General features: G+C 46.4%; 2 protein-coding genes across 2 annotated transcripts; one reads left to right on the forward strand and one right to left on the reverse strand.

Moving 5' to 3' along the window:
* Positions 1–211: 211 nt before the first annotated feature.
* On the forward strand, positions 212–75,379 carry TGFBRAP1 (transforming growth factor beta receptor associated protein 1). Its single transcript, XM_070573371.1, has 12 exons — positions 212–350; positions 24,358–25,059; positions 33,810–34,004; positions 36,138–36,292; positions 58,159–58,241; positions 61,696–62,037; positions 63,788–63,845; positions 65,667–65,810; positions 66,245–66,391; positions 66,950–67,109; positions 70,231–70,664; positions 72,638–75,379. Exons 2-12 carry the CDS (start codon positions 24,372–24,374, stop codon positions 72,812–72,814), a joined length of 2,583 nt encoding a protein of 860 aa, XP_070429472.1. The 5' UTR covers positions 212–350; positions 24,358–24,371; the 3' UTR covers positions 72,815–75,379.
* A 10,009-nt stretch (positions 75,380–85,388) lies between these two features.
* Positions 85,389–88,953, reverse strand: GPR45 (G protein-coupled receptor 45). Its single transcript, XM_070573372.1, has 2 exons — positions 88,932–88,953; positions 85,389–88,829 (listed from the first exon to the last, which is right to left on the reverse strand). The coding sequence occupies exon 2, from the start codon at positions 88,707–88,709 to the stop codon at positions 87,588–87,590; it is 1,122 nt and encodes a 373-aa protein (XP_070429473.1). The 5' UTR covers positions 88,710–88,829; positions 88,932–88,953; the 3' UTR covers positions 85,389–87,587.
* Positions 88,954–127,943: the final 38,990 nt, after the last annotated feature.

Raw genomic sequence — 127,943 nt, forward strand, 5'->3', positions numbered from 1 at the left:
TGCCACTCACGGGCACCCGCCGGCGCCAGGCGCTGTTCGAAGCGCTCGAAGGAATCGGCTCGTTCCACCCTCCGGCCGCCGCAGCGGGCGGGCGCTCCTGGGATCCCGTGGGCGGGAGGGCGCCGAGGCAGGAGGGGTGTCCCCCGGGCCGGGCACGGGGCGGGCCCGCGGCGCACCGCGCTCCCGCCCTCCGCGGCGCTGGGCGGCCGCCCCACGTGACGGGAAGCGGCGGCGGCGGGGCCGGGCCAGCCAGGAGCGGCGGGCCGGCGCGGGGCGGCGGCGGCGGCGGCGCGGGCCCAGGCCGCAGGGCCGGCGCGGGGCGGCGGAGGCGGGCGGCGGGCGCCGCGCGGGTGAGTGCGAGGGCCGGGCGGGGCCGGCGGGCGCGCAGGTGTGCGTGCACCGGCGGGAGCGGAGAGGCGGGCGCCGGGCGGACCCGGGCAGGTGTGCCGGCGTGGGGGCCGGGGGCTTGGTGGCTTGCGCAGGGGTGGGTGGCTTGTCGTGTGAGGAGGGAGCGGGTGTGAGTGGGTGTGTGTTTGGGGCAGGGGAAGATCGGAGTAGTCCCTGTTTGGGGGAGGCTTTTGGTTTTATGGAGGGACGGGCCCAGAAGGACCTCACCCTGGGCCCCTTGCCCCCACCCGGGTGTGGAATGGTTTGGTCGCTGAAATTGGTGTTTCCTGGAGCGCTTGGGATTTGAGAACTCAGATTCCGGGTCACATTCGGGCCGGAATTGTTGCTCTCAACTGGGAGACTGGGCAGGGCTGTGTTGGGGAGGAGGGAAGAGACCTCGCCCCTTATCAGCCCAGATCAACGGTTGGCGGCTGCTACCACCATGGGATTTTTCCTTTCCATTGCTTTCTGGAGGTGCGGGTGAAGTTGGGTTTCCCGCTTGCCGCCTGTGTGTTATATGGGGATGACTTTAAACACAGAAGCTGTAGTCTCCAGTTATCGGCACCTGTCATTGCTTCTGCGGAAGGGCTGTTGGGTGACCCTCACAAAGCACCCGGGCCACTCTGGGAGCCCTCCCCGGCTGCTGGAAATGAGGGTTTACACAGTGCTTCTTAATGCAAATGGACTGGATTGGGTGTTGGGGCCAGAACCTATCCCAGCGGGTTTAACCCTTGGTGAAGTGCTGATGGGCAGGCCCCTGTCCATGCGGAGGGAAGGCAGCTGCAGGAGATTGGAGGGACAGGTTAAGGCGCTGAGACAGGTGTGGGAGGAGGGTCCTGCTGCAGCGTCAGGTGGCTTACTTGAAGTCAGAACTGAGGACTGGAGGGCCTGCCAATGCCCACTGCGTCCTCCTCGTGGGCCCTCTTATCTCTCTTGGCCAGCCGGAAGCTGGTGGACAACTGAGGGCTCCCAGCACTGTAGGCATTTAGAGAGGAACATCTGGCCCGCTGCTTCCTTTTCTTTTTCCTTCCATTTCTGCCAGACAAGCAGTCTCAGCAGTCATGGAAGCGGCTCTTTCGTGTTTATGCTACAAAGAGCACTGACCAGAATCCCCTAGAACTGTCTGCAGCTGGCCCTTCCCAGGCCCCAGTTCATCTCTGAAATGGGGGCAGTGCTGCTCCTAGGTGGTGATGAGCGTGGGGCTGTGGGTTCACACCCTGACCCTGCCACCGCCTAACTGTGAGCTTTGGGTAGTTTACCGCACATTCTGAGTCTCAATTTCCTCAATCAAAATAGGGGTAACGTTAGAAAAGATACATGCATCCTGATAAGGAAAGTAGCATTTGGCACAGGGCCTGGCACTCAGTGGGTGCTTGATAAAGTATTAATAAATATAAATGAGGATGGTGGGCTCTGTAAAGTCAGTGCTTTTATGCTCAGAGTGGTTGCTACCAGTGAATGCTCTGCTCTGGAGTTCGGTCCTTGTGGGTTCTCAGTTCAAGTTTGCTGTACACCTCACGGTGTACGTGTTACAAAGGTGTGGGGGGAGACGCGCGGTAACACCGTCACCTGCATGCACTCTGCCTTTTCTCCTCGACTCATGACCATGGGCAGCAGTTCTCTGGTCCTAGAGTTGGGGCAACTTGTCCACCCCTGCAGGCTCCCAGTGCGCTTCAGCCTCTGCCTAACCCTCCAGCAACAGGGATTTGTAAGGGCCCATTCTTCCATCAGGCAGCTCCACTTGACAAGTCTTAAAAGTACAGAGCTCACTGTTGAAAAAAACACTAAATTTTCTAGGCCTAATTTGCAGCTAGCATTGCTGTTAAGAAACAAAAAGTAGTTATTGTGGCTCATTCCTTCATGCTAGTAGTAAAAATTTGTGATCCTTTAAGAAAACTCGAGGAAATTTTGCTTAATGGGTTAAGCATCTTCATCTTGGTCTGAATCCAGTCCTCATTAGAAATACGTTAAAGTAATCATCTGTGGCAGCCAGGTGTTTGGACACTGCCGAATAATTTGGCCCTTATTTTACAACTCATCTCCTCTGTGGCAAACCTAACCCGTTTTTCTTTATTAAAAAATACATAACTACTAAATGAATGTAGAAGTAGCAAGTTAATTTGCAGTTACCCCAAACGAACTTGAGTGCTTCGTGCAGAAGAGCAGGGGCAGTCATTGAGCGTGTTGTGAAATCTTACAGATGGTTTGAGATCAAGGGCTTTTCTTGATAGTCAAGGAGCTGCTGTTGGGTAAATTAAAGATTCAGGAAAAGTAATGTATGTAAAAGAGGACAGTTGCCTGGCATCCAGTAGGCGCTCAGTAATGTTTTGTGGCTGTTTGAAGGTCCGGTGTTGAGAAAGATGTTAGGAAGGAAATACCTCGGAGACTCATACACCCGCTCTGCTCCTCTTCACCTCCCCGTGCCTTCCTAAATCTCTTCTTCAGTTATACCTGTTGATGATTCTAGTCGAGGATCCATAGGATGCATACCTATGTCCACTCACATACACTGTATGCGTGCACAGATAGACACACCCAGATATATGTATACACACATGGGTGTGTGGTGTGTATATACTGTTTATGGTATATATACACATAGGTATGTATATTTACATATATATGTATTTAAATGTAACTGTGGATGGTTACATGTGGGTATGTACCTGGATAACATCAAGATGGCAAGTTAGATGTTAGACTTTAGCTATCTTCTTTTTTTCTTCTTCTTTTTTTAGATGCTCTCTCAGGTCATTGAAGCAGGTTTATTGTGCTGTAACTGGTCTTATGCTATGCTATGTCTGTCACGTGAGTGCAAAAGATAACATGAAACGATTGTCAAGTGGTGTCCTAATTTTCAAAGGGGGAAAAGTTTTCTTTGCTACAAGGCCATAAATTTGTTGTTGATTGCTGGCAAATTTCAAGATTGAGTCATTAGGCAGATGGCTGTGGGAATTTAGAGAAGACGTGGGGCCAGTGGGGATACAGTTCCGAAAGAATCATTTATGTCATGTGAATATATATCCTGTTTTGATAAGATTACTAGGTTAGTGGAGAAATGTGTAAATGTGTCACTCGTATCTGAAATTGAGCGAGGGAATGCTGACGCTGAACCCCATTTGGTGAGAAGTATTTGTTTGTGACAAAAGTCGTTTATGGCCATAGAGCAGGGGTAAGCCATTTTGGCAGCACAGAAACCTAAGGAGGTAGCATGAGGGAAACTAATAGGATTCTTCTTCTAGACTCAGGATGGGAAAGTGAGGGCCCTGCTTATAGCATGGGTCCCTTAGGAGGGGTGAAGGCAGGACGGTTGTCTGTAGGCCCCACCACAGTGGCCTCATGTTTGGAGTTGGTGCTTTCTTCGGGAGGGCTGAATTCTGGGAGAGGCTCTGAAATCACACTTGCCCCTTCCATCAAAAGATGGGGAAGAATATGGCCTTGGAGTCAGAAACAGAAACTGAGGTTGAAGTCTCTGTTTCATTGCCTTGTAGCTATGTAACCTCGAGCGAGCTGCTGAAAATCTCTGTATGTCTGTGATAATATCCACCTCTCAGAGGAATCGTGAGAGTGAAAGGGAATCATTTATATCGAGTGCACAGTATCTGACCAAACCCAGTGCTCAGAGTTATTAAGAGGCGGCCATCAGGCATTGGCCAGGGCCACAGTCAGTTGGTGCTCATCCTTCATCCAGACTTGGAGCAGCTTTTACCCTGGGCAGGCAGTGTGGTTCAGTGGTTAAGGGCATGTGCTCTTGAGTCAAGCTGCCTCAGTTGTAATCTCAGCTCCCTCTGGGTCATTCAGCCTTTCTAGACCTCTTGCAGAATGGAATAATGATAGTACTCACCTTGTAGGCTCACTGTGAGCATGAAGAGAGCACTTAATGCCATCTGGCACACGATGAGCGTTCCAGAAGTCTTACCTCCCCTGCGATACCCTGTCCTCCAGAAGAGCTGGAGAACAGTGCTGGAGAAGCATGTAGTCCAGTCCAAATTCCTACTTTACAAGCAAGTGACAGGCCTAGTGGCTCTAAGTGACTCACCCAAGATCATAAGCAGGTGGCCAAGCCACTAGACTCAGGATCCCCGGGTTAACACTGAGAACGTCTGCCTTGTACTGACCCAGGGGCCCCGGTTCGCTCTGGGGCTGTGGTCCTTACGGAGGGCCTTGAGAAGGCTCATGACCTGCTCTTTCCCAGCTCTGCTCACCTGAAGCCCTCTGTGCATCTCAGAGGCGCTTGCCGGCTGGCTGCTCCTGAGGCTCCTGTCTGTCAGATTTTGGACCCAGCAGGAGTCCGCTGATGTTCACTCCGGTCCCATCTCAGCTCATCTATGGGAAGTCTTTCAAATGAGCGCAAGTCCCAGACTCTCCCTTTGAAATGCATTCACAGGAGAAAAAACTTAATTTGTAGGTACTATTCATATCTGCCATTTTAAGCTAGAACACTAAACTTGAGAAAAGTCACCTTCAAGAGTAACTCAATTAAAGGATGGTAAGCTTGCCCTAGGAGCCTGAGGCCTAAGGGGGCTTTCTGTTGGACTGTTGTTTGTGGCCTGTTCCGTTTTGTCCTTTTTGGTTACTGATACCCAGATCATTCTGAACAAGCTCCTTTCCTGCTAGAAAAGGAGATTCTCAGCTCTCTGCTGTGTTTGGATTACTCTAAGGCAAGATGATAAACCAGTAAACTGTGATTACATTTATCTTTTTCTTTTACCTCTCTGTTTTGAGGTAATTTTGGGCTCACTGAGGAGCTTCAAAGTAGTATGGGCTCACATGTGCCCTTGACCCAGCTTCCCCGGTTGCTAACGTCTTGTATGACTGTAGTACAGGGATCAAAACTAGCAAGTTAGCATCAGTACTAGTAACCAAACTACAGACTATTCGATGTCATCAGTTTTCCGCTCATGCCTTTTTTCTGTGCCGTGGTCCTGTTTCTGATCCAGTTTCCTCGCATTGCATTTTGTTGTCAGGTCTCCTTGATCTCTAGTCCATGACAGGCCCTCCATCTTCCCTCATTTGCCTTGACCTGCACCCTCTTGAAGAGACTCAGGTCTTTGTGGACTGTCCCTCAGTTTGCGTTTGCATGGCCTTTTCTTGTGATTAGGTCGTGGTGATAGATTTTGTCAGGAATACCACAGTGGCGACATGCCTTGATGACATTTTAATTTGATGTTGGGATGCATTCCATGCCCCCCCCCGCAACAGCAGGAGCAGCTCTGATGAAACTCCGCTGGGGCCCGGGCCCCAGGAAGAGAGTCCCGCGCCCTTGCCCCTGGTGGGCTGGGACATAAATGTCGTCTTGTTCCCGTCATGTTTCTGTTTTGTTTCCACAGGCCCAGTCCCCCAATTACGCTATTCCTTTTCCTTGAGGATTTAGGAGAGATTTTTTTCCCAAGAAGCCAACTGCGCTTTAAAAAACAAAAATTTCAAGCCTTCTTATCACACACACAGAATTATACTTGGGACCACTGAGCCTTTAGGTCGTATATCAGTATCACCTCTTATCTGACTTTAGAGTGGTCACTAAGACAGCTCATGCTTTTCTTGATCTTGAGATGATGTCGATTGTAGTTAGATTCAGTTTATATCCTAAGAAAAGAGCTAATCAGCCCATAAAGCTAGCAATACTCGTCTTTGAGGTCGAACTGAAGTTTTGAGGCACTGGTGTGGTTTTGTTGAATGTGTTCTTTCCGTAGACTGTGAAGGTGATGGGCAGAGCACCTGTGGAGTCCTCCCTGGGAAGTGGAGGTGTTCGGCCGTTGGATTTTAGTAGAGGACATCGGTTACCATTTCATTGTGCTAAGTTAGTACAAAGAGAGCGTCTGAAGGTGGCCTGCAGGGAAGAACTTTTGCCAGCAAGGTTTGCCTCTTCTTACCCAGTAAAGAATTTTGAGCCCTGTGATTTGGTTATTCATCCATGGGAAGGTCAGAGTTTGTGCTTGGGGCCACGGGGGTGCAAACACAGAGGCTGGACCCTGGGCGGCAGGCCCCTTGGGAACTGTCCACACTGCTTCTGCTTTATTTAGCAAGCTGGCCTGAGCCAGGCCGATGCCAGCGCACGCCCTCGTCCCACTGAATGCACACCTGACTTTTCTGGGCTGTCCCAATCCAGATAGCAGGTCAGCCTCCTTGCTGGGTCCTGCGCTTGCTTCTAAGTTTTCGTCCCCTGCACATCTCTCGGGACCAGCCTAAAACAACACAGGGAGTGAGGAGAGTGTTCTGCTGTGTTCAGAGCACTGCGTTCTGGCCCCTCCTCTTCGCAGGATGAAGTCATCTCTCCGCTCTGTCCTCTGCGCTTTAGCTTCCTCCCCCCCATCCTATGGGACCAACATAGTAACCCGCTGACATGGAGCTGAAAACGGCTGATGAAGCTTGGGAGTGTCTGCGTTCTTCTCGGCCCTTCCCACGAGCGTCAGAATATGTGACAACTTTTGTTAATTCCCTTGTAGGTCTGGTTTTTAGAACTGACATATTCCGTTTTCTCAAAGATTGTCCCCTGTAATGCATATTGGTATCTGTCTGTGGCTTCAGGGTCTTAATAAATATGTTTACCCAGGTTAATTGAAAACCTTAAGGAACATTTTTTTTCTATAAAGGGAAAGTCCGTTATTAAGATGACGAAATACAAACTTTTAAAAAAGTCATTGTATTTATAGAAATACTGCAAATCATGGGATGATGCAAAGCAAGCAAGCACTGACTCTGAGTGCCCGAGTGCCTGTGATGGGCCATCAGCACGGGTTACGGGTGGGCCTGCGCAGTCCTCCCCACGCCCACTTCTGACACCAGCCTGACCCCCCCCCCCCCTTCCATATGCAGAGGCCACGCAGTAGGCAGGTGAGAATGAGGCAGTGTTTTTCACTTTAGGGACTGTTGCTGTTACATTCAATCGAACCATTGCAGTTAACGATCACTGTTTTCTGACTTACAGTTTCGGTCCCTTGAAAAGGTGCCCAGGGAGTAGTTTTGGTTCAGGATCGCTCTTGACAGCTGGTCGGCTTGTAGAGTGCCTTGGACTCTTGCAGGATTAGAGACTGGCTCTTTCGAACTCAAGCGGCTAGCTAATTCAAGAATTCATAACTGAATGTGGGTAACACAAGAAGTGACTAATGTGAAATAACATGAATAGGTTAAGAGCTGTAACTTCTCTTTATAAATAAGAGAGGAAAGGTTGGCTGAGGTTGGACTTTTAGGGGCTTCACGTTTTTGCGGAGTGCAGATGTCCTTTAGGCAGTGGCGTACTTTCTGGAGTGTTTGAAGGAGGGTAATGACGGGATGTTTGAGGTGTAAGGTCCGTGTTCCTTCCCATCTTCGTGTATTGACTTTGCATCTCTCCTGGCTTTGGGCCAAACATTAGAATGACCATTTGATCTCTATACACTTATAATGGACTATCAGAACTGAAGAAAAAAAATTTAATGTAAAGTGAGACAGTAGCAAATCTAACTTTAGGTCGAGTGTCATTTTAAAAGTGCCCAGGTGAAGAAGTAATCTTTAGTTTGTCTGTGGGGAAGGGCCTCCTGTTACAGGGCTGTGATACCCATTGATGGGTTTTTGGGTTTCTCTCCTCCGAAGTGGTGAATCTCTCGTGCCCACATAGCTGCACTCTTAGGGCTCTAAAGAGTTTGTTTGATTTTAAAGTGTTGATGTAATTCTCAAATGTGAGATTTTTGCTGCCACATAGGACACCATGCCCATCTTGATTAAGGTTGCTGTCATATTGTGTGCACATTCTGTGACAGGAGATAACAGAGTGTCATTCTTTGGTTCAAGAACAGTAATTACCGGTAAGGATCCCATCTTAATAAATGCTACTTTGTCATAGCATTCTTTTAGCAGAATATAGTTATTTCTGGCTCGGATCAGGAGTCTATATATATATATACTTTTAATCTTATAACATTGGATCTACAAGCCTCTTTCTACGTCTAGACAATCTGTCTACTTTGAACATTGCTATTATTCCATGTTCTTTCTGCTGTGGCTTTTTTTATGAGGCCTGGCTTTGGTGAGATTGAGTACAGAAAAATGCAAAGGGCAGCAGGGCAGTTAGTACCACCAGTCCTGCACTGGTTGAATAGTGTGCAGATACTCCTATGGCCTTGGAAGCTGCCGAGGAAGCTGCAGCCAGGTGGAGGTCCAGGGCGTAAGAGCCTGGCCTCTTGGAAGCAGCAGCCCCGACCCCAAGCAGGACACTTGCCCTCCTGGGTGTTCTACCCCATGTCGGTGTCTTCCTCCATCTTCTAATAATCCAGGGGGATTTATGGAAAGAATTGATCGGATGCCTGATATTGGGCTTTGTAAATATGGATACAGTGTAAACTAAGCATTGGTTTTAGATGAACTAAGAAATTACAAGTAAATCTCTTATGTAAATGGTAAATGTTTCCATTAAATGAAATTTTAAACAAGGAACATGCATTTTGTGAATCCTACCAAGATTATTAAATTGACATTCTCTATTTATTTCCGGGGTAAGCTGGTTTGGGGAAACGAGTAGAATTTTATTTTTACATATATATCTACTTTTAATGAATACATTTATGAGAATATCTATAGTCTGTGTGAGCTGTAGGGAAGAATAATAAAAGAAACTGCAGCTTAAGAAACAGAACGCTGCTAACACCTTAGAAGTCTGGCGTCGTCCCCTCCTGGTCCTGCCCACCCTGCATTGTGTGCGTCACTCTCTTACTTTCCTTTATCATTTAACTTTGTGGCTGAAACCCTGAATATTATGTTAGTTGGATTTTCATGTTTTTGGTCTTGGAAAGCCTTATATATCTTTGAGTCTAGAGTGTTCTGCAACTTTCCCCTCAGCATTGACGTTCATCCTTGTGGGTAGCTGTGTCCGTTCTCTCGTCTCTATGGTGGTCCATCCTGTTGAGGAAAGTTGAGTTGTTTCCAGTTCTCCTTTATCTGTCACAAGATTGCTGCCGACTTGCCTGCTTGTGCCCTGGTGAACATGAATTCTGTAGGGCATGCGTGCTTGCTCAGCAATGTCACGGGCTTCCTGGAGAACGCCAGAGTGGTCTTGGCGCTTGGGGAGCTTCCACCAGCCGTGGGGAGAGTTTTCATTGCTCTGTGTCCTTGCAAACACCTCGTGTCATCACACGTCAAACATTTTGTCAGCTTAGTGGGTGTGAAGAGTTTCATTGTAGTGTAGTTTGCAATTCCAGATGCTTAGTCAAGCTGAGCATCCTCCCGTGTCTGTTGGCCATTCCTGTTTCCTGTTCTGTGGGAAGCCTGTTTCTGTATTCTGCCCGTTCTTCGGTTAGATTATTGTTGTTTGCTTTCTGTAGGAGTCCCCTGTATCATCCACGTATGTTTTTTGTCAGATACATGATGTTATTGTCTTCCCCCGTCCCCATATTTTCCTCTTTTCACTTGCTGTATGGTATCTTTCGAAGAAAAGAGGTTTTACTTTTTTTTTTTTTGAGGCAGATTAGCCCTAAGCTAACTTCTGCCAATCCTCCTCTTTTTGCTGAGGAAGCCTGGCCCTGAGCTAACATCCGTGCCCATCTTCCTCCACTTTCTATGTGGGATGCCTGCCACAGCATGGCGTGCCAAGCGGTGCTATGTCCGCACCCGGGATCTGAACCCGTGAACCCCGGGCTGCCGAAGCGGAACATGCAAACTTAACTGCTGTGCCACCAGGCTGGCCCCCAAGGGCCCTACTACTTATTTTAGAAATTCTTTCTTACCCTAAGGGCAAAAAGATATTTTTTCATATTTTCTTCTCAATATTTTAAAGTTATGCTTTCATACTTAACAATCTAAATTCATCTGGAATAATTTTGATGCATGGTACAAGGTAGGAATCTAGATTCTTTTTTTCCTCCTTTGTGGATATCCATCGTCCCAGCACTGTTGATTAAACGTATATACGCTCTGTGTACGCCCCGTGATATACAGTGCCGCTCTTGGCATATTTCAGTGTTTCGTACGTGCGTGGTCTGTTTCTGGACACCCATAGGTGATCTCTTGGTCTCACCTCCTACCAGTACCACATTATCGTAATAACCATAGCTTTATATTACTGTTACCTGTTGAGTCAAGGTCCTTTACCTTTTTTCAGAACTGTCTTACTTTTTTTGGCCCTTCTCTGCCATATGAATTTCAGAATCTGCTGGTCGAGTTACACACACACACACACCCATGTGTACTTGTTAAAATTTTTCTTGGAATTGCATTTTTTCTCTGCTTCAGCTAGGGGAAATTTTTCTTTTTATTGAAGCATGATTGGGATATGGTAAATACACAGGACCTAAGTGCACATTTGAGTGAATTTTGACAAACCCACGCGCCTGTGTAACCCGTACCTCGGAGAAGATACAGTCTATTTCTGTCAACCCACAAGTTCCCTTGGGTCCCTTTCCATTTCGTCGCCCCTTTCTCTCCAAAGTCAACACTGTTGTGATTTCTATCGCTGTCGAGTAGGGTTGCCTCTTTTGAACTTCGTATAGGTGGAGACAGCCGGGATGCGTATGGCTTCTCTCATTCAGTGTTCTTGAGGTTCAGCCATGTTGCCTTCAGCATTTGTTACTCCTTTTTATTTCCAACTTGTATTCTACTGTGTGAATACGCTACACTTAAGTGGGTGCAAATGGGTAAAACTGAGATGTTTCCTGTTTTGGGCTGTTATGAGTAAGGCTGCTATGCACATTTTTGTACAAGTCTTTCTGTGGATATTGGTATATACTCAAGAGAAATGGAAACATTAAGAGTGGAATTGTAGGGTAATGGGATAAATGCATTTTAACTTTATAAAAACCACCAGATTTCCAAAGTAACGCTACCATTTTATGCTCCTTCTGACAAAGTGTGAGACTTCTGGTTGTTTTACGTCCTCATTAACATTTAGTGTTGTTGGTTGTTTTCACTGTAGCCATTCTAATAGGAATGAAATGGTATCTCATTGTGGCTTGAAGTAACTTTCTCAGATAACGAATGATGGTAAACATTGTTTCATGTTCTTATTGGTCATTCATATACCTTCCTTTTCAAATCTTTTCCCCATTTTAAAAATAAGTGTGTGTTTTCATTATTGGTTTGTAAGAGTTTTTTATATTCTGGACATGAGCCCTTTGCCAGAGGTATATATTGCAAATTTTTCTCCCAGTCTGGGGCTTGCCTCTTCATTTCCATAATGGTATCTTTCAATGGATACAAGTTTTTAGTTTTTATAAAATCCTATTTATCAACTTTTTTCTTTTATGGTTAGCACTTTTTGTATCCTAAGAAATCTTTATGTACCCGAAGTTCCCAAAGATATTCTGTTTTCTTCTGGAAGCTTTATAGTTTTAACTTTGAATTTTAAAATAATTTGATGCATCTCAAATTAATTTTTGAATATGGTGTGAGGAAGGGATAAAGTTAATTATTTCCCCTGTAAGGTTATCCAGTTGTTCCCAGCACCATTTATTGAAATGACTTTCCTTTCCCCATTGAGTTGCACTGGTGCCTTTGTCAAGAACTAGTGGAATGTATATGTGTGGGTCTAATTTTGGACTTTCTCTTCTAGTCCGTTGATCTGTTTATCTATCCTCATGTCTTAATTACTGCAATTTTATAGCAATTTCTGAAATCAGTGTAGGTCCTTCAACTTTGTCCTTCCTTTTCAAGATTGTTTTGACAATTCTAGGTACTTTGATTTCCATTTAAATTTTAAAACCAGCTTGTCAACTTCTGAAGAAAATCTGCTGGGATTATAATTTAGGTCTCCTTTAATGTCTAGTAATAAGATTTTATGATTTTCTCCACAAAGATCTTATACATCTTTGTTTGATAATTCCTTCATACTTAATTTTTTTATACTATTATAAATGTCTTTTTTTAAGATTAAAGTTTCTGTTTGTTGTTTGTGGGTAGAAATGCAGATTACTTTGGTATATTGATTTTTAAAAATTAAAGAATATTTCTAAATTTTTATTAATTCTAATAGCTTATTTATGAGTGTCCGTGCAAATGGTAATGCCATCTGTGAATAACTATGGCTCTGTGTCTTTGTTTTTTCAGTTCGTTGTAACTACTCTGCTTTTTCAATGGGCAGAGACTCCAGCCCAGTGTTCAATAGAGACTGTGTGCTGGTTTGCTAGGGCTGCTGTGCCAAAGCACCACAACCTGGGCGGCTTAAACAACACGTATTTATTGTCTCTCGGTGTTGGAGTGTGGCGGTCTGAGATCCAGTGTCAGCAGGGCTGGTCCCTTCTGAGGGCGCTGGGGGAGACTCTGTTCCAGGCCACCCTCAGCTCCCGGCAGCCTCAGGCGATCATTGGCTTACAGCTGGCTGTCTTCTCCCTGTGTCTTCACATGTCTTTCCTCTTGGTGTGTCCGTGTCCAAATTTCCCCTTTTTATAAGGATTCCAGTCGTATTGGATTAGTGCCCACCCTCGTGACCTCGTCTTAACTTGGTCATCTGCAGGGACCCTATTTCCCCATAAGGTCATAGCCACGGGTACTGGGAGTTCGGACTTCAGCGTGTTTTGGGGGGATAACAGCTGGTCGTAGCAGACATCCTTGTCTAGTTCCTTGTTTTAAAGGGAATGGTTTTACAGTTCTGCTGTTAAGGTTTTCGTTTGTTTGTTTACTTTACATAGCTTTGTCAGGATAATACGCTAAGCTTTTTGTCATGAATAGGTGCTGAATTGTATTTAATACTGTTTTGAACCTATTGAAATAATGTTTTTTCCCTTTTAATTTGTAAATATGGTGAATTAAACCAATAGATTTTATTACCATAAACCACTATTGCATACCAACTTAGTCATACTGTATTTTTAAAATGTATGTATTGGTTGATTCAGTGTGCTAATATTTACTACTGCTTTCATGTTTATTCCTGACTAAGAATAATCTATGATTTTCCTTTTCCCTATATCCTTATCTGGTTTGGATATCAAAGTTACACTTTATACTGGCTTCATAAAATAAGGTGGGATATGTTCTCTCTTTTTTTTATTCTCAGAGAAATTTATTATGTAAAATTGGAGTTATGTGATTCCTAGGTGTTTGGCAGAATTTGCTAGGAGAACCATCTGGACCTGGTGCTTACTTTACGGGACAGACAGAGTCCCTGAAATCAGAATATAGCTGGTGCTATTGTCTGGCTCATAAATTCATGCACATCAGCTCTCCTGGGCTCAGCTATGTGCTATGAAAAGAAATAGGGCCTCTAAACCCTATGTAGCTGATGTAACAGGTCTCCAAGGAAAGCACACAGAAAAAACCTTTTTAAGCTTATGGGTAATATCACAATCTCTGCTACCCTGCTCTGTAGCCAGAAAGAGTGGAACTGTCATTTTTGAGCTGAGGTTTAGGAACCCTCAAGAGCCAAAGAGAAGATGCCAAAAGCAACACATTGTTGGCTCTGAGCTAACATCTGTTGCCAATCTTCCTCTTTTATGGCCCTAAGCTAACATCTGTGCCAGTCTTCCTCTGTTTTGTGTGTGGGGTGCCACCACAGCATGGCTTGATGAGCCGTGTGTCGGTACATGCTCGGGATCTGAACCCATGAACTCCAGGTTGCTGAAGCAGAGTATGCAAACTTAACCACTATGCCACCGGGGTTGGCCCCAACAAATTCTTTTTAACAGTGGCTACAGATGTTAACTAAAAATAATGCTTCTCTGTACATCTGTAGAAAAAGGTTAGTATTTTTATGTTAGCATTTTCAGTTATCGGAGAGACAGTTAGATTTCAGTCGTCGGAGAGAATGTGGAGATAAGGGAACCCTTGTGCATGGTTGGTGGGAATGTAAATTGGTTCAGCCATGATGGAAATCAACATGGAGGTTCCTCAAAAAATTAAAAATAGAGCTACCAAATTATCCAGCAATTCTACTTCTGGGTATTTAGCCAAAGGAATGAAAACAAGGATTCAAAGAGCTATATGCAGTCTCTTGCTTACACATTATCTCCAACACTAATCTCTTGCCTTCCTGATGATAGCCATTTTAACAGCTGGGAAGTGCTGTCTCATTGTGGTTTTGATTTGCATTTCCCTGAGGATTAATGATGTTGAGCATATTTTCATGTACCTCTTGGCCATTTGGATATCTTCTTTGGCAAAATGTCTGTTTAATTTCATCCCCCCCCCCGTCCTCCTCCCCTTCCCCCCTCTTCCTCCTCCTTCCCCCCTCCTTTCCCTTCCACCCCCGCTCTGTTAAACCCTCCAGGCCCCAAAGCTCCCCAGTACATAGTTGTATGTTCTAGTTGCAGGTCCTCCTGGTTGTGCTGTGTGGGACACTGCCTCAGCACAGCCTGATGAGCAGTTCTAGGTCTGCACCCAGGATCTGAACCGCCGAAACCCTGGGCTGCCAAAGTGGAGCACATGAACTTAACCACTCGGCCACGGGGCCAGCCCCTCTTCTGCCCGTTTTTTTTTTTTTCTATTTTTTTTTGAGGAAGATTAGCCCTGAGCTAACATCTGCTACCAATCCTCCTCTTTTTGCTGAGGAAGACTGGCCCTGAGCTAACATCCGTGCCCATCTTCCTCTGTTTTATATGTAGAGCCTACCACAGCATGGCTTGCCAAGCGGTGACATGTCCGCACCCGGGATCCGAACCGGTGAACCCCAGGCCACCGAAGCAGAACATAAGAACTTAACCGCTGCGCCACTGGGCTGGCCCCATTCTGCCCATTTTTTAATTGGATTATTTGTTGGTTTTTGGTTATTGATTTGTATAAGTTCTTCATATATTTTGGATATTAACACCTTATCTGATACATCATTTGCAAATATTTTCTCCCATTCTGTAGGTTGCCTTTTCATTGTGTTGATTGTTTCTTTTGCTGGGCAGAAGGTTTTTAGTCTAATATAATTCCACTTATTCATTTTTGCTTTAGTTGCTTGTGCTTTTTGTTATATCCAAAAAACCATTGCCCAGTTCAGCATCATGGAGTTTTTTCCTTATATTTTCTTCTAGGAGTTTTATGGTATCAGGTCTTACATTTAGGTCTTTAATTCATTTCGAGTTAGTTTTTGTGAGTGGTGTAAGATAGGGGTCCATTTTCATTTTTCTACATGTGATTATCCCAGCACCATTAGTTGAGGAGACTATGCTTTCCCCATTGAGGGTTCTTGGCTCCCTTGTCAAATATTAGGTGACCATATAAGCAGGGATTTATTTCTGGAGTCTCTATTCTATTCCATAGGTCTCTGTGTCTGTTTTTATGTGAGTACCATACTGTTTTAATTACTCTAGCTTTGCAGTATAGATTGAAATCAGGAAGTGTGATGCCTCTGGCTTTTTTTTCTTGATTGCTTTGGCTATTCAGGGTCTTTTGTGGTTCCATACAAATTTTAGGATTGTGTTTCTATTTCTGTGAAAAATGCCCTTGGCCTTTTGATAGGGATTGCATCGAATCTATAGATGACTTTGGGTAATATGGACATTTTCGCAATAGGAATTTTTTCAATCCATGAACATGAGATATCTTTCCATTCGTTTGTGTCTTTAGTTACTTTCATCAAGATCTTGTCATTTTCATTGTACAAATCTTTCACTTTGTTGGTTAAATTCATTCCTAAGTATTTTATTGTTTTTGATGCTGTTGTAAATGAGATAGTTTATTTTGTTTTTAGATGTTTCATACAGAAACACAGCTAATTTCTGTCTGTTGATTTTATATCCTGCAAGTTTACTGAATTGTTGATTAGTTCCAACAGTTTTTTAGTTGAGTCTTTAGGATTTTCTCTGTTTAAGATCATATCATCTGCAAATAATGACAGTTTTGCTTCTTTCTTTCCAATTTGCATGCTTTTTATTTCTTTGTCTTGCCTAAATGCTCTAGCTAGGACTTCCAATACTGTGTGGAATAGGAGTGGTGAGAGTGAGCACCCTCGTCTTGTTCTTGATCTTAGAGCAAAAGCTTTTCAGTTTTTCACCATTGAGTATGATGTTAACTGTTGTTAACATCAGTTAACTCTGGGTATGTTGTATGTGGGCTTTATTATGTTGATGTATGTTCCTTCCATACCCTATTTATTCAGAGTTTTACTCATGAAAGGGTGTTGTATTTTGTCAGATGCTTTTTCTGCCCCTATTGTATTAATAATATGATTTTTATCTTTCATTCTATTAATATGATGTATCAGATTGATTGATTTGTGCATGTTGAACCATCCTTGCCTCTCAGGAATAAATCCTCCTAGGTCATGATGTATAATCCTTATACTGTGTTGTTGAATTTGGTTTGCTGATATATTGTTGAGAATTTTTGCATATATATTCATCAGGAATACTGGTCTATAATTTTTTTTTCTTGTAGTGTTGTCTTCTGCCTTTAGTATTAGGATAATGCTTTCCTCATAAAATGAATTTGGAAGTGTTCCCTCCTCTGTAGTTTTTTAGAAGAGCTTGAGAAGGATTGGCATTAATTCTTTTTTAAATGTTTGGTAGAATTCACCAGTAAAGTTGTCTGGTCCTGGGCTTTTCTGTGTTTGGAAATTTTTGATCACTGATTTAATCTCCTTACTCATTAATGGTCTATTCTGATTTTCTGTTTCTTCCTGATTCAATTTTGGTAGGTTGTATGTTTCTAGGAATTTATCCATTTCTCCTGGGTTATCCAATTTGTTGACATATAATTGTTCATAGTAGTCTTTTATGAATCCTTGTATTTTTGTAGTATAAGTTGAAATGTCTCCTCTCTAATTTCTGATTTTGTTTACTTGAGTCTTTTTTTCTTAATCTAGCTACAGATTTGTCAATTTTGGTTATCTTTTTAAAAAAACAGCTCTTAGCTTCATTGATTTTTGTCTATTTTTCTGGTCTCTTTCATTTTTTCTTCTCTGATCTTTGCTGTTTCCTTCTTTCTGCTAACTTTCGGCTTATTTTGTTCTTCTTTTTCTATTTCTTTGAGGTGTAAAGTTAGGTTATTTATTTGAGAGATCTTTCTGTTTTCTTGCCACGTACATTTATCACTGTAAACGTCCCTCTCAAAGCTGCTTTTGCAGCATCCCATAGGTTTTGGTATATTGTGTTTCCATTTTCATTTGTTTTAAGATATTTTTTGATTTTGCTTTTGAGTTCTTTGACACATCAGTTATTCAAGAGCATGTTGTTTAATTTCCACATACTTGTAGATTTTCCAGCTTTCCTCTTGTTGATTCTAGTTTCATACTGTTGTGGTTAGAAGAGATACTTGGTGTGATTTCAGTCTTCTTAAATTTGCTAAGACTTGTTTTGTATCCTATCATATGGTCTACCCTGGAGAATGTTTCTCGTGCACTTGAGAAGAATGTGTATTCTGCTTCTAGTGGATGGAATGTTCTGTAAGTGTCTGTTAGGTCCACTTGGTCTAATGTATGGTTCAAGACCATTGTTTCCTTGTGGATTATCTGTCTGGATGATCTATCCATTGCTGAAAGGGGTATTGAAGTGCCCTACTATTATTATTTTATCTGTTTCTCCCTTCAGATCTGTTTGTATTTGCTTAATATATTGAGGTGCTCCAATGTTAAGTGTGTATATATTTATGATTTATGATTATTAGATCTTCTTAAATGAATTGACCCCTATGTCATTATATAATGACTTTCTTTGTCATTTATTACCATTTTTGCCTTCAAGTCTGTTTTGTCTGCTGTGAGTTTGGCTACCCCCACTTTCTTTTGGTTTCACTTGCATAGACTGTCTTTTTCCATCCCTTCACTTTCAGTCTATGTGTGTCCTTAAAGCTGAAATGAGTCTCTTGTAGGTAGTATATAGTTGGGTCTTATTTTTTTTTTTATCCACCCAGCTACTCTGTGCCTTTTGATTGATGAGCTCAATCCATTTACATTTAGAGTTACTGTTGATATGTGAAGACTTACTAATGCCATCTTATTAATTGTTTTCTGGTTGTTTTGTGTTTCCATTGTTTCTTTTTCCCTCCATCTCTGCTTCCCTTTGTAAACTGGCGATTTTCCGTGGTCATATGCTCTATTTCCCCTTTAACTTCTATGCATCTGCTCTAGGTTTTTGAATGGCAGTACTGTGAGGCTTACATAAAACACTTCATAGATGAAACAGTTCCTTTTAAGCTGATAGCTACTTAACTTAGATCATCTACAAAAGCTTCACCCTTTTACTCCCTACCTTTTATATTTTTGATGTCGTTATTTACCTTTTTATACAGTGCATTCATGAACAAGTTAGAGTAGCTGTAATTATTTTTAATGCTCGTTTCTTTTGACCTTTATACTATAGTTAAATGGTTAACACACCATCCTATTACATATTTACTTTTCTAAGTCTGACTGTATATTTACCGTTACCAGTGTGTCATATTGTTGTATTGTTGTAAGTTGCTGATTAGCGTCTTTTCATTTTAGCTGGAAGAACTTTCAGCATTTCTTGCAGTGCAGGTCTAGTGGTGTGAACTCCCTCAGTTTTTGTTTGTCTGGGAATTCTTTATTTCTCTTTCATATCTGAGGGATAATGGCTGGATAGAGTATTCTTGGCTGGCAGCTTTTTTCTTTCAACACTTTGAATATGTCATTCCACTCTCTATCCTTGATTTTTGACAGTTTCATTATTATATGTCCTGGAGAAGGTCTTTTTTTTTGCATTGAGAGAATAGGGTGATCTGTTAGGTTCATGAAATTGGATGTCCAGTTTTCTCCCCAGATTTTGGAAATTCTCAGCTATTCTTTAATTTTCTCTTCCCTCCCCCCTGTTTTCTCCTTCTGGAATCCCGATCTTTCTAATATTTGTTCTTTTGATGGGATCCTTTAGGTCACGTGGGCTTTCTTCACTCTTTTTCATTTGTTCTTCTCTAACTGGGTTACTTCAGAATTCCTGTCCTCTAGCTCACTTATTCTGTCTTCCATTTGCTCTTCTCTGCTGCATATGCTCTTTATTGTATTTTTCATTTCATTCATTGAGTTCTTCAGCTCTGGAATTTCTGTTTAGTTCCTTATATGATTTCTATCTCTTTGGTAAAAATCTCATTTTGGTCATGTATTTCTTTTGAGATTTTGATGAATCGTCTTTCTAAGTTTTCTGTGGCTCACTGAGTTTCTTCGAAACAACTATTTTGAATTCTTTATCAGCTAGATCACAAATTTCATGTCTTTGAGCTTGGTTATTGGAGAATTATTATTTTGTCTTTGTGATGGGATGTTTCTTTGATTTTTCCTGTTTCTTATAGTTTTGTGTTGCTGCTTTTGTGCTTGAAGCAGCAGACGTCTCCTTAAGTCTTTACTAGTTGCCTCCAGATGGGGTATTCTGTTGGATGGTATTGTTACTATCTGCAGTATTCTCTGTCTTTGTATGGGTACACCTGTTGCACTCTTCTTGCTCCCTCTTGTGGTGGAACTCTCAAACTTTTCTGTCTTCTTTGTTTTTGGTGTTTTTTGTTTTTGGTGAGGAAAATTGGCCATGAACTAACATCTGTTGCCAATCTTCCTCTTTTTGCTTGAGGAAGATTATAGCTGAGTTAATATCCGTGCCAATCTTCCTCTATTTTTTGTGAGTTGCCACCATAGTGTGGTGGCTTGACGAGTGGTGTGTAGGTCCGCGCCTGGGATCCAAACCTCTGCTGGAGTGGAGTACATGAACTTAACCACTATGCCACAAGGCCAGCCCCTTTTCTGTCTTCTTTGGTTCTTAGAACTCACCATGCTGGCTACTGGAAGCCTCTCTTTCTTTCCTAGAAGGTGGAGCTATAGCTCAAGTTTGTGGTTTCTCCCTTGTGCATAGACTGTGGCCTGTCTTCCGAGCATGCTGCCTGTCCACCAGAGATTTCTCTCACCACCACACACAGAGGCGCACACAAGGAGTCAGCCACAGAGTGGGAGAAGTGTGCGTTTAGTACTCAGGCTGTTGGGGGTGCCCACAGGCTCCGACAGAGATCCCTGGGTGTGGTACTTAAAGAGGCTCATGGGTGGACTTCCTGCTAAGGGCAGTCAGCAGGAACTGCATCCCTTTAATGTCCTTTGAAGTTCTTATCTGCCTCTTTCCCAATGTCTTCACTCCCCCTGGTCATGGAGGTCCTGCCTCAGTACTCTGGGTCCTCCTGGAGAAAAAAGAGTTTCTCCAGCCTCATCCCACACAACTGTGGTGGCCAGGCACTCGCTCACCGTTATCCTTTACGCCGTGTGGGAGAGGTCGCTGCAGCAGGATAGTTCAGCCCCCTGCAGGGTTTCCTGGTGGGGGTAGGGGGGCGGAGGGGGTACGATGCCGGGAGTTCCTCTTACCACTGCTTCTGCTGTGACCAAACTTGTTTTCGTTTTGCTTTAATGGTACACTGGAATCTCTCCTCAGGAAGGCTAGACTTATGCAAATTCTCTCTTGAGTGTGGGTGTCTCCCCAGTTTAGTAATCTCCAGATTCTTTCCCAACTGCGGCAAAAGGGGTCTGGGCAGGTTTGCTGGCTCTGCAGCCCTCACCACGTTCTGTCTGTTTAGTACTAGATGCACAGGAGGGCAAGGCTCCTCCTGGGTCCCTCTGCGTACGGTGCTAGATCCCACATACTCACAAAGGTGCTTCTGTTCGCAGATGGGTGTCTAATTTGTTGTTTAAGAAGGAGGGTAAAAGAGGAATGTCCCACGCCACCATGATGCTGACATCATTCTCCTTCTGAGTTTTAGAAATTACCATCTAATTATCAGAACAGGTCCTTTATTTAAAGGCCTGTAGTGGGAAACTTATCTTTAACAAGGCTTGAGTGACTAATTACCAGGTAATGAAACAATATTGCATTTCGTTTAAAATATTATAGAATTATGACTTTTTAATACACCAAATTCTTTTCTTACAACTTGCTCCCCCCCTTTTCTGCCCACCCCAGGACTTAGACTAAATGTGAGGTGTTTGATTCTTTACATATATTCTTCACTGCAAATGTGTTTAGTTTGTCCCTTACACTAAGTGATGGCAGAGGCTAGAATTATGGACAGTATACAGTTGAAAAGTTAAATAGATGACTTTGATTATGAGTGCCCAAAGCTTGTTCCTTTCTTTCTTCTGCAAAGGGAGAGATAGAATTCCCATTTTAAATAGCAGAGTCCTAACATCAAAATCAAAAGCAACAAAAGCAGAAATCAATAAGTCGGACTACGTCAAACTGAAACTTCTGCACAGCAAAGAAAACCGTCAACAGAATGAAAAGGCAACCTACAGAATGGGAGAAAATAATTGCAGATCATGTATCTAGTAAGAGGCTAATATTCAAAATATATAAATAACTCATATAACTCAAGAGCAAAAAAACAATCTGATTAAAAAATGGGCAGAAGATCTGAATAGACATTTTGCCAAAGAAGACATACAGATGGCCAAGAAGTACATGAAAAGGTGCTCGACGTCTCTAATCATCAGGGAAATGCAAATCAAAACCACAATGAGACATTACCTCACACCTGTTAGAATGCCTATTATCAAAAAGACTAGAAATAACAGGTATTAGTGAGGATGTGGAGAAAAGGGAACCCTTGTGCACTTTGTGGGAATGTAAATTGGTGTAGCCACTATGGAAAGTAAAGTGGAGGCTCCTCAAAAAGTTAAAAATAGAACTGACATATGATCCAGCAATTCCACTTGTGGGTATTTATCCAAAGAAAACGAAAACACTAACTTGAAAAGACATCTGCAGCCCCACGTTCACTGCAGCATTTACAATAGTCAAGACATGGAAACAACCTCAGTGTCCATCGATAGATGAATGTGTGAAGAAATTGTGGTGTATATGTATGATGGAATATCATTCAGCCATAAAAAGAATGAAATCTCGCCGTTTGCAACAACATGGGTGGACCTTAAGGGTATTATGCTAAGTGAAATAAGTCAGAGAAACATAAATACCGTATGATAATCACTTATACGTGGAATCTAAAAATAAAAGAATAAAGAACCAAGCTCGTAAATACAGAGAACAGAGGTGGGAGCTGGGGGATGTGAGAAATGGGTGAACTGTTTTTGTTTTTTAGTTTTAACAAATTGAATAAAAAATAAATAGCAGAATCACTCTATCCTACCATTTTAAAAAAACAACCCTGATCGATCAGTCAATGAGGGAAGAAGTATCTCGTATTATTTTGCTTTCACAGACTTAGGTGTTTCTTAGCCTTCATTTCAATATCTAGGTTTTATTCATTAGCATTTAAATGGAAAAACTGTGTAGGTTGGGGTTTGGTGACTCTCTCTGGTCATGAGAAACAGATGGTGGTGTTTAAGAATTGTCTGTGTCAGAGATTAGAAAACCACTCCTCTCCCAACCACGGGCTTTCCCTGGGACCCCGGGGAGTTCCTGCAGCTTCGAGATAGATGGACACAATTCCTTCTCTGTGATGCCTTCTGAGCCTCACTGCTCACTTCCATGGTCTCTGTGAAGATGAGCTCTGTAAATGAGCATGAAAGTGCTGGGGGTGGGGGCATGAGTGTGTTTCAGTCTGTCTTTCCGAGGAGGTGGACACAGATTGCCCACAGCTGAGGGCAGGAGACAGCATCGTTTCGACTCTTGGTGCCCAGCTTGAGAAATAAAAACCAAAAGTTGGCTGGGTCCTCAGAGTGACACATTAATGATAAGATCAAACCTCACTTTTCCGTAGTGCTTTCTGTGTGCCAGGTTTTCAGCATTTTACATGAGCTTTTCTCAGCCCTCAAAGAATCGTATGAATTGGGTGCCTCTATTACGCTCATTTTACAGTTGAGGAAACTGAGGCCTGGAGAAGCCAAGTGAGTGTCCCAAGGTCACTTAACTAGCAAGTGGCAGGAGAGGGCCAGGAAGGAACTCTGCTGGTGTCCAGTGGGAAAACCTCATCCTCAGACCTGGGATGCTCTCCTTCCTGGGACTTCTGTTGACTCAGGAAAGGGAGCCGGAGTCTTCCTCGTGTGAGCTGTCGCCGCCCCAGTGGACAGGGGATATAAGAGATCATCGAGTTCGAAAATCTTTGGGTAGAAAGGCACCCAAATGCTCTCTGATTCCTCCCTTTCCCTGATGCATGAATCTTTCTCGAGTATTTCCAAAAGGTTTTCCAGGCTCTGCTGGAATGTCTTAAAGGGTTAAGGCATTTAGTCTCTCGTGAGGCCCCCCCATGTTTGGACAGCTTGAAGTGCCAGGACAGTCCAGCCAGCCTCCCTGTAATGTCCACCGGGTGTTCCAGTTCTCCTCGGAGCTACCTGATCTCCCTCTCTTGCAGAGGATGCCAGGGACTACCATGTGTACGTCTCCTTTCTGGCCGGCTGCAAACTCAGGGAAAGGCCGTCTCGCCTATTTCTGTTGCCTGTGACTTTGTGGAGTGTGAAACCAGAGTCCTCTTCAGAGGAAGAAGCAGGGAACCAAGGGTTAGGGTGTGGGGCAGTCTCTCTTCCAGGGGAAGTAATCTGTTAACTGACATGTCCACAGCCTTCTCACAAATCCACCATCTCAACTCCCCACCTGAGAGACTTGGAGACTCGAGGCCCATCTTTACTACTTGGACATGAACATGTTTACTCTGGGAGCCAAATACGGTGCTTGGGCCAACGTGCATGCATCCTCGGGAAGAATGCAAAGGAATCCAAGGCATGGTTCCTGCCTCAGTGTTTCTGGAAAGATCCCAGGGGCAGGATTTAACAGCACGATGTAGTTGCGTCCCATTGTTGAGTTAAACTCAAAATCAAGTGGCCAGAGAAGCTCGGGAAGACCAGTGAGGATCGTTTTTGCCTTTTTCCAAAATGTTTTTGTTATGCTGTCCATGGGTGAATCCTATGCTCGTCTTCTACCCGCAGGTGCATCTCCCAAGAAGAAAGTCAGGTAACTCTATCTAAATCTCCGCTCTGTGGAGGATGAGCAGGATGGCACCCAATGAGCAGCACACGGGCGTGCTCTCCTGCTGGGCTGTCCCATTTGTCTGGTGGGAGGAGACCAAGTGGGAAATCGTTTTTTTCCTTTCCTGTTTTCACTGAAAATATAACTGAGAAATCAGTGTCTATTTATTGCGACCTGACATGGTTGCGCTTATTCCTCGTTACTCTAAGTTCACTTTTTTCTTTTCCTCTTCCCACAGACCAGCCAGCAGACATGATGAGCACCAAGGCCTTTTCGCTGGTCTCCGCCGTTGAGCGGGAGCTGCTGATGGGCGACAAGGAGCGCGTCAACATAGAATGCGTGGAGTGCTGCGGCAGGAACCTCTACGTGGGCACCAGCGACTGCTTCGTTTACCACTTCCTGCTGGAGGAGAACACTTTGCCCGCAGGGACAGCCACATTCACTGCCACTAAGCAGCTGCACAGACACCTGGGTTTCAAGAAGCCAGTGAACGAGCTGCGAGCCGCGTCGGCGCTCAACAGGCTGCTGGTGCTCTGCGACAACTGCATAACTCTAGTCAACATGATGAGCCTGGAGCCCGTCCCCTCAGGGGCCCGCATCAAAGGGGCCACGGCCTTCGCCTTGAACGAGAACCCTGTGAGCGGGGACCCGTTCTGCGTGGAAGTCTGCATCATCTCGGTCAAACGCAGAACCATCCAGGTGTTCATGGTGTACGAGGACCGGGTTCAGATCGTCAGGGAAGTGTCGACGCCGGAGCAGCCCCTGGCCGTGGCTGTGGACGGCCACTTCTTGTGCCTGGCTCTGACCACCCAGTACATCATCCTCAACTACAGCACGGGCGTCGCCCAGGACCTGTTTCCTTACTGCAGCGAGGAGAAGCGCCCGATCGTCAAGAGGATAGGGAGACAGGAGTTCCTGCTGGCGGGCCCCGGAGGGCTGGGTGAGCGGGCTGCTGTAGGCCTCTGGGAACCACTGCCTCTGATCTGCCCTTTCTCTTTGCATTGTCTCCGTAAAGTCATGCTGAAATCTGAGAGGGAGATTTTAGTTATGAAAAATAGATACCCGTGGAGAGTATTTGCCAACATTGAGGTTATGTGGCAAGATATAAACAGAGCTGCATAACCGGTGTTTGCTGAAATTTCCTTAGATTGTTGTGAACGTGGGGTTCAGGGAACAAAAATAGGCCAGTCTCAAAACCAGTTTTATTTTGTGCTAAGTGTGCTAAAGTGAAGATGGCTCTGGGGATAGAATTCCTTTAAGTAAATAACTGTAAAAATTACAATCTGTAAGACTTCCTTATAAGATCTCGCGTGGCTGGGTTTGTCAGTTGATTGTTTGAGCTCTTCATTCTAAAGCAGAGTTGAGGTGGCCCACTTAAAGGTATTTTCAGATGTGGAGACTTCAGTGTTATGTCCATAATTTTCTCTTTTATTGACTGCGGTTTCACCCACCAAAAAGTTTCTGGTAGCTGGCTCCTTGAAAGGGCTTCGGCTGTTTTGTATGGTCTTACTGGTTCTGTGGGCGGCCTTATTGAGATTAAGAATCTGAGCTGTCAACTTCAGTGGTGTCTCCTGGTGTTTCCCTTTGGTCGTGGACGGCTCAGATTAGAATTAGTGTGTGTGTCTGTGATCCACAGGTGTTGCTGAGTCCATCTTAACACTGGTGGCCTTTAACCTTAGAGAGTGTGCGTGTGAGCATCTCATTTCAAAGTGATGGGTACAGATACATTTTCTTGTAAACAAAAATTCAGGTCATGAAGTAGTTAGTGTATACTTCTTGATTTTTACTTTTTTTTTTTTTTTAATAAACTTTACTTTTTAAAGCAATTTTAGGTTCACAGCAAAATTGAGAGAAAAGTAGAGTTTGCATATATCCCCTGTCCACATGTGCATAGCCACCTCTGTTGCCAACATCCCCCGACAGAGTGGTATGTTTATTACAATCAGTGAGCCTACGCTGACACATTATAATCACCCAGAGTCCATAGTTTACGTTAGGGTCCCTCTTGGTGCTGTACGTTTCTATGAGTTTGGGCAAAGGTATAATGACGTATACCCATCATTGTAATATCATACGGAGTATCTTCACTGCCCTAAAAATCCTCTGTGCTCTGCCTGTCACCCCCCCACCCCTGCAACCCCTGGCAACTGCTGATCTTTTCAGAGTCTCGTGCAGTTGACGTCATATAGTACATAACCTTTTCACATTGGCTTCTTTCACTCAGCAATAGGCACTTAAGGTTCCTCCATGTGTTTTCATGGCTTGATAGCTCAGATTTTTACTTTTTGAAAAAAGAATTCTTTATCCCAAACACTTTTACTTTTAGAAAAAGGTCCAATTTTAATGAAATTTTTTGATTATGGAAAATATATATAAACATATGTAGTAAAGAGAATATTATAATGAAGCTGATGTTGCCATCACCCAGCTCCTTGCCAGTTGTTTGATTTATACACCTAACGACGCCCACTGTGTTTTGAAGCCAGTCACAGACATCGCAGCATTTCATCTGTTGATATCTCAGTGCGTGTTCCTAAGTCACTTACAAAAGAAAGAGAAAACCACAATACCATTGCGTACCTAAAAAAATTTAACAGTAGTTCCTTAATATCATTAAATATCCAAGCATGTCCTATTTCTCCTATTATTACACACACAGACATACATAAATACGTATATACATACATTTATGTTAAGTATATATGTGTGTTTATTTGAATCAGATTCCACATAAGACCCGTACATTGCAATTGGTTGGTAGAGCTGTTGTTTCTCTTACCTTTATTTTTCCTCTCCTTTTTGTATTTTTAATTTTTTGTTGAAGAAATTGGATCATTTCGCCTATAGCTTCCCACAGTCTGGATTTTGATGATTTCATCCCCTTGTATTATTTAAGATGTCTGACTGACCTTTATGTTTCCTACAAAGTGGTAATTAGGATGACAGGTTTTATCAGAGTCAAGGATTGTTGTATTTGCTTGTTTTGGCGACTGGCAAGACTTCTTCATTTATCTCTATGATGTTAATAACCATTAATGAGCATTGCCTAGGTCCTTTAAACCATTAGGGGCTACCCAGTGGCAACATTCTATCCTGCCATTCCTCCCTCCTATATTAACTGGAATGCTTCGGTGAAGATAAACGTATCGTTAACGATTTGGTTGCCCCCAGGTACATTGTATAAGAAAGGCAAGATGAGACGGTTTTCAATAAGGTGATCCCTTCTGTCTTCCAGAGGAGTGACTGTTTTAAAAGTGCCATTAGGAATCATGGATCTAAATGTATATGGTGTGTTTCGGTACATCTGTGCTTGGTGGGAGTTCAGGCAGGTTGACTGCCGAGTCCTTTTCACATGACCCTAGAATGTGGCAAGCTTCCTTGCCTTCTGGTGTGACAGGTGTTCCAGGCTCACTTCGGACATTTCCTGCCCAAGATCTGGCTTCAGCCACTTCTCCAAGGACCCTGATGTTTAGAGACCACAGTCTGGATGCTGGAGGTGCTAGTTGTCCCTTGTTTCTAGGTCTCTTCAGTAGACAGAGCTAGGAAGTGGGCATTATTTAAACATAAAATCCGTTATGAGATCATCCTGATGGAACCAATCAGGGCTCCAGGGGGCTGACCCCATCTGTCTGCATACCTGTGTCTCTTCTCACCCACACCACAGAGCTTAGTAAACTGCCAGCCCAACATAAATGTTCCTTTGATGGATCCCACAGGACACAGAACAGACTAGCAATACCAGCGCCGCTGTTCCCACAGTCTGAGTACTGAAAAAAGTTGGCTTGTTTATAGTTTTTTGTCCTTAAGGTGTATGTATAACCCATTAGGAGTGTGCAGTCACAGCACTGTGTTTTAAACTCACTGGGACTAGTGACCCTCCGTGTGGTTATGTCACCAACTGGATATACAGTTAGATTAATTTATTTCATGTTACTTTCGATTTTTAGAAATCGCTTTTATTTTTTTACTATGTAAATATTTACAAAGTTCCAAGTCAGTGCAATACAGCAAGGTGTATTCAGAGAGCTTGGATCTTGTCTCCTTACCTAGTCTCTCTTTCCCCCATAGGTAACCTATACTTTTATGGCTTGTACTTTCATTTTTAAATAAAAATATAAACAAATATGTAAATATTTGTATCTCCCCCTTTCTTGGCCTTGTTCACTTAGCTGTATTATGGAGATCACTTCATAGCATAACAGAGATATTCCTCATTCGTTTTTGCAGCTGCATCTTCTTCATCGTGTGGAGGTACCATAGTTAATTCAGTCAGTCCCCTGTTGGTACTGGTGGGCATTTGTTTTCCTTTTTCCAGTCGGATGGTATTGACAGGGACTTGTCTTTTTGTATTTTCCAGTGCAACTGTGGGAAAGCTTTCTGGAGCTGGGATTCTGAGTCAAAGTGTGAATGCATGTGAAAATTGGCTAGGTGCTGTCATGTTCCCCTTGATAAAGGTCGTCCCCAGCAGCGTATGACAGTGCCTGCTTCCTCTCAGCTTTGCCAAGAGTAGAGTACATTGACCAACTTTCATGTTTTTACCAGTCTAGTGCATGAGAAGAAATGGTATCTCAGTGTAGTTATTTGCATTCCTCTTTTATGAACAAGAACAAGACTGAGCATTTTTCATACATTCAAGAGCCATTTGTGTTTCTTTTGATGGGAATTATCTGTTCTTCTCTCTTGCGTTTTATTTCAGTGTTCTTTGTATTTGAGATAACAACTTGTCTGTTATATGTTTCAAATACTTCTTTCCAGTTTTTACCATGCAAAAGCTATTCTTAAACATTTCTAAATAATCAAATGTCTTAACCTTTTTACTTCATTGTTTCTTGATTTTGATTCATAGTTAGGGATGGGTTTCCCCCTCTTCCAGGTTACGGGCCAAATCACCCTGTTTTCTGCTAGTACTTGTATGGTTTCATTTTTTAGAGTGAAGAGTATAAGGAATGGGTTCAATGTTATCTTTCTGTGTGGCTGCCATTATCCCAAAAAACTGATTGAAGCTTCCATCTTTTCCTCACTGATTTAGGTGGCTGCCTTTAATGTACGCTAAGTTTCCTCATGCCCTTGGGTCTGTCTCTCGATTTCCTGTTTTGTTCCATCTGTCTGTTTGCCTGTTTGTGCACCAATACCTAACTGTTTAGTTTTAAATACTTTAGTGAAAACATTTGACTCCCATCAATATCCTTTTGTTGGTTTTAGTGTTAAGATTGAAGGGAAATAATAGTCAATCATACTTAGGATGCATTTTCCCCCAGGCTTACACTGCGTCAACTACACGGACACCAGGCTAAATGAACCAGCTTCCTAATTGTTGTTCTGCTTGTAATTGCCACAGTTATAAGCAAAGTGGAAGATCCCTTGTAAGCGCTCTTATACATTACCTATATGCAGATCCTGCATATAACATAGTAATCAGTACCATCATTACATTACATGGCTTCAGAAATTAAGTTCAAACCAATTACCATCATGGATGCATGTCTACCTTTAAACATATGGAAGCCACATATTTTCATTTTGCCGGCTGACTTTCTCCCTGAGGATCACCCGTGCCCACTCCTGTGTCATGAGAAATTGCTCTTAATTTTTTGCCTTAGTTTAAATTTTACTATTTTAAGCAACACTTTGTTGAAAATTTTGTAATGTAATTGATTATTGTGACTTTAAACTCTGCTCTTTGATATTGCTTCTTGAAAAGTGCACATAATTGAGCTGCTCTTACCACGCATGACCCCGACCCCCTCCCAGCTCAGATAAGGGGGTCTACGGAGATTTAGAAGGGGCACAATTAAAAATAATGGTTTTTAAAGGTGTACCATTTACAACTTTGTTATATTTGCATGTTGATAGTACTTGCACTCCTTCAACAATGTAGAAATAATAGTTTATCACCTACTTGGGACATGGGTGGGTGTTCATAACAGTAGCCTCTGTTCTTAAGTGGATCTCTGGTCGCTTATACTGTGAGACCTGGACCCCCCAGTTGCCAGTTACTGTTCTGCTCTTTCATTCTGGGGAAATCTTCAACTTTTCCTTTGGTGTGGAAGCCTTTCTTCTTGACCTGTGGCTCTGCCCTTTTCATTTCACGAACATTCATGTCAGGACCTCTGCCCTGCATAGTCCCCTGGTCCGGTGATGCCTAGCCTTAAGTGGGCAAATACAGTGAGCCCGATTTAATTCCAGAACAAGGGGGGACAACATTTTGGTGTCCTGTTCCCGTGAGAGTTGTGCTATACAGAGCAGGGTTATTTGACCTGAAATTCAGCAGAATCCTCAGGATTGCTGTGTGCTTGTCCTTCACCAGTTTACCTTTTGCCAAACACCCGGGCAAAGGTGGCGTGAACATCTTTCCTGTTAGGCTCCCTTTAGCTGCCTGGTTCTAAGTGCATGGAAAATTCAAGATACCTCGAACCTGATTTCCTCCACCAGAGCTGGTGTCGATAGCTTTGCACCTCGCGTTCCTCTCTCTCAGCATTTTTAGATGCTGTTTGAATACTCTGGCATTACAGTTGCTGGGTTAGTTCAGGCTTTAATTGCGTCCTCTCTGTTACTGTAAGACATTGGCAGTGCCGGCGTTGTGCCTTCAGTCAGGTGACTGTCCCACCTCTGCAACCCGGCGGACTGTGCTTATTGGTGGCTCTCACCTTTGGTCTCTGAGCCATCTCAGCAGAGTTTTCTGCGCTTCCGTTGAACTCCCTGACTTCTCTGCTCTGGAACGGAATGAGAACAGGAGGCCCCCGTGGCCTCGAGCTTGGCTGCGCGCTGCAGAACCGCGTTCTCTCCATCCTTCTGATTCTGCTCTGGCTCCTCTTGTGCTCCGTGGAACAACTCATTCCCTTCGGGAAGGATGCTGTTACCCTTGAGACAGCGCTTGGGCTGTGGGCCCCTCTCCCGGAAGTCTCCCTCCAGGTCTGGAAGCGCAGCCAGGGCCTCCTCGCCAGCCCTGCACCCACAGCCCTGCCCTGCTGGCCTTTGACTCACCCTCTCTCTCCTCCCACCGAGCCAGGTGCCCTGAACCCCTCGGCGTATCCCTTCCTCTGCTGTGCCCCTGGCCCCGTCGAGGCCTCCTTCCCAGTGGCAGGCTGCTACCTGGCCTCCCCAGTACATACAGAAAGAAAAATTATGAGTTAGCATGTTAAGCTCTCCGGGGCTGAGGCAGGGAGGAAAGTGCAGTCGGAGCTGAGTGCTCAGACCCACGGGCTTGCACGGGGAAGATGGCACCGAGGCGGGGAGGCTCCGGCAGCCAGAAGCAGGAGGGTCACGGGGAGGCAGGAGGAGGGGCTGTGTCCCCACACAGGGCCAACCCTGCTGGGGCAGGGAGGGTAGAAAGCCAGGCCAGGGGCAGGGCCAGTGGCGCTGACCTGGAAAGGGGACCTGGGGAGCATCCCATGACTTTGCCACAGGACACAGGTGCTTCAGAAAGGCCGCCCAGGGCAGTGGGGAGGCTGCGCTGAGGAGGAGGAGCGAGAGCCCCGGAGCCTGTTACACCCTTAGCCCGCCAGGCTTTGCTCTCGGGTGTGGAATTACTCGTGTATTTTCCGTAACCCCCTCATCACTGCAAGTTCCTAGACTGTGTCTCGTCTGTCTCTTGTACCTGACTTGGTGCTTGACGTACAGTAAGCACTTAGCATATGTTTATTGAATTTAAGGTGATGCCTAACATGCTAACTTATGATTTCTTTTTTATTTGTTCATTTAATAAATGAGCTTTTTTTCGGTTCTTGATGAGTTCACCCAGAGTTCTATACTCTTGGAGCATTACGCTCAATTTTCTATTATTATTAAAAATGCCGCAGTGACCATTCTTGTACTTATCAATTGGTGATAGATTTAAAAGAAGAATCACTGAATTTGTTCAGTTTTATTAGATAATACCAAAAAGCATTTCCTCACGCCATACCAACGCTCAGTGCTGTCAGTCTATGACCTTGGGCCAATCTGATAGGGAGAAGTTGGTTTTCTATTTTTTTTTCCTTTAATTACTAATGAATATCGAAATCTCTTCATGAATTTATTATCCATTTGCATTTTGTCTTCTGTGAATTAGTGATTCATACTCTGTCTGTTTTTCTGTTAGGTTATTGGTCTTTTTCATAATGATTTTTAGAGACTTTAAAGGGTCAAAGGGCAATACTTAAGGTGAAAGAATGGTTTGTGTTAGGCCATTGTGGCTCCTTTGTGGGAGATGCACACATGTGCACTGTCTCGCTCACATTCACACTCACACTCACACTCATAGGTCTGTTGTCTTGTCGTCTTGACAGAGTTTCAGTTGGTGCTACTTACCATGCCGAGAGCCAGTATTTAAAGTGGCAGTCAGGGCCAAATAGGTGTTGTAGGCCCAGTGCCGAGGCTGCAGGGAGAGCTCAGAGTGTAGGCGAGAGCAGGCCGTGTGCACGTGTGTGAGACCAAGGGGCACAGCCCAGCATAGAGGAGAAGGGCTCTGTTTGTTCCTGATCCAGTTCAGTACATTTCAGTCTTTGTAACCACAGAAGATGTGGAAGGGTCAGTGGTTTCACAGGTTTAGGAGTTCTGCTCATGTGGGATGTTTGAGATACTTTCCATTCTTTTGATCTTAAAGTGCCCTCCGGACCTCTCTCCCTCTCGCCCTTCTCTGTCGTGTGTGCTGGAAACCGTTTGTCTCCTGCAGCAGCATCTTATTGTTTGCAGGCAACAGCACGCTGTTTTTAAAGGTGTTTTTTGTCAACTACTTTGAAAACTAAGTTAAAATGGATTGATTTTACTTGGCGAATGTATTAATTTTGGTAAACCGTAGTATCTGTGGACTATATACAGCCCATTTGGAAATGACTAGCTCAGTGCCTTATGTACAAGGTAGGCGCACTGTCATTTAATGTGGATGTTATTATTGACAAACACTTAACAGCTGTCTTGAGTTGCAAAATTGGTTTTATGCCTGTATGGTGGAGTAGGTCGTCCACAGTGAGACTGCAGCTTGAGCGGGCCGGCTCCTGGTGGGACGCTGTGGGGCGTGCCCGGCACGAGGAGGTGCTCAGTAAATGTTTGAATGAACGTGGAAGGAGGGGAGAGCTGTACCTTAGAGATGCAAACCAGTGGAGGACTGGGTAGGAAAGAAAGCTTGCAAAGCTTCTGAAATTGTTTGCAAGTAACTTTTTCCCCGCATATAGGGACATGTGCTTTATAAACCTTCATGTGGGTATATGTGAACATTTTTTTAACTTCAGGGTTTTTTTCGCTGGGAAAGATTTGCTCTGAGCTAACATCTGTTGCCAGTCTTCCTCTGTCTCTCTTTTTTTTTTCTCCCCAAAGCCCCAGTACGTAGTTGCATGTTCTAGTTGTGCGTCCGTCTGGTTCTTCTATGTGAGCCACCACAGCATGGCTCCTGACAGACAAGTGCTGTGGTTCTGTGCCCGGGAAGCAAACCGGGGCCACCAAAGCAGAATGCACCGAACTTAACTGCTAGGCCATCAGGGCTGCGCTAACCTCATTTTAAATTGGAAGTAAAGGTAAGATATTCATTCTGGGGAAGGTAGTCCTCTCCCCAAGCATAGAGTCATGTGGTTCTTCACACACGCAGCATATTGCATTACCTTTCCTGTCTTGAAGTATAATGAGGCAGGGGCTATTCTGCATCCAGACTCGTCTACGGAAAAAGACATGCCAGGGTCACTTGAAGGCCCCCCCTAACTCCTCCTGTTTCCCTAGGCATGTTTGCGACCGTCGCTGGGATATCGCAGCGAGCCCCCGTGCACTGGTCAGAGAACGTGGTCGGGGCGGCCATCTGCTTTCCGTATGTCATTGCGCTCGATGACGAGTTCATCACGGTGCACAGCATGTTGGATCAGCAGCAAAAGCAGACCCTGCCCTTTAAGGAAGGCCACATTCTACAGGATTTTGAAGGTACTGGTTTACACAGAAGTCTTAATGAGATTTAGTTATCAGTCCTTTTACGGTGATATTTCTTCAGTAAGTATTAAGGGCCCATTAGGAACTGGGCCTTATGTTAAGCACAGAAGATATGCGGATGATGGCAGTGTAATCTCTGTGCCCCAGGTTAGCCCTCTCCAAGGTTATTGGGGAGATAGACCTTTTAAACAAATAGCTCCAGCAGTTGAAGAGCTTCATATAAACAAAATAAGGCCAATTGGGAGAGCAGAGGAGGAAGTATTTCCTAGAAATATCAGGGAGGGCTTCCTGAAGGAGGTGGTATTTGAGCCAAACCTTTAAGGATGAGTCAAGCCAAGCAGATGTGGGGAAGAACCTTCAGGTAGAGAGAGGCGCATACAGATCTGGACAAGAGGAAGCCCTGGGCTTCGGGCCAGCAGGCAGTTCCGTGTGACTGTCGTGCACAGTGTGTGAGGAGGTGAGACGGGGCTGCAGCAGACCTGGGCAGTCAGGGAGGGACTTCCTCTGTGTGCATCCATGAGCCAAGAGAAGGATTTATTTTACTTTTCCTGAATTTTATTGTAAACGTTTTCAAATGTACTGAAAAGTTGAAAGAAAAAATGAACCCCTGTGCACCAGCTCCTAGATTCAACACTTGGTAACGTTTTCCTGAGCCATTTGAAGGTAAGTTGAAGACATTATGCTTAATCCAAAATTCTTCAGCAAGCATCTCCTAAGAATAAGGGCATTTTCCTGCATAACACAAAGCTGTTTTCACACCTTAGAAAATGAACTCCAGTATCCTGCCTTCAGATTTCCCAAGTTACCCTAAGGATGCCTTTTATGATATTTCCTTCAAACCAGCAACTCATTTAGATTTATACATTGGGTTTGCCATTTAAGGATTTTAGCTCAGCAGACATTGCCCTTCCCGTTTTAGCTGCTGGGGATAGAACCTTACTAAGACGCAAAGCCCCCACATTAAGCATGTCAGATTCCATTTTGGGGCCCTGACACACACACTGGAGGAGCGTATTTCATAACAGTATCACAACAGTATCACAGTGCTGTGTACAGTGAGTGCTAGAGGGGGCCGCAGGGGGCCGTGGGCACCTAGACGCTGATAACATGACCCACCCTCGGTGGGAACAAGGGGAAGCTTCCTGGAAAAAGGGACACCAGCACAGAGAAGGGACAGAATCTCATCAGAGATGAGAAAAATTACTTTGGTTGTGATATGGAAAACAGATAATCTAGAAAAGAGAACAGCTTAGGAGACCAGGAAGGAAGATGTGTCGAGGGTCCAGGCAAGGACGGATGAAGCCTTTGCTTAGACCAGACGCTGGGACTGGAGTAGAAACGAAGGATTCCAGCAGAGAAGAGCAGAGGGAGCAGGAAAGGCTTGGCTGACACTGAACTATCCTTCAGACAGAAAGAAGAGAATGTCCCACTGCTTCCTGTAAGCAGATCGTAGTTAGCTTAGAAGGTGCCTCCAGAAGGAGCAGGACGCAGTTTAAGGGCTTTGTAGTAGGAGCCCGTCTTGGACTGCACCCCAGCCCTCTGGTCGACCGCCTGTGCGAGGCTCACCGGAGAAGGGAGTACGGCAGCGGTGGCCACGGGTCAGTTAACTCAGGGCTGTGGGGAAACTGAGGTAATGCCAAGACTTGGGTGTATCTGGATGAATCTGGAATATTATCTCATGGTTCAGGATGCTGCATTGTAGTCTCAGTTTTCTGTAACTAACTAACCTGGAGAGCAAAGAATTTTTAAAACTTTTATATGAGGTATATCATAATTCTTATTTATAATTTCCCAAAATTGATCTCTGCAACCTCAGTGGGACTATATATTATGTATCTACTCAGTTGATTTTAAATTTATCAGCACTTTTGAATGAAAAAAGGCAAAAAAGCATATTTTATACTTTGGAAATGTAGTATTAAGAGTTTGCCCCTTTCTGACAGTTGACACCATGGGAAGAAGAAAAGAGAAGCATTGTAATTTATCGTTTCTCCAGGAAGTCTCTGTTGGGAACGCTGTGATGAAACCGATCCACAGATCAGATAAGGTCCCATTTGGGGGCAGCGGTAGGCTTTCTTGCAGGCAGTGTGTTCTCTCCCTTTCCAACGGTGTTGAATTTCTTCCCAGGCAGAGTGATTGTCGCCACAAGTAAAGGAGTTTACATCTTGGTTCCATTACCTCTGGAAAAACAAATACAGGATCTTCTAGCAAGCCGTAGAGTGGAAGAGGCTTTGATTTTAGCCAAAGGAGCCCGGAGGAACATTCCAAAAGAAAAATTTCAGGTTTGTAATTAGCTAGTCCCAAGAAGTCTGTCTCCAAGCCGCTGGTTAGAAAGCACTGGGACCTAACCAAGCTGCATGGGCCCCTGTGTGGCAGCCCCTGCACATTGCTGTGGCGTCTCTTATTTAATTGTCTCAGCACACCCACGCTGTGCAGATGAGGAAACAGATTGCAGGGTGAACAGCTGCCCGAGGTTGCCCTGCTAACAGAGGCGAGGTCAGATTTTGACCCTCTGGTTAATTCCCATGATTGATATCCCAAGTTGTATTCCTTATCAACTTTCTTCTTCAATGTGCCTTCAGAGAAGAATCAGGGGCTTAGTTCTTATAAACCGAAAGAATAATGTCGGGTTAATCTGTGTCCTAATTTAGAATTTGTATGTATTGGAATGGGGTTGAATTTTAAAGGTTCAGATTTATATTATCATGCTGATAAACTCTCTAACGTTGCAGGAATCCATCTATTAATTTCCTGAGGAGAAAAATTTAAATGCACATAAGAAACACTAACTTTAATATAGTTGGTATGATAAATATAATTGATATAATAATCACCCATTTCTCTTATTCCTGATGAAATCAGGTTCCCTAAAAGTTGCTACTTGATGATTTAGGTTAGTTCAGGTTACTCTATGTATTTGAGAGCAATAAAACATAATATTAGTGTGCGTACGCTTCACACGAATATCTGAATCGATCATTAAATGTTCTCGTGAATTGATAATGATCCCTTTGATTGTCGCCCATCAGGCAGATTTCACATGACTCTGATTGTTGTGGGATGAAGTAATGCTTTTTGGCCTCAGTTGCTTTTGCTGCCCAGGGTAGGCTCTGAAAGTGAAAGAAGGCGAGCTGTATGATTTATGGTTATGGCATACAGAAGATGACATCTTTTCTATATTTAAATATTGATGAACTTTTCATCTTTGTTCCAAGTTTGTTACAGTAAGGCTGATCTGTTAGCATTCAGCAGGGGGCAGCAAAAGCAAAAAGAAGAAAGCTCCTGTCAGTCCAGGGCCCAGTGCTGGGCTGAGAGCGTGCACTTCTGTGAGTTTTCTCGCCCTCCCTGTGGGTGGACAGTGGTGTGGCAGCCGACCGCTGCCACACTGTCTCCCGGCTCCTCCTCTCCTGTGAGGTGGGGCCTGTGGACGTGTTGGATGTCTAGATGGCCCATGTGTCGGGGGGCCCTCTGCTTGCACACACACATGCACACTTTAAGTGCGTAACATTTTCTTAAAGAGGCTTCCATGTTCTTTGTCTGTTTTGCTTTTTCTTCCTCTTTTGCCTAGAGTAGAGATATGCAGTCAACCGTAGCTAATATCAGTAGTCCTCTTGTTCTCTCATCGGCTGTCTCAGTTGGAGACTTTTTCTTTCTAACATGCTCCCTGCCTTCTCCCTGTGCCTCCGGATTCATACATGCAGCCTGGAAATACACCTTCCGAATGATCTCGGGTCCGCGCTTGGTCTCAGTGCCCGTTGTCACTGTGGGTGTGCAGACCCTGCTCCTATGTTGCCTGAATTATTTAACAGCTTCCTTTGTGTGTGTCTGAAGTCCGTCCTCCATGCCACTAAAAGAATGATCTTTCTAAAATATAGACCAAACCCTTTGCTTAAAATGCTTCAGTGGGTGCCTCATTGCCCACTGTAAAGTGCACACCCTTGAAGCGCGGCTGGTCTGGCCCAGCCCACCCCTCCGTCTGGTCTGCCGCTGCCCTCCTCCACTCCTGCAGAACACGCCCAGACCCTGCATTCGCCTCAAAGGGAGGACGACAAAGGGAACTCATGGTGATCGAACCCTACAGTGCACAAGCAGTCTGCGAGGCATTTTAAAACATTTTTTTATCCTCAAAACAATTCAGAAATAACCGGTACCGCTGTCTTAACTCACCGAAGACACAGCCGCTCCGCTCGTTTTGCCTCTGGACACGTGGCTGGTGCAGGAGGGCCAGCTCTTGGAGACAGTGCTCTTTGCCCTGCGTGCCCTGCCTCCCCGAGTAGCGGGGCGTGCCGTGTATTTCACCCGCCTCTGCCCTCTCTTTTCTTTTCTTGTTTATGATGTTAGTTCTGTTACTGGACTGTGCCTCCTTACTCGATAGAATACTGTTTCAGTGCCTTGCTGAAATATATCCTCTTTCTTAATCTTTCCCCTTCCTCCAGCAGAGCTGATGACCCTTCTGTGCTTCTGTGGTTATATATGTTACCTTTAACACACGTCCGTTTACTCCTCAGCTCCCGACTGTCTGTCCCCAAGTTCCTAGGTGGACTCTCCCCTCTTCCTCTTGCTCACACCCCGCTCACGCCTGGGCTGAAATACGAGGGAATGGGTGGATGGGCAACTCAGAGCTCTTCTCTGCTCTTCAAACAGGGCTGTGATATTATGCATTGTGGAGCAGAAGGGTTTTGTTTAAAACAGAACCATAAGAGAAAAATAAGGCAATATTGACAAAAAAGGTTTAGAGATGACTTTCTCTGGATGTGTATGTGTTTTTAAGGGTTAGATGTGACTCTTATAACAGTTAAATACGTTACTTATTTTAATTTTGCAGTGCTTGTGACCAAATGCTAGACCCTAGGCCTAGAGAAACCAGAAAGGGAGAGGAAAAGAGACCAGTATACTGGGCCTTTACCATTGCGCTCCTTTCTCTTCAGTTAAAACAAGTATCGGTTTTGCTTCACTGAGTTCTAAACTTTGTTGTTAGTGCCGTCCAGCTGGTTCTGATTCCTAGTGACCCTGTGGACAGCAGAGTGGACCCCTGCCCAGTCTTTTCATGCCATCCTCTCTCCTTCCAGTGCTATATCAGACAGTACTCCACTGCTGTTCACAGGGTTTTCATGGCCTATGTTTTTTTGGAGGTGGGTGGCCAGGTCCTTCTTCCCAGTCTGTCTAGGCTGTCAGTTCTGCTGAAACCTGTCCACCATGGCTGACCCTGCTGGTATTTGAAATACTGGTGGCAGAGCTTTCAGCATCACAGCAACACACAGCCACCACAGTGTGACAACTGACGCATGGGTAGTGTGGTTCCCTGACTGGGGCACGAACCCAGGCCGCGGCAGTGAGAGCACAGAATCTTAACCACTAGACCGTGAGGGCTGGCTAGTTCTGAACTGGGGAGGGATTTAGCAAGAAGGTTAACTGTGGGACCGGGGTTAAAGGGATATTTCTTCTGGAGATTGGAAAGGGTCAGAGAGCTATTTAGAACTTTAAGAAAGCGGGCTTAAACTATATTAAGGTTTAGGATGCTATGCAAAAGAGACAGCAAAAGACATCTTGCTTTACACAAAAAGATTTGTGTCAAAGAACTTTCTTGATTTATATCAGGTCTTATGGATAATTCATATTTAAGCTTGAACTCATACATTTTTTCCATTTCATCTAAAAATATTTCAGTATGTATTAAAAGACAGAGATGCCCTCTGAAATGTAAGCACAGTGCCATCAATGTTAAGTCCGCCAAATCAGCACCAGCTCCTTCGTGGAAGGGAGTATCCCAGAGCGTTCCCGGCTCCGCAGCCGTCTGATGAGTGCTGTGTGCTGGCATCCGTCTTATCCTGAGGGAAGTCCCACTAGGGCTGGACAGTCAAGTTGCTCTGTTTCAGAGTCACTTGGGCTAATTCTTCTCCATGTAGTTCTGCCACCATCGCTTTTTTTTTTTTTTTATTAATGTTATGATAGATTACAACCTTGTGAGATTTCAGTTGTACATTTTTGTTAGTCATGTTGTGGGTACACCACTTCCCCCTCCGTACCCTCCCCCCACCCCCCCTTTTCCCTGGTAACCACCGATCAGATCTCCTTATCAATATGCTAATTTCCACCTATGAGTGGAGTCATATAGAGTTCGTCTTTCTCTGACTGACTTATTTCGCTTAACATAATGCCCTCGAGGTCCATCCACATTGTTGTGAATGGGCCAATTTCGTCTTTTTTTATGGCTGAGTAGTATTCCATTGTGTATATATACCACATCTTCTTTATCCAATCATCAGTTTCTGGGCATGTAGGCTGGTTCCACATCTTGGCTATTGTAAATAATGCTGCGATGAACATAGGGGTGCAACGGACTCTTGAGATATCTGATATCAGGTTCTTAGGATAGATACCCAGTAATGGGATGGCTGGGTCATAGGGTATTTCTATTTTTAACTTTTTGAGAAATCTCCATACTGTTTTCCATAGTGGCTGTACCAGTTTGCATTCCCACCAACAGTGTATGAGGGTTCCTCTTTCTCCACAACCTCTCCAACATTTGTCGTTCTTGGTTTTGGATGTTTTTGCCAATCTAACGGGGGTAAGGTGATATCTTAGTGTAGTTTTGATTTGCATTTCCCTGATGATTAGCGATGATGAACATCTTTTCATGTGTCTATTGGCCATATTCATATCTTCTTTTGAGAAATGTCTGTTCATGTCCTCTGCCCATTTTTTGATCGGGTTGTTTGTTTTTTTGTTGTTAAGCAGTGTGAGTTCTTTGTATATTATGGAGATTAACCCTTTGTCGGATAAGTGGCTTGTAAATATTTTTTCCCAATTAGTGAGCTGTTTTTTTGTTTCAATCCTGTTTTCCCTTGCCTTGAAGAAGCTCTTTAGTCTGATGAAGTCCCATTTGTTTATTCTTTCTATTGTTTCCCTCAACTGAGGAGTTACAGTGTCCGAAAAGATTCTTTTGAAACTGATGTCAAAGAGTGTACTGCCTATATTCTCTTCCAAAAGCCTTATTGTCTCAGGCCTAATCTTTAGGTCTTTGATCCATTTTGAGTTTATTTTGGTGTGTGGTGAAAAAGAATGGTCAATTTTCAATCTTTTGCATGTGGCTGTCCAGTTTTCCCAGCACCATTTGTTGAAGAGACTTTCTTTTCTCCATTGTAGGCCCTCTGCTCCTTTGTCGAAGATTAGCTGTCCATAGATGTGTGGTTTTATCTCTGGGCTTTCAATTCTGTTCCATTGATCTGTGGACCTGTTTTTGTACCAGTACCATGCTGTTTTGATCACTGTAGCTTTGTAGTATGTTTTGAAATCGGGGATTGTGATTCCGCCGGCTTTGTTTTTCTTGCTCAGGATTGCTTTAGCAATTCGCGGTCTTTTGTTGCCCCATATGAATTTTAGGATTGTTTGTTCAATTTCTGTGAAGAATGTTCTTGGGATTCTGATTGGGATAGCATTGAACCTGTATATTGCTTTAGGTAGTATGGACATTTTAACTATGTTTATTCTTCCAATCCATGTGCAAGGAATGTTTTTCCATCTCTTTATGTCATCGCCTATTTCTTTCAAGAAAGTCTTGTAGTTTTCATTGTATAGATCCTTCACTTCCTTGGTTAAGTTTATCCCAAGGTATTTTATTCTTTTCGTTGCTATTGTGAATGGGATAGAGTTCTTGAGTTCTTTTTCTGTTAGTTTATTGTTAGTGTATAGAAATGCTACTGATTTATGCACGTTAATTTTATACCCTGCTACTTTGCTGTAGTTGTTGATTATTTCTAATAGTTTTTCTGTGGATTCTTTGGGGTTTTCTATGTATAAGATCATGTCGTCTGCAAACAACGAGAGTTTTACTTCTTCGTTACCTATTTGGATTCCTTTTATTTCTTTTTCCTGCCGAATTGCTCTGGCCAGCACCTCCAGAACTATGTTGAATAGGAGTGGTGAAAGTGGGCACCCTTGTCTTGTTCCTGTCCTCAGAGGGATGGCTTTCAGCTTTTGTCCATTGAGTATGATGTTGGCTGTGGGTCTATCATATATGGCCTTTATTATGTTGAGGTACTTTCCTTCTATACCCATTTTACTGAGGGTTTTTATCATAAATGGGTGTTGGATCTTGTCGAATGCTTTCTCTGCATCTATTGAGATGATCATGTGGTTTTTGGTTTTCATTTTGTTGATGTAGTGTATCACGTTGATTGACTTGCGGATGTTGAACCATCCCTGTGTCCCTGGTATAAATCCCACTTGATCATGGTGTATAATCTTTTTGATGTATTGCTGTAATCGGTTAGCCAAAATTTTGTTGAGGATTTTTGCATCTATGTTCATCAGTGATATCGGCCTGTAGTTCTCCTTCTTTGTGTTGTCCTTGTCAGGTTTGGGGATCAGAGTGATGTTGGCTTCATAGAATGTGTTAGGGAGTTCTCCATCTTTCTCAATTTTCTGGAACAGTTTGAGGAGAATAGGTATTAAGTCTTCTTTGAATGTTTGGTAGAATTCTCCAGAGAAGCCGTCTGGTCCTGGACTCTTATTTTTGGGGAGGTTTTTGATTACCGTTTCTATTTCCTTACTTGTGATTGGTCTATTCAGATTCTCCATTTCTTCCTGATTCAGTTTGGGGAGATTGTAGGAGTCTAGGAATTTGTCCATTTCTTCCAGGTTGTTCAATTTGTTGGCATATAGTTTTTCATAGTATTCTCTTATGATCTCTTGTATTTCATTGGTATCTGTTGTGATTTCTCCTCTGTCATTCCTGATTTTATTAATTTGCGATTTCTCTCTTCTTTTCTTGGTGAGTCTGGCTAGGGGTTTGTCAATTTTGTTAATTCTTTCGAAGAACCAACTCTTTGTTTCATTGATCCTTTCTATTGTCTTTTTTGTTTCAATATCGTTTATTTCTGCTCTTATTTTTATTATTTCCCTCCTTCTACTGACTCTGGGCCTTGTTTGTTCTTCTTTTTCTAGTTCTGTTAGGTGTCGTTTGAGGTTGCTTACGTGAGCTTTTTCTTGTTTAGTGAGGTGAGCCTGTATTGCGATGAATTTCCCTCTTAGGACTGCTTTTGCTGCATCCCAAATGATTTGGTATGTCGTGTTCTCATTTTCATTTGTCTCCAGATAATATTTGATTTCTTCTTTAATTTCTTCAATGATCCATTGTTTGTTGAGAAGCGTGTTGTTTAGTCTCCACATTTTTGCACCTTTCTCTGCTTTTTTCTTGTAGTTGATTTCTAGTTTAATAGCGTTATGATCAGAAAAGATGCTTGATATTATTTCAACTCTCTTGTATTTATTGATGTTTGCTTTGGTTCCCAAAATATGGTCAATCCTTGAGAATGTTCCATGTGCACTTGAGAAGAATGTGTAACCTGCTGTTTTTGGATGAAGTGTTCTATATATATCTATTAAGTCCATCTGGTCTAATTTTTCATTTAATTCTATTATTTCCTTGTTGATTTTCTGTCTGGATGTTCTGTCCATTGGTGTTAATGGTGTGTTGAGGTCCCCTACTATTATTGTATTGTTGTTGATGTCTTCTTTTAGTTCTATTAAGAGTTGCTTTACAAATTTTGGTGCTCCTGTGTTGGGTGCGTATATATTTATAAGTGTTATGTCTTCTTGGTGGAGAGTCCCTTTTATCATTATATACTGTCCCTCTTTGTCTTTCTTTATCTGTTTTGCTTTGAAATCTACCTTGTCTGATATTAGTATAGCGACACCTGCTTTCTTTTGTTCATTATTAGCTTGGAGTATTGTTCTCCATCCCTTCACTCTGAGTCTGTGTTTGTCCTTGGGGCTGAGGTGTGTTTCCTGGAGGCAGCATATTGTTGGATCTTGTTCTTTGATCCATCCTGCCACTCTGTGTCTTTTGATTGGGGAGTTCAATCCGTTTACATTTAGAGTGATTATTGAGACGTGGGGGCCTACCACTACCATTTTGTGTCTTGTTTTCCGGTTTTCTTCAGTTTCCTTTGTTTCTCGTCCCATGGTTTAATCTGTTCTGATGTAGAGCTGCTACTCTCTGTTGTTGTCCTTCTACTTATCTCCTCTGCTCTTGGTTTTGTAGCCCCTTTCCTTTTTTGGATTTTTCAGGAATGAGGGTTTTCCTGAGGATTTCCTGAAGAGGAGGTTTTGTGGCAATGAACTCCCTTAATTTTTGTTTATCTGGGAAAGTTTTTATTTCTCCATCGTATTTGAAGGATATTTTCGCTAGGTAGAGAATTCTCGGCTGTAGGTTTTTGTCCTTCAGATTTTTGAATATATCATTCCACTCTCTTCTAGCCTGTAAAGTTTCTGCTGAGAAATCTGCTGATAGCCTGATGGGGGTTCCTTTGTAGGTTAGTTTCTTTTGCCTGGCTGTCCTTAATATTTTCTCCTTGTCGTTGACTTTTGCTAGCTTCACTACTATATGCCGTGGAGTTGGTCTTCTTGCATTGATAAAGTTTGGAGATCTATTGGCTTCTGTCACCTGAAGATCCATCTCCCTCACCAGATTTGGGAAGTTCTCAGCCATTATTTCTTTGAATAGGTTTTCTGCCCCTTTCTCCTTCTCTTCTCCCTCTGGTATACCTATAATCCTTACGTTGCATCTCCTAATTGTGTCTGATAATTCTCGGAGAGTTTCTTCATTTCTTTTAAGTCTTGCTTCTCTCTCCTCCTCTGCCTGCAACAATTCTATATTGCCATCTTCCAAATTGCTAATTCTTTCCTCCATATTATCGGCCCTACTGTTCAGAGCATCTAGATTTTTCTTAATCTCCTCTATTGTGTTCTTCATTTCCAATATTTCTGTTTGGTTCTTCTTTATCGTATCAAACTCTTTTGTGACATAGCTCCTGAACTCGTTGAGTTGTCGGTCAGAATTCTCTCTTAACTCAGTGAGTATTTTAATGATGGCTGTTTTGAAGTCATCATCATTTAGGTTATATATCTCATTTTCTTTGGGATTGTTTTCTGTGTATTTGTTACTTTCTTTCTGTTCTGGAGATTTAATGTATTTTTTCATATTGCTTGATGATGTTGATTTGTGCCTCCGCATGGAGATAGAGTTTAGTTGCTCCTTTCACTTGTTTCAGCTGCTGCGGTGGGGGGAGCAGCTGTTTATACTTCACCAACCAGGAACCCTGTCCGTAGTTGCTAACTGGGCCTGGGCCCCTCTTCGTAGCCACAGTGGCCCTTTGGATTCCCTCCTCTGCCGTGGGGGCCGTCACGGGGGGCTTCAGGCTGCAGGGGCCTACTGTTGTTGCCCACCTAGATGCGCTCTCTCCTTGGGGTCTGCAACGGTGTTATGGGCTTTTCCAGCGGCCAGGGGTGGGATCACTTATATTTGTCGCTCCGTTGCTGTCGGCACCCACCAAATCTCACTTGTCCTCTATGGGTCGCAGGAGAGCTATTGGCATCTTCTACAGTCTGTGGTTAGTACACCTAGCTATGCTGCTTTTGCCCTGGGGTCTTCCAGCCTTGTGGCTGGCGGCTGGGTGCCTTCTACTGGTGCTGTGCAGAGGCTTTCCCTAAGGCTTCTGTGAGCCTGTAGGGTTTCCCCCTAGGCTACTAAGCTGGGTCTCTGGAACTCTCTCCAGCCCCAGTCCTCTCCGAGATCTCCGGCAATCCCTAGCCTCACCGGGTGGGCAACGGCAGCTGGGGGTCGCCCCGTCCTCTGGGCTTCTCTCCGGGCCTCTGCCGGGAGCTCTGAATGCTCAGCGTGGCCCCTCTGCTACCGGCAGACAGAGAGTTTTGTCTGCTGCCTGGCGGAGCTCCGGCGCTTCCCCTCCGGGTCGCCGGACCCGCCTTTGAAAGTTCCCCCGCCCCGGTCCTCTCCGAGATCTCCGGCAATCCCTAGTCCCACGGGGCGGGCAACAGCAGCTGGGGGACGCCCCGCCCTCTGGGCTTCTGTCCGAGCCTCGGCCGGGAGCCCTGAATGCTGGGCGTGGCCCCTCTGCTAATGGCAGACAGAGAGTTTTGTCTGCTGCCTGGCGGAGCTCCGGCGCTTCCCCTCCGGGTCGCCGGACCCGCCTTTGAAAGTTCCCCCGCCCCGGTCCTCTCCGAGATCTCCGGCAATCCCTAGTCCCGCGGGGCGGGCAACGGCAGCTGGGGGTCGCCCCGCCCTCTGGGCTTCTCTCCGGGCCTCTGCCGGGAGCCCTGAGTGCTCAGCGTGGCCCCTCTGCTACCGGCAGACAGAGAGTTTTGTCTGCTGCCTGGCGGAGCTCCGGCGCTTCCCCACCGGGTCGCCGGATGCGCCTTTGAAAGTTCCCCCGCCCCGGTCCTCTCCGAGATCTCCGGCAATCCCTAGTCCCCTGGGGCGGGCAACGGCAGCTGGGGGTCGCCCCGCCCTCTGGGCTTCTCTCCGGGCCTCTGCCGGGAGCCCTGAGTGCTCAGCGTGGCCCCTCTGCTACTGGCAGACAGAGAGTTTTGTCTGCTGCCTGGCGGAGCTCCGGCGCTTCCCCACCGGGTCGCCGGATGCGCCTTTGAAAGTTCCCCCGCCCCAGTCCTCTCCGAGATCTCCGGCAATCCCTAGTCCCCCGGGGCGGGCAATGGCAGCTGGGGGTCGCCCCGCCCTCTGGGCTTCTCTCCGGGCCTCTGCCGGGAGCCCTGAGTGCTCAGCGTGGCCCCTCTGCTACTGGCAGACAGAGAGTTTTGTCTGCTGCCTGGCGGAGCTCCGGCGCTTCCCCACCGGGTCGCCGGATGCGCCTTTGAAAGTTCCCCCGCCCCGGTCCTCTCCGAGATCTCCGGCAATCCCTAGTCCCCCGGGGCGGGCGTCTCTCTGGGACCCTCCGGGCGCCCCGAGCACCAGGCTGGGTCTCCCCGCCAATGGCGGGGAGAGACTCTCCCCGCGGGCTCAGGTGTGCAACTCCAAAGTTTCCCTCTGCGTTTAGGAGTAATTGCAGGGGGTTTAAGTAGGGTTCTGGTCACCTGTTTCCACCGTCGCTCCTCTGTTGTGTTCTCGCTCCTGCCCTAGATGTGTGTGGATCCTCTGGGGGCGTCCGTTGGAAGAAAGCCGCTTGCGGGTACTAGGCTGCCCGTCGGGGTCGGAGAGTTTTCACCTATTTCCACATCCTCCCGGAGGAAAGTCCGTCCGCCTTCCGATGTATAGTCGCGTGGGTGTCTCAGACGTCCTGAGATGCTGTCTGGATATCCTTTGTCAAGCGATAAGTGTCCAAATAATTGTAGACTCGAAGGGCGAGAGACAAAGAGGACTACTCACGGCGCCATCTTGGAATCCCTCCCTCCACCATCGCTTTTATATGAACAATTAGGTTCATTTGTTTCATAGGGATTGCTTTTCTAATGTAATTTCATTTTATAATTATGTAAAATATTAGCATAATTCAGATGTCAAATCAATAAGACAAAGTGTATTCACAGAAGTCTACCTTCTTTCTCTCCTTTCCCCTGATGTTTTCTCCCTCCTCTCTTCCTGTCTGTCTGTCTGTCTTTTGGTGTGAGGGTTCGTATGTTTGTTTTGGTGATAACCTTAATAGTACTAACCTTACAAAAGTCCTTTGGTTTGCTCTTTTGGCTGTGGAGGGCGGGGGGGAAGGGTCTTATCATCTGGTGGGCCCGCACTTTGAGCAGTGTTTGAAATTAGCTAGTAACCTCTTCGCACCTTTCCCAGCGTCTCTGTCACAGCGATAGCCCTTTATTCCCAGGTCACTCCTGCAGGGCGGTCCACAGACATGCTGTGCTTTTTCTGTCATCTCCCCATTCTCCCCCGTCTTTTGATGGTTATACTGTCTACTTTTTCAGAGGATGTAGCCGTCACATAACAGACTGCCTCCTCATATTTATCACTCTCAGTTCTGTAGGCAGATGTGTATTGGATTTGTGGGGATGACTCTGCAGTCATGTGGTTTTCTGAAGCACTCCCTGGCGGGTCTTTCAGGATGGGTTTGTGGGGGCACTGTCCCCGAGTTTCTGTTGAGAGCTGTGGGGAAGAGTTCACCTGCGGCCTTTACACTGGAAGGCCAGTTTGGTTGGATCTAAGACCTTCGACTCACCTTATTTTTCATTGAGAGACTTAAGTAACTTCAGCCATTATCTTTTGGCATAAAGCATCGGCAGTCAGAAATCTGATGACAGTCTGAATTTCTTTCCCTTGTAGTGACTTCGTCTTTTTGCTTGAATACTCAAAGGATTTGTTTTTCTTTAAAATCCAGTGTCTCACCGTTGGTACTTACTGGCAAATTGGAGCCTGTGAAGTCCCGCCCACTTTCCACGGCTCTTTACAATGGCCTGCCCAGCTCCTGGTGGTTCGTGATGGCAGTTTGGGGACTTTGGCTTTTGTGGCCTCAACAGCCACTTTTCCTCTCCACTTCTTCCCTCTGATACCACCCACGTCCTGTGGTTGGTGGTGTATTCCCAGGGGCTCTTACTTTCCTGTTTGTGGGCCTGCCTTGTCACTCAGTACTGTTACAAATGTGGTCATTGGATTTTTTGTTTTGCTATCCCAATTGTTCTGTTTGGTTTTTCTACTTGTGGTAAAGTACGCACAACATAAAATTTACCATCTTAACGTCTTTTTTTTTTTTTTGCTGACGAAGATTTGCCCTGAGCTAACGTCTGTTGTCAATATTCCTCCTTTTTTTCCTTTTTTATGTGAGCTACCACCACTGCTTGGCCGCTAACAGACGAGTCGAGTTGGTCCGCGCCCAGGCACTGAACCCCAGGCTGCCAAAGCGGAGCACGCCAAACTTAACTGCTAGACAACCACAGCTGGCCCTACCATCTTGACCATTTTTAAGTGTACAGTTCAGTGGCATTAAGTACATTTGCACTGTTGTGCAACCATCACCACTATCCACTTCCAGAATTTTTTCATCACCCCAAAGATAAACTCTGTACCTATTGAACAATTCCCATATCCCCTCTCCCCAACCCCTGGCAACCACCATTCTACTTTCTGTCTCTATGAATTTGACTTTGCTAGGTCCCTCATATAAGTGAAACCATACAGTACTTGTCTTTTTATGACTGCCTTACTACACTTACCATAATGTCCTCAACGTTCATCCATGTTGTAGCCTGTGTTGCAATTTCCTTCCTTTTATTTTTGATAGAGATATCGCTTTATTCTTTTAAAAAAATTTTTTATGTTTTATTGAGGTGATAATAGTTTATAACATTGTGAGATTTCAGTTGTGCATTATTGTTTGTCAGTCACCATATATATGTGCCCCTTTACCCCTTTTGCCCAACCCCCAACCCGCTTCCCCTCTGGTAACCACTAATCTGTTCTCTTTGTCCATGTGTTTGTTTATCTTCCACATATGAGTGAAATCATGTAGTATTGTCTTTCTCTGGCTTATTTCACTTAACATAATACCCCCAAGTTCTATGCATGTTGTTGGAAATGGGATGATTTTGTCTTTTTTTATGGCTGAGTAGTATTCCATATACACACCACATCTTCTTTATCCATTCATCAGTCGATGGGCACTTGGGTTACTTCCACGTCTTGGCTGTCGTGAATAATGCTGCAACAAACATAGGGGTGCAGAGATCTCGTTGAACTGTTGATTTCAGGTTCTCTGGATAAATACCCAGTAGTGGGATAGCTGGATTGTATGGTAGTTCTATTTTTAATTTTTTGAGAAATCTCCGTACTGTTTTCCATAGTGGCTGCACCCGTTTGCATTCCCACCAGCAGTATATGATGGTTCCCTTTTCTCCACTTCCTCTCCAACATTTATTGTTTTTGTCTTATAGCCATTCTAACAGGTTTAAGGTGATATCTCATTGTAATTTTGATTTGCATTTCTCTGACGATTAGTGGCAGTGAACATCTTTTTATGTGCCTGTTGGCCATCTGTATATCTTCTTTGGAAAAATGTCTGTTTATATCCTTTGCTCATTTTTTCATTGGGTTGTTTTTTGTTGTTGTTGTTGAGTTGTATGAGTTCTTTATGTATTTTGGGGATTAACCCCTTGTTGGATATATGATGTGCAATTATTTTCTCCCAGTTAGTGGGTTGTCTTTTCATTTTATTCCTGGTTTCCTCTGCCTTGCAGAAGCTCTTTAGTCTGAAGTAGTCCCGTTTGTTTATTTTTTCTTTTGTTTCCCTTGCTTGAGTAGACACAGTATTTGAAAAGATCCTTTTAAGACCAATGTCAGAGTATACAGCCCTTACATTCTTCTAGGAGTTTTATGGTTTCACGTCTTACCTTCAAATCTTTAATCCATTTTGAGTTAATTTTTGTGTATGGTGAAAAATAATGGTCTGCTTTCATTCTTTTGCATGTGGTTATCCAGTTTTCGCAGCTCAATTTATTGAAGAGACTTTCCTTTCTCCATTGTATGTTCTTGGCTCCTTTGGCGAAGGTTAGCTATATGTTGATATATGGTTTTATTTCTGGGCTTGCAGCTCTGTTCCATTGATCTGTATGTCTGTTTTTGTACCAGTACCATACTGTCTGGATTACTATAGCTTTGTGGTATATTTTGAAGTCAGGATTGTGATGCCTCCGGCTTTGTTCTTTTTTCTCAGGATTGCTTTAGCTATTAGGGATCTTTTGTTTCCCCATAGGAATTTAAGAATTCTTGTTCTATTTCTGTGAAGAATGTCATAGGGATTCTGACTGGGATTGCATTTAATCTGCAGATTGCTTTAAGTAATATGGGCATTTTAACTGTTTATTCTTCCAACTTATGTGCATGGAATATCTTTCCATTTCCTTATGTCATCACTGATTTCTTTCAATAATGTCTTATAGTTTGCAGTGTATTTGTCTTTCACCTTTTGGTTAAATTTATTCCTAGATATTTTATTCTTTTTGTTGCGATTGTGAATGGGATTGTATTCTTGTGTTCTCTTTCTCTTAGTTTGTTGTTGGAGCATAGAAATGCAACTCATTTTTGTAGGTTGATTCTATACCCTGCAACTTTATTGGAGTTGTTGATTGTTTCTAATAGTTTTCTGATTATTTCTAATAGTTCTAATTATTTCTAAAGATTTTCTATATGTAAAATCATATCTGAAACTAGCAAGAGTTTCACTTCTTCCTTGACTGTTGGGATCCCTTTTATTTATTTTTCTTACCTAATTGCTCTGGCCAAAACCTCCAATACTATGTTGAATAAGAGTGGCGAGAATGGACACCCTTGTCTTGTTCTTGTTCTCAGAAGGATGGCTTTCAGTTTTTCCCCATTGAGTATGATGTTGGCGATGGGTTTGTCATTTATGGCCTTTATTATGTTGAAGTACTTTCCTTCTATACCCGTTTTATTGAGAGTTTTTATCATAAATGGATGTTGAATCTTGTCAAATGCTTTCTCTGCATCCAGTGAGATGATCATATGGTTAATGTTCCTTGTTTTTACTATGGTCTGTCACATTGATTGATTTATGGCTGTTGAACCATCCCTGCATCCCTGGTATAAATCCCACTTAATCGTGGTGTGTGATCCTTTTAATGTATTGCTGTATTCAGTTTGCCAACGTTTTGTTGAGGATTTTTGCATTTCTGTTCATCAGCAATACTGGCCTGTAATTTTCCTTCTTTGTGTTGTCCTTGTCTGGCTTTGGAATCAGGGTGATGTGTTGGCCTCATAAAATGTGTTAGGAAGTGTTCTGTCTTCTTCAATTTTTTGGAATAATTTGAGAAGGATAGGTACTAAATCTTCTTTGAATATTTGGTAGAATTTCCCAGAGAGACTGTGTAGTCCGGGACTTTTATTTTTTGGAGGTTTTTGATTACTGTTTCAATCTCTTTACTTGTGATTGGTCTATTCAGATTCTCTGTTTCTTCTTGATTCCGTTTCTTCTTGATTTCTTTTTGATTCTCAAAAAGAGGTTGTATGAGTCTAAGAGTTTATCCGTTTCTTCCAGATTGTCCAATTTGTTGGCATATAGTTTTTCATAGTATTCTCTTATAATCTGTTGTATTTCTGTGGTATCTGTTGTAATTTCTCCTCTTTCATTTCTAATTTTATTTATTTGAGCCTTCTCTCTTTTTTTCTTAGGGAGTCTGGCTAGGAGTTTGTCAATTCTGTTTATCTTCTCAAAGAACCAGCTCTTAGTTTCATTGATCCTTTCTATTGTTTTTCTGGTTTAAATTTCATTTATTTTTGCACTAATTTTTAGTATTTCCTTCCTTCTGCTGACTTTGGGCTTTGTTTGTTCTTCTTTTTCTAGTTCTATTAGGTGTAGTTTAAGATTGCTTATTTGAGATTTTTCTTGTTTGTTAAGGTGGGCCTGTATTGCTATGAATTTCACTCTTAGGACCACTTTTCTGCATCCCATATGAGTTGGTATGGTGTATTTTCATTTTCATTTGTCTCCAATATTTTTTAATTTCTCCTTTAATTTCTTCAATGATCCATTGGTTGTTCAGCAGCATGTTGTTTAATCTCCACGTGTTTGTCACTTTCCCAGGTTTTCCTTGTAGTTGATTTCTAGTTTCGTAGCATTATGATCGGAAAAGATGCTTAATAGATTTCAGTCTTTTTAAATTTATTGGGGCTTGCCTTGTTTCCCCACATATGGTCTATCTTTGAGAATGTCCCGTGTGCACTTAAGAATGTGTATTGTGCTGATTTTGGATGGAGTGTTCTATATATATATCTATTAAGTCTGTCTGATCTAGTTTTTCGTTTAGTTCCACTATTTCCTTGTTGACTTTTTGTCTGGATGATGTGTCCATTGATGTAAGTGGAGTGTTAAGCTCCCCTACTGTTATTATGTTGCTGTTAATGTCTCCTTTTATGTCAATTAGTAGTTGCTTTATGTACTTTGGTGCTCCTGTGTTAGGTGCATCTATATTCATAAGTGTTATGTCCTCTTGGTGGAGCATCTCGTTTATCATTATATACTGGCCCTCTTTGTCACTCATTGCCTTTTTTTATCTTGAAGTCTGCTTTGTCTGATAGAAGTATGGCAATACCTCTTTCTTTCATTTGCCATTTGTTTGGAGTATCATCTTCCATCCCTTCACTCTGAGCCTGTGTTTGTCTTTAGAGCTGAGATGTGTTTGCTAGAGGCAACTTATTGTTGGGTCTTGTTTTTTAATCCATCCAGCCACTCTGTGTCTTTTGATTAGAGAATTCAATCTATTTACATTTAGAGTCATTATTGATATATGAGGTCTTAATGCTGCATTTTATCACTTTTTTTCTGGTTGTTTTGTATTTCCCTTGTTTCTCTTCCCGTGTATTTCGAACTGCCATTTTAGTTTGGTGGCTCTCTCTGATGGTTTTCTCTTTATTTATCATTTGTGTCTCTGTTCTGATTTTTTATGTAGTCATCACTGTGAGGTGTGTGTAAAAGATCTTGTAGATGAGTAGCCCATTTTCTGACAGTCTCTTATTTCCTTAGTCCAAGCAGATCCCATCCTTTTCCTCTTCTCCATATAAGTTGTTGTTGTCACAACTTATTTCATTTTGTGTTGTAAGTTTGTGGTTAAAATGAAGTGATTATAGTTATTTTTGATGCTTCCCTTTATCTTTAATTTTATAATTAAGTGTTTGCTAACCCATTCTGATAGAGAGCTGTAACTTTCTGATTTTGTCTGTCTATTTATCTCCTTGCTCAAGGCTTTATTTATTTATTTATTTTCAGATATGAGGGCTTTCTTGATCATTTCTTGTGGGGAGGATCTTGTGGTGATGAACTCTCTCAGCTTTTGTTTATCTGGGAAGGTTTTTATTTATCTGTCATATCTGAAGGATATTTTCACTGGATAGAGTATTCTTGGCTGAAATTTTTTGTTTTTCAGAATTTTAAATATATCATTCCACTCACTCCTAGCCTGAAGCTTTCTGCTGAGAAAACTGCTGAAAGCCTGATAAGCGTTCCTTTGTAGGTTATTTTCTTCTGCCTTGCTGCCCTTAATATTTTTTCTTTGTCATTGACTTTTGCCAGTTTTACTCATATATGCCTTGGAGAAGGTCTTTTTACATTGATGTAATTAGGAGGTCTATTGTCTTCTTTTACTTGTAGTTCCAGCCCCTTCCCCAGGTTTGGGAAGTTCTCAGCTATTATTTCTTTAAACAAGCTTTCTGCTCCTTTTTTCTTCTCTTCTCCTTCTGGAATATCCATAATCTTTATGTTGCATTTCCTAATTGAGTCAGATATTTCTTGGAGAATTTCTTCATTTCTTTTTAGTCTTAATTGTTTCTCCTCCTCTATCGGAAGCATTTCTGTATTTCTGTCCTCTAAATTGCTAATTCTGTCCTCCGTAATATCAGCTCTGTTATTCAGAAAGTCCAGGTTTTTCCTTATCTCATTCACTGTGTTTTTCATCTCCAACATTTCTGATTGGTTTTTCTTTACAGTTTCAATGTCTTTTGTGAAGAATTCCCTCTGTTCATTAATTTTATTCCTGATTTCGTTGAACTGTCTTTTTGAGTTCTCTTGTAATTTGTTGAATTTTTTCTGATCCTATTTTGAATTCTCTGTCATTTAGGTTGTAAATTTCTGTGCCTTCAGGATTGATTTCTGGGTGTTTGTATTTTCCCTTGGTCTGGAATATTAAGGTACCTTCTCATAGTTTTTGGTGGAGTGGATTTGTGTCATCATGTAATGATAGTATCTGGTCGCAGATTCCACCTGCTGCCACTGGGGGTGGGGACAGGTGCTGTGTACTCCGAGCCCACCATGATCCCTGGCAGCTGTGCCTGTCTGAGCCTGGGCTACTCCTTGGGACCACAGCAGCCCGGTGGGCTCCCCCACCAGATGGGAAAGTGATCACACTGGAGCTCAGGGGTGCCATTGCCTGCTCCCACAGTCCCGCCAAGACTCGCTCCCCTCTTCAGGTCTGCAGCGTTACTATAGGTGTTTGTGGCAGCCAGGAAGTCATTCACCTGGGCATGCAGATCCACCGCTATCTCCTCCTAGGTTGCACCGGCTGTTGTCCTTGGTGGGTGCAGCCTCCCCACTGGGTCCAAGCTGGGCCACTCCCTGGGGCTTGCATTGGCACTGTCTGCTCTCCCAGTGGAGAGGGAAAGTGATCACACGGGGGCTCAGGGCTGCCATTACCTGTTCTTGCAGTCACTCCGAGGCGTGCTTCTACCCTTGGGGCTGCGGCAGTGCTATGAGTGCTCCAACTAGGAGCACATGTGCACAGGGCTTCTGGGTGTCCAAGCTTGCTCACCTGTCTCCAGTGCCTCCCCAGGGCTAGTCCCTCCACCTTCAGATGTAGAGCTGCACGCGTCTCTCAGGCATCCTCTTGTGCTGTGTGGGTATCCTCCGTTGATCATTTGTTGTCCGTTTAGTGGTAGTTAGAAGGGGAAGAGACAAAGGGAGCAGCTCACTAGGCCACGTTGTTGATGTCACTCTCCAGAATTTCCTTCCTTTTTAAGGCTGAATAATATTCTGTTTGTTGGAGAAGTTTATATTTCGTTTAGGCAGTGTGTGTTAAGGAAGAGCCATAAAACAAGGTACATTTTGAATTTAGTGCTAGGAAGAACTGTTCTCTTCAGAAGCTCTTCTGTGATATTTGATTAATGCAGCCTTGAAAGCAGGTTTAGAAATCTCTAGATTAGAATCTTCTGTTTCACAACATTTTTAGTTCCCCAAATCACGAAAGTGAGAAATCTCAATTCAGAAGTATAATGCTAATAGCATCAGTTTTGACTTGGTTTCATTCTACTCTGTAAGCCTGGTGTGTTTGGCCCCAGCCTGTACAGAGCAGATAGTGAGTGGCACTGCTTACAGGTCTGCTCTGCTCATTCACTCTCTTCATCTGAGGATTCCGATGGCTGCCTTCTTCTGAAGGACAACTAGTGAGGTAGAAAGAAAGCTGAAGATTCCATTGTGGAGTTAGGTCCATGCTGGGGAGATAAACACGCTTTATTGTTCTCTGTCCTCCCCTTGTAGTCATCCTTCTTGTCCTTCTCTTGCCAGCCTTCCTGGCTCCAGGTTTTGTGGTTCAGCATCACCTGAGCAGAGAGCAGGAGGAGGTGTCAGTTTTGGTGAACAATCTGGAAAGGAGACAGTCACTTTCAGAGAAGCAAGAATTGGCTGTACTTGATAAAGTTTCTGGTCCATGTTTTCAGGTCGGTTTCCATGGTGTTCTCTGGATCATCCACAGTTTCAACATCTAGTGCTTCTATCCAGGATGAAGGACTCTCTCTGCATGCTTCTTCCAAGTCTTTGTATAGCATTCCTAGAGTAGAATACAGAAAATAACCCCCCAATCTTAGATATTGGGAGTGTTAGCAAAAGTAGGTTTTGTTGTTGTTGTTTTTGGTGAGGAAGATTGGCCCTGAGCTAACATCTGTTGCCAATCTTCCTCCTTTTTTGTTTTCTCCCCAAAGCCCCACTACATAGTTATATATCCTAGCTGTAAGTCCTTCTAGTTCTTTCTATGTGGGATGCCGCCACAGCATGACTTGACAAGTGGTGTGTAGGTCCAAGCCCAGGGTCTGAACTGGTGAAGCCCAGCCCTCCAAAGTGAAGCACGTGAACCTAACCGCTCGGCCACAGGGCCAGCCCCCAGCAAAAGTAGTTTTTATTTCCCTTTAGGAAGAGGAAGAGTAGATGACGTTTGAATCCTGCAGCCACAAGGAATAAATTGTTATTCAGCTGGTCTCATCACACGTCCTGGGTGTGATTGAGAATTCTTCTACCGCAGCTGATGGCCCATTTTTTCTTTGTTAAGTGGATGGCCTCTATTGTTTCTGCTTTCAGAGATGGAACTGGCCTTCCCACGCAGCAGTGCTGTGGCCACTCCTGTCTGCTTGTTGCTGGGTGGTATCCATAGGCTGGTTTTTAGGTCAGCAGTGGCCGGTGTCATGGAGAAAGGTGAAGGCAGGCGGTGAGAAGAGGCGTGAGCAGCAGCCTGCCTTTTCTCGCGTCCCTAATGGAACTTCTGTGGGGGCGGCAAGGAGCTGTTGTAGACTTTTGAGAACTCTCTAAAACTATAGCAAAAGCCCCTTTTAAAGCTGGTTTGAGGGAGCAGGATTGATGGCCTTTGGCTGCTGGCTGTCTCCATTCCCCTTGCTTCTTCAGTGGAACCAGCATTAACTGCCTGCCGTGTACCCAGATGAATCAGTGCGTGGAAAGAATTGGGCTCTAGAATCTGAAAGATCTGGTTTAAATCCTTGCTGAGCCACTTCATACTTTAGTAACTTTGGGCTGAAACCTTAATATCTCTGAGCAGAATGTTCCTGTCTGTAAAATGGGGATAGCAAATGACAATGAACATGGAGTTTCATAAAAATTGATCAGCTAGTTCTTCAGATCAATAAGCAGGTACCAAATGGCAGATGCTATGCTAGGGGTGTGGGGATGCTAGGATGGATAATGCGTGTGCCTTGCCTTCAAGCAATTTATGGCTTATAAAATAGCTTGATGGATTAGAAGGAAGATAAGTTAAGAAGTCACAGAGTCCGAAACACACTTAGAGTCTTTAATTGTGAGGTGATGAGGGCCTGGGCTGTGGTGAGGGAACCAGTAAGAGTAGAGTGAAGAGGTGCATTAAGAGCTATTTCAAACGAAGGATAGACAAAACTCGGAAACTGACCGGCCTGCACGGTGAGAGGGAGGGGCTGGAAGTAAAGACATGACGAGACAACGTTCTCAAGTGTCTGGGGAGTGCTGGATTAATCGCAGATAACAGGCACCTTTTTTTCAGGAGTTCCCAGACTGGGACGTGTCAGTGTGGGATATCATCAGCTTGAGGAGAGAGAATGCACAGCCTTTCCCCAGCGTTGGCCAGGAAAGCATGTTTATTTACTCAGTGGATCGGCCTGTGCTCTGAGGGATGCTCAGAGATGCGGCCGTGCAGTGTCACTTCCGGGAGAGTGATAGAAGGGTGAGCTGCTTCTAGACTGCCGGCAGTGCCACAGGGGTTACACCTGAGCAACCGGAAGTTAGAATAGAAACGATCATCGAAGGCCTGCGAGTTAATGAGGAGGAGAATAGGAGATAAGGAATGCATTTGGGAAAGATTGGGATTGATGAAAAACCCATGAAGGAGGAGGCAGGATAGTAAAATAGAGAACAACTCAATTTCAAGAATGAGAGGTTGATCAACATACATATACAGATACATACGTATGTATGTGTGTATATTGAAAATAATTTCATATATGCCTTGCTGTTCCTTTACCTTGTAATTTCAGATTTCTGTGTCATCATTAACTGTTAGCTCGTTTGATGATTGGAATTGAGTTTCTCCCTGCTGTGATGATTGCGAGGTCTCTCTCAGAGGTTAAACCTGTCTTTCCTTGCAGGTGATGTACAGGAGGATCCTGCAGCAGGCGGGGTTCATACAGTTTGCGCAGCTGCAGTTCCTGGAAGCTAAAGAGCTCTTCAGGTAATTTGAGGTGTTGGTAGGACGGCTGCGTGTCCCTCTGTGGTCAGAGCCGCCACTTCAGCTGTGTCGCTGCGGCGGGAGTGCGGCCGTGGTTAGACGGCTTCAGGTGGAAGCGGCGAGGTCGCGTGCAGTAGTAACAGACCCACGCTCGTTCCTTGAGGACCCTGCACGCTCAGGCCTGGTTTAACTGTCCTGCATCTTGAAGAGGGTGGGCTGCTGAGGGGCGTGTGTAATGGTCCTGTGAAGAGAGGAGAAGGGGATTCTAAAGAGTGAGTTTGATAACATGTGAAGGATTCCTAGGGAAGTACTATTGCTCACTTTTTCTTTTCTCCAGAGATCTTACAAGAAGCCATGAGTGTAGGAAAAGAGCAGGTGCTTGTGGCAAGACTCATGAAATGTATTCTTCTTCTATGGACTTTTTAAATGGCATCTTCCTGGTTAGCTGTCTCAGGAAGTTGAATTTCTCTTATGGGGGTCTCCTCTGGCATTATGATTAATACTGTACCCCCTGGGCCAGCTCCCCCCCCCACCCCACACCTGTCCCACACGCACTCTTTTGCTGTCCTGTGCGCGTTCCTCTCAGGCTGGTGGGCTCAGGGAGGCAGTGGTCGGTGTGTGCTTGCTCAGCACTGCTTGCAGAAGATTAGGGTAAGCCTGCTATGATGGTCTTTAAGTATCCTACTAAAGCATTGCCTAGTGCAGAAGTTTGCAAAATGTCTACCCAGAATGGATCATGCGTAGTTCCAAGCCACTGCAGAGATAAGATGTTACAAAGCCTCCAGCTAGATCCTTTCATGCGGGTCACCGCAGAGCAGGAGGCCTCTCTGAGGTGTGCTGTCCGCTGGCCACTCTCTGGGGTATTTGCAGTACAACCCAGGCTGTGTCACACCCACAGCGGCTCTCATCTCTTGCTCTGTCACAAAATTGGTTGTAGAATAGAGATTTCTGAGTAGAGAGGGAATCACTTCTTGAATAATGATACCCTATATGACTTTTACTTATGTAAGTTGTGTGTGCTGTTCTCCTCTGTTCCTGGAAAGATCATTAGCTTTTGGGTTCAAATAGATTCTTTGCCCCTTGTACCTAGACTGTTCTCTGTCCTATCTTGTTTTGTCCCTCCGATGTGGAAGACCTCTGCAGCTGGGTCCTCGGGGGCCTCCCATTACATCTTTTTCTGATGGGTTAATTTGAAACACTGGATGAGTGGCCGTGGTTGCATTCCTAGAAAAGTTCACCAGTTTTGTAGGAAAATAAATATGGGGCCTGTCAGTCATGAATACAAGCTTCCTATACTTCATACTTCAGCCTCCTAATAGCTTAACTTGAAATTGACTGCAGCCCAGCTTTTGTCACAAGTGTGGCTGAGAAGGTTGATATTTGAGGAAGATACTCCTGGACGAGGTTGATTCCGCTTCCCTTTCCTGTGCCCACAGCAAACGTTGCTAATGACTCAGGCTGTTTTTTCTCATTGCTCTGGGACTTGTCGTCAGGTTCCTTCTCAGTTCAGTGCTAATCATGGTTGGCTCCTAACATAGAGCCTGTTTGTGAGTCATGTTGTGGGGATGTATGCGCTGTGTCTGTTCCTCTGGATGTTATGCAGCCTGTCCTTGCATCCAGTCCCGGTCAGCACTTCCTGCACTTTGCAAACTTGGCCTAAGCACCAGAGCCCATGTGTGCGGGTGAGACAGTGCCCTGCTGTTGCAGTTGCCCACGCTGGCTTGGAAGATGGGTGTGAGCCTGTCGTGCAGCGTAGGTGCCGCTCTGCGTGTGAGTGGAGGGCTGTGGGAGCATCGCAGAGCCTGGACTTATCTCAGGACTTGTCCTGGGCCATAAATGATGAGCCAAAGTTTCCCAAGTTGAGAATCATACTTTAGGCCAGGATTTTTCAACTGTGGCACTGTTGACATGTTGGGCTGGGTAATTCTTTGTTGTGGGGGCTTTCTCGTGTGTAGTAGGATGGGCAGGAGCAGCCCTGGCTTCTACCCACTAGTGCCAGTAGCTCCCTCCAGTCCTGACAGAATATCTCCAGACATTGCCAGCTGTCCCCCGAGGAGAAAAACTGCTTGCCATTGAGAACCACTGCTTCAGGCAAAGAAAACAGCAAAGGCAAAGTGGCGTGAAATGTGTAAACTGGCAAAATAATGAGGCAGAGTCAAGTGTTGGAGCGTGAGAGGGATGGTTGGAGCTGAAGTTGTAAGGTGGTTTGGGATCAGTTTAGGAAGGGTCTTTTTTTTTGCTGAGCAAGATCAGCCCTGAGCTAATGTCTGTTGCCAATCCTGCTCTTTTTGCTTGAGGAAGGTGAGCCCTGAGCTAACATTTGTGCCAGTCTTCGTGTTTTGTCTGCAGGTCACCACCACAGCATGGCTGACGAGTGGTGTAGGTCCACGCCTGGGATCCAAACCTGTGAACCTGGGCTGCCAAAGTGGAGCATGCCAAACTTAACCTATTGGCCAGGGGGCTGGCCCCAGGAAGGGTCTTGAATGCCATGCTAAGAGGCTTGAAGTCTCTCTTGTGGGTAGTATAGAACCTCTGAAGGTCAGGAGAGGGCGAGGATGGAAAGAGCAGAGTAGAAGGCAGGAGAGCAGAGGCAGGAAGCCAGGAGGATGGAGGAGAGACGATCAGAGCCTGAAGGTAGGCAGATGCGTGGATGTCACAGCAAGTGCGGATCCTGGATCCGCCCTCCAAGATTCCCACTCGGTGTGTCTGGGGCAGGGCCGCTGCTTCTCTTCCTCAAGAGGTTTCCTGGAGGTGGGTCTAGTGCTGGGCCAGGGTTGAGGTCCACGGCTCAGTGATGCCGGCTTTAACTGTTAGCATTGTAGACAGGACGAGCAGGCTGCAGGGGAGGAGATGGGACCTCACTCCGTGTGGCTTCCTGGGCCTTACAAGGTCTGGATGCTACACTAGCCATTTAGTGGCATCCTGCTGTTTTGCTCTGAAATGCTAACGAGAGCCACCACAGAAGTGGCCACGTGAATGCTTCTGTCCTCTGTCATAAAATTATTGATGAGGAAATTGTGAGTTATGTTCTTGTAAAGTCTCTCCTGTGAAAGAATCTGTTTACACTTTAGAGATTTCAGAAGGACTGTCCTCTGCCCGCGGTCAGACAGTGATGCTGTTTCCTGTGTGTCCTGTCTTTGCCCTGGTCTCCAGGGAGTCCACACTGACTTGGTGTTCAGCTCGCCTCAGGGGTTTTGATCTCCTACTTCCTTCCACGCTGGCTGTGTGCGTGTCTTTCGTGGTCCCCTCTGTTCTTTTCTGGGTGCAGGTGGTGGCACACAGTTCAGCAGGGCTTAGCTGCGCTTGCAAATTAGGGCGGTTGCTCTGCCGTGTTTACCCGCATATCCAGCTCCCCATTAATGTGTGCAGACTTGCACGCCCCTCCAGTGTTGTTTTGTGTGCCTATGTGTACTCTTTCTCTCTTTTTGCTTCATTTAGTTTGACACTGTAATTGCAGAAGCGGCCAGCTTGACGTCCGGGAGCTGATCTCTCTCTACCCCTTCCTGTTGCCCACCTCCTCTTCATTCACACGGTCTCACCCTCCTCTCCACGAGTATGCAGACCTCAACCAGCTGACCCAAGGGGACCAGGAGAAGATGGCCAAGTGCAAGCGCTTCCTCATGAGCTACTTGAACGAGGTCCGCAGCACAGAGGTAGCAAACGGCTACAAGGAAGACATCGACACAGCCTTGCTCAAGCTGTATGCGGAGGCTGACCATGACAGTCTGCTGGACCTCCTGGTCACCGAGAACTTCTGTCTTCTGACCGACAGCGCTGCCTGGCTAGAGAAGCACAAAAAGTGAGTGTTCTCTTTCTGGAAGCAACCAGGGGCTTCATGCCTGGCCCTTCCCCATCCAGTGGGGAGACTGTTGTGAAGCTGAGGTAGCCAGTGTGATGTGTGAGTTCCCAAGAGATTCATCAAATGACTACCTTGAAATCATGGTGACAGCCCAGCACCCCTCAGGTTCTATCGCTCTTCATGGTCTGCAGACCGACTGAAGGGGTCTTGGAGGGCGTTCACTCTCATACCACTTCTTCCGCGATAGAGTACTGTTTGGAGCTAGGCATAGGCCTTGTTAGTAAATGAAGTGATTCGTAAGCTTCCTCCCTATTCCATCTGGGATTCACCTGTGGGAGACGCCACATGTGTGTTGGTAAATTAATCGTGCACTTTAGTCATTGATGACTAAATTGAATGCATAGATAGATGACTGGATAAATAGATCAAGTGGGAGGCTTCTTGACCTTGTTGATAAAAGGTTATGGCTTAACACTCGGCCTTCGTTGTGTGCATGAGTTGGTAGGCGGCCGCCCGCTGCCTTGTGCCGTGTGCACAAGGGCAGTTTGTCTGTAGTGACTGGCTAGATAAGAGCCAGCAGCTTCTTCCTCCTGGGCAGGTTGTCAAGTAGTCTGACCCTTCTAGCCTCAGGGGTTTTTTTCTTTAAACATGAGGGGTGTCGGGTGATCCCTAAACTCCACTAAGCAGTAGGACTCTTTGTCTATGGTTGTTATGTATTTGAAATGGCAAAGGTGCAGCTGAACTCCCACGGAGACGGTGGCGGCTCCAATGCTGGATCTCATTCAGATGCCTCAACGGTACAGGCTTGTCATTGGTCTCCACGAGGGTATTGGTGCTCTCAGCAGTTTCCCTCAGTTTCTCAAACACACAGTAGAATGGAGATATTCTATAGAATATTCTAAAGGAACCAGCAAACACGCTGATGCCTCATGGTCGTGACTTTGGATGGGAGAGTCCAGAGAGTCAGTGTAGCTTTCTAAAAGGTTAAGGAGAGGAGAAGGGTTCCAGCAAGTAGTTCAGTATGTTGAGAGTTTGCTCTTTGAGGGGAGAAATCTGACCTCCTAGGTCGGCTTGCCCCGCACCTGCCGGGGAGGAGGAGGACCAGGAGCAGGACCCACCTGCGGAACCTGGGGCGGTGCCGGTGTTACTGCTAACCCTTCCGCTCACACCGAGGAAGTGGAGGGCGGGGGAACGCAGCGACTTGCTCGAGGTCGCACAGTCCATAATGAATGAAGCCGGTACTGAAACTCAGGTCTTGAACTCTGGGTGCCCTCCCCAGGGCCCTCCGTTCTCTGTGATGCCTGGATACTGTTGGCCTTCATTGCTGTTCACACTCCAACTCCTTCTGCTCTCTTTGCATAATAACTCAGCGTACCTTCCAAATATTCGCTTAGTGCCTCGTGATGGGTTAATAATGGTTAACTGAAGAGATATGAAACTACGTTAATATTTGAAGCAAATTTTAAAACAGTTCCACATCTGATTTTCCATAGTATAAGCATAATTATATTTTTCAGTTTATCTTCGACTTGAGTATGATCCTCTTTGGACGTCGATAGGGTGCACGTTTTTATACCATAAGTAAATGAACAGAATGAGGATCTTTTTGTCGCTTGAAATTTGTCGTTGAACGTTGAGTTGAACAGAATACAGAGCAGGAGTAGGGGACCAGGGCTAGGGGCATTGGTGTGGGTGCTGCCCACAGCAGACGGTGAGGGCAGGGTGCGCTCATCGTGTTGTTTTCTTCCAGGTATTTTGCACTGGGACTGCTCTATCATTCTAATAACCAGGATGCGGCTGCAGTTCAGGTTAGTTCCAGAGCATTTTAGCATTATTTGAAAATCAGTACATTTCACTAAGTGTCACTTAAAAATAAGTCCCAAATTGATAGAGACCATTTTTGCCTGATCTCTAACCTTTTTTACAGAACAAAAATAATACTGTTTTAGAAAGTGAATTCCTTGAGTTTTCTTTGTCTTTATATCTCTTTAAAGAACATTATCAAGATTGAGTTTTTGAAAATTCATAAAAATATGATTTTTTTACCGAGCCACAAGGCATGTGACATCACTGCCTTATCAGACACTTAAGCCTGTGAATAACAGTTTGTTTATGATTTCCACTGTTAATGACAATAGCTATTGCCAGTGAGCTGGGTGAATTATGGTCCCCGTGTCATCTGGGACAGAGCTAAAGCTGACCCAGGCCAGCCACTTGCCCAGGGTCACACCACTGCTCAGTGGTAGAGCTGGGATTGGAACGAGTCTACAGGTGGCCCGAGCGAGGGCGCCACGCCTGAACTGAAAAGGGCATGGATTTCTAGTTTTGTCTCTTAGCCTGCATCTTACTTCTCATGCCTGATCTTGAGCAAACGTCCTCGCACTCTTGGGAGACCTCTCCCCTTCCCTCATTTGCCATCCACTGGTCTTGCTCTGTATTGCAGTTTCCTCACATTCCTTTTTTGTTTTGTTTTGTGAGTGGCCAGGAGTATCAGTGGTACTCACGAAGCTGAAGTCATCTTTGTGACTTTGGCAAAGCCACACGTGTATTTGGTTGCTTTGAGAAACTGTCATGGTAACGTGATTGCAGAATAGGTTAAACATAGTGGGTTCCCATTATCATGCACCAATGGCTAAGAGTTGATTTGGGTATCAAAGATAAAATTTTTATTTTTTAAAACATTGTTCAGAGAATTGCAGCTTGATATAAGTGTAATAATAACATTGGCAGGGCTATAGAGAGATTTGCAAAATTGAAATAATATGAAAAAACCATATATGGCAGAATTCTACTATTAAAAAGTGACACATTTCAATATGTGTGTGAGTAGGTTATTTGGCTTAGGGAATTCGATGTTGAAGAAACTCTCACCATAAAAAACTGTGCACATGCTCATGTCAGAATTATGGTTTACGCAGCACACCCTGTTTCTTGGGCTTCTCATTGGTGCTCTGATTCAGAAGTGCAGCAGGTGGACAGGTAGGGGGGACATGACACAGGTGATGCTGCGTGGGCAGCCACCATCTCTCCCACCCCATGTGATGCTGCCTCATTCTGGGGTTCTGAAAAAAACTTCGGTTTACACATCAGGGATTTTTCTGCATCAAATAACAAAGGACTTTAAATCTATCATCAAGTGTAAAAGACACAACACTAGGGGATAGAATCAATAAAGTTTTTAGAAGCATGATATCTGACTCTCAGAGTCCAAAAAGGATTTCAAAATCCAGAATTCCTGTGATGGAGAAGGTAGAAACAGCCTTGCTGATGAATGCAGGTAAATTTCTTCTGTGTTGAGATGTTGTCAGTGATCATTTTGTTTATTTCGTGAAGAAACATTTTTAATACGTCCGCCTCTTCTCATGCATTATATTTACTGTTTGTATTACTGTGACATCATTTAAAAGGAAAGAAAAAGAACCTGGTGCTTTATTTTCTGGATTTCTTGGACCATGTCTTCTACATTTATATATTGCTCTGAAGAAATTAAAAGTGACTTAAGCATTTAAAATTTGTCCTACTACTTTTAAGTATTAAAAGGCCAAGTAAGTAAACATGTGCTGTTTCTAAGCTAATTGTAAAAGGCATGTAACCTTCCATTTTTTAAAACATCTTTTGCTCCTTTGCAGTTGTGGGTGAACATCGTGAATGGGGAAATTCACGACTCCACACGCTCGGACCTGTACGAGTACGTCGTTGACTTCCTCACCCACAGCCTGGACCGGGAGCTGGTGTGGCAGTACGCGGGCTGGGCCTTGCAGAAAAGTGAGGAGGTACGTGCTTCGTGAACCCGTTCTTTGTGGGGGGGGGGCTGGTAAAAACAGACCAAAAACTTGATTTTAGCTGGGAAAACAAGCTATGCTTCAACCTCCCCCTCCGCTCCCTTTGTTGTCTGTCTGATGCATCCCCTTGAGCCATCTGAATCCCAGCTCGTGCGGAAGTTCTGCCTTCCAGTGCTTCTGTGTCGCACCGTCCAGCATCCTGGAGATGCTGGGGACTTTGAAAAGCATAGTCACTAAATTGAGCCAAACTGGAACCCTTTCTCTTTTAGAAAGTGACACTGACCCTCTGGACCCTCCCATGCCAAGTACTACCATGAGGCATCAGTGTCTTTTCAAGTTTCTAAACAAAATAATTGTCCCACAGTGTAGTCGAGACACTGAGGGGAAACTGCCGAGAGAGCCAATACCCGCTACTCTCCTTTCAGGTTGGAGTTCAAGTTTTCACCAAGAGACCTTTGAACGAACAGCAGAAGAGTAGTTTTAACCCAGACGATGTTATCACTTGCCTTAAGAAATACCCTAAAGCTCTCGTTAAGTACCTGGAGCACCTGGTTGTGGACAGGAGCCTGCAGGTGAGCGCGTCAGAATTCAGACCAGGGCTCTGGCTGCGGTGTCACAGCAGTGGCTTCAGAGGTCGGATTTGACCCTCAGTCTGTTGGCAGATCCCTGTGTCACGTTATATGTTCCCGGGGTGCTCGGGCTGGACTTGCTGATGGTCTGAGGGGAACTGGAGGTTTGTGAAAGAGACCAGAGGAACAAGTAGCTTTTGTTGGTCTCATGTCCACTCAGCTTATCCTTTTTCGTCTCTCTTCCTTCCTTGTTGTTATTCCTCAAGGACCTGAGAGCAGCTACACCTTTTTGGAGAATACCTGAATCCGGTGGCCCTTACTTCTCAAAATGAGAAGTAACCCTTTTATATTTTTCCCACTGATTTTAGATTCACCTTCTCTGTTTTTTGGTTTCAGAGGGGTTTTGACCCGCAAGTGTGTTGTGGTCATTGTCCCTGGGACTCTGCCCCAGCTCCGCTCAGCACAGCCTGGTCTCGAGAGCACTGCTGACCGGAGGGGGGGTGGTCTCCATGCTTCCCGCTTGCCAACGCTGTCTGTCTGCTCCGATCCCCTTTCCTGCAGAAGGAAGAGTACCACACACGCTTAGCACTCCTCTACCTGGACGAGGTGCTGCGACAGGGACCCAGCACTGGTGGCAGGGGTGCGGAAGTGACCGAGACGCAGGCAAAGCTACGACAGCTGCTGCAGAAATCCGACTTGTACCGAGTCCACTTTCTGATGGGTGAGGAGGATCTCAGTGTCTCTCCCCTGATACCTTCACGCGGGCGGGACGGGCAAGGCTCTGCACAGCTCTTTGTTTTGAGTCCATAGGGTGATTCCTTGAGCCTCTTTTGGCACAAAGTTGCCTTCCTGGAGAATGGGGCAAAGCTTCTCGTGCCTGCACCCCCTAGAAATGGACATTGGCCCTTTAACTGATGACACAACAGCTGCCCTGGTGGGTTTGGAAGTCTGCGTGTCTGTTGAGCCTGCCTCCGTTTGCCTTTCCTTATTCGGCTTTGAAGCATTTGAATCAGAGATCCTTCTGATGCCTCCAGCATTTGACCAGGGCTTTGCCAGCAGGTGCGGCCCACAGCAGCCCCCTTGGACTGCTCAAGCCTCAGAGCCAGGTGGAGGCAGTGCTGTGTCTTGGAGGGGAGTCTAGTTTTCCTTTCCTCGGGGTGCAGAGACCACGGTCTCCGTAGTGTGTGAAGTGCCACAAAGCAGCACAGTGCTCGTGCCTGCTGGAATTGGCTTGTCTCTTGCTGTATTTGACATCATAGAATTTCCAGATTTGATCTTAGTGGGATTAGCAACAAATTTCTCTTTAATAGCGTTTAACACCATTTTTGACCATTAACTACAGTCGATTCTCATTATTCTCAGTAGTTGTGTTCTAGAAAGTTGCCACAAACACTGAATTAGTGACTCCTGAGCCGCTGCTCCTAGGGGAAGTACAGGTTTAGGTTCCCGCGAGCCTCTGGTGATGACATTGCGTCAGCCAATCAATACATGACCTCATTTTATGAGTGCTTCTGTTTAAGGACACTTCATTTGATATGTATTGTTGGTTCATTACTATTGAACTCTCAGCCAACACACTGTCACCCAGGCCTCGGTGAAGCTCGTCTGACACTTGCCTTTTCTGTAAGGCACATCCTGGCCTCCTTGTGCTTAGGAACACTGGCAGCGCATCAGCACTGCACTTGGAGCCGTCTTAAAGGGTGAAATCACCAATGAAAAGTACAAAAATGCAAACCATGTGGCACATGGTATACCGTGAAGAGGACGTCTCCTTACAGGAGAGCTGCAACAAGAAGGCAGCGCTGCCGTGTTTGACCTCAGCTGGGAACATGCATGTCAGGCAGCTCAGATTTTTCAGCACTCTGTGCATGTCCACATATGACCACAGAAGCACCATGTGTGTTGATGTTGGGGTTACAGATAAATTTTGGTGAGTAGGCAAATTCACAAATACAGAATCTGAATAATGAGGATCGACTGTGTATGGCAGGCATAGGTCCAAACTTATCATGCATTAGGGTATCTAATATCCACAACACCCTATGAAGTAAGCCCTATTTTTTAATTATTTTTACAGGAGAGTAAATTGAAGCTTAGAGAAGTTCCCCAGCTTGCCCCAGGTCACACAGCTCATGAGCAGTAGACCCAGAACTCCAGCTGGGGTTGATATGTCACGGGAGCAGCAGAAACTAGTTCCAGCTTGCACTGGCCCCAGGCCTGACGTTTGGCTGTGCTGCTCATCAGCCACACTGTCGCTCACAGCCACTGTCCCTTCTCATTGTCAGTACCTCTGCGGTACTGGTCATTAGGCATTTTTACTGTCACCCCTGACTTATTTTCCACTTGATGCTTCACAGACCCCTTTATAAAAATCTTGTGCTGGTCGTGAGTTTGTTCATTGATGTTCTCGTTGAGCTACCTCATTAAAGCATGTGTAGCGTGTCGGACCCTGCACCAAGCTTAGAAAGCTGGATGTAGCTTGGTTTTTGCCCTCACTTTACCAGGAATGCAGATAAGGCTGGTAGAAGCTCTGTGCAGGGCCGAGGGAGCAATGAGCCCTGCCTTGGGGTGGAGGGGCAGGGCGCGCCTCCCAAAGAAGGACCTGTTTGAACAGTCCTAAAGGAGGAGTCTGGGCTCACAGGGAAGGCTCGGGAGCTCGCAGGAAAGAGGGTGTCCCCCAAGGCACTGTGGACAGGTGTGGGAATTTCAGATGTACTCTGTCCCCTTGTCAGTCATGTGACTCCAAGGTGTATCTAGGCTCGTTGCAATAACGCTTGCTGCCTAGCCTACCCACTCTGGGCGGCCTTGAGAATCGCACGTAAATGAGATGACAGGTGTGAAAAGTGTAGATCACTATAGAGACCTTTTCTTAACCGTCTTTGCCCCTCTCCTCATGCCTTCAACATGGTAGCCACTTAGTGATTGTTGCTGACAGTTCTTGGTGAGGGTGATGGTGGTGTGTGTTGCAGCCTGTGTGTTTAGTGCTGTGCGTGGTAGAAGCAGCCCTTTGCTGCAGGCCTAGTGGTATGAGCCATGTGCAGAGGACCTGAGTGTGGCCAACTTTAAATGCAGAAGGCCTACAATTTGAGCATTAACCTGAGCCCCTGAAATAGGAGTCGTCCTCAGAATATCCCGTCACAGTGGGAAGAAATCTTACGTCCTCTTCCTGTTTTACAGAGGGATGGAAAGCAAAGGGACTTTGCCAGTGAGACTCGGCCCGTGAAGGGTGGGGCCGTGGTCAGAAGTGAGGCTTCCTTCAGTGCCATCATTTTACTTATAACCTGGAAACTTAAGTTGCAGAAGAAACAAAAGGAAATGATATAGATAGGGATTTTTAACACTGTGAACCCATGTTCCTTCCCATGAAATAGATTTTAAATTGGAATAAGGGGGTTCACCACACTTTTGAGGGGGCTGGTAGTGTCTGGATTCAAGTGAATATAGTGCCTTTCTGCTTTAGTCAAAAAGATGGCGTACTGGAAGAATAGGAATAATGGTGGATTAACTGGAGCCCTGGCACTCTGGTACTCACTGTTTCCCTGGGGCCTCCTGAGATCATGGGTCGTTTGTTTTATTCATTCTGTAAACATTATTGGAAGTCTGTATTCTGAGATCTGGCTGTCCCTATAAATAGAGTCTGGCTTCGGCGTTACTACACCCAGATTCGAAACGAGGAAGTGCAAGAGCGCCCTCTCCCTCGTCTTGGTGGCCACCCAGCAGTGCCTAGGCGGCCAGTTTGCTTTGCCCTTTCTTAAGCTAAAAGCACCACGCTTCTGCCTTGGATCGCCACATCAAGTGGCTCAGGCCCTGCCTGTTTCTACCTTGTGGATTCTGCCCAACAGATAGAATCCAGGGCGCCGGCCTTCCCATGGAGAGCGCCATCCTGCACGGGAAGCTGGAGGAGCACGAGGAAGCCCTGCGCATCCTGGTTCACGAGCTGAGGGACTTCTCGGCGGCCGAGGACTACTGCCTGTGGCGCTCCGAGGGCAGGGCCCCACCCTACCGGCAGCGGCTCTTCCACACGCTGCTGGCCATTTACCTCGGCCCCGGGCCCTCCGCACCCGAGCTGACCGTGGCCGCCGTGGACCTCCTGAACCACCACGCCACGGAATTTGACGCGGCCCAGGTTCTGCAGCTGCTGCCGGGCACCTGGTCAGTGCAGCTCCTCTGCCCGTTCCTGACGGGGGCCATGAGGGACAGTGTCCACACCAGGAGGACAGCACAGGTGGCTGTCGGCCTGGCCAAGTCTGAAAACTTAATCTACAAATACGATAAGGTGAGAGCCTGGCCCTTCTAGGCGAGCTAGCTTCCTGACCAATCAACATTCTATTTAAGGTAGATTTTGCCTATGGAAAAGTGTTCTTTGTCATGTGTCTTCTCTGCAACTTCAGCACATCAAATGTGTTATTCTACTCATATAGAAGCAGAGGTACGTGTGAGCAGAGGCAGACACTGGGCCAGCAGTGTGGCACTGTTGTCGTTTTCCTCCCCTCCTAGACCCTGACGTTCAAGAGAGCACGTGGGCAAGTCTAGCACTTCCTTATTGAGTACCTGTTGTGTGCCAGGCACGGTTCTACACTTTACACCATGGTATCATTTTATCAACACAACAGTTTTATGCAGTATCTGCTATTATCTCCTTTTCACAGAAGAGGACGCTGAGGCACAGAGAAGTCATACAGTAAATGGGGAGCCCAGATGTGAATTGCAGGCCAATTCAGAACTCCACGTTCTTGGTCCCTATATTTAGTCAGCTTGGGCCGCTATAACGAGTCCTGTAGGCTGGGGGGCTTAAGCAACAGACTTTGATTTCTCACAGTTCTAGAGGCTGGCAGTTCAAGAGCAAGGTGCTGGTAGATTCGGTGCCTCGTGCATGGTGAGGACTTGTCCTGGCTTATAGACAGCCCCTTTCTCCCTGCGTCCTCACCCGGCAGAGAGCGCAAGCTCCGGTCCCTCCTCCTCTTAGAATGGCCCTAATCCCATCGTGGGAGCCCCGCCCTCGTTTCCTCCTCTAACCTTAATCACCTCGCAAGGCCCCCCCCCAATGCCGTCACAGTGGGAATTAGGGCTCCAGCATGTGAATTTGAGGGGGACGCAAATGTCCAGTCTGTACCAGTCCCCAGGCTTCTCCTCCTCTGGAGAATTCTGTCTTGTGAGGCCCATATTCCATGCAGCTGGTGGCGATCTTTCCAGAGCAGGAATCCAGTGTGTTCCTCCACTCAGAAGCCTTCACTGACTCCTCAGTGGGGGAGTCAAGGCCTGGAAGAGTCAGTCTCCGCTCCTCTGGCCCATCCCTGTCCATCTCTCGCTGCGTGTCTAGACGCGTGGGGCCTCATACATACGGCCCTTGCGCCTGGCCCACCCTCTGCCTGAGACATTCGCACCTTTCCCTTTTGTGCCTGGTGAATGCCCGCTCGAAACCCAGCCTAAGTATTTTTCCCTTTGTGAAACCATGGTATCCCTTTAAGCAGACTAACCGTCTCCTTTGCCCGTTCACATACTGTGCACGTGCATTCGTAATTGTCTCCCTTTACTGTTACACCTCGGTTCTTTGAGGGCAGGGACTTCATTTATTTACCTCAGTATTCCTAGAGCCAAGCCTGGCATCTTGAAGGCAGTTAATAAGCGTTGAATGACTGATTAATAAGTACAGAACGAATCGACTGAGTTGCTATTCCATCTTGCCAAAAGGCTGACCTGCCTGGGTCGACCCAAGTGAATTGTGCAGAAAGGCTTTTTAACTTGCAGAATTCAAGTCCGGCGAATGAGACAGGGAGCAATGGAGTCACAGCTCAGTTTGTCACTTACCTTTAAAGAAATGAAATCATGTTTCCTAGGACCTGGCAGGAATGTGCCCGTAATCAACCAAATGGCTTTGACTAAATCCCTATCATGCCTTACTGTTTTTTGTTTGTAAATGAGAGAACCAGGAATTAGATGATTTATATGCTCTTATTCAGCTCTCACATTACATGACTTTATGTTTGAGAGAGGATCTTGGTTAGAAACGCCTTGGCCACACAAGCAGCAGCTGCTTTTGTAAAATAAGAAAGCAGTTTTGCAGTTTTTATTTTTACTTCTCCAGATACTAAGGATGTTTTTAATTTCACTTCTAATATTCTGTTTCGAGAAGTTGATGTTAAGGCAGTCCTCATCAGTAATAGCAATCGATGGAGTAATGTGTGTCAACTCTGAAAAACTGGTCTAACTTTATGAGAGAGAATCCACAGTCTTTATTTCTTTTTGCAGATGAAGTTGAAAGGAAGCTCAGTTCGGCTCTCGGACAAAAAGCTTTGCCAGATGTGCCAAAATCCCTTTTGTGAGCCCGTGTTTGTTAGGTATCCAAATGGAGGTCTCGTCCACACGCACTGTGCTGCCAGCAGACAAACGAACCCCAGTTCCCCCAGCCCTGGCACCCGGACTTGAAGAGGCCCAGCCGAGGGCGCGAGGGGGACCCTGAGTTCTTTACCAAGGCTGCTGGGTGCAGAGAGCAGGAAGCCGCTGCCCTTGGGTCAGCCAAGACGACGGGATGAGCCCTGAGTGCTGGGGAGCCTCAGTCATGTGAACCAGGGCCTCTTGGCTGCTGACCACTCTGCAATGAATGTAAATGGAAAACCCCGGAAACAGACACCTGCCAGAGTACACCCGTCCAGGTTCTTAGTAATCCAAAACAGACGTCTGCTGTGTGAGGAAATGAGCCTTCCCCGTGCAATGCAGACAGACGGCCCCCAGCCCCACCCCCCGAGCCTGAGACCTGCATTTGCACTGGAACCGTTTGCTTCACGGTGGCAAAGGTGAAGCCCTGTCTCGGCTGAGTGAGTGGCCAGGACACAGAGCCCTGTGGCAGGCGGGCTTCACCCGCACCTTCCCGTCCCGTGTAAGTACCCTCTCCGTCCACGAGGCACGGCCGCTGGGGTCCTGTCTGTTTCTCCAGATGACCTCGGGGGCTCTGCCTTGCCCTTGGAAATGGCTGACCTGAGGGAAGTATTTGTGTTCCTTCCTTCTTCCCATCTGCTCTCAACCCCTGAAAGATTCTGCCTTCTTTACCCAATCTCTCCCTTCTGGGTAAGTTTGTGTGCTTCTGGCTGCCCAGCAAGTGAAGACCTGTAAGACGCTGGTAAAGCCCCATGAGAGAAGCTGCTTGCCGGTCTTGAAGACAACAGCAGACAGGAGACCATGGCGGGGGAGGGCCCAATGTGTGTTCCTTTTTTGGCGCATCGTCTGCTGATTTGAAACTCCACAATCAACACGTTTGACTAAAAGTTTTTATTTGAAGTTATATCATCTTTGTAGTTTTTCTCTTGTTTAGACATTCATCTGTCGTATTGGTTAGGGACATTTTTTCTTGTTGAAATGTACCTCCTATTGAATACTTGGGAAATTAGAAGGGAAACGTTATGAGCACAAGCCGAGCGCGTTCCCGGGGAGGCCGGTTTTGACCTCACACTCTTAGCAGGGCGGGCAGTGGTGACAGCTGCCTTGCATGTGACAGAGACGTCGTCTTTCCTGGCGGGTGCTCCTGCACACCCTTGTGAGGAAGTCCAGCCAGGCCGCCTTACCTCCCAGCACTTTACACGCCTGCTCTGAGGTTTCCTGAACACGCAGGAGGAATGCCTCTTGCTCACCACGGACTGGGAATTCACTGTCTCTCTCTGTCTGACGTCTCTAGGAAGCCCAAGCTGTTGTTACTTAACTGCCCTCTTGAATTTCTTCGTTGTGATTATGGATTCTATTAGGAACTAACAGTAAAGACACTGTACCCCCTGCCGTAACGCTCAAAAAACAAGCATTAGCGTGTATGTGCCAGGAGAGGGCCTTGGAGCATCAGCCAAGCTTGGGCCCGAGGGAGGAGGGGCTCATTCTCCATTCTTTAAAAAATGTTTGCCTGAACTAATAATGGTCAGTATTCGTTTTCCTTTTGTGATTCTAAGTGGCCCAAGAAAGCAAAGGCATCCATGCATTCTTTCCTAACTATATCTCAATTATCTACAGAATAAATGATGAAGAAGTTATCCTTGTAACTCAACCATATGCCGGGTAAATTGGTATGAATTCAAAGCCCGGTCGTGAGCTTTACCCTGTGGATGACTGTGTTACGGGATGGTTGTACAGCTGTGTACATTATCATCACAACCTATGAGTTTGTGGTTATTCCGCAAAGAGCAAGTTACTAGGTCATGCAATGTTGCACTTTTAAAAGCACTGTTTCTCTGTGCACAAAATGGGTAAAATCTTGAAAAAGACTTGTGATTACTCATTGTTAACTTGACGACACTGGTCTCTTTTTTCCTCTGAACGTTGATCAATATTTTGAAGTGTTTGTTATCCTTTAGAATAACGAGAATTCAAGTTGAACCGTTTTCCACCTCTACCGAATCCTCTAACACAGGCAGAGTTCTGTGACACTGCAGAATTGCCTCCTGTGTTAAAACCATACCTTTCTCTAACTCCCACAAACCCGTTTTCTTAAATCATATTTTTAAAAGAAATACATGGTTCTTTCTGAGGGCCTGCTGCTTTGTGACTGTGCCGTTGAATAGAGCAATTCGAAGCATCACTCAGCCCTCTTCTGCCTCGTTAGGTTCTGCGTAACCATTCTAGTTAAAACAGCATGAACTGGACTCAGCTGACATTAATATTCTGTGGGCAATACTATTTTAGTTTTATGAACTGTTTACCTGCTGTTGCCTATCAAGTCTTACTGTGGGGGTGTCGTGGAGGCTATGGGGCCCTGGGCCTGAGCTCAGAGCTGGAGAGCCTGCGCCCATGAGCTTGGGAATGTGGGCGTCCTTCGGAGCGCAGTGGGCTCAGGCGCCATGGGCGCACCGTCAGATCCACGCCTGTCACACGGCGAGGATGCCCTTGCATCTTTCTTTCTCTCCCATGGAAACCTTTGTCCTTGCAACTTTATCCTTCGCCCTGGTTGGGTCCCAAATACCCAAGATGTACAAATGTAAACTTGTTGATTTTATTAAAATTCTTTTAATTCTTTGTTCCTTCTGTAATTTTTTTTTCTTAAATAAAACTATCTTGGTGAGATGATGGTTCCCACTTGCATGGTACCTAGTCTGAAGAGCTCTGGAACTTAGGCATCCGGACCTGGTGGCCCCTACCAGCATCTGCAGAGGACTTACATTGGCGCCCCTTGAATTCTTTGTTGTTCTGTGCCGACCTTTCAATGATCCACTCCTGAGTTTGTCTCCTGCCTGTTCTGAAGGTGCTCTCCCTGCGTGCTGCCTTCAGAGGAATCGTGCCCTGAGGAGTTTAACAGAGAACATTCCTGGGTGCTTCTGAGTGCTTCACCTTTTAGCCGAGAGCTCCTAAATAAGCCTCTGCCCTTGGGTTTCTAACCCTGAGTGTGTTCAAGGAATGTAATTTTTTTAAACTTCACCTTTTAAATTTTGACCCATCCCTCAGAGCCTTGTTCATAGCAGTCTTTGAGCACTCCCATTGAATGAACTTCGCGGCACTTTCCCGGGTTCCTTCTCTCCCTCCAGGTGCGGGGTGGCCCTGAGGAGAGTGGGGTAACACAGCCCCTGACTCTTCTCACCCTGAGCTGCATGCTGTCGTAGGCTGGTAAATTCCGAATATGTGGAGGTGAGGTGTCATGAGTCATCCGTATTTGAGGCTGAAGAAACTGAGGTGCGTGTCGTTGGGGTGATTTTCCCGGCCTTTGAGACCCTCAAACCAGAGCCACAGTCCCCGCCCGCCCATTTCCCGCCTGGCACTTCAGCCACAAAGGAGAAAACCAGAGACCAACCCAGGGCTGGCTGTATTCGAACAGAAAATCAGGGAGCGTCAGCCTGACTCTCCTTTTCTCGTTTCTGTGTCAGTGGTAGCCCGTGGTGCATAGCAGACCAGAGATGAAAGGGGCTACAAACCCGGCTAGAAAGGAGGAGTGGTGGACTCACTGCCTGTGAGAAGAACACAAGGCCAAGGGGCTGAGAGAGAAAGAGCGTAAATTGGTGTCCTAACCGTGTCTGTGGTGGAGGCAGAGACTGGCGCCTGCCTCAGTTAAATGGGCTGTGACTCGTGTGAGGAGTAATTAGATATTAACTGACACCCCATTTGCTCTTAGTGGATCTGTCAACCTTAGCGTCTGAAATGGAAATGTACGAGAATCCAGACCATATGGACCAGGGGCCCTTTCACCTTCGCAAAAAAGCCAAATGGCTGGAGCACCATCTAAAAGCTTGTTAATACCTTGTTCAGAGATAAGCGCAGAGTTAATGAAGCCTGCTTTTCTTGAGTGTGCAGCCGGGGAGGGGAAACAAATAGCTATAATTCAGTCTGCAGTCCAGAGTTGTAAATTAGTTAAACAAGACAGGTGGCAAGAAGGGGTTAGACAGCAACACATAGGACTCAACAGGCTGAGGGTGACTTGAGAAGTAAAATGTTACCACTAGGTGCAGGAAGAGCTGGGTCTCATTGGGCACACTCAGCTGTGATCCTGCAAGTCTCATTCCTTGGACCTTGGTGATGTTGTCCATAGGCTGGAAGCGGAGCTGGGTGGTGTCTGAGGACCCTCCGTTCCAAGCAGGCGAAATCAGGGCAAAGTAGTGGAGATGGTCCAGCCTTTGAAAGGCAATGCTGTCCTGTAGGATCTAAGTTCTCTCAGGGGAGCACCCAGCATAGGGACTGCTGCAGCATCCAGGTGGATGTCTGAGCACTCCCACAGTCTCAGCGCAGTGTTGCAACGAGTAGAAAAGTGCCTCTTTGTAGTCTGAACACGCTGGTCCGGGAGTTGGACTATGTGCCCTTTCCAGCAGCTGGCTTCCAGGCGCCCCTTTCCTCCAGGGTCTCCCAATCTTGACTGAGAATCTCTTCGCCCTTCCTCATGTGCTCTGGCTTCCGCAGTCCTTCACCACAAGGGTTCTCTTCTCTAGAGAATGTTTTCCATTTGTCTCACTTGAAATACCAGTTTTCCGTTTCTGATTCCACTGGTGTTCAGCCAAGCCGGGGAGGCAGATTCCCCACCTAATGTCAAGGGGAGTGTGAGCTTCATGACCGGGCAGCTGCGCCCTGCTGCCCGTCGGCCTGGCTCATCCCAGCCTCTGCCCCGTCTTGTCGCCGCACGGTTAGGATTCCCCTGGAGCAGCTGGCAGGCTCTAGAACTGGGGTTCTCAGGCTGCCGGCACTCCCCGGCTCCCTCCTCTGCAGTCAGCACCTTAGAGTAAAACTGCCAGACCTACTTCTAAATAGTTGTTTAATGCAATGCTGATTTACAGGCACCTGTTGACTTAAGCTCGTAAATAGAGGTAACCGAAATGTTAAACTTTTGCTTTCTTGAGAATTAAAGAGAGCATCTCCCCAGTTGTTGTTTATACTTCCAAAGACATTTGATTTCTTTGAGTTAATTTATTCACTTTATATTGGTAAACATGGTCAAAACTCAATTTTCTGTCGAAAAAGATAGTTTACCATATTCTAATATAGCTGTATTTAATATATTTTCTATGTATGTTAGTCTTCTTGCCATTCTCATGGATTTTTTTTTTATTGTGGTAAAATACAGATAAAATGTACCGTTTTAATCATTTTTCAGTGTAGAGTTTGGTGGCATTAAGAACATTCAGTGTGGTGCAACCATCGCCACCATCCATGTCCGGAACCTTTTCATCTTCCCAAAAGCTGAAACTCTGTCCACATTAAACACAAATTCCCCATTCCCCTCCCCCAGCGCCTGGCGACCACCATTCTACTTTCTGTCTCTATGAATGTGACTGCTCTGGGTAACTATGGTGGAGTCATACAGCATTTGTCCTTATGTGACTGACTTATTTCACTTAGCATAACGTCCTCAGGGTTCATCCGTGCTGTAGCATGTGTCAGAATTTCCTTTCTTTTTAAGGCTGAATAATATTCTATTTCATGGCTTTAAAATAGTATATTTAGTTACCCAAAGTGTGTGTACTAGAAAATTTGCTTATACATATTTTATATAACGTTAGCATTGCTATTTCATATATCATCCTGTAAACTGCAACCCTATCGCCGCCGTCTAGAAGTCAACTGTTTATGGTCCTAATCTCTTCATTGGGTTAAAACAGACCAACAAACAACACTCACAAATGGTCTAATGCAGGCCCTTGACAATGGGTTCAAAATCAGCACAGAGAAAAACACGAAGATTTCCCCATCATGAGCAGCAGAAAGCTGATTCAGAAACAAGGGCCAGCCTCACTTATAACAGAAAAGTGACCAGAGCCAGCGCAGCTGCCGTGAAGGCCGGACGTGGATGCTGTGACGAAGCATCTCGGGCTGTGTGCTTCCTTGGCGGGCTTCCTGACGAAGGTGTGCACGTTCTCTGTCGTTTTTCCAACCTGTCTGCACAACCCTCTGCAGGGTCTCCGGAAGGGAAGGAGGTGTGCCTGCGACCAGAGCCTGGCCACGCCCATGCTTAGGCAGCCGCTCAAGCTGTTGGGGCTCCAGTTCCTGCCTGTGAGTTGGTCACTAAGTGGCATTCCGGGAGTGCTGACAACCTGACGAAGCTGAACGCAGGGTGGGAAGCGAGCATTCTCGCTTTCCTGCGACAGCAAGAAAGTCACTCAGCGAGCCGTGTCGACAGCTCGTGTGTGTGTCTGGATCTGGGATGGGGAGGGCCAGTAGTCGCCACTTCCTCCAAACATGCAAGTCCGGGAAGCAGTGCTGCAGCCCCTTAGAACTGGCCTGTTTTCCTTCCTCCCTCTTCGCTGCTGTGAGGAGGCTCAGGGCTGGGTGTTTCTCACGTGTTTCTGCTCCGTCACTGCAGATCTGGGTGCTGGGGAGCCCACAGCAAAGGCTATCTAATTCCAGGTGGAAGGTGGGATGGCCTGGAAGTAACCCTTCATCATCTCTGCCCCAGAACTGTAATTTCAAGCAACTGAACACTGGAAACATGCAGGGGCTATGCCGGTTTCCGATTTGTGCTAAATCTGCACCTACTGGTGTAATTTTCAGATATCTTGTGCTTATAGAAATACTGGAAAATGAGCTGCTTCCTAGCAGCCGACAGAGAAGGTCAGCCATTCCCAACCCGCAGTGTCTGTGCCAGGATGCACAGCCGGTGGACCAGGAGGACGGAAGGCTCTCTCTACGTGGCAACTGTGTGGGGCTCTCCTCGGTGGGGAGTGGCCATGTTCCCTCCCGGGGCAGTCACAGCCTCAGTGACATGCTCCAACTTTACTGTCACATTCATGCAACTGCAGAAATAGAACTGACCTTGCCGCAGAAGGATGCAGCTGACGGGCTACGGGACTCACATTACCAAGAGCTGCATTTAATACTAACAGGGTGGTGTCTCTTTTTCAATTCAAGCATTCATTTATTCATGTATTCATTCTTTCATTCCACAAGTATATGTTAGAAAACTGCTATGTGCCAGACACTGTGCTAAGTTCTGCGGATAAAATGGTGAAAAAGACACACCTGGTCTTGGCCCTGCTGGAGCTCACCATGGAGATAATTATGACGCAGCTGGACAGCTGCCAAGGGTAGGCAGTGCAGGTACAGCAGGAGCAGAGGAGGAGCCCTGAGTGGGAAGGAAAGTGCTCCAGGCAGAGGGAACAGCCAGGCCAAGCCTGGAGGCGAGAGGGATTATGGTCTCTTGGAGAAGGAGACAAAGAGGCTGGGTTTGATTGCAGCTGTGGAAGTAGGCAGGGCATGGTGGCAGATGAGGCTGATGCTGAGGCTTCATCCCGCTTCTCAGCGGAAGATAATGCGAGCATCTGAGCTGCAGAAGGACCACGGTCCCACCGCCCAGGGGCAACCACTGTCAATATTTCCATCTAGTATGTTGCTCATTCATCTTAGTCTTTACATAGTTTTTGATGACGTAGGAAAGGACCCCCAACACGTACACACAAAGGGCATAATACAAAATGTTTTAGCCAGTTTATTTGGGGAATACTTTATTTTAAAATATAGCCTATCAATAGAAAATTTGAGGCATATTAAGGCCAAGAGATCAGGAGACAACTGTCGTTGAAAAGACAGTTTTTGTCCTCACAGATCCCAGGAGGGGGAGACACACTGTGCTGCAGGAGCCACCTGGGGCAGCACCAGGTCAGTCAGGAGGCGGAAGGAGGGGAGTGCTGTGGATGAGAGCCTTGATTGCGGTGTCCGTGGAGGAATGGCTGAGCCGGGCCAGCAGGCTGAGGACTGGCTAGCTGGGGTGATTTCAGAGGGCTCTTGGACACAGGGGCTGTCCCTGGTTGTCCGGTAGCAGGCCCGGGATTGGTTGGTCTGTATTTGAGAGGTGTGCTGGCAGGCATGCGGTTCACTCTCTGTGGAGTTAGCTATCCCTGGGAGGGGCAGTTCCTCCGGGGTGAGCACGGCCCCTGATGTCAAAGCGTCAGGATACAGAAAATAAAAGGCGTCCATACATCCTTTAGATCCAGCTACCGGGGCAGCCACAGTGTATTCTACTCTGCTTCTCAGGACAGAGACTTGAACATAAAAGGTGCGATGTACTTCCAACAGCAGGGTAGGAAGTTTGCCTCAGAGGAGCATAGGGTGAGAAATGGGACGCAGGATGGTCTGGAAGCCCTTCCTAGGCCAGCCCACCAGCCAGCCAGAGTTCTTCTGTGTTCAAAGGCTTTCTTGAGTCTAGGTGATTCAAGTTGGCCTGTAAATGCCATAACTAACCCTTTCAGTCCAAACTGGTTTCTGGGGAGGTGTTAAATACCTTTAATAATTTTTTTCTCTTACACTTTTCTGTATATAATTAGTGAATATATATTAATTACAAAACTAGAGACTCTTGAATAATGCCTCCTCTGTCAACAGCTTATGTTTTCTCTCCCTGGCACCTTCATGCCCCAGTTCATAGGTCAACTGTGGCCCAAAGGAGCCTGGGCCCAGCCTGTGGGCAGAGGGCCCATCGGTGGCTAATGGGAAGAGCTTCGTGACCTAGCCAAACAGTTTCCCAAGATTTTGGTAATTCTCAAGCACAGCTGATGAGAGAATAAATTGCCACAAACTTTCTGCAAAAAAAAAAAAAATTATTATTGCACGAAAAGCCACTAATTGCACTTTTAGAAGTTTATTTTAGAAGGACAGTCAGTGGCTAGGCAGAGAAATTTATGTCAAAGATGTTCATTACAACATTTTTTTAAATAGTGAAAAGTAGGAAAAAACCTGAAAAACGGAGTAAATAACTTAGGTCATGGCGCATCCACACAGTGGAAGACTTCCACCCATCAGAAATCACTTCAAAACACACAGAAACCCCCAAAAGTGAAGCTACAAAGTTGTGATGTGGTATAGTATCAACTGAATTTTGCAAAAGAAAATATACCTTATTTTAATGTATAATAAAAAAGACTTTTAAAAATCTTTAATTTTCTTTATGCGTCTGGGTAAAAAGAAAATCCAATAAACATATTAATTGTTCTGTTTTTATTTCTACAAGCAGCAAATTACCTCTATAATAAAAAAAATCAGTAATGCCATTTTTAAAACTTTTCTTAGGACGAGGGGGCATTTATTCATAAGGATGGAAAATATACCATTCTTTTACAGGATGTAAATCTAACCTTTAATATGTTAGTGTCAGCTCATATCTAGTTAAGCGCTTACCCGTATCTGCTTATTGCATGTTTTGAGAAGGAGAAGGAAAGATCTGAGAAAACCGGACAAGAGGCCAGAGAATGAATAGGGGTCTGCAGGCGGAAGGAGCTCACGTGAGGGTGGAGCAGGGACCTAGACTCTGTGACAAGACGCCTGTGGGACGTGTCCCCATGGAGAATGGGGAAGCAGCCAGGGGCGCTCACCTGGGCCCCGCTGGAGAGAAACCCACAGGGGTCCCCACCCTCCCTGTGCAGGTTGTGAGTGGGTGCATTCCGCAGCCCCAGGGCTCGTAAGAGGGGGAAGCACTTCCTGAGCAGCCTGGACTGACTGCTTCCCCGGAGGCCCACAGATCCCAGAGAGAATGGGACGCTGTGGGGAGGAAGAGCCCCCTGTGCCCCATAATGTTTGTCCCTAGCCTCTGCCTGTGCTTTGAAAGCAAATTAAGCTTTCTGTTTCTCCACATGCATTTTTTTTTTTTTTTTGAGGAAGATTAGCTCTGAGCTAACATCTGCTGCCAATCCTCCTCTTTTTGCTAAGGAAGACTGGCCCTGAGCTCACATCCATGCCCATCTCCCTCTACTTTATATATGGGACGCCTACCACAGCATGGCTTGCCAAGCGGTGCCATGTCCGCACCCGGGATCCGAACTGGCAAACCCTGAGCTGCTGAAGCAGAGCATACGAACTTAACCGCTGTGCCACCTGGCTGGCCCCTCCACATGCATTTTTAAATTACTCAGTCATGTTTGTCTTTTAGTGACCTTTTCTTTATGGTTTAATAAAGCATTCGGAGTCTCCATGACACCACAGCAAAATCCTGTAATGAGGGAATATGGCAGCAGCATTTCAATGAGGGAGGAAAGGAGAAATATAGTCCCCACAAGGACAGTTAATAAGGAGCAGCAAATCTGTCTTTTGAAAAATGCTTCTGAATATGAGCCGGGCTGCTTTTTCCTTGACTGGAAAGGTTGGCACAGGGGCAGCCAATGCCAGAGGCGGCAGGAGAGAGCACGAGGAGATGGAGTGTGCAGACCCAGTGCAGGAATTTTTTCCTATTGCCCAGGCCTTGGGGGTCTTTAGGCGTTGACTTGACCACCTCAGACGGCTGAACTCGCATATCAGTGCCCTCGAATTCGTGATTGCAGAAGGTAAGGTGTTGGTTGCATCCAGGTGTTTCTCATACAGGTAAGTTCTTTCCGTTCCTATCAGACTAACTAGGAAAATCTGTCTGAGCTGCCGCCCCTCCTGGTTCCCGCTGGGAGCGGGACAATCTTGGGTACCTGTCTTGTTCCCATGTCACCTTGTTTCCCACTCCTCCAGGGTGACAGGTGAAAGAGCAGACGGTGAACTTGAACTGTCTGCCACAGTAACCTCAGACGCCTACCAAAATAATGTGCACTCACACACACGTGTGCACACGCACACCATGGCTTTGGGTTCAAACATCGTTTCATTTTTACAGAATCCAGATGCTAACCTCCCGGCTAAGGTCCCCAAACCCTCCTCCTCTTGACTAGTTAGATGGCTGCGGCCTGGCCTGCGCCCCCCTCCACACGCGGTGGTCCACCTGGCCTTCGGCATCCACGCTCCACCTCTCAGCAGGCAGAGCCTTGAAATTATCCTCTTGCTTTTAATGTAATCAAATCTTAGGCAGAGTTGTTCTCAATTACTGTTGATTATTGTTTTAAATAGCACTTTTTTTCCTTATCTTAAAGGGCAAAATTCATTCCTTTGTGGCTGCAAATTTTCAAACAGTTTACTTTCATGTCTCCCTTCTTTTGTGTCTAAAAGATTAAATATGTGGTGACTTTATCTCCTTAGGACAGGCACAGATGCGTGCGCTTTCTGCACGTGGATGTGAAGAAAGAGAGAAGCAAACATGTTGGGATGATGTGATAAGCCGTGTGTCTATTTTACAATGAGCGAAGGCTCCTTTATTGGAAATTTATACTTAGGACCTCAGAATTTGCAAAATCACTCGATGTTCTGGCAGAGACCGCGGGGAGTCCACCAAATCCTCGTCCTCTCCTTCCACGTCAGGAAGGCTGTAGCTGGGCACGTGGCCTTCTGACTAGGGAGAGTTTCCAATGGAACCAAGTGGTACAGTTCAGGCCATTGCGAATTTTGCTCTTTAAGGTCAAATCCATGCTCCTGGCTGCCGTGGGTGTTGTGTTCTTGTCAATTGAAATCTGAGGGCCACATGAGGATGAGGAAAGGGACTGAATGGCCAGTTTCTGAAACACGTTTCTATCCTTGCACAGCAAGGATAAACCCGGGCCATAAAGCACGTTGACAGGACAACTGTAATCATTATTGCCACTGTATATTCAGCCTTTACCATGGACCCGGCATTGGGCTAGATCCTTTATATACCTTATTTCACTTATTCTTTGAGGGGGCCCTCTGCCTGGGAGCAATTCCACCACATAGGAGATGAGGAAGCTCGGGCTCAGAAATGCTCCACGACTTCCTGGAGTCGCTCAGAAAGCAAGGGACCCTGGGGTTTGGACTGCCCATTCTGGACCACTTGCCCTCTCTGCGCCACTGCCCGTGCATTTCCAAGGGAGCGGAAACCTGGGCGCCGGGCGTTCCTGAGACGTCAGGGGCTCTGGAGGCAGGGCTGCTGACTGCTTGAGCAAGGCAACGAGAGCAAGGTCAGAAATATCTAACAGAGTGGGGTTTGCAGTCCAAAAGGAGCATGTGCTGTCAATCATGTTGGGGAAAAGACACCAGGGCTCAGAATAGCAAAGTAGGAATTGATGTAGATTTTTGTTGCTCATCCTGGTTGTCAGAATGGTTGGTTCCTCGAGAACCCTTGCTTTTGTTTACCCCAATGGCAGGGATCAAGATTCGAGACGAAAAGGCAGTGGATTTTCGGGGGTGGTCTGAATTAGGAAGACACTTCTGAGCCTCGCTCGTGTCTCATTTTCTGAGGCTAGGCTCTCCCAAAGAGCCAGGTGCTGGCCTCTGGGACAGCTGTTCCCACAGTCACCTCCCACGGCCCCAGGGAAACCATTCAGGTGCCCAGAGTGTGGGGGAACCCCGAGGTTACCGAGGAGATGAAAACAAGAGCAGACAGCAGTGCTTGCCCTGTGGGCCTCAGGGAGGGAGGCAAGAACGGCATTTACAGCATTTATGCAGTATCTGAGGAAAGCCAAGGTCATCGAAGGGTCAAGGAGGCCGGGAGAGCTCTCAAGGTGGCAAACTGAGAGTCAGAGGTGCAGACTAACTGGCCGGAGTGACTTAGTGGGGCTGTGATTAAAAAGAAAATTGGAGTGCCCCAGTCGTGAGCCTCCTTGTCAACAGTCTCCTGGTGGTTGTCTTACCATTAACGTCCTCCACTAGTCCTGGAATTCCTGAAGTTGTTTTGTCTTAGGAGGTGCTGGACACCAGGTTCTTGGCTTACTGTTCACGCCCCTGGTGCTAATTTCGGCAACAACATAGGCTTATACACCGAAAGAGCAATAAGGCTTTATTTAAATAAAATATATACAAAATTATTACTTGAAAACATATATATTACTGTCCAACATACATCATAGAACACTGATTGATGTGAGTTTTGGTACCTTCATTCATTCAGTTTGTGACTTCTTTTTGCTCAAGGCTCTTGAAGAACATTCTCTTAAATGCCCACCAGAGGGGAGGGTGCTCAATGGCCTGGTCCCCTTGGTGGTCTGGCTGTGCTCTTGGACACCACTGAGGCCATGCAGCACTGCCTCGTGGGGACAGAAGGCAAACCTTGGGGGTACACTGGGGACACAGAATTGATAGGACCCACCGCAATCAATCACACACCAATTGCCTGTCTTCATATTCTCTCTCTTTCTCTCTCTCTCCCCTCCGGGTGTAAAAGAAGGCGGGAGTTGGTGAGAAAAGGTGTCAACTATTTTCTTGACAAGCCCTTCCCTGGGCTTAGACTAATGTAAATTACGTTCACTCCCTTTCGCACCTCTGTCACCATCTGCACCCTGGGGAGAGAGCATGAGAATGGAGGGCTGGCCTCTTACTACAACTTTGGAAGGGAAATGAGAGGAGAAACACAAAGGGAGCTTCTGTGCTCTCAGGCCAAATGTGAGTGACGCTTATCCTGAGATAAATCGGATGACTCCTTTTGGGCGCAGCCCACGCCTTGTTCATCACTATCTCACCACGGTGCCTTGCATTCAGTAGGCACTTAATAAATTCTGACGGCATGGATAAAGAAACGAATGCAGGGGATCTGGTGACTACGAGTAGAAAACATACACATTCTAGAATTGGAGTGTTTGAGAGAAGACAGGGACGTTGGAGATCTTTTAGACCTGCTTCCTTGCTTGGCAAATGGGGAAACTGAGGCCCAGAGCAAGACGTGACACGAACAAGTTCACATGACTAGTTCCTGATGGAGTTAGACTTGGAATCAGATTTTCTGAATCTCTCCTTAAACTTCTCTCTTCAGATCTGAAACTGTAGAGAGCTCAGTGGACTAAGTGGTGGGCCCTGAACTCATCAAAATCATCCCCAACTTCAGAAGCTTCCGGTGGTAGGGGGCGCCCTGGGCACAAGCAGAAAGGTCCCCCCTAGGCAGCTTCAGTCCAGGGACCCCAGCCCCGCCCGGCTCGGAGGACCAGGATCCAGGAAGGTGGCCCAGGCTGCAGCAGTCAGGTTCCCGTGGATCCGAATGAGGTAGGAGGAACACAGAGGTCGGTGGGGAGCTGCCCAGGGGGGTGTTCATTAGGCCCCCTGCGTGGCTCACAAGGCCTGCAGCCTCAGGGGTCGGGAGGAAGGTAAACCACGCCACCACACCCCTGAGCATGTCTGAGATTGGACCAAGTCGCCACAAATACTGGCGGAAAGGTGAATGACAGGAGCGTGTTCTTTCTGTGCGCTGGGACAGATGGAATGAAAACAGGGGGGCATGGGAGCAGTGGATGGAAAGAGGGAAGGGGCAGAGGGACTGTCACAGCAGAGGAGAGGGCGGGAGGCTTCAGGCGCGGGGCCGGGGGGCCGGGGCCTGCAGGAGGGGTGGGTACAAGCACAAGCACTCAGGTGGGCTACTCGTTTCAGCTGCGCTGCCCATGAACATTCTCTGGGCTTCCAGCCACGGAGGCCTCCCGTGCGTACACAGAGGAACTGAGAAGCACGGGCTCACTCTGCTCCTGGCGTGACTTGGGTTTACAGAAAGGATGATTTGGTGTGGTCATAAACGGCCTGGGGAATGACCCTTGCATGTTTCCCCTCACACCGCGAACACAAACACCTCTGACGAACGCTGGCATCGCACACAGTGAATGATAGCATGAGGAGACACCTGCTGGGCTTTCTCTTAAGCAGGTGTCGAGGGAGCCCCTTAGAGCGCTCCCCTGTCCCGCACTCAACCAACTTCACTCCCTGCTCCCCTCCTCCTCCCTAACTTTCTGCCCAGCTTCCGCACTCCCCCGCCCATTCCTGCTTTGTCTTAACTACCTTCCAGGTCCATCAGACCCTCACACTGTTCTGCAGCAGTAAACAAAAATAGCTCATCTTGCAAACTTGGGAGCCGCAGCTCATCTGGTAACAAATGAGTACCTTTGTGCTTCAGTGGCCACCACGCAAGGCTGCCTGCAACCACAGTGCCAGGAAGCAGGGCGGAAGGACCGACGGACCCTGTGCTCCTCCTGCCTCTCGCCTAAACAGCAGACTGGTTTTCATTGCACACGTAGACGGTGCTTGGCTGGATTCTCCTTCGGATCCGCTCAGGCACTCTGGGGAGGATTTGGAAGGTCTGGGGCAGCAATTCTACGCAGGCCTCGCGGAACTTTTTGATTCTCCAGCAGTAGACGATGGGGTTGAAGACAGACTTGAGGTAGCTGAGCCACAGGATGCAGGAGCTGGTGGTGTAGAACGAGGAGCTGCAGTAGAACGTCCGGCTGAACACCGACAGGAGGCTGTAGACCGAGTGCGGCAGCCAGCACAGCGAGAAGCCCACGAAGAGGAGCAGGATGGTGGTGAAGGCCTTGGTTTTGAAGCTCAGGTCCACGCTGACCTGCTGTTGCCGCTGGAGCCGCCTCAGGCCAGCCCTGGTGAGCTGCCGCAGGTCCAGGCTGTCCGACTGGTTGTGGACACGGATGGCATTCTTCCGGACCGTGTGGAGGATACACAGGTAGGAGCAGAGCATGACACCAAAGGGCGCGAAGAACACAGCCACCACCAGTGTCACCACGTAGGCGCGGTTGGCCGGGAGCTCCGTGTAGCCTGGCACGCACTGAGGGGCCCGGGTGGGCACCTCCACGGACGTCCAGCCAGCAAGCGAGGGAGCAGAGACGCAGAAGGACAGGGCCCAGGAGACGGCGATGATCACCTTGGCCCTTTGTGGGTTCAGCTTGTCCTGGCGTTGGACGATGATGAGAAAACGGTCCACGCTGATGATGAGCAGGATGGCCACGCCCTCCAGGACAAAAAACCAGTAAAGTGTGGCCGAGAGCCGGCAAAAGTAATCCCCAAAGTGCCAGTGGACAGTGATCAGGGTGATGGCAGTGAAGGGCATGCAGCATAAGGACAGCATGATGTCGGAGAAGGCCAGCGTGGCGAGCAACAGGTTGATGGCAGAGCGCATGGCTGGCCTCTGATACACGATGATGCAGACGACAGCATTGCCAAGGAATCCGACCACAATCATCAGCATCATGAGAATTGACAAGGATATCCTGAGGGGGGCAGGAGGAGTGGTCACCCCAGAGTCTGACACATTGCTCTCGTTCAGCAGCAAGTATTCGTAAGTCTCAATGGACGTGCTGTTACAGGCCATCATGGAGAAGACCTTGGAGCTGGGACAGAGATGACCGGAAGGGCTCTCCTCAGCGCTTGGGTGGCTGCTGTTTTCTGTCTGCTGGTTGCATCTTCTTCCTGGATGTCTTGGATCTCTAGGGCACTGGAATGGTCAAGAGAAATGTCTTTCTTTGGGAACACTAGCCGGGATTTGCAATCCATCAATCACAGCCCCATCATCTCCATGAGAACTGACTGCACCCACCTCTTCCTTTTTGGATGCTCTTGGTAGCCTAGAGCAAGGAAGAGGAGGAAAGAGAAGGCAGTTAGACTTTCTGAGCATGTGTGGAAGTGGTGTTTAAATTTTCCAGGTATTCTAAACACAAGAGTGGACAGAAAGAATGACATTTATTTACCATTTGAGACGAGGCTTGGTATTCACAAATATCCTGAACTTTGTCAAGTAGCCCAGGGAAATCTCCTCAGACCTACTTTACGGGGGATGAGGAATGGCATGCTTCATCATCCATATTTATGTAATAAGTGAGTATTTAATAATTTGGACTATAAGCAGCCTGACCGAGTGAAGCTTTGGACAAGCCAGCTTCCTTTAGAATGCCCGCCCCACGAGGCAGGGAGTTCTGTCAGTTCTCTGCTTGGTCCCCAGCACCTAGAAGAGTGCCTGGCACACAGGAGATGCCCAGTGCTTGAGTTGAAGTAGATGAATAAATGGTAATTGATGCTGCTACAGTAATATTTGTTTAGCTTTGTTTTGAGGCAAGTGGAGATTCACATGTAGTTGGAAGAAACAATCTGGCAGGATCCCGTATATCTTTCACCCAGTTTTCCCTAATCTTGGACTGCTAACTGTAGTGCTGCTATAGTTTACTTTTGGACATGCTCATGGAAAACTGTGCCCAAAGGTAAGCCCTTTTCAAAGATGATGTTAATTTTTATTGTGTTTCTCTAGGATGTGGCAAGAATGGTGTTCAGTTGCTCAGATCTGGCATCAGATTGCCCGGGTGAGGTGAAATCCAGCCTCCACCACTTACTTTCACTGGGCACTAACCTCCGCTGGTGCAACCTCCTGGTCTGTAACATAGAGTAATAATCAGGCCTACTGACACAGGAGCTGGGGAAAGGAGGGGAGAGAACAATGCAGTGTTTCACTGCGCCTCCATCACAGGCAGTTCTCAGTAAACGTTTGAGCCCTGAGGCATTTAAGCCCTGAGGCGGACCAACCACAATGTCACAACGACTTTCATTTAATTTATATGTTACACATGCACATATTTGTGTCTGTTCTGGACCTGCCAACAGGTGAAGCGGCTCCACCCAGAGCGAGGATGTTTCCGGTGCATTTCCCATTCCCTCACCCCCAGCCATTTCCAGTATAGCTGATTGGACCAGGTAGTGACCCGGGCAGCTAATCCGTAGCCTGGCCCGTGATGGGATGTAACAGAGGAGTGCATAGAAAGAAGCCTCTAGGTGTAGTCAGGCCACGAAGCTGTGTCCGTGGTCTCCATTTGCCCTCCCAGCCCCCTGGCCACTCTCTCCCCTTGCCTGTGCCTCGGAGACTGGGCCCCCTTGCCCTCAGGTGGGAGGGGAGAGAGGCAGGGTGTGTCTTGCCCTGGCTCCCTCCCACCTGCTTGTGGTCAGCAGTGGTTCATTCCTCTGCAAGCTCTCAGCTCCTCCAGGGCAGCCCTCCCGATAGCCCACCCACTCTCTAAGTTCCCTGACTGTTCCTGCCACAGCCTGCAGGCTTAGGGGTAATAGGCTGCCTGTGACTGCTGGCCCCAGGGTGCTGCTCCAGCCCTCACCGGCCTCCCTTGGCCTGGCCTCTGCTCCCACAAGAATGCAAACTGGTGCTGCCACTATGGAAAACAGCATAGATATTTCTAAAAAAAATTAAAAATAGAACTACCATATGATCCAGTTATCCCACTACTGGGTATTTATGCAAAGAACATGAAATCAGTAATTCAAAGAGAGTTATGCACCCCTATGTTTATTGAAGCGCTATTCACAACAGCCAAGACGTGGAAGCAACCCAACTTCCCATCAATGGAGACTGGATAAAGAAGATGTAGTATATATACACAATGGAATACTACTCAGCCATAAAAAAGACAAAATTGTGCCATTTGGGACATCACGATGGACCTTGAGGGTATTATGCTAAGCGAAATAAGTCACACAGAGAAAGACAAATACCAGATGATTTCACTCATCTGTGGCAGATTTATGAATAAACACATAGATAAGGAGAACAGATTGCTGATTACCAGAGGGGAAGGGGGTGGGGGGTGGGCATAAGGGGTGAAGGGGTACATATGTATGGGGACGGATAAAAGCTAGACTGTTGGTGGTGAATATGATGCAGTCTGTACAGAAGCTGAAATATATTAATGTACACCTGAAGTTTACACAATGTTATAAACCAATGTGACCTCAATAAAATAATTTTTTACAAATGCCCCAGGTCACATAACAAGAAAAAAAATCCCTTATTCATCAGGGTCTGGTCTCTTTCCTTTCTGCATCCTGACTGATACAAGGGCTCCTGGCAAATTGAAGCTACAAGGAAGCAGAAACTCAGAGAAGGCTGACAGTAGAAGGTAGAGGAAAGTTCTGCATGTGTGTGTGTAAAGAAACAGAGAAGTCTGCTTCAGTTCCTGTCAGGTTTCCAGTGAGAGCTGCATTTCCACGTTCATAGCAATATTGATTCCTTTCTTTGTTTTTATTGCATGTTTAGCTTTTCGTTCTCATCTATTCTCTTATGCCAACCTTTCCCATCACCTCTCAGAGACAGTCTCTCTTTTACATTTTCTGGTTTTGCTGATGTCTACACCCATAACTCTATATGATTCGCTTCTCTCTTATTTCTTGATTTACTCACTTTGCACACTCGGTTGGCCTCACCATGTGAAAGATGAGGGTTTAGCACGCTCTACACCACCGCATTACTCTCTGCCTAATGATTGATGACACTATTTTTAAAATAATTGAGTTACCATTCTAATGATAAAGAGTCTACTTAAATTCTGCATGATATTTCATCAAATATGGACAGTATGTCTTCACCTCTACTCTGCAAGGCATGGAATCAGTCCCTCTCTCCTTTTCCTACCTCTTCGCTCTCCCTTTCACATCCATTCTGTTACCAATTATGTCTTTACTTTTACCCAAAGTCATCAGCAGTCACCTTCTCTCCGTATCCACGAGAAGGTCTTTTGCGCATTTTCATCCGTTGACTTTACCAATTTGACTCCCATTGAAGGCGTTTACATTTTTATGACTATGTAATATTGTTCAGGGCTGGGACAGATCATCTGTGCTGGAATTACATCTCCCGGACCAGTGACAAGACCTTAGAAGGGTCGTCTGTGTAGGGAGCACATTCCTAGCAGCAAGGTCATCTGGGGTCTCTTTTCTTACAACTCCTCGAAGCTTTGATGCTACCAACCTGCTGTTTCACAGTTTGTTTCCTACGCGGTCCATGACTTTCCTGTGCAGCTTTTTGTGTTTTCCTTGAGTTTCTTGTTGCCTTTCTCCTTTTTTCTTTCCTTTTGTCTAGGTTTTCAGTCCTGCTTTCTCTCTGGAGATGGTCCTTCTTCCCCAGGCTGTCCTCCCTGGGGCGGTTGCCTCTGCTCCAGCTCTGGCTCCCTACTTTCTGGGTGGGTGGCACAGCTGCCACAGAATGGCTCCCCTGGGACCACTTGTTCCTGACCCTATGTTTTCTTCTTTCTTGTTTCTTTTATTTTGCTGGACAATACCCTTAAATTGCATGCTAAGAAAAGTCCATCCATGTTGTTGCAAATGGAATGATTTTGTCTTTTTTATGTCTGAGTAGTATTCCATATATATACTACATCTTTTTTATCCATTCATCAGTCGATGGGCACTTGGGTTGCTTCCACATCTTGGCTATTGTGAATAGTGCTGCAATGAACATAGTGGTGCAAAGTCTCTTTGAATTGTTGATTTCAAGTTCTTTGGATAAGTATCCAGTAGTGGGATAGCTGGGTTGTATGGTATTTCTATTTTTAATTTTTTGAGAAATCTCCATATTGCTTTCCATAGTGGCTGCACCAATTTGCATTCCCACCAGCACTGTATGAGGGTTCCCTTTTTCCACATCTTCTTCAACATTTATTGTTTTTTGTCTTGGTAATTATAGCCATTCTAACAGATATAAGGTAACATCTTGTTGTAGTTTTGGTTTGCGTTTCCCTAATGATTAGTGACGTTGAACATCTTTTCATGTGCTTGTTGTGGAGGTCAGACCTTGCCTCAGGGTGAGTGGAAGAGGAGCCAGCGTTCCAGCCGAGGGGCTCCCAGTGCCCGGAGGACTCGGGCTTCCCTCTGGGATCTCATCAGCCATACTATAAACCTTCTCTACCGCCAATAACATCGTCAATGCATTCACTGAAGATCCCTCTACTTTTTACGGGGGGGTGGTGGATATAAATATCTATAGGCTGAACTTCACAGAGGGTTAATATCCCTTTTAAAAAAAGTGGTTTGAGTCAGTTTCTGTTTTTCCAGTGCAGACATTAAATAAGTATTTCACATAATATATAAGGATTACACCAACCTCATCACTCATCTTTAAGAAGTCCTAAGTATATAATAGGGGGTAAGAACTCAGTCTTGGATTCAGATAGATCCTACTAACTGGTGATTTTGTTATTAGTTTCTCTAATATTTCATTTCTTCATCTACAGAATGGGGACAGCAACAGTACCTATCAGAGAGAGAGACTGTGAAAAGCACTTGAGGAAATGGACCCGAGGTGCTGGGCACACAGTAGCAGTTTATATGCACTACTTGCTAATCTGTTTTCTTTTTTTCCCAGCTTTGTCGAGATATTATTGACCTATACGTTAGTTTAAGATGTATAATGTGATGACTTGATATACAAACATTGTGAAATGATTACCACAATAAAGTCAGTTAACACCTCCACCACCCCACATAATTGCCATTTTTGTGTGTGTGGTGATAACACTTGAGATTTACTGTCTCGACTTTCAAGTGTCAATGCAGTATTGTTGACTATAGTCACTATGCTGGACATTAGCTCACCAGAACTTACTCATCTTATAACTGGAAGTTATAAGATGCACTTTGACCAGCATGTCCCCATTTCCGCCACCCCCCTAGCCCCTGGTAACCACCGTTCTACTCTGTTTCTATGGGTTCGGCTTTTTTAGACTCCACGTATAAGTGAGAACGTACAGTATTTGTGTTTCTCTGTCAGACTTATTTCACTTAGCATAATGCCGTCAAGGTCCATCCATGTTGTCAAAAATGGCAGAATTTCCTTCCTTTTTATGGCTGAATAATATTCCAGTCTTACATTTTCTTTATCCATTCATCCATTGATGGATGCTTAGGCTGTTTCCACGTCTTGGATGTTGTGAATAATGCTGCTGTGAACATGGGAGTGCAGACATCTCTTTCAGTTAGTGTTTTTGTTTTCTTTGGATAAATACCCAGAAGTGATATTGCTGGCTCATATGGTAGTTCTATTTTTAATTTTTTTGAGGAACCTCCATACTGTTTCCATAGCAACTGCACCAATTTACATTCCTACCAACAAGGCTTGAGGGTTCTCTCTTCTCCTCATCCTCACCAACACTTGTTATCACCTGTCTTTTTGACTATAGCCGTTCTGACAGGTGTGAAGTGATATCTCATTGTAGGCTTGATTTGCATTACCCTGATGATTAGCGATATTGAGCAACTTTTCATGTACCTGTTGGCCATTTATATGTCTTCTTCGGAAAAATGTCTAATAAATTCTTCTGCCCATTTTTAAATTGGGTTTTTTTTTTTTTTTTTGCTATTGAGTTGTATGAGTTCCTTATATATTTTGGATATTAATCCCTTATCAGACAGATGGTTTGCAAATATTTTCTCCTGTTTCATAGGTTTCCTTTTTATTTTGCTGACTGTTTCATTTGCTATACAGGAGCTTTTTAGTCTGATGTAGTCCCACTTGTTTATTTTTGTTTCTGTTGCCTGTGATTTTGGTGTCATATCCAAAAAATCGTTGCCAAGACCAGTGTCAAAGAGCTATTTCCCTATGCCCTATGTTTTCTTCTAGTAGTTTTACAGTTTTGGGTCTTACACTTAAGTCTTTAATCCATTTCAAGTTAATTTTTTTGAGTAGTGTGAGATAGGGGTCCAATTTCATTCTTTTGTATGTGAATATGCAGTTTTCCCATCACCATTTATTAAAGACAGTATCCTTTTCTCATTGAGTACCCCTTGTCAAATGTTAGGTGACCGTATATGCATGGGTTTATTTCTGGGCTCTCAGTTCCGTTCTACTGGTGTGCGTGTCTGTTCTTATGTCAGTACCATACTGTTTCAATTACTATAGCTTTGTAATATAGTTTCAAATCAGGAAGTGTGATGCCTCCAGCCTTATTCTTCTTTCTCAGGATTGCTTTGTCTATTCAGGGTCTTGATTAGTTTCTTTTGTTGATGTCATGCTTCCTTGATTATTCATGATCCTTGTGGTCTTGAGTTGGTGTCTGCACATTTGAAGAAGTAGGCACCTCTTCCAGTCTTCACACGCTGGCTTCAGCAGGCAAAGCCCTTCCCCAGTCAGCCTGTCCAGAGATTCTGGGTGGGTCGTCTGGTGGTGTCAGCTCGCGAGCTTGCTGCTGGAGTCCCTGGGCAGGTAGGTCTAATGCCTGGGTCAGCAGGTGTGCCAGCCTGGCGCTTGGGTACACAGACCAGCGCGGAGCCTGGGTTCACGGGGACGGGCCTGCCTTGAGTCTGCGGGGGTCCGTGGGAGCCAGTGTGGAGTCTGAGTCCATGGGGGCTGCTTTGGTGCTGGGGTGAGCGGGAAGCCTGGGTCCGCTGGAGCCCGCTGCGAGCCTGGTGCCCTGGGAGCCACCTAGGACCGGGGGAATTGGCCTGTGGGAGCCTCCAGCGAATTGGTGCTCACTTTCCTCTCCTTCCAAGGGAGTGGTGTGTCTGTCCATGCTGGGCTGCTGGACATGGGGGGTGGTGATGGAGGTGACAGGAGTCTGTCTTTCCTTCCGTCCTCGAAGTGCCTTCTCTTATTTCTGTGCTTCATCCGGTGCTGTAATCCCTCACCTGGAGCCCTTACTGCTGTGAAGATATTTTTGTATATGGATAATTGTTCAAGTTGATATTTGGGAGACGATGGGCGCTGGAAATCCCTAAACCACCGTTTAGCTGATGTCCACTAATTTGTTTTCAGTTCAAGGATGGAGGATTCATTTAGCCTGGCAAAAGGTCCTTAAGATGGAAGAAGCTTTTGCATTGTTAACAATACATCATTTGTTATGTACTTCATTTAAAGTACTTTGTTTATTACCTAAAAGTATAATAAAATTTAAAAATGTAAGAATTAATGAGTCAACAATTTGATTAAATTTTCTTTTTACAGCCCCATTTTTTTTCCCCCCGAGGAGTAAGTGTACACGAATTTCAATAAAAAGAATGTCGTAGTTGAGGATGCAAGGTGAGTAGAGCGGCCATGGAGCCAGGAAGGAGAGGGGCAGCAGCCCCGGCCACACCCCGTTGCCCAGAGAATCTCCCTTAGCCGTGGCTCGGGAGGTGCAGGCAAGGCCTGAAGATGAGCCAAAAGAACACACTGGACCAGCTGGACGCTCCTGCCGGAGAGAGTGGAACCGCAATGAGAGTGTTCAAAGGATGCTCGAATCGTTTCTTCATTCCTCTCCCTTCTAGCAGAGCCAGATGAGAACTAGGCTTGAAGGCTCCAGAGATGCCTCAGGAACACACTTCAGCTCGTGCTTTTCTTCCTTGGAAGCCCTCATCCTGCTTTCCACTTAATTCCTGCTACTCCCTCTATGTTTGCAAGAAGCTTCTCTTTTCTAAACCCCTTGTGGTCAGTATTATCAATACCACACCTTGAAGGGCTAAGGGGCATGTAAAAACCCAGAGGCCTCAGACCAGGCAAGCTAGCCTAAAGGCTCTGCGGGTGGCAATATCTTGGTGAGGTTACCTCAGCTGAGATGCAGCCAGTCTCGTGGTCCAGGTCTGGAACCTGATTTGGCCAAGCACACTCAGAATGCGTTCATCTTTCAGTGGTGGGTACACTTCTCTAAACACATGGAGGCTGAGTTGTATAATCAGAAATCTGGCGTGGTATCTTATAAGTGAGAAATATCTCTCACGCAGACCACAAATGCTTGTGTTAGCATGATACAATACTTCTGTGCCTCAGTTTTCTGATCTGTGAAATGGAGATAATTACTCATCTACCTCTAGAGTAATGACATGTGCAATGACTGTTGTAAAGAAGGGCATTAACAAATAATTAATAGACTAATAATGACTAAATTAACTCCATGTCCCTCATTGTTTCAAGTTCCTGGATATCTGTCTCTTGGATTAAAGAGCACGCATACAACGACGCGCGTATGTGGAGCGCTCATGGATTAAGCTCCTCTTGGAGCACAGATAAGGGGCCACTGAGTCAAAAGCACAGCCCTGTGGGTCCGTGTGCCTATCGATCCTTCACCTGCATCCTTCTCGACGCTCCGAGAGTGGATTTTGCCTACAATGATAATTACAGAGAGTGATTTCATGCTTAACCAATGGAATGAATAGCTCGAGGAGTGTCTTTTTTTAACGTGTGTGTCTTGAGGTTGAATCAGATTAAAATTGTTTGGGCTTCTGGGCAACAACTTGTCTTCGATATTTTAATTTAGCATTTCGGTCACAGTCCTGCTGTTATTATCCAAATCAGCAGCACTTTTTTTTTTTTTTTTTAAGATTTTATTTTTTCCTTTTTCTCCCCAAAGCCCCCCGGTACATAGTTGTGTATTCTTCGTTGTGGGTTCCTCTAGTTGTGGCATGTGGGACGCTGCCTCAGCGTGGTCTGAGGAGCAGTGCCATGTCCGCGCCCAGGATTCGAACCGACGAAACACTGGGCCGCCTGCAGCGGAGCGCGCGAACTTAACCGCTCGGCCACGGGGCCAGCCCCTAAATCAGCAGCACTTTTATTCCTAGGCACTTCAGCACATTACCGAGCAAAGCGAAAGTTGCCACGGGAACAGGAAACGCTCTGCTGCCGTGCTTTCGGTTTGCTCCCGTCTCTCGGGTGGCCCTCACCTTGAGAAGTGGGAGCCATCATGTGAATTATAAGCCAGAGAGGAAGCAAACTGGGAACAAAACTGTTTCCAGGTATTTACTGTAGCTCGTGTCCCAGTGGCCTCACCCTGGGACTGGGAGGTCCTGCAGGAGTAGAAGAGAAACAAGCGTCTCGAACTGAAATCTACTTAATGGACTAAGGAAAGGGTCACCAGCCTGGGCACACGCTGTGTGCTGTGGCGTCAATGTGTAGAAGCACATTGATAACCTCCTCAATGAGTCGTGTCCGTGCACAGGATAGAAGGAACTTTTGACCACAAGCGAAGAGGAAACGCCACCGTCCACACACTGAATTGACTGCAATGTTTTCTCAAGTCCTTCAACTGCCACTGCCACCCCACTGTCCCCCCGCCCTGCCTCTGTGCAGTCAGTCGTTCCTTCCCGTGCCATCTAGCACTCCCTCTCACGTCATCCTCACAGCTAGGAGAGAGAGGCAGGGAAATAAAGAAAGGGGAGCTCAGATACAGTCACGGCCAGCTCAAGGTCATAAAAGTGGTAAAAAGTGGAGCCGGCACTGGAAGCCAGGTTTCTGGTGCTGAGACTGCAAGACGGGGAGCAGTCTTGTCAAGGATCACGCAGAGTGAAGGCCGTTCCTGTGCAAGACACTGACAAGCAGGGAGGAAAGGAAATCATCCCACACCCCCAAGCCTCCCAAGGTGAGGTACCTTGGTCTTAAGGGGAGATCTCACCCTGTTCTCATTTCCAGTAGGCGAAGAATGGACTTTGAAAACAGCTCCAGTGGTTGATAGTCTGAGGGGGAGGGAGGGAATCTTTTTCTCTGCTGTCTAAATATGACAACTCCTGGGACCGCCCCTGGCACCCTGAGCCCTGAGGGGCTGCCCTGTGGGAAGCGCCAGCAGGATGCTGGGAAGCGCTGGTGGCTGCCCTGATGACTCTGTCCTCTCTCCCTCCCTCTCTCCCCGCTCCCTCCCCTCCTATCCTCTCTCTTTCTCTCTGTCTCTCTGTGTGTCTCTGTGTCTGTCTGTCTCTTTCTTTGCTAGCTTTTAAAACTTTCTAGTATGGTACATTTCAAACCTATAGAAATGTAGAAAAACTAGTATAACAGAGCCCCATTTGGCCAAGCTTTTGAGGTATGTTTTTTCCCACTTCCTGCCATTTAAGTGGGCACAGCTCTGCCCTTCTTGTCCAGGAACACCTCCTGTCCACGCTTTTGTTTCCAATACCATGAGGAGATTCTGCCAGGTTTTCTCGGAGAGACGAGGCCGGGCTGTGAGGTAGGAGTGCGCTCATGGTCAAGGAGACTCTCCTAGAGGACAGGAGGGCCCCCGAGGGAGTAGGGGTTCTAGAAGGTGCCTCTCCAAGGGTGTGACCCGTCCTAATAATAATACACCTAAGCCAGAGATGAGTCCTGGATAGCATGTTGCCGTCTGTTTTGCAAACCTCCAGTTTCAGGCAGCAAATCTCGTCTTTAGCTGGGAATATGTTGGGCTTTAAGTTGATGGGAAGGAGGAAGTCCCAAATGTCTTTCTTCCTTTCTCATTCTCCAGGTCAGACATGACAGGACCAATCAGGCTGTAAACTTGAAACAGAGCAATAAAGCCTGGGGAGAAGAGGGGAAAGCAGGGTGTGGGTAGAAGCCAGAAAGATGGAGCAGAGGAGAGCAGAGGCCAGCACAGGTGAGTCAGTCAGGGAGCCAGGAGGTGGGAGGAGGCTGGCCGAGCCTCGGGCAGTTTCCACGTGAACAAGGAGACTTCCTGGCAAGCAGAACGGTCAAGCACCAACAGGGGTTTTCAAAGAAGGGCTCAGATCTCCTTCCTGGATGCCTCTATGGCAGAGTGACCAGAAGGCAGGTCTGTGCGAAGGCAGCGGCACATTATTAGATCTCCGAGGTCTGGTCCCGCCCAGAAAGCCCACAGCACCAGGAAGGGTGTTCAGGAAAATGAGTGGATCTTCCCACACAGCCAGTGGCCTGCTCATCTTTAGATCTCACACACTGCCCTCTGCACAACTCCCCTCACTGCTCCAGACTCCGGACCGGGGCTCTGTGTCTCTCAAGCAAAGCAGTCATTGGCCCTTTCCTCTCCCCACGTGGCTTTGTCCCTGTGCCTCCTGGAACATCTTGGCCATACGCTTCACAGGGCGTCCTGTGCACCTGAGCCTTAACAGCCTGGGTGATGGGCAGCACTGCCCGGGTGTGTTCCTGGGGTGGGACCATGGCCCATGGGGAGAACGAACTTGGGGGATCGGGGGCGCTTTTGAACTATTTTACACAAACATTTAAGAAAGTCAGGTGCTCACTACACACAGTGAGTTTTTAATTCACTGCATTTTAATTCACAGATTTAGAAAGACACACACATTTACATATATGTTCGTATATATATAGACACATACATACATGTCTATATGTAGCCAATAGAATTTGCTGTTTCTGCTGGTTCTGATCCAGCCACAGGCCGGGGAGTTTGATGAACTCCTTCCCTGCAGTCGTTAATGTTGCTTCAGGTAACTGACTGGTGTCTGTGAGAGCAGGCTTTTAACTCCTGCTCCAGAAGAACACGCAGGTTCACAAATGCCCAATCTAAGAAATAAAGTCAATTTGGGCAGATAGGAAGGTTTGCTGTGGAGACAGCTTGACTGTCTTTACTTGCAACCGTGTCACCTGTCTTTTTGATACAAACTCTCAAACAGATGGTATATTTCAATTTCAATAACTTCACTGGCAAGGAAAAAATATGCGAGAGACGCCAAAAATAGTACATCCAGTAGCTCTGTTTAGAAACAGGTGTTACGCCACGTGTCTCAACTTCTAAGAAAAGTGAGTTCAAAGAGACCAGATTTTCTATTTCTCAACTCAGGAAACACTCTTGGGGGGAAAATTTTCAAACAGAGCAGAATCGAGAAGCTTTCTAACGAAGCAAATCTTTATCGACTCTTTTTCTTAGTAATGCCTAAAATGGTGTGCTTACGATGCACCAGGCGAAGCTGTACATAGTGCAGTGGTTCTCTGGACCAGTAGCATCAGCGCCACCTAGGAACTTGTTAAAAATGCAGATTCTCAGGGCCGACCAAGACTTATAGAATCAGAACCCTGGGGGAGAGGCGGCAATCTGTGTTAACAAGCGGTCCAGGATTGGATGCTCTCCGTTGTGGGGAGTACTGACACAGTTTATCTCATTGACTGCCGACATTGACTCAGTTTTACAGAGGTGGAAACTGATGAGCAGTTCTCTTTTTTTTTTGTAAATGATACTGAGCATCTTCTCTTTTTTTAATGCTTCTTTGTTTTTGGTGAGGAAGATTGGCCCTGAGCTAACATCTGTTGCCAGTCTTCCTCTTTCCTTTTTTTTCTCCCCAAAGCCCCAGTACATGGTTGTACATCTAGTTCGTCTGTGGGGGACGCCACCTCAGCATGGCTTGATGAGCGCTGTGTAGGTCTGTGCCCAGGATCCGAACTGGTGAGCCCTGGGCCACCGAAGTGGAGTGTGCGAACTTAACCACTCAGCACGGGGCTGCCCCCTGATGAGCAGTTCTTTACCTAGAAAGTAGAAAGTGGAGTCACCTGGGTTAGGACCCAGGTGGTCTGATTGAAGCCTGGGGCTATGCCACTTCCACAGTGATATGAGTGGAGGTTCATGTCTGAAACATTTTACATTTGCGATGCGTTAGCATTTTGGAGCAGGAGCAATGATGCCTTTCAGCAGGAACAGAGAAGAAGCAAGGGAAGGGGGTGCAGGGCCTCTCTGTAGGATGGGCAAGGGCCAAGTGTAGCAGGGACACGGGCAGCCGTGGACAGGCCCAGGACACCAGGCTGCCCCTGGGCCTGTTTTACACTCTGTGCCCCAGATGGATGAGCTCTCACAGAAGCTTCTGGAACAAATGCGGATGGTACCTACTTGTCATCTCAAATTTACAATCTGCTGGCTGTAGAGAACGTAGGATCTAATGCTGGACCTGTGGGAGATGCCGGGCAGAGGACATTTGGCCACTATCCAGTTTCTGCTCAATCCTTGGTGCTTCGCTAGGACGCACATAGAAAATAGTTGTGTGGCCTACCAGAGCGACAGGGCTCAGAGGGTGAGAGGGCTGATGCCTGGGACACACCAGGAGCCCTTCCCTGCTCCAGGGCCATGCGCCCCGGTTGGAAAACTAATTTAAAGAGCCATCTTTTAGGACTGTACATATATGGGGTCTAACACAGACTGAATTTTTCGATCTGACCAAAGAAACAGCAATAACATCTAATGTTTGGATAAGATTTTAAAATATACAAAATATTCTAAAAACGTGCTCTTCTTTCGTTCTCACAGCCTCCCGAGGTTATATTATTATTCCCATTTACAGATGAGGAAACGTTCTCAGTATGACTAGGTGATATGCTCGAGGTGATACAGGTGGAAGAGGGCACCCCGTTGCATCTTCTCTTCTGCTCTCGGGCGCTTTTCTCCGTCCTCTGCCTCCTTGGCCTGGATGGAGATGCCCACTCGGCGTGTTCAGGGTTTCACGATGCCGACAAATTCCTTTCTGCAGATTCAGATGATGATTCAGATCAACTAACTGCCTACGCTTGCTCTAGTTATGAGAAAGAACAATCGGTATTTTAAGCACTTCTGAAAAGTGCAAAATAACCCGCCCAACACTCATAAAATGTCTGTTTTTATGTGTTACGTGTTTTGTTGCCACCTTTCTTTAGAGGAGGCCGAAGCCTGTGACTCGCTGAGGGACGTTAGTTTCCAAGTGAATCCTTGAGAATTTTATTTGTGCATTTAACTGTTAAAAGCCAAACTTTCTCTTTTTTCCTTTCTGAACTAGTTTAGAGGTGTTGCACCCAGGGTAGGGTTTTTGAAGTCCCTGAACCATGTAGGAAGATTTTGCTAGAGGAACAAAGCATATGGTGCTTGTTTAAAAATGGATATAGTTTGATATTTTAATGAAGCCTGAGACACTTAGCACTTTTTCAGGATGCTAAAAGATAAGACGTGTCGACGTCGAATTTCTTTCGGTAGAAGCTGTGACGTTCCAAGGAGCCCGTGCCGGGGCTCCCGGCACAGCTGTGGCTCCCACACGCCAGAGAAAAGCTCGTGCTGGCAGCTCAGCCTTCTCAGCGCTGCAGCAAGGCTGCTTTGCAAGAACTTTTTCCTTCTCCAAAATCACACCTGCAGGTGCCCCTCCTTCCCTTTACTTGGCTTTCTCAAAAAAAATTTTAAACTTTTTGGTATCTTTTGCAATTTTTCTGATATTTTATGCCCCTATTCTGAAACAAAACTCAACAAACCTAAATCTGGTAAAAATAGGCTTTTTCATTTGTAATAAAAGAGACATATAGCTTATGTATTGGATTAAAATTATTTTGATAATATTTTAATATTTGTAACAACGTTAGACACATAATTTACAATCGTAAAATTTGCCCATTGTAAATTTACAATTCAGTGATTTTTAGTCAATTTATGATGTTGTGCAACTGTCACCATGATCCACTTTGAGAGCATTTCCGTAACACCTAGAAAGATCCCTCATGTCTGTTTGTAGTCAACTGATTGAATTTCTATTTTTTAATTTTTTTTATTTTTTCCTTTTTCTCCCCAAAGCCCCACGATACATAGTTGTATATTCTTCGTTGTGGGTCCTTCTAGTTGTGACATGTGGGACGCTGCCTCAGTGTGGTTTGATGAGCAGTGCCATGCCCACGCCCAGGATTCGAACCAACGAAACACTGGGCCGCCTGCAGTGGAGTGCATGAACTTAACCAGCCCCTTAACTGATTGAATTTTTTAATGGTGGTTTCAATTTATTTTCCAAAAAAGTGTTCCCAATACTACCCGAGAACTTGCCAGTTCTCATGGGGGCTGGTTCTAGAGTTCAGAAGCCCTGATCTTACATTCCTACTGGCCCATGACATACGGGGGAAGTGGTGTTGAAGAGGCTACATTCCCAATAGAGGGGAAAATCATTTAGATCATTTGAGCCCTGGCCCCTGTTGATATTCATGCCCCCGAATTAACACGTATTAGCTGGGCAGGGAGCAGGGCAAGCTTAACCAGGCCTCCACCGAAATACCAACCCACTAACATAAAGTCCCCGGGAGCCGAGGAAGCACGGGCGGCAGTGGGACAGTAAGGCAAACTTCAGAAGATCTAAACTCTGGTCTGGTCTGCTTCTTCTTAGCCTTGTAACCTGGGAAAATTCCCAGCTGCTCAGCGTCCGATCCCTCTCTTGTACCTCCTCACAGGGCTGAGGTGAAGATGCAGCATTCGGAAAAGCACCATGACCATCACGAGGCAGGAGGCAAGGGCAGGGAGGGGCGTTGATCAGGGTGGATGGGGAGTTCAGTCCCAATCACACGCTAGGTTTGGGGGCAGTCCGAGCCAGAGTGGGTGGGTTCCTGGGGGTGCTGTGCTGAGGTCTTCCTGAGGGTTTTGCTTCTGAATAAACTCAATTTTAGATGTATGGTGTTTATGCTTTGCAAAACATTTCATGACCCTGTTACTTGTGCCGTTAAACACCAATGAGGTCACGGAGCACGTGCATAGTGAAGCTGGGTGGTCCTTTTAAAATTCCTTCAAGTTAGACCTCTGTGATTCTTCTCTGACAGAGGATGAGAACCTCCAGCCAGCAGAAGGCATGACTGAGAATTTCAAGGAACATCAAACTCTTCTCCTAGCAGCATTTGAGCCCACTGCTCTCCAGCACAGCCCGCTGGTGTTGAAGGCACATACAGTGACGTGATCCAGTTTGTCCAGGCCCTTGCCCATTGTTGCTTCAGCGACATGTTGGATAGAAATGCAGTGTCTCCTGTGAGGCAAATCCTCTGGGGTCTAAGATGTGGGGAGTGACATGGTGGCAGAGGTGGGACTTTAAGGGTTGGGAACCTGAAGTGGATCAGACTCAGCATTTGATCTTCCTGCTTGGCCATTTGTCAGCTGCTCAGAGCATTTATGTTTTATGAGCCTCAGCAATATGACCTGTGAACTGAGTATGAAAATACCTATCTCAGGGCTGGCCCGCTGGTGCAGCAGTTAATTGCTCTGCTTTTGGTGGCCCAGGGCTCGCCAATTCGGATCCCGGGCAGGGACCTATGCGCCGTGTATCAAACCATGCTGTGGCAGGCGTCGCACATATTAAAAGTAGAGGAAGATAGGTACGGATGTTAGCTCAGGGCCAATCTTCCTCTAAAACAAACACCAAAAAACCTATCTCTTCAGGTTGTATGAACTAAATGAGAAAAAGTGTGTAAAACATACATATTTTGTCTTTCTCTGAAAAGATGCTTCATTATTATCATTATTATTATTATTTTGTGAGGAAGACTGGCCCTGAGCTAACATCTGTGCCAGGCTTTCTCTATTTTATGTGGGTTGCTGCCATAGCACGGCTTGATGAGTGGTGCGTATGTCCGCGCCCTGGGTCTGAACCTGTGTGCCCTGGGCCACCCAAGCAGAGCAGGTGAACTTAACTACTACACCACTGGCCAGCCCCCAAGATGCTTCATTATCTTACATACAGTAAGAAGGTAAAAATGCTGCCAAGTGAACCCTGACACCGTGTCTTAACAGCAGTCCTGTGCCCGGCGTGAATGGCCACCAGGCCTCTCCTCGCTTTGCGATGTCTCATCCATCCTGAGTGTGTGACAATTCATCACTTTGGTGTATGACAGGCAATTTTTTATTTGGCATGTATCTTGGTAACAAAACAACACAGCTTCATCTGTGTATTGTAAATATTTTTAATTTTCTGCATATCATGATTTAATATTTTAAAAACCTTTCTGGCTGGGGAGAGACTACCCTTCCAAGGCCAGCCAGTTCTTAGAGACAGCAAAGGGCCAGCCAGGAGCTTGATATGCAAACTAACCCATCCAGAGCTAGACCTCCTTTCTCTGGCCCACGCAGCCCAGTGGGTGATATTCCTCTGCTTTGATCAGCCCCGCCAGGTGCCAGGCAACTAGGGACACCCCTATGGTCCTAAGCCCACTGAAATTATTCAAACTAGCCAGTCCTATGATGTTCGCCCCGCCCTGCCTTGTACTTCCTGTGGAAACCCCAGTAAAAAAGTCTATGGCCTGAACCTCCCCCTCGCTCCTGTCTTCTGCCTTCTGACCACCCTGGTGTCCTCCCCATGTGGCCCTGCGTGGCATGGCTCCTGTCTCTAGGACCTATGAGCATCACCAACTTTGTTTTCCTGAGCCTCTCCTCCGTCTCTCTTGTGCCCACAGCTGACTGATCATCTCTTTAAAAAGCACAAAACAAGCTGTGTCGGGGTTTCTTCCTTTCTTAGGTCCCATAAAGCACTTGGTTTTTGTGCTGCAAGAAAATGTGGAATTGAAGTCACTCCTCAAATGACAAATTTCTGCTTTACTAATGTGAAACGTACACCCTGCTGTGTGGTTTCTGTCTGGGCCTTTGCATGTGCACCAGTAACCGCCTACTTCAGCTCAGAGTTAGGATGCAATGTTTTTGAAAATAATTTAAACAGGGTGGTACCAGTGATGCTGGTTACTCAACTGTAAACTGAAATGATGACAACTCGAACCCCTGTGCCCACTTCCCCCTGCACACAGGTAGCAGCACATAGATGACAATCACCTTGGCCAACAGTCACGGTGTGACACGCATCCCAGCTTCAGAGATGTTAGAATGTGAAGAAAATTGTATCTTAGTACTGACAAGATTCTTTGCTTGACCAAACGTTAGACAGGATCCTGAACCTTCTCCTAGGCCCATCTGTGCAATTCCTTGTAAAATTCAGTTTTAGCAAAAACCCAGCTAAATCAGTTTAGCAAGGACCCCCACTCTCCATATCTGATCCCCCTACACCTGACCAGGTTCCTCCTCCTCTGCCAGCCCCCAGGTGACACCGACCGCCCTGGCTCGTCTTTAGCAAGAATCGCCTGAGGTCACTTTAGCCAGAACCCCTGTGACCCTGATGTTTCCTCTTAGTAATTTCTGTCCCCTGACCCCCACTGACTCCTTGGCTATCATCCCCACTTGCCCACTCTGTATCAGAGGTTGAGCCCATCTCTCTCCCCCAGCAGGGCTCCTGATTCCTGTCGCCATGGTCCTGAACGCAGTCGGCTCCCCATCTTTGCCATGGGTCATTCAATACGTACATTTTTTATCAGTACAGTCGAGCCATGTTAGTGAGTCTCAGCAGATGTTAGAAACTTTCACACCATGCCATTTTTTTTTCCTGTCATGTCAGAAAAAAAAAAAAAAAGAACTTGGATGTAAAATCCTGACTTTGGTCATATTCCTAAAACTCTGGGCAAGAAATTAATTTCCTCATTTGTTTAACAACTATTTAGTGAGCGGTTGCCATGGGCAGGCACAGGGGATTCAGCAGTGAGCTCTGCCTCTGAGGGCTTTATACTCTAGTCCGTTTCTCTCCAAATGTGATCTGTGGGTGAGCTGCATAAACGTGACACAGCTGCTGGTTGAGACGGCAGATTCTGGGGCCCAACCTCAGACCACTGGGTCAACATCCCTGGTTGGGGACCAGGAATCTGCTCCCAGGGGACTCTTGGTGCCCCTGCCCTTTGAGATTGGCAGTGGATGGTAACGGATAATAACAGAGAGGAGAAAGGGGCCTGGGCTCCACCACACGCTGCACGGTCGGCCTCACCCTGCACAGAGAATTTGTCTCCCAGAACACAGCAACGTTCTTGTGCCGGACTCCAGGAAACCAGAGGCTCTGACAGACCATGACTCACAGGGTAGCCGGGTGATCACACGCCCCTCTGGCAGGTGACAGTTCTGTGTGCCAGATTCAATTGTGCACACCATCACTTTTCCAACAGCTATCATTTTAAATGTTTACATGTGCTCATGTCAAACTGCCCTCCTCTGTGACATTTGGGCTTAATGACAGGAGGATGGCATCAACTCTGGAGTTCCTTTATGCATCTTGACCTTCTAGAAACACCCCCACTAGAGGTGGGATGCCCTGTGGTCTGGCTCATTAAATGGTCATCTAACTTCACTGAGAAGTGACCCTTGTCACACCATTTGCTCCTCGAGGGGTCAGCGCCGGGAGGCAGGCTGCTTTGGAAAGCCTCTGGAAGTGCTGCCCACCGGGCAGCCCCAGGCGGGCTTTGCAGTCAGTCCTTCCAGCTGCGTGACCCCGCCCTCAGCTTCCCGCCATGTCACACAGGGGTAATAACATTCATCCCCGAAGTCAGTAAAATACTGCAGTCTGTAAAACGCTTGGTGGAGTGACTGTCACTGCTCCTGGTACCATTGCGATATTATGTCATCCTCTGCCTGTTCCTCGTTGTCCCGGCTCTGGGGTCCGTGAGGACCTGGTGCTCTCCATCCGGCAGGCCACAGGGGCCGCCTCGCTTGTGGCGTCTACTGACCCTGACCTGAGGCCCAGGTGATGTCAGGCTCTTTGGCTTTGTGGAATCTATTAGTTTTCAAGGCTGCTGGAGCCAATTACCACATGCTTGGGGGCTTAAAACGACGGGAGTTTATACTCTCACAGTTCTGGAGGCCAGACGTCTGCAATCTAGTTTTCAGCAGGGCCACGCTGCCTCTGAAAGCTCTAGGGAGGCGTTCTGCCTGGTTCTTCCAGCTTCTGGCGGCTCCTGGCAATCCGCGGTGGTCCTTGGCTGCGGCTGCGGCGCTCCAGCCTCTGCCTCCGTCTTGCCACGGCCTCATCTCTGTGTCTCCGCGTGTCCTCTCCTCTTCTTCTAAGGAGCCCGGTCACTGGATCTGGGGCCCACCCTGCTCCAGGATGACCTCATCTTAACTCGATTATATCTGCGATGACCCTATTTCCAAATCCGGTCATATTCTGAGGTTCTGGGTAGACATGAATTTTGGGGGAAACTGTTCAACCCGCCAGTTTAATTTCAGCACAGCAAGTTCTCGCCGTCAGTCAGAACAAGCGAGTCTGTCCTCTCCCCGACTCCAGGCTCCGAGGCCCCTGCACAGGCACACCCCGCGGGCCGCTGAAGCGCTGCTGACAGCCTCACTGCCCACCAGGACGCCAAGGCCATTTTGAAAATCCTCAAGCTGCCCACTGTGCAAACTAATATGGACAAAAATCCTCCGGATTATTATACATTGTTTGTTTCTCTTTCCTAAGAACACTTTCTGGAGACGTTCTTGAAATAAATAACACAAACAGTGCCCTTCAGTTCTGCGAATTGAAAAGAACCCAACTGAAAAAGAAACAACTCCGAATTTTGGCGACAGATAATTCACAATAATGAAGAAGAATGCACCTAAAATCTTCCTGCTCTGGAATATTACCATTTAAAGAAAATTACTGTACCTGGAATTTATATAATGTTATAAATCAATATTGCCTCAATAAAAAAAGCACAGAGATACGCAGAATGGATTAGTGGTTACCAGAGGGAAAGAGGGTGGGGGGAGCCAGAAAGGGCTAAAACGGGCAGATTTGTATGGTGATGGATAAAAGCCAGACTTTTGACAGCGAACACGATGCAGTCTATACAGAAGTCAAAATATAATGATGTACACTTGAAATTTATACAATGTTGAAAACCAATGTGACCTCAATTAAAAAAGAAAATTATATCATTTTACAGAAAAGTAATATTTTAGTTTTCATTTCCTAAAAAATTTCTCCTTTTCTTTCATCCTTCTCTCTCTGTCTTTCTCTCTCTCTCTCTTTCTCTCTCTCTCTCTTTCTTATCTCTGTCTGTCTTTCTTATCTCTGTCTCTCCATGCTCCTTTAACCCAAGGAGTTAGTGGCAGTGTATTGGCTTGCCTGGGACCCGCTTCTGGAAGGAGCAGCCGGAGACTGCTGGGAGGAGAAGCAAGACGGGAGGAGGGAGCCTGTCGGGTGAAGGCGGGAGGTCAACGTTGGTGGCTCTTTGGAATCACGGGAACCGTCAAACTGCCAGGCTCCTGTGCCCTCCCCAGAGAGGTGGAACTGGACAGGGGCGAGGCTGGGCATTGGGCTTTCAAACCCGCTCAGGTGATTCCTGGGGCAGCCCGGGATGCGAACCCCTGTGATGGAGGATGCCAAATAGGTGAAAGCGGGAAGAAAACTGTGGATTTGTGGGTGGGAAGCAACATTGCCCTCAGTACTATGCAGAGGAGGGGGGAGCGTATTAACTCCATTATCTTAGTTTCTATGTTCTGAGGCTCTGTCATCAGGGCCTTACTGTCTGACCCTGGGAGGTCGCCCCGGTCAGGAGTAGCCAATTCCCGGAGAGAGTAAACGACCCACCCATGAGTGAGCCTTCCACATACAAACCAACCAACCCAGAGCCCACCCCACCTCCTCTGCGGGGCTCTCACACTCTGGCCACCATCCCCCTGCCCTAATCACTGCAGGACCAGACGGGCCGCCTCGGGACAGCCCCATGCCCCCGTGCCCCGGCACCCACAGGAACCCTTCAAGTCAGCCACCCCCAGCCTGCCCACCCTGCCTCCCTGTCCCTTCCCGTGGGGACCACAATGAAGGTTCCTGCCCACAGCCTCCCTCCCTCTCACTGCCCCCTCCGGCCCCTGTGGGGTGACGAGCCCCTTCTCCTGGGGTCTGTGAGTAACAGACTCTCTTTGCAATGGCAATCGTCTCCTGACCTGCTGGCCTCACCATATCTGATAATAAAAACCCCTACATTTTAAAACGGGGAGATGCAAGCCCAGCTGCCGGACGTGGCAGACAAGGGGGAGAGGGGCATTGTAGTGATGTTCGGTGTGAGCAGGAGAGACGCCCTGGGCCAGCCGGGGGCAGGGGCCACCGAAGGTTTTGCTTTTTCCTAAGTCATAATAATATCTGTTTCCTAGGGTTGTAGAAGACTTGGAATTACATCGACATTTACTTTACATTTTTTGAAAAATACCACAAAGCTTCATTCAAAGAGGCCTCTCTCTGCCAGGAGGGCGCTTGCCCTGCCCCCAGCCTTGGCCTCCATGGCCAGCAGTGTGGACGCTGAAGAGTCGAGAGGGGCCTTTGGGGTCTGCAGACGTGGGGTGGGGCCCCGTCCAAGTGTCGGAGCTGAGCGGCCTGGGACAGATGAGCTTCTCAGCACCGCCTTTTCCCAGATGCGAAACGAGGGGACAGTGACACCGTCTCCTGTGGTTGTCGAGGGCCCAGTGAGAAAGGGGCTGTGAAGGAGCTCTGGAAATTGTCAGAAAGGGTGTCTACGCCTTGACCATCAAAGTTAACATTGTAATGGGGAATTTATGGTGCAAGCACATTCTTTCCTTCAAGTTTTTTTTTCCTTTAAAAAATTTGTAGTAAAATATACTTAACATAAAATTTACCGTCTTACACATTTTTAAGTGTATCGCTTAGCATTGTAACTACATTTAGGTTGTTGTACAAGCTCCAGAACTTTCTCATCTTGTAAAACTGAAACTGTAACCATTACCAGCTCTCCATCTCTCCTCCCCTAGGCCTGGCAGCCAGAGTTCTGCTGTCTGTTTCTGTGAACTTGACTCCTCTAGGATCCTCACAGAAACGCATTATTTCATTTTAGCACATACTTGTATTCTGGAAGGAGTGGGCTGGGAGGAGCAGAGTGGGCCTGAGAAGAGGAGAGACGGGCTCAGGACAGTAAATCTTAAAGAGGCTGATGATGATAGCAGCGTAGTTTACCAAAAGCCTTGTTTGGGCCGGACGTTAGCATAGTAGACTGTCTAACTCAACCTTTGCCACAGACCCAGAAGTAGGGTCATTTCTACTTAGAGATTGAACGACTTGCCTGCCCAGGGTAGCAGGACTGACAAGTGGCTGAGTGAGTCTTTGAAGGTCCTTCCATCTGACTCTAATACTGTCCATCGTTTTGTCCCTGGGCTGGGGGACACCTAGGATGTCACAACCCCCTCCTCCCCGACTCCCTGGCACTGAGCAGCACAGCGACTCAGGAAGTGCCTGCCTGGTCTCCAAGAGACAGGATCTGGTGTGGACATCTGCTGGAGTGCTGCCACCAACCTGTTCGGGCACCTGAACGAGAGCTGAATCTGGGGGAGTCCTGCTAAGGCTCTGTCAGGGGCTGGTCCTGAGACAGGAGGGAAGTAGGGAGCCCCTGCAAAGAATCCCTGCCAGACCAACGGTAATTACTGCTTTTCAATTGACTGTCCCCCATTGTGTCATTACTATACATGGGCCTTCGGAGCGTCTGCGACAATTTGCTCATACTTATTTAATTTATAAATATAGTTTATTGTCACCTTAGAAGAACTGACTTAGAAATTCCACCTCCAGGAATTGATTCAAGGGAAACAATTACTGATATATGCAGAGATTTAGCCCCAAGGATGCTTATGGCGACGTCATTCACAAAAGGCAGAAATTGATTCTAAGTTCAGTGAGAGCGAGGCAGTGAGGAGCAGAGGGCACAGCAGGACCCGGGGCTGCGGCATTTGGGTTAAACATCGACTCTGCCGTTTGTGAGCCGTTACAGGCGTGGGTAAGTTGCTTGCCCTCAGTGTTCTCATCTGAAAATGGGCACAGTGAGATTCCTTCTGCCATAGTGCTCGTGGGAGAGCACCGCAGAGCCTGGACCGTGGCGGGCACTAGGTTCAGGCTAGCTTTCTTACTTCTGCTTTGCCATAGACTGTCCCAGGAGGGAAGTGTTTTAGGATCAAAACTGACGCTGGAGACAAACATTCAATGGCTTGGAACGATGTTCATGTGACATCAAGTGAAAAATGAAGGTGAAATAATAGTGTAGATTTGACCCTTCCTTTGTACATGTACGCGTTACACATAAAGACCATTTGCAACGGTTCCCTCTGGCACTCTCCCCGCCCGCTTCCTGCCTCTGCCTCCCTTTTCTGCAGTCCCTCCTCAGCACGGCAGCCAGGGGACTCCTGGTAAGCTGCAAGTCAGATCCAGTCACTTTCGTGCTTCAGTTTCTCTAATGGCTCCAAACTCATCAGAAATGAGTGTGACAGCCAAGCGTGTTACTTAATCTAGAAAGACCCATATGGTTTGCTCCCCAGCAGTGACTTCCCTCTATGTCACCACGTCCCCCTACTCCCTTCACCCTCACTCTCCTCTCCACACTGATTTCCTTGCTGTGCCTCCAAGAAATCAGGTCTGCTCCTGCCTCAGGGCCTTTGCACTTGCCTTTCCCTCTGTCCAGAAAATTCTTGGCCCAGCTATCCCTGTGCCTCCTTCCCTGACTTTCTTGAAAGTCACCTTCTCAGTGTATCCTTCCCCATCCATCAGATCTGCCATGTTAACAACCATCCCACTGACCATTCATGGCCCCCCATCCCCCACTTCTTAGTACTCATCGTTTACCATACAAGAAGGTAGGGATCCTGTCCATTCGGGTCATTATTGTATCTCCAGCACCTATAACAATTGCTGGAACTTAGTAGCTGCTCAGTAAACATTTATTGAATGGATGAATTATTTTACTTTTCTTCCATTGCTAATCCATGTTCTAAGTTTTCTTCTGGTAGCATACCTTACTTTTTCTAATAACTAAAAAGATCAGTTTGAAAAATGAGCAGCATTTTATCTGGATGTCTCAATTTTATACCATTTCCGTTTTGAACGCAAGATACAAGCTGTGATAGGCAGGAACGGAAAACAGAGACAGTGAGATGGAGGGAGGGAGAGGAAGACAGGCAGAACCTGACACTTCAGGCCATTTCCTAGACAGCAGCCAAGTCCTTTGCTAAATCAAGGGGCTGGAATTTAACACTACCCCTTATCAAGAAAGCCGACGTACTAATTTAGACCCAGGGCCAAAATATTTCAATGCCAGCTGCTCCAACTTCTAATAATTTCCAACATATTTTTATTGTTCAGGTTTCTAACAAGATCAAGCACATGTCTTCTCTAGCATGAGGAATACATTTAGTTCAAAAACAGCCAAGATGCAAAACATTTGAAGTACACAGCCAGGCCACAGGGCTGAGCTGGCCCCCAGGTTAGCGATTCCCTGTGGGCGTCCCCCACACTCAGCCAGGAGAAGGAGTTCATTTGCCATTACAGAGGCCAGTTCAGGTTTCCTGAGATGATGCTTAACAATCAGCTCAAACACACAAACCCGTTCTGCATTAACCTTCACTGAGTAATATTATCCAGAAGTCTGGAGTTTACAGAAGATGATGACTTGATTCTTACTTGGGGACAAAGATCATTCTAGAAGGAACTGTGACTGTCCCAGAGTCTGTTTTTGATTTTTCACGTATCCTCCCTCAGAGATCTCTTCTCTTCCAAAATTCCAAACACCCCAAGATACCGCTCAATGCCAATTCCACAAACCCCGTCCACACCCTTTCTCGAGTTCCAAAGTCCACCGAGCATCAACTCTTGGACACCTCACACCCCACATCCCAGACTGGAACTCAGCACCGTCACCCCAGAGGGGGCCCTCCCCCCTTGCTCTGTGTCTCAGCAATCAGCAGGACTGTCCTTCCAGCTACCAAAGCAGAATCCTGGAGTGGGGCTCGGCTTCTCCCTCCCCCACAGGAGGCCCCATGCCTCCAACCAATCGTCTATTCTCTGTCTAAAGAATCTCAAGGGGCCGGCTCCATGGCCGAGTGGTTAAGTTTGCGCGCTCCGCTGAGGCGGCCCAGGGTTCAGATCCTGGGCGCAGACGTGGCACCGCTCGTCGGGCCACGTTGAGGTGGCATCCCGCATCCCACAACTAGAAGGACCTGCAACTAAGATATACAACTATGTACCTGGTTGGGGGGGGGGGGTGCGGTTTGGGAAATAAAGCAGAGAAAAAAAAAAAGATTGGCAACAGTTGTTAGCCTAGGTGCCAATCTTTAAAAAATAAAAAAAGAGAATCTCAAAAGTCAATCCACTTCTCTCTGGCCATACCGCCACTGCTTGCATTTGGGGTGCCCTCATCTCTCAACCAGGTCACAGCAACCGACTGCCCTGGGTGCCCCTCCTCACTGCCACAGCAGTCCACTGTCTGCGGCAGCTGGAGCATCATTCCATGGAGGAAACTAGGCCAGGTCGCTCGTGGCTTGAAGCGCATCTAACCGTGGGGTAAAGTCCAAACTCCCTCCCATGATTCACAAAGGTGTGCGGAGACTCAGGAGAAAGCTGTGAAATCAACTTTTTGGGTCATAACTGGCACTGACAAAAAATAAAATAGAATAGAAATAGAGCACTTCGTGCGCGGTAGGGGCGAGCAATGTTTGGGACTGTTGTTTCACACATGTGTGTCCTGAGTTATGATGTAAGATGTATTTCTTATTATGAGTTGTAGTGAAGACAAGTTTGAAAAACACTAGGGAACGAGACCTCTTGCGATCTAGCGCTGGACCGCCTGTCCAGGACCCCGCCTCCCTCTCCCCCTCACAACATTCTCTAGTCCCATGTAGTATCTCAAACACTCAGCTGTCTGCTACCTCCAGGCCTTTGCACATGCTCTTCTCTCTCCCTGCAGTTGCTTGCTTGCTCTGCACCCACCCAGCCCTGCCCCACCCCGACCTTGCACAGCCAGTTCTTCCTCTTCAGATCTCAGCTTAAATGTCTCTCCCCATAGCAGCACTCCTTGACCCCTAGGCAGAGGGAGATAGCCTGCCACATGTCCCCACAGCATCCTGTCTTTCCCAATCGTAGCACACTTCACACAGTAGTGCAATCCCCTGTTTTGTGTCTGCTTTCCTGCTGTTGGCTCCATTAGGGCAGAAATTATAGCTATGTGCTATATCCCCAGCACGTAGCAGAGGGTCTGACATACAGTAGGTACTCAATGACTGCATGTTGATTGAACAAACAAATGAGCCCATTCATTAATCTAGGGGTTATTTATCAAGGGTTGCTTGAGTCCCTCTGATGTGTAAGACCCTGTGGACATATAGAAACAAACAAGGCACCATTATTGTCCTCAGTTCAGAGTCACTGCATGCCTGTCCTCTGCCCTGGGACTGGGTCACAAAGAATGGCTCACAAGAAGTTCAAGGGTGAGGCATCCTACGGGCTATGCTAGAGCATTAGGGAAGACTCTTTTCTGCCCCAAATGAAAATCAAACAAACATTCTCTAGCTCACATGCTGGATTTCAGCATGTGGTTTCCAGCATGGAAGTCTTATATTTCACATGAAATTTATATTTATATTTCCTATGAAATAGACATGAAACCCATGGTTGACTCAGAACTTTAATATTTGGGGGCAATGACAAGGTGTCATTCCTCAGGTCCAAGCCAGATACAGGGGTTTTGCCAACCTCCTAATGCACCTGCCTGGGGGAGAAAGAACACATTATAAATATCAGTTATTCACACCTCATTAATTCATCAATTCATAGTCATTCCTTTTTAACCCTTTCTGGAATAAAACAGTGTTGGGCAGAAGGGGAAGGAACTAGAGAATTCTATCCCCCGAGACAAGGAGTTTGAGGGAGAAGGAAGAGGAGGAAGTGGGACTGGCAGCACAGTCTCCCACTTCTGGCTCAGTGTGGCGGAGGCTGAGGGCTTTGGGGCCAGCCAGCCCCAGCCTCTGCCTGCCTGCGTAGCCCTGGTCATGGCACTTAATCTTCCCGAATCACATTTACTTACCCATAAAGCGGGGCGATAAGATCTGTGCCTGAGCTTGTTGGAAGGATGAAGACAGACAGAACTTTGAGGCTGACTCTCAGGGTAGGGTCTCCATACAGGTGCCCACAGCAGTGAGGCAGCCGGGGAGAAACCCTCGGTGGTGATGAGGTGGGGTAAGTGGGCTCTCTAAAACCGAGAGTGGCGTCCTCCAACTCTCCAGAAGGCTCGCTAGGTGGGGTCCTGGTGGGGATGGGGAACCAGGATCAGGCAACTATCACAAACCAGGGGCTGACAGTGGGTCAGAGCATCGTAACAATGAAAAGGTAGCCTGCTCAGGATTAAGGAAATAAAGAGGACTTTCTAAAGCCATTAATTCCTATGATGCACTTTTTGCATTTGTTTCTTTTTCTTTTCCCTTTATGCATATTGTGCACTTCTGCGTCTGGCAAACATCCCCCAAGCAATAAAAAGTTTTCTGCAGTGACCATGTCAGTTGGAGGAAATAATTAAGGAGTGAATAACTCCTGCTTTATTATTCCCTGTCAGCCTCCAAGTCATTCCGCTTATCTGATGTTAACTACGCCGCAGGAGCATCCCGTGCAGCGTGGTCTCTATTTCCTACGCGCTGGAAGCTGGGGAGGAAATGAGCGGGGAAGGTGAGGCCAGCTGGACCCAGGGAAATTGCAGACCCATTGCCTTTGTTCAAAATCATTTTAACCAATACCTTTGAGAAAGCTAATAGAAACCACGCGAGGGAGGCTTTGCATCTCTCCAAACATTTAATATAAAACATGCACAAACATGGTTTTGTTTTCCTCAGACAAAGTCTGGAGGTCAGATTTTCAGGGAATTTCTATAAGAAATTTGTGAAAGTAAGGAAAATGAGGGGCCCACTTGGCCTTTCCACTTTGGGGTGAGGATGGTGAAAGAGGGGGCAGATTGTGTTGGGGAAGTAAAATGGGTGGGTGGGTCTTCCTTCCAGTTCACCAAAATGGGTGTGATGATGAATTGTATGTGTCAGCTTGACTAGGCCACACTACCGAGATATTGGTTGAACGTTATTCTAGAAGTCTCTGTGAAGGTGTTTTTCAGATGAGATTAACATTTACTTCAGCAGACTTTGGTGATCCTCCATAATGTGGGTGGGCCTCGCCCAATCAGTCAAAGGACTTAAGTGAAAGACTGATCTTTCTGAACAAGAAGGAACTCTGCCTCCAGACGTGAGCTGCAACCTCAGCTCTTCCTAGAGTCTCCACCTGCTATCACACCCTGCAGAATTCAGACTTCCCAGCCCCCACAGTGTGAGCCAGTTCCTTAAAATAAATCTCTCTCTCTCTCCACATACTCACATCCTATTGGTTCTGTTTCTCTGGAGAATCCTGATTGATACAGGGGATGAACACTGCCCCAACCCAGGTACAAAGAAGGTGCTCAAGGTGAGACGGGTCAAGGACGGGGCTGCTCTGATCACTATAGCTCTCCCAGAGTATTTATTGATGAGTGGGTGGAGTTAGGCTAACATCTGAGTTGTGAGAGCCAAAAAAGATTCTTGTGCCCCCACCCGGCTCGGAGATGGCAAGCTGGTTCTGAGAGCTTCGGGTCACACGTCTATCCGCTCGCCATCCATCCACATAAGCAACCCTGACTACGAGGAAGTCTCTAGGCACTGGGGATTCTGCAGTGGGCGAAGCATGTCTTGCCTTTCTAGAGCCTACAGTCCAGTGGGGAAGAGACTATAAACAGATAACTAAGGATAAGAGGAGAAACAAAGTAGAAGGATGGAGGTGGAGGGACTGCTTCTCTTAAAGGTCTTCCTTGTAGCAGACACTGTGCCAGGACACTGAGAGAGATACGAGCCCTGCCTTCAAAGAGGCTACAGTCTCCTGCGGGGGGCCAACTAGTTACTGGGCAGTGAGAACACAAGATTGGTGGCCCTGCGAAGCCCTCCCAGGGGCTCTCGGGGCACTATCTTGGCTCAGGCGCTCTCTCTGGGTGCTGCTTCCTGAAGTCTTCGCCTGTTGAGCGAACCCACCAGAAGGCTGCCTCCTCCCCGGATTTGGATTCACGTCAGTCTGTATTGTTTCTAGTCTCGGAGGTGACGGACATCTCTGTCCTGTAAAGAATAGGGGATGGGCAAGAGGCAGAGCCGAAAACTGGGGCTCCAGCAGGGAGAGAAAATCAGGCCACTTTCTACCTGCAGAGACCAGGTGGTCAAACCGCTGTGGTGTCTCTGGTCTACACAGACTCCAGAAATCACCACAGGGAAGAGCCAGGGGCTGGATTTGCAGCAGTGGGACTTCTGAGCTGAAAAGAAATTGTTTTCCATTGCCAACGACCTAATGGGAACAGAGACCACACACGCTGAGCAGAAGCGGATGGCCCTTCTCTGTCGTTAGCGTTCCTGAAAGGTGAGGCTTGACCCGGCATTTGCGACACTCATAATTTGTGTGTCTTCTTCAGAGCCCTTTCATTTTGTGCAAGTGCCTGATGGAAATGTTCTCTTAATTGCTGGAGCTGCAGTGGGAATAAAGCACCTCTGCGGTTCACACAAAATGACTGTGGAGGAAGCCCAGCCTGAAGCAAGCTAAGCGTTAGTAGCAACTACAAGTGCAATTATTGCTTGTACCCCAGGCAGAGCAGAGCCCTCGAGCGGGCAGACAGGCGGCCCTGTGAGTGTTCGAGGACAATATTTCAACTTGCGGACTAGAACTTATCTGAGAGAAGGGAGATGTCTTTCTACTTCTGTCTTCCTGCTACTGCAGTTAGTGGAGAGATTTAGATGCGAGTGAGCACAATCAGTATTGATTAGATTAAAATGCATGATAGTAAACTCTTAATTTTCCACATCAACAGCAAGAACCTTTTGTGCATAGCATTGGTAGAAGTAATAAAAATATTATTATTAATAATAAGTATAACCTAAAGATCTAAAAATAAGACCTGAAACCATAAAACTCCTAAAAGAAAGCATAGGGGGAAGTTCATGACTTTGGATTTGGCAATGATTTCTTGGATATGACACCAAAAGCAAAACAGACAAATAAGACTACGTAGAACTCAAACAACTTCTGCACAAGAAAGGAAACAGAGTGAAAAGGAAACCTACAGAATGGGAGAAAATGCATGCAAATCATAGCTCTAACACGCGTTTACTGTCCAGAATATAAAAGGACTCCTACAGCTCAACACCAACAAAAATAATCAGATTGAAAAATGGGCAAAGGACTTGAATAGACATTTCTCCAAAGAAGATATATAAATGGCCAAGAAGCATTGAAAAGGTGCTCCACACCACTAATCATCAGGGAAATGCAAATCAAAACCACAATGAGATACCACCTCACACCCATTAGGTTACTATCAAAAAACAAAACAAAAATTAAAAGTGTTGGTGAGGATGTGGAGAAATTGGGACCCTTATGCACCGCTGGGTGAAATATAAAACAGTGTAGTCACTAGGGAAATCAGGATGGAGTCTGCTCAAAAAATTTAAAAAAGAATTACCATATGATCCAGTAATCCTATTTCTGGGTATATATCCAAAAAGAATTGAAAGTAGCATATCAAAGAGATGTTTGCATGCCCATGTTCATAGCAGCATGATTCACAATAGTCAAGAGATGCGAGCAACCCAAGTGTCCATCGATGGATGAGTGGATAAAGAAAATGTGGTGTACACATACCGTGAAATATTAGCCTGAAAAAAGAAGGAAATCCTGACACATGCTACAACATGGACGAAACTTGAGGACGTTTTGCTAACTGAAATAAGCCAGTCACAACAGGACAAATGCTGTATGATGCCACTTATACAAAGTGTCTAAAGTAGTCAAACTCAAAGAAACAGAAAGCAGAATGCTGGTTGCCAGAGGCCACGGGGAGGGCACATTGGGCTGCCGTTCTTCATGGGTACTGAGATGCAGTTTTGCAAGATGGGAAGTGTTCTAGAGATCCACTGCACAAAACGTGAATGCACTTCACACTATTAAACTATACATTTAAAAACGATTAAGATGCTAAATTTATGTCATGTGGTTTTCCCACAACTAAAAAATTTTTTTAAAAAACTACTACCACTTACCGACCACTACGTGCCAGGTGCCGGATTAAAGTCCTTACTTACATTATTTCACGTAATCATAGCAAGGCGCCCTGCTGAGGTAGGGACTATCAGTAACCCACTTTGCAGAGGAAGTAACTAAAGCTGAGAGGGAGAGTATTGTGCCCAAGGTCACACACTCAGAAAGGTTGAGTAACGTGCCCTAAGTGATCCAGCTAATAAGTAGCTGAGCTGGGATGAGGTCTCACCCCAAGGCCATTCCCGTAACTACCATGTCACATCGTGGGGCAGTTGGAGAAGCTGGGCTGGGTGACATTTTCCCACCCAGATGTGGTGCTCAGCCTCTGGCACAGCGTGAGGTGAGCTGGGAGCTGGAGAAGGGTGTGGGCTGCAAGCCTGGTAGTTTGGAACGAGGGATGAGCGACATTTCTTCCGGACCACAGGGAGTGTACATTTCTCAGTCAAGGCAGAGGGTTTGGGGGACGGTGGTGGGGGCTGAGCGGCCCAGTTTCCAGAAGCAGCAAATCGAAGGCTAGTTTCCTGGGGCCGCATCATCTGAGCAGCCCACACCTGGATCACCTAAGAGGAAGAAAATGAAAGCAGCATCCACATGAGTGAACCAGCAATAGATCCTGTGTTAGGGGTTTTCCCGACTCATTTAATTCTCAGAAAAGAATAATGAATCAGGGTTCCGACTGCTGTCCAACAGACGAGGAAACTGAGGCCCACCACAGTTCAGGAACCGGCCCAAGGTGCCATGGCTGGTACGCGGAAGCCCTGGGACCACAGCCCAGGAGCCCCGGGACGCTGTGGTTCTCACTGTAAATTCTCGGCTGAACCTCCAGGGGGCCCACTGCCACATGTTCCTGGTCCACTCAGCCTCCCTCTCTCCTAGAATCCTTTTCCTCTCTCAAATCCTTACCACTTCCTCCCATCCTTATGCTGGGCGTCTTGCTTCCTACTTAACAGTCAGCAGAAGCAGCTGGAATAGAGCCTTCCGGGCTGCCCCCAAACCCTGCGCTGACTTCGTCTGTGCACAGATTCTGCCCTCCCCCCACCACAGCGGACGGGCCCTTGGTCGGAGGCCGTCCCTTCCCCACAAGGGGACACCATCCAGCAAACCTCCCTTCTGTCTCCTGCATCATTCATTTTCCTTCAATACTGGATCATTCCCACTCCAGCAAAACTACTTTTTTTAAGGTCACCCAGTGGTCTCCACAGAAAGGCGTTCCTAGCATATTTCACACCCAAGCAGACCATTTTTAACGCTCCCCCCTCCGTACAGCACAGTTATATTCAGTAAGAATCATTGTTTTCTTCATTCGTTCTCTAGTTTTAAAGCAATTAAAAAAGAGTAAATTTCCATTGCAAAACTATTCAAATTCAGTATATTTCATGACTAAAATGTGCACTTATCGAACCAAAATATTACACCTTGCAATTTACACTCTATTGTACTGCTCTAAATTTTAAACACAAATAAAAACTTCAATTGGTCACACAAAAATGACAGATTGAAGTAACTCAAGTTCTATTTAGAAAAGCGTACATTTCTAAGTCAATGCAGATTTATTTTGACACTCTCTGCCATTCTCCGAGCTTGGGAGAACTTTCTGCAGCCGCTGCCAAAAAATTGCAAAAAAAGCAGCAAAAAGCTCCCAAATGCAGGCGCTGAGTTTGCTTGCTACATCATGGAAAGTGGCCTAGGAATGTGCCCAATCGTTTGGCTGAAGCTCTCCGACAAGGCTTAGGCCTGGGACGCCAGCTTGTGGCGTGGATTTTCCCACGCTTCCCTTCTGAGGTCTCGGCAGACATGACTATTCAGTCATGGCCTGCGTGTGAGCCCTGAAGTGTCCATGATTCACCAGGCAGCTACTGTCGATTAACAGAGTTGGCATGTGAAATGACATTTATTTGTCATCTCCAGTTTAAAAATAGTTCAGTGTATACATTTTTATCCCATGCCAAATTCTGAAGCTCTAGTCTGTAAAGTATCTGAAGAGTCAAGAGTCTTAGACGGGTCGAGGTAAGGGGAGAGGACAGCCCCCACAGAGATGGCTCACAGCACTGGGGTTCCCCAGAGGAGACCCCCCCAGTCATCCTCAATTCTGCAGAACGAGACTCTCCCCTGAGTTCAAAATCTCTGCTCTAATTGTCATCTCTTCCTGCATCTCCCAAAGGCTTCCCTTACTCAGCGTGCCCAGACCAAATTCCTGTTCTTCCCTCCGAACACTGGCTTCTCTCTCTCAGTCTCCTCAGCAAATGGCCCCACCGCCCACCCACTGCCTGAGCCGGAGAACCCTGGAGCCAGGCTGAGCATCATACTCTCTTCCAATTCATCACTAACACCCTTGATTTTCTCCCTAGCCTCTCTTCCACTGTCCATTTCTCTCTAGACCACAACCATAGGAGGAATGACAATCTGAATTAGCATATTAAAGGCTCTGAGAAGTCCTGCACAGAAGAACTTGGTTAACTCAGGCTTTCCAAATCATGTTTGACCCAGGAACACTTGATCTCTGCACCACATCTCCCAAGGCTGTGCCACGGAATATTCTTTGGGAGACATCCCCTGACTTTTCTTTGGAGAGGTCTGTAGCATTTCCACTCTGTCTTGATCAGGAGCGGGGCCACCCCGCTGCGGGTGCCAAGACTGTGTCACCTGGCCTTGGCAAGTTTCCTTTGCCCCCTGTCCCTTCCCTCTCTCATGGAAGGAACGACTTCACTCAACCCGCTGCATGGGGCATCTTCCGGGGCCACTTGCTATGACGAATGTGCGCAACATCAAGGGTTTGGGAGCTTTCGTGGTTTTTCATCAACAGCTTTTCAGCAGTGGCAGCGGGAAGTTCTCCTCAAGCTCACAGAGGGCAGGTCTGAGAGCTTTTCTGGGGCAGCACAAGCAGCGGTGTGCAGCTGAACAGAGGCCGTGTGCGCTTCCAGGCTCCTGGCACACCTGTCGGGCCGTCTCTTCAGACGCTTCTGCCTACATTTTCTTTCCCTTCCTGCCTACGTTGCCTTTCCTGTAGGGGCACATTTAATAAGGCACACGCCCACCCCTGGCCAGGGAGGTGTCCCTGTCATCACCACATTCTTCCCTCTGCTGTGGGAACGTTTCGGTGTTCCAATCTCTAAATATGCTCACTCATGCAGCGACTTTTAACCAGCATGTTCTTTCAGGTTTCTATTTACACGCACATTTATTTATTCAGCCCGTGTTTCCTGTGCTAGACACTATCGCAGACGCTGGGGATGCAGTGGTGAACAAAATCATCAAAACCCCTGCATGCTAGGAACTAAGAGGAAGCGGACGATAAACAGATAAATGAAACGATCAACAGGAAAACCACAGCTGCATGGTGGTAAGCACTGTGAAGAAAAACAAAGCAGGCGCTGGAGGCTGAGGGGACGGCCTGGATCTTTCCAGTCACGGGATGCTTGTCGGGAAATGTTGGTTGGGTTGGGGCGTGGTGACGACTTCCCGAGGGAACTGGGGCCCCTGCAGGCCGACAAACTGCAGGTGCTGAGGAAACAGGCTGAGGCCTTAACTTGACCTTTTAACATTTAGTTGGCATCAATAACGGCATCTTCTATCTCTTTTGTAAATAGGCATGTGAGCAAACGCGAGACAGGACTCTTTAACGTACACAGAGAAAGAATCAGGTGCTTAAAAAAGTTCCTTATCTTAGCAGATGGACTGAAGTCATTGTCTGGGCCTAAATATGTGTACGTTCTCTTTAAATGCTTATTTCCTCTTTGAATTTAAATGTAGAAAGTGCTGCTTGGAGACAGACTTTTCCTAACTGGCGACGAGATGGCTTTGAGAGACACAGGAATGGACAGAGGCGTGAATCTCCTCACTCCCAAAGAGGAGGGGAGACTGCAGTGCAGACGTCCTCCTGTGCCACCAGGGCCGGAAGACGGCCTACCTCATGGCGCCTGAGCCGTCCACACAGCCTGGCACTGCTTTCCAACGAAGGCAGCCACCCGGTCACGGAAAAACGGCAAACTCCAGGAAAACACGGTGCCGGGGGCAATCTGGAGACCTCAAGGGCCCCGTGTGTGGAGATGAGGGCTGGTCCAGTGAGATGGATGTTTTCTAAAACTTTTTCAGTGCAAATGGATTTGAATCGTGACCATTCCCTCCAGGTTTACCTTCTTTGGGTAGATTTTCCTGACCATCCCAGCCCTCGACACCAGCTGCCTTCTCTAAAATCCAGGCCCTCTCTGTCTAGCTGCTATTTGTCCCTTCCTTTATATCACTCCCAGTGATGCCTGTGGTACCCATCTCCCCTCTCACTCGTGCTCGGCGGCGCGGGTGGGGAGCCGACCTCTCGTGCTTCCCTCGGAACCACCTGGGATCTAGTTACGGTGCAGAATCGAATTCACTAGGTCTGGGGTGGGGCCTGGGGCTCTGCATTGCTACCAAGCTCCCAGGCAAAGCCCTGGGGCTCGTTGGCACCTATGCTTTGAGTGGTGAGAGGGAGAAGGAGATTGAGTGTGACTTCACTAGGCTCAAACTCTGCTCTGCCCTTGACTGACTATGCAGCCTAACCTCTTTAAGCCTCAGTTTTCTTGACTTAAAATGGGCATAAGTACACAGTACATTTGTGGACAATGGCTATCATCCACAGCGTTCTGTGTTCTCTTATGAGATGGTCAGTCAGCTGTGGCCACAAGAGACAGACGAGAGGCTCAGGACAACAATGTTTATGATGATCACAGGTCAGGAGACGGGGGCAGGGCATATCATGCCACGCAGGGCCACGAGGGGAGGACACCAGGGTGGTCAGGAGGCAGAAGACGAACAAGGGGAAAGTTTAGGCCAGAAGCTTTACTGGAGTTTCCACGGAAGGACAAGGCAGGGCGGGGCGAACATCATAGGATTGGCTGGTTTGAATAATTTCAATGGGCTTTGGACCATAGGGGTGTCTCTAGTTGCCTGGTGCCTGGTGGGACTGATTAAGGCTGAGGAATATCACCCTCTTGGCTGGGCCGGCCAGAGAGAGGAGGTCTGGCCCCGGATGAGTTGGTTTGCATTTCAAGGGCCCGCCCTGGCTGGCCTTGTGCTGCCTCTAAGAACCCGTTAGCCCTCAAAGGGGCAGCCTCTCCCCAGCTAGAATGATGTCAGAGCATGGCAAGATACAGAAAGTAAAATATATACAACGCACACATAAAGGGAACCTCTAGTTTATGAGTTCTTCACGGCTTTCCCTGCTCCCTTTTATCACGTTCATACCGGAAACCGATCTGCCCTCTTCTGACCCCGCACGGAAGCCGCACGCAGGGCCCCTCGGGCGGCTGGGCCGATGTGATGGATGCACATGTGGTGCACACTGCCTGGCACACAGTACTCCATACGTGGCTGCAGTGGCTGTTTATTTTTCTTCTTCTTGCTCACAGCTTTCCCAAAGCCCTCATAATCGGCACCGCTATTAATTTCCGGAGCAAACTGCCGAGGAACGGTGTGTGCGGCCTCTGAGGGCGAAGCAGATGTCTGGCACAATCTGTCTTCCTTCTGAGGAGCGCAAACCGAACACGGGCCTCCTCACCCCTCGCTTGTATCCTCACCCTGAGTTGACCGGGCAAGAGCCTCCGCTGAGAGCAACAAATTACAGCGATCTCTGCACAGGCGGCTGGAGCTCGCCTTCCCGGGGCTTATAAACCAACTCGCGACCGAAACTGCTGAGAAATCTCTGCATGTCAGATATCGTCTCCTAATTGATAAGAAAGTGCTCAGAAATAGAACTGTCATCCCACAAATCCTGGAACTAATTGCCTTACACGAGGCAGGCTGCTGACTGTGAGCGGCGGTTCCCAGGGAAACGAGCCCCCGCAAGCCGGGACCCTGCGGCGGGCGTGCGGCGGGGGCGGTGCTGGCGACGTCGTTTCGGGTTTTCTCGCTTCCGCTTGAAGGGCAAAGGCCTCAACCAGAGACTAAACAGACGCTCAGCCAACCATCAAAAATTAATCCGCGTCTGCACTTGCCCAGCACCTCTAGACGCCTGCCTGGACGTTGCACGGGTCTCAAACGCGGGGGCGTTCAAACTCCTAAACCACAAAGTTTGAACAGTAGTTAACCCTTTAGTCATGAGTGGTTAAGTTTTTCTTTGCTGTATTTTGGTTATTCCTTCATTTTCTTCCATGGACATGTCACTTTATCTTTTAGATATTACAAAACATTTCAGCCTACAAAAATGACAGCGATTATTAAAATGAGCACTCATGTACATTATCCAGATCTGGTTTTACATTTATAATCAGAAACAACCATAGTAATGACAACAAAATCCTTAAATTCCTGCTCATTTTCTCCTAATCTGTCTTCCTGACTTCCAGTTTCTGACGTGGGCAGCACTGCAATTTAGGCAATCAACATGAAAGGCTTGGAACTGACTGAAGGTTACCTGTTCTTTAACCGACAAGTCCAGTTGATGGCACCTCCACGTTTCTCGAAAAAAATTTCCTTTTTTCGTTTCCTTTGCCACTTCGTTTCAGTAGCCTCGATCACCGTTTTCTTCCTCATTCTCATCATTTCTGGATCCACAGTTTTAGCACCTGGAAGCAATCGTTACACTGTCCCCTTGCTTCGTTGCAATTGGAGAAATCAGCCGTCAGCCTCACTGTCATTCCTTTGTGTGTAATCTGTTTTTTTCTCTCTCTCTGAATGACTTTAAGGTCTTTTATCTTTGGTATTTCTGGGTTATGCTCAGACGCAGATGTCTTTTTAAATACCCTACTTGACATTGGTTAGGCTTTCTGAAGCTGAGGAAGTTAGTTTTCCCTTCATTTCTAGAAATTCCCAACTGTTGTGCCATCAGATTTTGTTTCTTTCTCATTCTTTATTTTTCTTCTTTCTGCCACCTTAGTTAGACATTCGAGGGAAATTCTCACTTTAGTCTCTGGTCTCCTAACCTCTCTTATTTTACATTTCATCGTCTCTCAGTTGTACCTTCTGGGTGGTTTCTTCAGGTGTTTCTTCCAGTTGACAAATTCTTTCTTTTGCTGAGTCTGTTTTGCTACTTAAATCTGTCCAGAGAGTTTTCAGTTATTACTTTTTTCATCCACACATTCCTGGCACAGAGCTTTAAAACCCCTTGGAATTTCTGATAAGAGTGTCTTTGTTATGCTAATGAGGCAACTCACGGTAGGTCCCCAGGCAGCTGCAGGATGGGGACTGGTCACCAGGAAGACCAAGCATGTGATTAGAGGGTAGGACTTTCAGTCATGCGCAGAGGGGGTGAGGGGGTGGGGGGTAGGGGGTGGGAGTGGTGGCTGGAGATGGAGTTCAATCACATGGTCAGTGATGCAGTCAGTCACCTACCTAGGGAAACCCTGATCAAAACTGGACACTGAGGCTTCCTAGTCGGTGAACACATGGATGTGCCCAGAGGCTGATAAGTCCTAACTCCATGGGAGAGGGCTCTGAAGCTCTGTATCCCTCAGAACTCCCCTCTATGAGTCCTTTTATTGGTGGGTCCTCCTCACTTGTGTCCTTTATAATAAACTGCAATTGTCAGTGTAGCACTCTCTTGATTTCTGTGAGTTATTCTAGCAAAGTATTGAAGCTGATGGGTCATGGAAATCCCTGAATTTATAGCTCGTCAGTCACAAGTGCCAGTGGCCTGTGCATCCCCAAAGTGCAGCTGGCGTGT

The sequence above is a fragment of the Equus przewalskii genome, chromosome 14, assembly GCF_037783145.1.
Source record: "Equus przewalskii isolate Varuska chromosome 14, EquPr2, whole genome shotgun sequence".
Taxonomy (NCBI): Eukaryota; Metazoa; Chordata; class Mammalia; order Perissodactyla; family Equidae; genus Equus; species Equus przewalskii.

What these genes read in the sequence shown, in the direction of transcription:
- TGFBRAP1 (XM_070573371.1), top strand. Translation starts at nt 24,372, where the DNA reads ATGATGAGCACCAAGGCCTTTTCGCTGGTCTCCGCCGTTGAGCGGGAG. An exon ending in GAAGCTAAAGAGCTCTTCAG is followed by an intron (nt 58,242 to 61,695) that starts GTAATTTGAGGT and finishes CTGTAATTGCAG; the next exon opens with AAGCGGCCAGCTTGACGTCC. An exon ending in CCTTGCAGAAAAGTGAGGAG is followed by an intron (nt 65,811 to 66,244) that starts GTACGTGCTTCG and finishes CTCTCCTTTCAG; the next exon opens with GTTGGAGTTCAAGTTTTCAC.
- GPR45 (XM_070573372.1), bottom strand. Translation starts at nt 88,709, where the DNA reads ATGATGGCCTGTAACAGCACGTCCATTGAGACTTACGAATACTTGCTG.